The sequence below is a fragment of the Hakea prostrata genome, chromosome 1 (genome assembly GCF_041222555.1).
Source record: "Hakea prostrata isolate BN-2017 chromosome 1, UWA_Hpros_2, whole genome shotgun sequence".
In the NCBI taxonomy this organism is placed as follows: domain Eukaryota; kingdom Viridiplantae; phylum Streptophyta; class Magnoliopsida; order Proteales; family Proteaceae; genus Hakea; species Hakea prostrata.
The window spans coordinates 40929156-41040345 of NC_142600.1; the positions used below are offsets into that span (position 1 = coordinate 40929156).

Consider the following 111190-nt stretch of genomic DNA (forward strand, 5'->3'; position numbering starts at 1 on the left):
CAAACATTCTTTATTGTGAAAGTCAAAATCCCCAAAATCTTGTACACCGTACGGATCGGTCGTCGGTGTCTCGTATCTTGAATTTCTGTGACATATGGATCTGCAACAAACTCTAAAACAACAAATTTCTTGAAGGGTGAGCTCAAAAGAATTCAACAAGTAGTTCACAAACATATAACTATGATCACAATTTAAGTCAAAACATCAAATAGTGCATCATGACATGAAGTGGAATGCAACTATACTCTAATCGATGCTAGTCTCTATATAGTAGACACGCATTAAGATAGAACACCAACCTCCTCTACATAGGTCTTGTCACTTTGATCTCTCATGGGATGGTTATCGGTCTTGAGATCCTAGGTAAGGGGTCAAGGCATCCCTCTTGGACTATCACTATGATTGGGGTGGGGTTTAAGTCACTACTCTCTCACCATACCATTGGTATGAGTACTGGTGCTTGTCAAGGTTATACCTAGCCTAATGCAAGTCAACCACTCAATCACATCAACCTAAGTTCAGATACCTCCCCTCATGCATCTCACACTCTCAATTCAATATCCTTCCCTACTATAATCAACATATCCTATGGCTCCAACCAACTCGAACTACGCCTCCTCTTAACCCTATTGGTCATTCACATATAATGGGTGGGAAGCTCTTATGTCATATCACAGGTTGGTACCGGTCTTAAGCACCCATGAGCCCAAGCCTATTTTATGTAACCTTACCAATGAATGGCCCCCACAATGTGGTTGTGTCCTCTCATGGGTTGGTTACTGGTCTTGAGCACCCCACCACTCCACATTGCTTCCACAGGTCACTTGGTATCAATATCCACGTCAATAGGGTGTGACATGGCAATTAGTAACAAAGTACCTAACCCAATTCCTATAGACTTCTAGTCATGGCAATTAGTAATCATGAAAAGTGTTGCAAGCATTAGAGGATAGCATCTCATACCACCTCCGCTGATGTCCCAAGTCAGAAATACCCAAATAGGTATTACCGAATCCACAATCACAACATACATACACTTTTCACAAAGTAGTAAAAGGTTCAATCGCATTCCTAATTCATAAATCAATTTAAGTCCATAATGTCACATATTGACATACATCAATGTCAATAACAGACGACTTATATTTTGTAATTTTAGAATCATAAACATCATTCCTAAATCCTAAAACAACAACATCTGTAATAATATACTAGTTTCATATCAACTAAGAAAGTAACCATGGTTATATGCAAGTGAAGGTCATCACGTTGCTGTTGATTTGCAATTTTGAAAAGTTCAAAGAGAAAGTTCACGCTTCCCAAAAAGTCCTATTAGCACGTTGGTTCAAAGTTAGAAATAACCCGAAAGGTCCTATATCGATAAGGGAAACAAAAGACCAACATGCAAAGGGTGGTTGGTCGGGGTGGTTGCCCAGGGCAAGGCTTGTCGCTTGGGCTGTCGACCAAGCCAATCAACCACTCTATGAGTACGAACATAATTGACTCGGATCATCAGATGGCTTCTCCATTGGGTTCTAAACTACTCCAAAAATACCTAGAAAGTTATGAAATAATACTAGAACATGATCTATCGTAGTTTAGACATCAAACAAAGCAAAAGGAATGAAAACCTAATGAATCCTATATTAGGTCTTCTTTGAATTGATCAGGAATATTCACGCATAAGCTAGAGTGAATGGGGATTCACTCTAAAGTAAAGAGGGTAGAAGAATTAGGTTGATACAGTAACTAGAAGCCTTCAACTAGGTCTAGACAGTAGGAGAAATCAATCATAAAAGAGAATTAGAAAAAAGAAGATGAATACTGACCTTCAAGGAAGTAAATCGTCGATCGAAAACTGTTTCGGATGACTTCCACACTGTCCTTCGCCTTCTAGAAGATTTCTCTGACAAACTCTGACAAATTTGGATCATAATGACACGTTTAAAAACGAAAACACCTTAAATAGGGCTTTAAAAATCAAAATTTCAAAATTGCCCTTTTTCACTCAGAACTAGGTTGGTCACTTGGGGCGACCAAGCCAATCAACCAGCCCTTGTAACTTTTTCTCTAGGAACAAAATCAAGGCCTTGAAAGCCTATGCTCTGCCCTAGTTCCTGTTCTTAACTACATAAGGGTCTTATTTGATTTTCGAGACCTTCCACATGTATCATCATAGAATACTTGATCCATCTACCAAATTCGACAACGTTTGAGTTAGATCTCCTTCCAAACTCTAACAGAACTCCCAACTTGGCATCATCTCCATCTTAACTACAGAAGGCAATTGTAGGCCATCATTTCACATAGAGTTCATGTAAAAGGCTCATACCTTTCTTAATGGCATTTCCCAACTCTATCTCCCTTGAGCTGGATATCCACCTACCCAGACTATCAAAATTCTGACTAGGTCTCCTTCATGTTCCCAACAAGGCAGGAGTATCACCATCTTCTTCACTTAGGTCCATGGGTTTTGGGACCAAAACATGGGCTTCAACTGGATGGCCCATAGCTTCTCCCCCTGGGATGCTCAGATTCTTGGACTTGCAATTTAGGTTTCAGGTTAGGATCATGGAGGTTATCATAAGTTACAAGGGAGGCTTCTGAATTTTAGAGTTGGTATCCATAGGTCACACAAAAAAGATGTGGATAATTGACCATTCCCTATGTACCTAAAGACTCTCTCCCTTAGATCCAATGTCACATATTAATTGCATTCCAAACCCTAAATATCACACCCCACTCAGCCGGTATTGGACCCACCCGCATAGGCTTGGAGGTGATCCCCAGTCACAAGATCAGGTCTACGGTACAATCAATATCCATTCCACATAATGACATACTCAATGAGGAAGAGTAAGTAATAAATCCAATTGCTGAGAAAGATACTGTCGCATAGCAGGAATCCCAAAGGGTCTCAAAACTGAAAGGAAAGTTAAAGTCAAATTGTTTATATCTCTCATGTGTTCTTAATTAAATGATAAATAATAATGTCAAATGTTTTGGTATCTCTTTAAGTAATGGTTGTCACACCCCACCTAGCTGAATCCGGTCATACCCGAATACCCGTGGAGGTGATGCACCTCAAAACCTAGGTTCAATGACAATTCCATACAACATATGATATAGTATAATCAAATGGACAAGAATAAATCAACTTCAAGTATTAAATTATAAAATCTAAAATAATGATTACAACCGCCCAAAACTTTCAATTCAAAAATTAAACATTAGAGTTCTAAGAAAGAAAAAAAAAAGTCTAAAGTCTGCAACATAAAATATTCTAAGTAAAGATCTAAAGGAAGGCGACTCCATAGGATCAATCCTGACACGAACAAGAAGCGTCATGTGCATCCACTTCTTCTCCGATCATGCCCTCTTGGTAACCACCCGACAAATGATCCTCAATGGAATTGGGGACCTCATAACCTGTAGAGAAGTCTAAAGAACAAACAAAAATAAAGGAATGAGCTCACAGAACTCAGTGAGGTTAACTAACATCCATGTCATACATTCATCTCAATTCCAACTTCATAAGTCATAAGATAACCATGTAATTAATAATATAAACAAACATATGCATGATGATGATATGATGTTCCTAACTCTATCATGTAGTCTCTAAGGTAGACACGCTTTAAGTGTAAACACCAATCTACTTTGGGGGGTCTCAGTCACTCTCCCTCAACAAAAGACGTATATTGGGTTCTCCGCGATTGTTGGGTAAAGTCCTGTCTAATCGTGGTTGGGATATAGGTCACCACTCTCTCACATCACCATTTGGTATGAGATCTGGCATGTGCAAGGATAATCCTAAGCCCAGTGCAAGGTCATATGATCTTGTACTACATATGGTCCGGATATCTCCCCTCATGCCTAGTGCCTTTTAGTTTGATACCTTCCCAGCTATGAATGAAATCCTCAACGAGAGGCATTTGTTGGATCCCATTCTTTAACCCAGTGGTCATCCACATATAATGGAAAAGATGCTCTCCATGTCCTCTCACGGGTTGGTTACCGGTCTTAAGCACCCAGGAACCTTTATTTATTATATGCAACTCTACCTCTCTATAATGTTAGTGGGCCTGTTGGACATCCAGGACCCAGCCACTACCAGCATCATAGGTTAATCGGCTTCAATACCCCTATCAGAAGGGTAGCAATACTTATTAGGATTCCTAGCTCAACACTTCTAGAAACCTATCAATCATGTAATTTGGGTCTAAATGCAACCACGTAAGGTCACTAGGGTAATGGGCGAACCCACAACCCTAGTTGATAGGTAAGGAGAATAATATCATTCTACTTCTTTCATCTCATACATTATCATATCATTTTCATATCAATCGTATAAGATTCAAAAGTAAAGAATAATATCCAAACAATAAACTTTACCTTCCGTTCGCGCAAAGTCACACATAAGCATATCATGATAGATAGAAATTCGCAGCAATTTATATCAACAATAGAATTTAGAATAGCAACAATTAATTATATAAAGCATGGTTACTTATTCCTCACCTTTCACTTTGATTCTTTTCTCCAAAGTCCAAAATTCACTCTCACAAGTTGGTGACTAAAAGATAAATAAACCTATTCATGAAAGAGGATTAATAAATATAAATTAGAAGTTAATTTGGGTTCAAAAGATATCCCAAAATCTTCCCACAAAAACCCAATCTGAAAACTAGGTTCAAACTTGCCGTTTAAAACCTAATTCAGTGAAAAATCATTATTTCGCCACTGATTCGAAGTCAACGAAACTTTGGGAAAGTCTAATTGGCAGCAAAAGGATCCTAAAGGTACCTTCAATTTGATCCAATTCGATCTAGATCAAAAAGCCCCAAATTGGCTCTCCTAAATAGCCCGTGGGCGTCTTAGAGAGCCAAAATGCGAAATCTTTTGTAAGGATTCGCACCAACAACTCTCATACTAAAGAGCAACCTCAAAACAAGAATTCAAGAGCATCCAATAAACCTAACATGCTTCCACTACTGCAATCCCATAGAAGGAGAGAAGATAAACTTCACAACTGTGTTTAAGAGAAGGGTTTAAGAATTCTCACCTTTCTTAATGTTCTCGCAACAATCTGAGTCACAAAGCACCTTCGGTTGGATGAAATCTACTCTTCTCCTTGGTTTCTCCTCTTCCCAAAGCCTCAGCCTCGTTTTAGCATTAAAAAAAGCGTTTAGAGGTGAGTTAAAACATAAAATAGGGTTTTAAAACCCGAAATCCCGATTATGTCCCGGAGCTGGAAAAGGGATGGGGGGTTTGGGGCGGTCGACCGGTCCAACCGACTGGTCCATGGTTGGACCCCCCAAATGGACTCCGATCTTAGTGATTTTTTGTTTTAATGAAAGGTCTTTCAATTATCTACGTGGATACTAAACTCGTCAATTGGACACTCCATCGCCAGTCTACGGACATGCCAAAATCGCCCTTTAATGCCATCGTGATTTATCTTCTCTCTTCTCTTAAAATCTAGGAGAGTTGTCAAATCATCACTAATGTCATCCACAACCATTGGGTCCACTTCCGAACCATCGGGCTCGACTCAAATGGCCCACAATTGTTGCCGACTAGAGTCTCGGGTTCGCGGTCTTGAAATCATGGGTTAACAGGTTAGAAATCCGGGAGATTTCACAATGGTCTTCCTAAGCAAAGGGCTTAGTGCTGTATGAACACTCCAGACATGCACACGCATCACCATGTATGTCATCATCCCTATAATCTTGTAGCTCATAAGCATCCATTGGCATCTCAAACTCCTATAATGCTAGGTCATCGTGTCCTATAACATAATCTAAAGAAAAGAATATCCACAAGGTATGAGTTTTGATGAACCCAGTGAGATCATCAAACTCACAAAGCCATGTAAATAAACCATGTTTGATATGCAATGTAGATGAGGAAATGCAGCTAAGAAACTAACCATGCCAGTCTCAACCTAGGTAGACATGCAATAAGATACGCACTAGCCTCCTTTGGGAAGTTTCACACAGATCCCAACCACACCAACCGAACTGGGCATCACAACTGAGGTATGGGATATAAGCCAACATTAACCATGGCTGGGGATTTGGGCCACACTCTCACACCATGACAATTGGTATAAGAATTGGCGCATGTCAAGGGTGCACTTTGCTCGATGCAAGAAAATTCATCTACTTAATCATGTTGTTCTAGATTTAGATGGCTTTCCTAAGGCACCAACCAAGTCGGTCTAGTATCATCACCTAAACTAGGGAATGTCGTATCCTATGGCACCAACCAACTTGGACTATGCGCCTATAACCCTATGGTCATTCACATATAATATAACAAACTACCTCATGTTCCCTCACTCACTACAACAGGCTATTGGGCGCCCCCATGAGCCCACCTACTATATGTAACCCAACCGTGAATGAACCTCACCTTCTAAAATAGGCTATTGACAAACACACTCAAGCGCCATGTCACCGGTCACTTGGCATCAATTCATATGCCAGTAGAGTGATGACATGATGGGGGATCCTAACCTTGCATCTAGAAAACCTAAATCATTCATTTATTAACCACATAACATGCAAGGCACCAAAGGCAACGGATGACTCCACAACCTCGATTGAAATAACAATATTAAATATACAATAACCAAACTATCCCACAACGTATATTCGAGGTTAAATAAGGAAACAAGACAAGGTTAAGAAATATATAACTTCCAACATTCTACCCACATATGCATATTCCAGAATTTCATATTAGCATAGGCAACTCAAAAGAAATAATATTAAGCATGTATCATAAACATGAGTAAGTGAGGTTGAGTTCCTCACCTAATCAACAATAGTAATCCTCCCAAAGAATGCAAAGGATAGTCTAGAATCACTTCAAAATAAACTAGACTATACATGGTCTAAGTTGAATTGACATCAGAGACAAAACAGGCTTCAAAACAAATTAACTAACAAGTTAGCAGGGTGGAGGTCGATTGTGGGGGTCTCCATTACGCAACCTCCCTGGGCGATCTCCCCTGCTACACAAATTGCAACTTGGTACAAACTATGTCGGCTTCGTTCCTATGTTTGTGAAGAGTTCCACATCATTTGATGTACTAAAACCTTTCCAAAAACATGCTTCAACATTTCTAGTAACCCTAAATCATAATTTAAACCATTGATCTAACTAATCATTAATCTAGGTCTTTTCTGAAATCCTTTTGAGAGAAAAAAAAAATTCAGCAAATAGAATGATTGGAAAATCATCCATGTTACTTGATTCAATCAAGAACAGGGTTTTATTGATCAAATATTTCTCTCAACATAGATCTCCTTCATCCATAGTAATAGGAAAATAGAAATCAGACGTCAGAAATGAGTTATTACCTTCAATTCCTCAAAACTGGATCTAAGTCGCAATTCATAACGAAAGCATGACCTCCTTCTTCGACATGAACTCTCTGACATGTTCTAGCGCTTATTAATGGATAAACAATAAAATAATTCATTTTAGGGTGAAGTCGCCTTTAAATAGGGTGTTTGCAAGTCAAAAGTTTGCTTTTTGCCAATTTCTATTTGTGAGCTCTAGGTGGAGGTTGTCCCAAAGGGGATTGCCCCCCGAACAACCTTGTCAATCGACCTTTACCTCCAACTTCTTACATAGGTGGGGTCTTTTGGTCTCGTTCGTTTGGGACGCTCAGATAACCTTATAGACTAAGTTAGGATCTCTTACCTAGGCTTGAGGACTTTCCAAATCCGTCTTCTGTGAGCTACTAATTGACCTTCCCAGTTCATTTAGGTTCGTGTCAGATCTCTACCCAAAATGCAACAAAGTCTTGGATCCTTCATCTGCACTATCCATGGATTCTGATCCTAATCCAGTGGTCTCTATCTAGATGGCCCACAGATGTCTCCTACTAGTATATTGGGTTCTAGGACTTGCAAGCGAGGTTTTGGGCTAGGATCCTCAAGGATTTCACATTAAACCCTTTTTTGGATCTGATTTTAAGGTTAAGAAAAGACGAATAGGGGAAAATTTTCCCCTTGAGACCTTAGCCTAAAGTAATTCAGACTCAAAGATAAGTCTCCAAGCATACTTCATAAGGAGGGCTTAATTTTGAATTCTAAACCCTAAGCCCCCTTCCTATCTTGGTAAACAAGTTTTGTCCCACTTGATAAGATGAAGACCGTGAGACTTACCAATGGTTCCACTTGAAAAATGGTTCACAAGAGAGTCAAGTTTAGAATAGACCTGTTTAGGAAGGGCAAAATAGCACATGTAGAAATATGGTAAGGAAGATATAGCATAGATTTAATTGAAATCGTTCAACCTTGTTAGTTCCCACAAAAATCAACCTAGTTATGACCTGGTTCAGTAACTGATTAGATTAATTTAAGTACTAGGATTAATGAACCAAATTAGTGTTGGCTCAGAATGAGGAGAATGTTGCAAAGCTATCCAAGACAAGGGGAGAAATCAACAGTTATAGGTGGTTATCAACAATTGCCTCTTCCCAGCTGTTACGATTCTAATCCAGAGGAAGTTGCAAGCAGTTGCTTGTGGTAGTTAGTATTTCTAATCTATAAATAGTCATCATTTTTGTACTCACAAGGAACATACACATGAACTAGTCAAACAACAAAGTTCTTTCTTCTATTTTTAGTTTGTTGCTTGTAGTGTAATTTGGTTCAAGTCCTCGATACACTGAGGTAATTAAAGAGAACCCATTTTTAACTTGATTAGATACATTGGATCATTCTTACAGTTTGTTTCTAAGGAAACATTTTTGGCATGCCCGATGGGACCTTAGCCATAATGGTAACTAGGAAAATGAAAAAAATAGAGGAAGAACAACATTCTTCTCCACCAAATGGGTTAGATTGGGTGAGCCTAGATGAAGTAATTCATGAGCTCCTCACTGTGAATGGCATATTTGTGGAAGAAATGTTCAAAACAATGTGTCAAAGGCTGGCGAATAAGACATGACAGCCAACAAGGATTGCAAATGTTTGAAGCAAGACTCCAACGTATAGAGGAGTCCCAACCAAAAAAACTAGCGAGACAATGGCAACATTAAATAGATCGGAGGCTTTAGGTGTCAAGAATCATTCCAGGCTGGAGTAGCCATATATGTGTTTGATAATCCAATGACATAGTGTACTACACAACCATATAAGGTAAACTATCCAACACATTTGCAACAAATGGTCATTGGCGCGAATGCAGTCCCAGTTCGAGCAAGTCAATTTCCTGACTTACAAAGTGCAGCCAGCTGTTATAACGATCACAATGTGCCCCCTAATGAACCTGTTTCAAAATTGATGGCAAAATTCACTAAAAATTTTTGACCGAGTTCCATTGGCACCCAAGGGATCCCTTTGTACAAATGGGAATCCCCTTCAAGGAGGCAATTTACCAACTCAATTTTCAGCCAGAACAGGGGTTGTATGCTGCTACAGTTGACTGAAGGGGGATAATTCCGTTGATCCAGGACAAGATTACCCTTGCTTATAGGCCAATGATGAGGCAAGTGTAGAACTCCCTGAGTATTTTGACTAGAATATTGTTGGTTGAGATTACAAAATCCTTAAGTTTTCCAAGTTCTTAGGAGAAGAAAATATGTCCATAGTAATTTGCCAATGCAATGTGGCCCGACTGTGGTCGACAACATTATGAAACTTGGGTTTTTCCCTAACTCCACAGTAGAGCATGTTGCGCACTTCCCAATGCAATGTGGCCCGACCATGGTTGACAACATTATGAAACTTGGGCTTTTCCCTAACTCCCTTGCGGGAACCACCTTTATTTGGTATTGTAATTTGCCTGCCAATTATTTGTTTAATTGGCAGGACATGGAGAATAAGTTCCATGTTTAGTGCTATGTGCTTGAACCCTGGTCCACATAAGTGAGTTGACACATCTTCAACAGGCCCCAGATGAGCATGTGGAAAGATTAATCTCACAGTTCAAAGCCTTGAGGTGAAGATGTACCCTAGCATTGCCATAGAGAAAATTCATGGCTATGGCCTTAGATGGTTAGAATCTAAAATTAAGGAAATGATTTGTTGGAAAACGGTTTACTGACCTAGGGCAGTTACTCTCCTAGGCTATGACAACTACTTATTGAAAGAGGAGGAACAAAGGAAAGCCTCTTCTTTTGGGACTCACTATCAAAGTCAGAGACCAAGTGAACTTCTTAGGTCTCAAAACCAAAATCTGCTGCCAATTGTGTTGACTGTGAAGTCAGTCTGGCCAATCTTGTAGGCCAAAAATGTAACACCCAGCCCAAATCTAGCCCGGAAACCCGATCTGTTTTGCGTGAAGTAGGTTTTGTTTAATGTTGACTTTGAAGTTTGACCGTGATTTCAGTTTTACTATCTTTGAAAATCTTAGGAAGATGTCTTTGTGGGCCATCTCAGTAGAAGATATGGTGTTTGACCCAAAACCCATGGATATTGATGATGGTGTTTCCTTATGGAAACCTTATTTGATTTGGTGTTGAACTATTTATTTGTGAAGAAGAACTTGGTTGATGGACCTAAAGCTTAGTTGGACCTAGTTTGAAGACATCCCTCCATACTAGGTAAGTAGTATGATGTATTGAAAGAAGCCCATCCAAAAATATTGAAGTTAGGCCCATTAAATCCCTATTTTTGAACAAGCTGTCCAAGCAGTGGCATTTTGGTAAATATCTGTTTTGAAGGTTTTCAAAAGCTTTATTTCCTTTAATTTCGTGGTAAACTATTCCCACCATGTTTCTAAACCTCTAGATAGTGTGGGATCGACCTTTGAACTTCCTCTTTGGCAACCAATCAACCACCAGGGTCAGTTTGGTCAGTTTGGTGAAACCCTAGTAACTCTTGAACTCTTTGTGCTATTTAAAAGGGGGAACTCCATGTGTTTCACTCTCAATCTGTTTCTAAGCCTTGGGAGAACGTGGGAAGATCCCTAGAACCTCTCCTTCGAAGCCAAGACAGATCCTCAAGTATCTGTTCAGGTTTCTTCAGTGGTTTCTCTTCTAAAAGGTTGGTATGCAATTCGCTTCTTCTTTAATTCATTCTTTCTTCTCTACTTCTGATATTCTGATTTTGAGAAGGGTATTACACTACTGTAATGACCTCTTCTTTAATTCTTTTAACCCTAGAGTGAATCCCCCAATTCACTCTATGATCTTGAAGCCATATGGCGATGATCCTTGAATTTGATTCCACCAAAGCTCTTAATGATACTTTCCCTAATTTCCTACCTATCTTTATTATTGTGGGGAAGGTCTCATATTATTACCATGACCTTCCTTTGTGTCCTCATGATTGAGGAGTTGATCCTTGTTTTTCCTTGGAACAATTGGCAACCCTTTTATTTTCTATTAATTCATTGGACTCTCCCCAAAACCTTTCTTGATTGTAAATTCCTTGCCCTAAGGGTGAATCTTTATTCTCCTTAGTCTTTTCGTGGGATACACGGATTCTTGTTAGTAAATCCCTAATTGTATGATTTGAATTTGTTTCCCTTCACTTTAATTGAGAACCTTATTTTCTCTCATTAGTAGACCCTTTCTAATTCCATTGTTTATTTTGAAATACTAATGAGATACTCCTTTATCTATCTTGGGTTGTTTTTGTGAGAATTAATTATGGGTAACTCTCATGAGAGGTAACCAACTCTTATGAGAGGTAACCATATATGAAACCCTATTGTTCTTTTATTTGTTGGAAACTTCCCAACACCTTTTCAGATTGTGCATTCTTTGTTTCTCTTTCCCATGGGTGAATCTTGATTCGTTGTTTCTCTTTCCTTTGGGTGATATTTGTGTTAACCTAAACTTGATCACTATATTTTCTTCATGATCCATGTTTAACCTAATTAGGATTTCTAATTATTCTTTCTTCGTTCTTGTTCTTTTTTGAGATCAGGAAGAAGATGATGCATTCTTGCAACCATCTATTCCATGATCTCATCCTATTCTTTGAGATCTATGATCATCATCATGATCTTAACCCTAACCAAATAAATTCCTTGAAACCCTAACCCTTGAATGATCTTTCTGGAAACCTTTTGTAACCTTCCATGTGAGGGAAACCTCATGGGTAATGTTTCTGTTAACATAAACTAGATTTCCTATGATTTCTTGTTATTTTCTTGATAACAATCATTTCCTCTCTTTCCGTGATCATAACCTTTTCATGAGCCATATGTTATGATGAAACTAACCTCTTTGTTACAAACCTATTATGATTGATTTTTCGGACTATGATCTCCCCCATGTCTTCATTTGGGTTAGGTTGTACTTGGTCTTCAACCCCATGAGCAAAGCACCCTTGTATAGCAATATACTTGGGGGCGGTTACTAGTGGCGGTTGATTAAACCAAGCGACCGCCTTAAGCGACCGCCCGGTTATGCTTGCGGGAAAATGCTCTCTTTTGCCCCCTGTTCGTTATAAATAGCATCCCTCGCCCTATTAACGCATTATTATGTTCGGGATTGCTATTTTGGGCGATTAGGCGGCAGTGGAATCGTGCAGGATTCAGGTCTGAAGTGTTGTTAATGATATGAAACCTTTTCTCTTCTATTCTTGGTGATTCTGATTAAGGTAATGAATCTCCATCTGCAATTCTCTTCTTTTTAACGTCTAATTGATATGAACCCATCTCCTTTTTGTTAGTGGTTACCCAATTGATTTGTTGTACTCCCTTTTCAATGTTCTTGATGAGATCCTTTCCAGAAACGAATCCCTGCATTTGTTAATGGATAGATCCAGTCAAGGGGAGAGTTTCTGGGTAATCCATTTATGATAATTGTTAGGTTTCTTTTCACCTAGTGTCTCTTGGAGTGTTAGATTCGAGACTTTGGCCATGATCACTCGAAATCCGGATTGAAAACGGATGATTAGAAGCCTGAGTTTCGGATTTGAAACTCTCTGTTTTTGGGGCGCTCACTAGTGGCGGTCGCTCAACCTAAGTGACCGGCTCAAGCGACCGGCCGGTTTCCCAGGACTGTGTAGGTTTGATTTTTGAATTGTTTTGACTCTTGACTCTTATACATTCTTGTAACCCTATGCCTAGGTGTTCTCTGTTTCAAATAAAAGTCTTATAATAGTTTTTGGATTGCAAGTTAGAGGACTTCTACTAAATTACAGGTAAGGACATGCATTCTTATTTATATGCAATTACATATACATGATGATTCTGTTGTTCTATTTACTATTCTTTGATCATGTAACTTGCTGTAATTGTATAAAGCATGTAAATCTTATTGTATACTCGTTGTTTGTGGTATTCCTTGATGTACTTCATCTTTTATGATATTGCATAATTGTTCATGATATGATAAAGAGTGATGTAGTGTGATTGTGATGGAAGGGTATTCCATTGGGATATCTTGGCTTGGGATATCAGAAGGCTGTGGAATGGGACACATGCCTGTTGATGTCTCCAGCACTATCATGATTACTTGATGACATACTTAGGGAGTCTAGAATTGCATGGCTAGGTACCCCACATGCTATTACCCTTTCGGCAGGGGAATTGAAGCCGGGTGACCCGTGACAATGGTGACGTGACTATGTTTCATCCTATAGCGGTAACCAGTCCGTGCGGAGACTCAGTGGTCCACTATTGGTCATGTAATGGTAGGGTTGCATATGTTAGGGTTGGGCTCATGGACGTCCAAGGAGCGGACCGGGTGTCGCGAGGAGTCATGAGAGCATCCACCCCAATAATATGTGGATGACCATAGGGTTAAGGAGTGGAGTCCAACAGAGGTAGCCAGTCCGTGAGGATTCTTACTCCTAGCTTGCGAAGGATACTGAACCGAGTTGGTTGGTGCCATAGGGGAAGTATCTGGACTTCATATAGTATGTTACCATTATGACCTTGCATTGGATTAGAAACCCCGACATGCGCCAGTACTCATTGCCAATGGTCGTGGTGAGAGAGTGTTGACTTAACCCCCAGCCACGGTTTTGAGAGCCAGGTGTGGACTTACCCCCTTTGCCCAGGATCCCTACAGAGGTAACCAGTCCTTGCCGGATCAGAGTGATGAGACTTACCCAGAGGAGGGCTGGTGTATATCTTAAAGCATGTCAGCCATTAGAGACTTGCATAGTTAGATCTTAGTAGCATTCATATTTCTGCATATCATCCATATCATTTCATATGTGCATTCGTGGATTGTATTGACATATATATGAGAATTGCTTGTTCCTTACTGAGTTCGTTGGAACTCATTCCTTTCATTGTATGTATTATATAAACTGTACAGATGGTTGCACAACGTCGAAAGTTGGAGATGATTCGTATGAAAGAGCCTTCTCATTTGAAGCTGATGTGGCATAGACAGTGATACATGAACTTGCAGAGCATGAAGCCTCCTGAAGATGAAGACTATTTAGTTATTTATTTTGCTTCCGCTGAACTCGATATTACTTTTGATTCTTGATCTTCCTTCTTTCGTTCGTTCTTGGATTTTTATTGGAGTATTTGGACTCCTGTAACCTTTTTATTGATTATTGTACTATTCTTGCTCTTGATTCATGTATTTGTATTTATTATTATTGATAGACTAAAACCATGGATCCTGTGACGGATCGCACCCACGGGTTGTCGGGCGGGTAACCAGGGCCTGGCGGGCGGGGTGTGACAAAAAACCCTTCGTTTGCACGTATTTGTTGCCGTCTGTGGACAAGAACATGCATGTTGGGCCATCCATACCATAGAACAAAAGTTTTCCTTTGACACCACTAAGACTGAATTAATTTTTGATCATTGTTAAAAGAAGGTCAAGTTAAACTAATTGAGGGGCATAAGATCCCCTCGACCTCAAAATTGAAAGTGTAATGATAGTAAAATTGAGTGGATCACTATTCCATTGTTCAATATGAGCATTTCTTTTCGGTTAAAGATCACCTAGACTCTTAAATAATGAGGAAAAATCACCAAAAAGCACTATGACATGTTGTGGGCATGAGGTAGCTTTCCATTCTAAACCAGCTCTTGCAAAGAAATTTGTGGAGAGTCAGCCAATTGATTACACCCTCATTATCACAATTGGAGTTGCAGCCTCCTCATCCTGATGCGGATTTTGTAGTGGCTAATGTGATTAACCCAAGTATTTTTCCCAACCAAAGGGCGTCACCCTAACTGGTTATACTCTTATTGATGAAACTACTTGGAGTTTCACTCATACAACCACCCCAGTTATCCATGATTTGCATTCTTAGTGTATACATGTAGATCTTATAAATCTCAGTTCCCTGCATCTTATTTTATTGACTCTATCATTAATCAAGTCTCTTTTCTTCAGTTGACTTCCAATGCCCAGGTTGGAGACTAGACATTCGAGGGAGATTGCTTCTAATGATGAAAACAAGGTCCCTTTGAGAAAGGCTGTCAGACTCCAATGTTGAATTGAGGGAACTCGGATCTGGTGAGGTCGTCGGCTTAGAGAAACAGAGAGAGAGAGAGAGTGATGGAGAGAGAGAAGAGACTTAGAGAAGAGATTAAACTTGTTCTCCTTTTCCCATTGCTTGGGTCCCATTATATTATGGTCGTCAGAGACCGTATTACAAAGTTAGAGTCCTCCTGGATTACAAACTCTAGAGTCCCTTCTAGATACTCTTCATCATTGTCACATCCCGGCCTAAATCCACCAGGGGGTACCCTATCTGGATTACCCGGGGAGTGAATTACGATCCCGCCGATCAAGTTTAGGAACGATCATAGCCACTTAGCACAATAATATAATTAAAAGCAAGAACAATTCTTTGTATTCAAATCATTTAATAATAAAGTCAAGAAAGGATCTCAAAAGGATCACAAAGGACATCAAAGTGCGGAAAAGATACCAATAAAATAAAGGGATAATTACTATTGGCCCCTTATACTTTGATTTTATTACTATTGTATCCCTTGTACTTCTCAAAATTATTAATCCAACCTTCAACTTTGTCTATAATTACTATTGCCCCCCTACCGTTAAGTTCAATTAGTTAACTGATAATGTGGCATCTTTATATTTTCTCAAAAATCCCAAAATACCCTTATACTTATCTCTCTACTTAATTACCCTCTTGTCAAGTTACAGTATTACCCTTAATTAAATGTAGACAAAAAATAACTATAATCTGTTTTATTCTAATAAAAAATAAAATTTAAAAAATTTAAAAAAAAAACCACCAAATAAAGAAAGAATGATTGAATAAAACTCAAATAGAAACCGAATAGAAAGAAAAATCGAATTCAACTCAAATTGGAAACTAAATATCACCTAATTTTTTTTTTTTAATAAATGAATTTTAGTGAGGGTGGGAAACCAAATTGGATTTGATTTTGTTCATTTATTTAATTCAAAATAAATAAAGTTTAGTGAAGGTGGAAAACCAAATCGGATCTGGATTTTGCCCATTTCATTAATTCAAAATAAATGAAGTTTCGGGTAAAATTGACATTTAATCTGGTTTTATAAATGGGATAGCATCCTCTTTTGATTTCTTAATTTTAATGAAGGGCAAATTAGACATTACATATTCAAACTTAACGGCAACTTAACACCGTTATAAGGAAGGGGGCAACAGTAATTTTGTAAAGAACAGGGTTTTATTAGTAATAAAATCAAACTACGGGGGGCAACCAAGAATTATCCCTAAAATAAATGATCAACATGCGGAAATGATGTGGAAATTCCCTCTACAACATTAGCGGAAGGTGGATTGAATAAAATTAAGGGTTACAACCGGTTCCCAAAATGACAAGGGAACGAACTAAACTACGGTCTCAACAAATCAAATAAAAAGGTTAAAAAGAAAATGGGACGATATCCCAACACTAGCACACAAGTGCAAAGGCCGAACTGCTCCAGATAAGACCCAATCTCGGACTACTGGTCTTTATCAACTTGTACACCGTGACCAATGGGGTACGGGTCATCAACTTGGTCTTCAGAGTGTTGACCATCATAGTCAACAGTGGTGGTACCTGCAGTAGAGTCTAACAAAAATGTTGCAAAAAGGAGTGGGTTCAAAAGAACTCAGCAAGGCAGGTTATTCCACAATAAGATACATGATACAAAACATAGCATGATGCAATATGATATGAAACACATGATGCAATTATGATTCTAACTCTATGCATGCTAGTCTCTATGGTAGACATGCTTTAAGTAATAGCACCATACTTCTTTGGGTTGTCAGTCACTCCACTTCAATCATACAAGATCTCTTGGGTTGCCAGGGAAGTTCGGTAAAGTCATCTCAAAAACCGTGGTAGGGGAATCGGTCACCACTCTCTCACATCGCCGTTTGGCATAAGTACTGGCACATGTCACAGAAAAGCCTAGCCCAATGCAAGTCATCTACTCAGTCGTATCAAGTCAGATCTGGATACGTCCATTCCTCGCCCCCGACGATCCTTTCCGGTATCCTTCACACTAGAGTCAGCGTAATCCCGGATTACGGACTCATCAACCCTATTGGTCATCCACAAATAGTAAACGGGAAGCTCTCACGTCCTCTCACGGGTTGGTTACCGGTCTTGAGCGCTTGTGAGTCCAAGTCTAGCCATTTGCAACCCTACCAATAAATGGCCCCTTTCAGGTATCCGTAGCATGGTTTATGTCCCCTACCGGATTGGTTACCGGCCTAGAGCGCCCATCAAACCATACACTACCACGGGTCGTTCGGTCTCAATGCCCTTCCGATTCGGGTCTGATACGACAAGGACATCCTAGCCATACATCTAGACAAGTCCTATGTATGTCATCCAATGATCCAGGAAAGCGTCGATGGGCATCTTCGGAGAACATCCCATACTATTCCCTCCGATGCCAAGGACAGAAATGTCAATAGGACATTCCCCAATCCCAAATCATACCTATTCAATCACATTCTCAATTCCATCATATCATACATAAATGACATTTCATCATATAGAAAGATACATACCATAACATGATCAGTTACATATGAATTTATTAAGAATACATAATCATGATAACAAAAGGATATGTAAACATGGCACTACTATACTTGAAGTACTTATAACAGTCATATACGGTAGGAAATACGATAAAGAATGTAAATCTACTAAGTCTCTAACATAAAAGCAAGAATCACATAATCTATGTAGTTATGGTAACAACCGTCCTTACCTTAAGTCGCGATGAAGATAATCAAACAATCTCAAAAGAATGATCCAAAGATGGTAATAAGACCCTAGACAAACATAAATGAAAGGTTAGAAAAGAAATCGGGAAAATCGAAGGTCGAACGGGTCAAAACGGAGCAAGGTTGCTGTCAGCAACAACTTTGGTCGATGGTCCTTGGTTAATGGTATCGACCAAAAGGATCGACCAAAATTCTCTTCGGGACAGAATAGTGGATTTTGGGGATTTTGGTCCGAAATGGGTCTTCCGGGGCTCGGATCGATCCGAAACTTGGAGGGATGATTCATAACAATGTAAGAACACTACCTAGCAAGTATTATCACAATCCAATGGTCCAAAAGAAAACCCCCAAATTGAGGTCCTATGTTCTAAAGACAAGAATCCTAGCATTCATGAGAAATTGATGTAATTGAAAGGGAAGCTAGAGAATTAGTTGGGGAATAGGTTAGAAACATGATTACAATCATTTGCAAGGCAGAGATTAGACTAATCATACTCCACATCTCAGTTTAGTACAAGAAATCAAGTTGTTAAGCAAGGAATCAAGGTAATGTATATGTAAGGATCAAGATGCAATTGAGGCATAGCAAGAATGAAGGAAAAGCAAGTATAAATGGGAAGAGACGTTCATGGCAAGGTGTTTGCAAGGTTGCAGCACCTTGGCCATGGTCTCATCAGTAAAAGAAGAAGGGAAGCGAGTAGAATAGAGAGCAAGAGAGAGAATCATACCTTGGAAGATGATAGTTGGAGAAAAGAGACAATGATTATTGTAGAAGATCATCACCCAAGCAAAAGAGGAGCCTAAGAGGAGCTTTCCCACGTTCTCAAGTGTTGAAATGAGTAAAATATCGTTCTAGGCTCGAGGTTTCACTTAAATAGATGAAAGAATATCCAAAAAGCATCTTTTTCTCGATTCTGGGTAACTTTGGTCAATGGTCTTGGTTGATGGCATCGACCAAAAGGATCGACCAAAACAGTAACCAGGTTTCAGCAGAAAATCCATGAATAGTTTAGCAACTTCGAATAGGGATTCGGAGGGCTATACGGGGTCAAATTGAGTGAGGTTTTCTCCTACAAGTCAATCAAGAAGTCTAGTTTCTAGAAATACCTTTGGATCAAGCATGGGAGTTCATTAGATCCACCAACTAAGCTCACCTTCTTCGATGCGCAAGCAGGATTTGCCAGACATAGTTCAGCAACTTCGGACAAGGATTTGGAGGGCTATATGGGGTCAAATTGAGTGATGTTTTCTCCTACAAGTCCATTAAGAAGTATAGTTTCAGGAAATATATTCGGATTGAGCATAGGAGTTCATTAGGTATTTCAACTAATTCACCCCTCTTCGGTGCTCAGATTCAAAACTAACACTGACAATGCTCTCAAGTGAGGGGCATCATCGTCAATGTCTAAGGGCTTGGGCTTCGACACCAAATCATCAACCAAAAGGGTGCACAAGTATCTTTTCCCCCCACTTTGGGTCTTCGGACCTATAAACATAACAGATTCTGGGCCGGGTCAAGGTTAGGATAAGGCCAGATATTACAGGTTACCCTAAGGAAAGGTCTGGCATGACTTCTTAAGGCTTTCAAAGATAATAACACTGAAATCAAGGTCCAAGTTTAAGGTCTAATATCAAACAAGTCTTTCTTTATCCCAAAACAAATAGGGTGTCTTGGCTAGGTTTGGGCTGGATATCACAATCACTACGTGATATAGTCGATTACAAACTCTAGAGTCCCACCCTCTTCAACTACATTTACCTATATCCATGACATTGCCTACCCCTTATAAGAACCTTGTCCTCAAGGTTCAGAGGCAACACCTTTGGGTCATGAATTCTTCGTTTATCACTAGAGTATCCCCAGAACCTGTAAGTCCCATTTGATTCAAAAGAGAAGTTATTCATAACTATTTGTCGAAGGTCTAGATCCACATTCTTTATTTGTGCCTTCTCGTTGAAGCAATGGTGACCATTATTGTACCAAGAGAATACAGCAGCAGCACTGCCAAGAGAAATCAATCTCAATCTAAATTCCTCCTGCTTGTTTGAGTGTATCTTGAATGTGTCAATCCCATGAGAAACAAACAAACGAACTGCTTCAGTTGTATCAAGGTGCGATAAGTAACCTTCAAATGTGAATTCTTGGTCACCATGGACATCCTCCAGTTTAGAAGATGTGTGACGGAGATAGACCAGGTATAAACCAAAATTGAGCTCTCCCAGGCGCCAGTCCGGAATCCTAGCTATATGTTTGTGAAATTTAAAAGTAACCGCAAGCGCACGGTATCGTGTAGCTAACGGGTCGATCTCAGGGAGATATGCCACTTAGAATTGAACTTCTTAATAGTAATGCGAGAGTGGAATGATTCAATTTTTTGTTAACTAATTAACTAAACTAAACGATCCTAATCTATACGTCTAATGCAATCGAATTGAAACAAAAAATAAATTAAACACAATCAATGCATAAATAAAAGACATGAAAATGTAGAGGCTAAAATGCAGATGCAACACCACCCGTCACCAGAAGCAGAGGCACGACTGTAGGCTTGCTCCGGTTATGTGGTCCGAGATTATGAATGAATAGGCAGAAAGTAAATAACAAAAAGTAAATAACAAAGCAATAAACAAAGCAATAAAAGGAAAAGGAAATAGCTAAAATGCAGATGCAACACCACCCGTCACCAGAAACAGAGGCACGACTGTAGGCTTGCTCCGGTTATGTGGTCCGAGATTATGAATGAATAGGCATAAAGTAAATAACAGAAAGTAAATAACAAAGCAATAAATAAAGCAATAAAAGGAAAAGGAAGCCTTAACCAAAGAGAGGCACGACTGTAGGCATCTCTGATCAAGGATCCAGGGGAAGGGAGAACAACAAATAATGCTGAAAGTAAATCCTAAATTAAGAATATGGAGGGGTAAATAGAAGCGGGAATGGAGGGAGGAGAGAAGATTAATAAAAAAATTACTTACTTGCGAATTGAACAAATGATTCGAATCTCAACCAACCCTAACAACCAGATCTAGATCTAGAATGATCTAAATCTGCAATTGCTAGACCCAGAGAAAAACGAATCTAAAAACTTGAAACTTGAACTTGAATTGCATTACATCAAAATTAAATCTAAACATTGAATCTAGAAATTTAAAATCTCACAACTGCAAGCAAAGAAAACTAGAGAAAGCCTAAATAAACTGAAGAGAGAAGAAAGAATGCTACTACTGAGCTCTAGAACATGTTCTCCTTTGATGGAATATGTCTCCTTTTATAGAGTTTACATGAGATATGAAGCACGGCAGAATTTGAATAAAACTCAGGGTTTCTATCTGACTCAGCCAATTAGGGTTTTGACGTACTAATCGTGCCGACTTAGAGAGATCAGATGCATAATTCCACCGTTGGATTTGAGGTTTAAGTAGTCGTGAAGCTCTCCTCCAAAAATCAGCACGATCGGGCATCGGATGACCGTTCGATGAAGGGTTTGATCAAAACTGGACAGAGGCATTCAAAAACGGAATTTTTCCTCTTTTTCTTTCTAAATATAATTCTTTTTCCTCTTTTTCTTTCTTTAATTAAATCCAAGATATGAGATAAGATATTGAGGTATGCAAGGACTCTTTTCCATTTGGACTCTCTCAATAATATCTCTGTAGATTTGATTTAAAATCTCAGCAGTAGATCAAATTTGCCTTCTTTATCTCTTCAATATTTCGGAGTTGGCCCATAGTCACACATCTCTAGCCCATCATGCTCCAGATCAGGCCAATTTTCGCATTTGAGAATTTGAATGGACTTCTTGACGTGTAAAATAGCATGATTCAAGCCCAAAACTCCAAATATTTGCTTAAATCTTGAAAAGTCCTAAAATCTGCAAAAACAACATAAAACCCAAGGTAACTCCACTCTAAGTGTATAAAATGCATGCTTTATGCCCTAAGATCTCACACATAAATGTGCTCATCACTGTACTACACTGGATGCATGCAATTATTGCAGATACAGATCGATGCACAGTTTCATTCATGAGCAACACCAGTTCACCCTCAAAACACATGAAATCAATGCTGAAACCTCCAACATATGCTTTGCAGAAAGCATGTTGTGAGTGCCATGTGTCAGCGAAATTGGAAGAAGTGGAATCAACAATTCCACTAGCATTGCCGGCTGAGATGGTGGAGCCGCATAGGACAGCAAATGATCGAAATCCCGAATTAATTCCAAATAACTCGGCCAATGTCATATTCATTTTTTTGGTGCCACCATCAATATTATTAGACTCACTGGCTAGTTCCTCCAACCTCTCCAGCAACCCAGTGAGAATTTGGGTTCCTACGGTATATAGAGCTAAAATTGCTTGACTGGTTGCACAAACAGCAGGGACATCCATTTCGAACATGATTGAATAGAGAGCCACATGCGTTCTGCTATAGATCGTAGAACAAAAATGACAGGGCTGGAAATGCATTGGAGACTCAATGTTACTCACTTCCAAAAATTTTGCCGACAGCCCATGTGGACAAGCATACGTGCTCCAAATGCAAGAGCTCCAAACATTCTCAATAATAACAAAATCAGGTACTTTAGCATGTTGCACATCAACATTTGTAGAAGATATTCGAGTTGGTGGGGCACAAAATGTCCATTCAAAGTTTTCGACGCCCGCAAAATGTAGTGTTATTGTGGTCTTGATCACTGCAGCTTTCTAGGCCACCGCACACAACCATTGGAATTGCAGGCGCACCGATTCATGTGTTGCGATGAAGGACGATGGCAGAACAAAGAATTTCCAGAAATACCCTTCTTTTTGTGTGGTAAGTGGGCCATCATATTCTTGGATCCATACCTTCATATGTTCCAGCCCACCCACTAGACTAAAGCTGGCATTACTACTGAGGGTCCAGCTGAGTGCATTGGAGACTGGGCTAGACTTTTCACCAGCTGGGTATGCATTTTTATAATCCCATCAGGTGGTTTGGGCCCGATAGCCCATTGAGGTTCCCTGCTGTGAAGCTGAAGCTTGAAGCAATGGACCTTGGTCTGCGGTCCACTTCTTTGGGCCAACCGTTGAATCCGGTCCAAACCAAAAGTAATCGGTCCAAACCCAACCCGATACCAACTTGTCCAATCAACCATTTTCCTCTTCTTCTCACCGCCTACAACACACTTTGTTTTGTAGGAAACCCTAACCACCGCTATAATTGAATTCGATGGTTCGCCAACGATCATCCATGAATTGTAGGCGGAGGTATTTGTGAATCCCGCTTGTCGCTGTTGCCGCTGCCTCTGGCTCTTGCAGTGAGGCCAACGTTTGCCCATGCTATTGGTGACTTCCAATTTCCGCCATGGAGGTTTCGCCGGAGGTGGTGCCGTCCACCGCCTTCTAAAGTTGCTACGCCTCACCTGAGTGATGCCTTCCCTTCGATTATGCAAATCCAGGTGGCTAATTGACATGCTGATCGGTGATCGTTGCTCCCAAATTTTCGATCCAAACATAATAATGTCGATTTTGTCACAATGATATGGTCACTATAGGTATCGACATTCCTTGGATTGATCCTTCCGGCGACTCCTTGGTTCTGTGATTTAGTAGAATCCTCACTTGGACGACCCTTACTATGATTGTGTTCAATCAAGAACAAACCAAACATTAACGTGCTCTCCCATGGCTTTGTCTGTGTTGGAGAAGAACTCGATTCTGCCGTTGGAACTGATTGAGGTGTCGCAGCAGTCCTTAGCAGCAATGGTTGATTCATCGTGTCAACACTACTTAGGTCGCCATTGACCACATCTGAGTCTACAGCAGCTTCATCCCATTGAGCTTTAGGCTGCTCAATCTCTTTTGCTTTGCTTGAATCGTCGCCGGCGTTGGGATGTACCAGTGATGGTCGCTGGGTTGTTGCTGACGAAACAGAAGACATATCTGAATTAGTAGGGATTTTGAATGCTTGCATTACTTGTTCACTTAGTGCCTTCGTCTGTGCTGCCAGTTGAGCCATCGTTTCTTTTAGTTGATCCATGTTTCCCTTCTGAACTTCCATTGAGGCTTGCAGGTTTGTGATAACCATTCCACGCTCGGAAGTGATGGTGTCGATCTGTTTCAGGTTCTCCTCCATTAAGCGCAAACGAGTTCTGTCGGCCATCCGGCAGGTCGGACCAATTGTCAAACTCCAATGTTGAACTGAGGGAACTCGGATCTAGTGAGGTCGTCGGCTTAGAGAAATAGAGAGAGAGAGATGGAGAGAGAGAAGAGACTTAGAGAAGAGATTAAACTTGTTCTCCTTTTCCCATTGCTTGGGTCCCATTATACTATGGTCGTCAGAGACCGTATTACAAAGTTAGAGTCCTCCTGGATTACAAACTCTAGAGTCCCTTCTGGATACTTTTCATCACTACGTGATATAGTCGGTTATAAACTCTAGAGTCCCACCCTCTTCAACTACATTTACCTATATCCATGACAAAGCCCTCAAATCTTTCAAGCCTAAAATGACTACCATATTTGTGCAACAAAGGCTAAAACCAATCCTCGTGATTCAGCAACCAAATTATTAGTTATACCATCACAATTAATAACAACAGTATTAATTATAGATAAAGGATTAGTTATACCATCACAATATTTTAAGAAGTTTACACAATATTACTTGCATTAAATAAACTATTGCTTTTGAAAAATAAGAAAGATATTGCATTTCGAGAATTTATTTTGTTTTTGTTTTTGGGTAAACAAAGAAAAAACCGTCAAAATATTCAAAACTGTCCCTGGTCATTAATTTCCGACCTTCTTCTTTGTTAATTTCTTTATTTTCTGTTCAACGGCTCTTCTTTAGCCAGCTAATCCTACTTCGGTATTTCTTTAGTCCTTGCTCCATCTGGAAGCTTTCACTTGTGCAGTTGTGCCCAATCTTTTCTTGTTGTTGACGAAGCTCAACTGTACCCGAAACATCATATCACTGGAAATCTCTCAAACAACAATTTTTTTTTTTATTTTAATTTCAATCGGCATCTGACATTCTATCCGGTATGCATTTCTTTTTCTTACTTTCAATAGTTCTTTTGTTTTTCTATTTGATCTGAATTGAAATCAAAGTTTTCCATTTTCTCGTGAAGTAAAAAGTTTCTCCTTTTTATTCTGTCGATTGGGTTTCTACTTGTATCGTTCAAATTTCGATCTTTTCACGTTAAGAATTCTAAATATACTATGTCTTCACGTCTTCTTGGGTAACGATGTCTAGAACGACTACATTTTGTTTTCGTTTTCTTTTTAGATCGAAGTGAATTCGTATTTGGTTAGTAATGATTTAATGTTTGCACTCCATTCCAGGGGATTTATATGTTTCTATATAGAAAAAAATTCGGCTTTTGGCTTAAATGTTATTCTATTCCGAGATCTTCCTTGATTGATTGGAGCAAGTATGAGGAAATATGCAAATCTTCACGCAGCAAGGGCGTTTAGTGATAGGGGGTGGATTGTTCCATTCTTCGCGAGCTTGCTCGTTTCTCTTACTCTGTTTTTAGCTGCAATTTTCGGGCTTTTCTCCTCGCGACATGCTGAAGATCCACTCTCTTTTGGCTTTATGTCATCTCTTATAGAGGATACCACTGAATATTTTGTTGAATCTGATTTAGAGAGTTCTTTGGACCCACCTGATGATTCGAGGTTGGAACCACCCAGGATAGCTTATCTGATTTCTGGGACAAAGGGTGATACACAGAGGATGAGGAGGACGTTGCAGGCTGTGTATCATCCCAGGAATCAATATATTTTACACTTGGACCTCGAGGCTCCTCCACGTGAAAGGATAGAACTGGCAACGTTGATCAAGAGTGATCCTACATTTAATAGGTTGGAAAATGTGCGAGTAATGGCTAAATCGAACTTGGTAACTTACAAGGGTCCTACAATGATTGCGTCTACCCTCCAAGCAGTAGCAATTCTATTGAAGGAAAGCGCAAATTGGGACTGGTTTATAAATCTCAGTGCCTCAGACTATCCTCTGGTCACACAAGATGGTTAGTAGTTGTATTAATTTTGTTTTATTGATATTTGGTAGTGGCAATAGATCAATTGTGTCATCTTTTGTAGCCTGTACTAAATGCCATAGAGCTCCATGTTTAGGCCATGTAGAATGCTTTGGGTTGTCAGCTTTCCTTTGAAACTGCTCAAGTTGGTTGTGTACTTGCATTGTTAGTAAAATATGCCATGACTCTTTAGCACTCATATGACAATACAACCAAACTTAACCAAAATAGGTTATAAAAAACTGAATTTTGTCAGGAACACTGAAGGTAATCTGGACTGTATGGCAATTAATTGCAATTTAGGTTTCATGAGACAAGGATACAAACTCTAATTTTTGTCAAATAGTTTAGGGAACTCTAGGAATGGGTTAAAGGTAGTTCTCTGCATTTGTGAAGGACCACTTGAGCAATGATATGGTCTCAATTTTCAATTTAGTTGATCCACAAGGGGAACAACATCTCAGGCATTAGTGGAAACAATCTAATTAGTTCTGTTCTGTCCTTGCTCTCTTCTTTCCTACTAGCCAGTTGGCAGTTCCTAAGGATGCAACCGATAGGTAGGTGCTCTTTTCCATAGCTTCATTTTTAGCTTTGCTAATAGGATAATGAAGATATTGCACTTTTCATATAATGGCACAGGTCAGAAGCAAATTTGAGTAATGTTTGAACACAATTTTGGAAGTCTAGATGACATTCTAGAAAAAGTTGTACACTGGGGAAGAAGTGTAGTTCTTTGAGTTAGTGTTATGGTGGATTTGATTTCATGTCATTTTGATGTCAGATGAAGAAATATTGTAATATTTTATGATTGCATTGAGGAGACGAAAAATGAGGAAAGTATGTGGGGCCCACACAAAAGGTGAAGTGGCAAAGATGAGGGTGTCGTGACAAAGCCATATTGCTGCATGGTACTTTATATGTGAGGCAGGAGGTCAGAAATTCAACAAAGCCAGCTGGGTGTGGCAGCTGGCAAAGCAGTGTGGCAATGAGCCTGTGGGTAGCAGCATCAGCACATCAAGACAGCGTATATACTTGTCCCACATGCGCATGGATTTTGTTGTGTGCCAATGGCTGATCGAAATTATTTTGTTGCTTTTTGAGGGTGTGTGGCATGTGCTCTCTCCCTGATGTAGTCGTCGATTAACTGATGATCAACTAGGAGCCAGTTCTTCCGAAATCTTGATTGGAATTAACTTATGGGATAAAATAGGTTAGGTCTAGGTAGGTTTGGTTGTGGTGTCATGGGTAGGGTCCTATGGTTTAGGTATTGATGGGTGATTTTGGTGCTAGGATGGATATGCTTACTGTATAATAGCTTAGCAATCTCATATGGGTTGGTTAGGTAACTTAGGTTAGGCTTCTGATGTAAACCAGGATCTAGCGTTAGGGGTAATATGGTAATTTCCCTAGATTTCTGGTTGCCCAGGAAATTCCTGCAAATAAAAATGAACATTCTAGGGTTCCAGAGGGTATTTTCTCACTCTCAAGTTCAGCCACAGTGTGAACAGGGTTCAGGGTATTTGCAGGTTCAGGTTTTAGGGTTCAGGGTATTTGCAGGTTAAGGTTTTAGGGTTTTAGAGGGTTTGGCTGGGGTTAGGAGTAGGAGGCTATTCCTTGATGTTTCTGCTGTTCAGAACTGACTTCTGTTGCTATCCTTTCAACTAGATTGAGGTCCTGTTGATTGAACTTCAACAAAATCAGATTTCTGAAGATTTAAATTTTCTGCAGAATACTAAGGTTGAAGGTGAAGTGCAGGTTTTTATAAAGTTGGGAAGTGGGGCTGAATTGCAAGAAATAGCAATAGGGCTTACACCTAGCCCTTCCTGCACTTCTAATGGAGGTGGAAGGGGCTTGATAGGGGCTGGGAATTAGGGTTTCCAAGTGGGAAGAGGGGGGGGGCAAGGGGGAGGGTCATGGTTGCTATGGAAGAGGCTAGGGCTTGTAGGGAAACAAAGGGGAAGGGGTAGGGCCTATTTGCAAAGGGGAGGGGAAGGGTAGGAGGCTACAGTGGTAGAGGGGGAGGGGTCTTTGGCTGTGGACAAGGAGGGGGAAGGCTGGGGTTGGGGGTGGTTGTTCTACTTACTTGGAATGGCTGGGATGGGTGCTTGAAGGTTGAAGAAGCTTGCTGGACTTGATGAGTTAATCTTTAGAATTCGAATGTTGGCTGCTTGAATGCTGGAAATCAAATTAAGAACTCTCAAAAGACAACTACAGGGTCCCCCTCAAAGGAACCTTGCCACTCACTCAGGCTATTAACAATCAACAACAACAACAATAAACCTTGTTCCAACTAAATGGGGTCGGCTACATGGATTCTTGCTTTCCAATCAGTTCTATTTGAGGCCATGCCAAGTACAATTTGGATTATATCACTTCTCCGTACAGGGGCTTTATAGGTCTCCGTTGAACATGGCCATGCCCCTCAAATGACTTTCCCAAAGCTTATCACTTATGGGAGCAACTCCCAAACCAACTCTAATATGACCATTCCTTATCTTATCCTTCTTAGTTTTGCCACTCATCCATCTTAGCATCCTCATTTCTGCTATGCTGAGTTTATCTATATGATTCTTTTTAATAGCCTAACACTTTGCACCGTACATCATAGTTGGTCGAACGACGGTCCTATAGAATTTTCCTTTAAGCTTTAATGGAATACGTCGATCACACAAGGCCCCGGACACACCTCTCCACTTTATCCACCCTATTTTAATTCTTTGGGAAACATCATCCTCTATATCACCTCTTTTAACAATCAAATTCTTTAATTCATTAAATCTGAATATTACATTGCAAAAAGAGGTTATTTATAGCCTAAGAGATAAGGATCTAACTCTAGACCAAAGCACTCAAAACGGAATCAAATTACTCCTAGACTACAACCCTAGGATTGAAATCTTGTAATGACACTTGGGACAACTTCAAAATAGGACTTTTAACCAAAACAAACTCCTAAAAGATAAGAATCCCTTTGGATAAGGAAATTCATCTTATCCAGAACTAACTCAACTTAACTCTACTTATAGTGGAATATAACTCTCTAACTACCAACTCAAATAAGAAACCTTATAGAGGGGATTCTAACCAGACCTATATTGAGCCCTAAAAAAGGATTGGAAAATGGCCAAAATACCCTTGGGGGGCATTCGGCCAGCTTGGATTGGCCATTTGGATCTAGATTTTTGGGACCCAATTATGAGGGGTTCCTTGTCTTCACATCAGCTTCAAATAGATCAGATTAAGTTTCAGGGCAAAAGGGTGACTTCTTGAACTGGGGTGAAATTGAAATGATTTGGGTGGGAGAATTCTAGGCGTCAGAATGGCCCCATACTTGAAGCGGATGTAGGTAATGATATGACTTAGGGATATGCTTGTCCATGTTTGGTTGGGTTTAGATAGTTAAGTTGGAAGATTCTGAGTTTCTTGTTTTAGGGGTCTAGGGAGTATGGAAAATTCAAAATATTTATATCTTGAAATTGGATGGTTAGAATGTGGTTAAATTATGGTCTAACACCACTACAATTGGGTGATGATGTACTTAAAAATTTGGGATAGATGTGATGTTTAGATTGGTGTAGATCGGACTTGAATTTCGGTGTCTTGGGAAGTAAAAAATTCAAGAAATTGAAGAAAAAAATAAAAATAAAGGTGATAGGAAAGGGGAGTATGGGATGTTGGCTGTTAGATACTTGGATGGGTACCTTGTGGAGCTTTTGATCAAATGGTAGTGGGGTCTTGAAGGTTGTCAATTCAACCATAGCAAGGATCTAGGCTTGATTTCACCTAAAACTTCAGGGAATAACCAACTGTTGGACCACCTCTAACCAAAGTTGACATGAACCAGTAGGTGCAGAAGCAAACATGCATAAAAGCACTTGTGGCTTTAGAGAAATTTTTAAATAATCTGAACTGTTTCTATTCTTCCCTGAAGGGGGTATAAATAGCCTTCTAATCAGCGTTGCAAGTTACAATGCAAGATAGAAATAGGAATTGAACTCCTAAAATAAATTGAACTAAAAATCCTACTAGACCTAGGACTTCCACTAGAATTATGACTTAAGATACTTAAAACTGAAATAAAACATAAGAATTTTGACTATTCTGCCCTTTTGACTTAAGTTGGGCAAAATTTATAAAAGTAGACCGACTAAAGCTATTATTTAAACTATTTTGTACTTTGCTTAGACATTCTGCTTTTAGACCCATGACCACATAAACCCTATGGGACAAAGTCACAACACCCCTATCTAACGATCCTAGGTTGATTTCGGTGGAAAATAGTTGAATGTGGCGCTGGATTTTCATCACTCACACTCCATCAAATTCTGATTGAAGCCTAGTTATTGGCCATGTCCAAGCTGGAGTAGTTGGTGGTTGGAAAACCATTTGCAGACTGTTATAAGTTTTTCCTTGCTTTTATGAAGGCTGGGTTTTCCCATTCAGTCATGGTAAATGTGCTTATTAGTCATGTCCAGCCAAAAGAATGACAAATGGCTGAAATAGAAAATAAATTTATGACCATGATAATTTGTCTATAAATGTTGTACAATAATAAACACAGCCCTAAACTGGTTCTGAAATGGGCTACTTGGTGAAAGTATTCTTTGTATGTCTTCAATTTCGAGGCTTGTTGGTTGACATTTAAAACTGATTGAGGTAGAGGCAACAGGCATGCTCATGTCCACTGGTTGTGGGCTAGAATATCTTGTCTCTCATTTTAGGATTATGTAATGTCTCATTGAAGTTAGTGAATCTGTCCTTTAGTCTTAATTCCGTTGTGAAGAGGTATCATCTCTCTGGTACAACTACAATTAACTTTCTGTTGTTTTGTGGTGGTTGGATTGGCATCCTTTTTTTCTTATTATTTATCAGTTCTCATTTGTTCTTTTGTGATTTTATGGACATTATGCCTACAGTGAGTCTTTTGCTTACTAGTGTCATCATTGTGAGTCGGCAAAGTCTTGAGTGTGCTTATTTCGTAATATTATTTCTATTTGTTCTTGATGTGCTCCTGACCTGGATCGCACATCATGAATGGGTGAATTGTTTACATCCAATATGTTCATATGCATTAAATCTGATCTTTTCCCCCCTGTAGATCTGCTTCATGTTTTACATAATTTGTCGAGGGATCTCAATTTCATAGAGCACACGGAGATTGTTGGTTGGAAATTGTAAGTACGCATGGTAAACAATATGCAGATTCCCTTAAAAATAATTGCTGCTTTTCAAGTTTAAATATTGATACTTACCCCTACGTTTCAATCTTATATGAACTTATGTAGGAACCAGAGAGCAAGACCAATATATGTTGATCCGGGTCTTTACTTGTCAAAGAAGTTTGATATTTTTAGGACTACTCACCGTCGACCATTTCCAACATCTTTTAAGTTATTTACAGGTATTGTATTTGCATAGTATCATATAATCCCATTTATTGATGGCCAATTCCATTTTCCACTTTTCACCAAATAAATAAAAATATAAAAATTCCATTTCTTACTCAATTGGATATAATTGTTCTCATTATAGTAGCATATTTCTTTGGCCATTTTTTTTCCTTTTTGTTTTATTTATTTTTTTAATTTAGGTAAACTACTTAGGCTTCCCTTGACTTTTTGTACAATCATGCAACACCCCTGAGTTTTGACAATTACTCTAACCTCCCCTACTTCTTAAACTTCATTTCACTTAACCCCGGTCCATTAGTATTTTAAAGGGTAAATATCATTTACCTCCCCTCTTAGCTGAAAAAATAGCACTTAGACCCCCTCTTAGTTGGATAATATCATTTACCTCCCCTCTTACCTAGCAAATATATCAAACGCCTCCTTTATGTTAACTTTCTCGGTTAAATTTAACTTTTACCATTAAATTTTTTCTAAAACCCCAAACTACCCTTGGCTGAAAATATTTTTTTAGTTTAAACCCTAAATTATCGTAATCACCCTAGCAATTAAAATACTAAATTACCCTCAATTAAAATAATTATTAAAACCAAAATACCGTAGTTCAAACCCAAATTATCTTTAATTATTAAAACCCCAACGTACCCTTTTTTTAGTTGTTTGATAAAATAATAAAAATAAAATGCAGGCTTTAACAGTCTGAAATCCTTGATATTTCACCTCATTGTGGCAATTTGATTAACCATCGGGCTCTAACTTCGAAATCACCTGCATCACGGCATCGAGCAAGTTTGCGCTCAACCCCAAATTTTCCCTATACTGATATTTGGGGTTGAGATAGTAGGCTGCACAATTCACAAACTCACAGTTAAAGACTTAAAGCTATGATTGAATGAATTAACAATACTTAAACAACCTATAGTAATTACTTATTGGCCCTATCTAGTGGATGTGTCAGATGAACGGTCCATCGATCATGCACAATATTCAAGTAAGCACTGGCACCTCTGGGGTTTGCTTTGTCTATGGCAATCTTCATACGCTCAAGGGCTACATAGTTGTGGGGCATAGTGGGCCCCCTCAGGGAGGAGTCAACCATACGCCTTAATGATAGGCTTCAAGGTTTGTAGCACAACAATCACATTCCTTTAGAAGTCATCAAATGATATCATCCTTTGTGCTTTGCGCCCATTATTCATATTGAATTATCATAAACACATTAAGTTAGTACATAGTAAATAACTAGATACTAGATAGTTATAATATAATAATTTGTAAAATGAAATAGTAGATGGAAAAAGCCTTTACATGGATCCAACCCAAGAAAACCACTCCTCCAATGTAGACATGGATCTGAGGCCCGTCTTCTTCTCTTTGATACTGTTGAGGGTGACAAATTTGTCATGAAACTTGTTGGATTGGGTCGCGCTAACTACCGTTATGTGATCGTCTCATCATGTTCAGAGCAGTGTTATGATCATAGATGAATTTGTTATCCATCTAGCCCTCTCCATCGTGCTTTGGACAATGCTGATCTTCCCAATGTCCTTCAATATGAGGTCGATACAGTGAGTTGTATAGGGTGTCCAATAGAGATTATACCTGGGTGTACTCATCAGCACCTCACCCCCTTTCTTGAAGTTGGACCTGTTGTCATTGACAATTTGCACCACATTCTTCTTCCTAACTAAGTATATACTTGTGTCTTTCGTCTAGCCAGTAGCATCCACTGATTTAGAAAAAAATTGTCCTCATATCATAATACACTATAAAGTGTGATGGACTTTCTCGTTGAACTGGTCCATGCATCACATATAATAGTGCATCCATATGTCTCCTATAAGGGTCTCATATTGGCTATGTATTGCTGCAGCTCCTCCTTGTCCTCAGTTAGTAAGGTGGTCATCACCTCTTTAAGGGTGCGACCATCATATCGAGGACCTGCCTCTTCAATGGTATCAATTATATGCTTGTTGTACGGACGCTGTGCTATGTTTGTTGGAACAGTACTATAGAGCAACCACTTAAAGCCACTGCCTTCTTCACCTTCTTACCCATCCTTTTCCATGCACTTGTAATCTTGTGTTGCTTGGCCCCCTTCTTTCTGAAAATGTTAGGATATAGGATACGATCCCTCCTGCATGGATAATTTTGTGGTGCTGGATGATCTGTTGTCAGAGTGGCCCTCTAACTCTGTCATCCAATGAACATACCATGTATACCACCCTATCCCCAAATCCAGATGCTTCAGCCCTAGATCCAAATGCTCCAGCTCTTGTAGCCCTAGAGGGACCAACTCTTGTAGCTCTAGCTCTCTCCTGCTCTCGGTATTGCATCTCCTTACTCTCAGCCATTGCTTGTCTAATGTCCCTCTTCTTTTGCTCTTTCCTAACATCAACGGGATCAACATCCTGATCAGAATCTGAGTCAACTCTATACGATGATGGTCCCCACTTTGCATCCTCTAATGCTCTGTCCACCCTCCTCTTGTCCTGTTTCTTTTTCCCCTTTGCTTTCTCTAACTCCCTTATTGCTTTCACTCTATCAGGATGGGCCTCAATGCACATGGCCACGTCCTTGGAACTGCCAGTGATGTGAGCCTTGAACTTGCTAATGCCACCTTAGTTCAACTCCTTTCCATAGAAATTACATTGTCCTACTTTTGTTCCCATCAATAGCAATACAGTACTGCCATGTTGGATCAGCCTTCCTTGCATATCTCTGTGCTGTGGCTATCCGTGGCCTTGTTGCCCACCTTGTGAACCGGCTCTCGTCCCATTGGCAGACAGATAACTATTGCATAAGTCATCAAACAATCATGTACCTAGCTAGCAATTTTTTCCTCTTTTTTTTTTTTTTATATATATATAAAATGATCTTTTAAAATTTTTTTGTCAAAAAAATGGCTGCCCATACAAAAACTAGCAATGAAACCACATGGACAACACTTGAAAACACTTATATAGCTATTCCATAATTTTCAAAAGCCTTTTCCCTAATTTTTCCTCTTTTTTTTTTCTCATAATTATTCATATTTTTATTAACATTTTAATAATTTTAAAAATAAAATTATTATTTATTGGGTGGAAAATATTTCAACTTCTTGAGTCCGCAGATTGGCTCATGGAGTTCTACATATGTTTGTTCCTATTACCATACAACACATTTATAATGTAAAAAAATAAGCATTTTCAGTGTGGGAAAATATAATTTTTGATGCCCATAGATAAAAAAAAATGAATTATTTTGTGAAAAAATTCTGACATTGTGAATTCGTAGATCGGCACACGGCAGATGTCAAAGACCAAAGCAAAATAGTGCAAGAATGCAAGAAATATGAGAGAGAAGCTCTAGAGAAGAGTTAGAAAATTGGGAGAAATTTGGATAAAAATGGCAAAAATTCATATACATCAGGCGATATTTCGCCAATAATATCACGAGACATGAGTCTCATTTTGGGGGGTCTTTTTGGCTCAATGTCCAGCGAAACGGCGAAATGTTTTAAGAATATTTTGCTGAATTTTGTTTCCATGCCTACACCATAGTTTTCCCAATTCCCTCCCTTATTTTCCTTCTCCTTTCAACTGCAACATCCCCTCCCCTCCCCTTGCCTTGGGAAGTATTGCCCCTTCCCTTCTCTCAAACCCTCAAAAGGCCTAAACTTACTCTTTTTCATCAACCTATAGAAACCCTAACCCTACTTTCATTCATAACTTTCAAACCCTTCATCTAGACCCCGATTCCTTTCAGAATCACCCTTCCAAACCCCTTTGGACCTTCGACCCTAACCCTAGCCCTAGTCATCTCCCCAAGTACCCTAATTTCTATCAAACCCCTAAATTTCAAGACCCTGAACTTGAAGGTTCAATTCTGAATTTAAAATTACGGCAAGTTTTAGGATTGAACTTCAACCAACCCTAGTTCCCAGACATACCTGAACCTAACCTTTCTCACATTCCAACTTAGAACCTTATTATCAGCCCTAATTATATAACTGTAGGGTACTAAACCCAAAGTTACTGCTGTTTCAACTGAATAAGTTCCTGAAGATAAACCTTAGATTTGGGGTTCACGTCAATTGCTAAAGCTTAGATCCTTGGTTTAAATCACCTTTTCCCTTCCTACAGATACAGATTCGCACCTTGATGATACTTTTAATTGTTTTTTGATTGCCTACTGCAAATAAAGTCATTCATAGAAATTTGAGTTTGTAATCAACTATTAAGTTCAAAATCTTATTGAGATCTTGAAAATCCAAGATCAAGGTTTAAAGCATCAATATTGAGTATCGTATCAGTCTGACCCCCCCTGCAAAAAAAAAAAAAAAGAGTATTGTATTAGTCAAGTGATTTTAAGAGATGTAGCATCTCATATCGAGTATTGTATCGTACTTGCCAATACCTTTCGGTTTAACCGAATGCGTGCCCTTAAAGAAAAAGAAAGAGACATATCAATATGTATTGTATCAACTCTACCTAATATGGATATGTTTCGGCTAGTATAGTATCGTATCTTGGGATACTCTAAACCATGCTCAAGGATCTCTAGTTAGTAGAGACAAAATAGCACATGAGATATGCAAATGCTATATCTCGACCTAGATCTTGACAAGATCTTCAGATTTGAGGATCTTGATATTTAGGTCACATGCCTTTATAAAGAAGATATAGCTCGAACAGGCTGTTCAAATTTTGACTATGAACTTGTTTGGTTTAGAGAATGGGGAGGTTCCTTTTTTTATTATTTTTTAATTATTCCACTTTTTGGCTTTAGTTTCACTTGTTCTTGTAAGATTACACGACAAGACTGTTGATTCTGTATATTCCTTAAGATTTATGTGCGTGCATTTAACCATTGGGAGCTAGTGACATGCAAGGCTGGGGTTTTTAAGGTTGCATTTAGTAACAGTCTCCAAGTACAGTTATGGCGTTCTTTTGTTCTCAGAATAGAAGACTGGGTGTTTATTGAAACAGTTCATTCTTTTATTATGTAAGAATGAAGCAGTGAGAAAGTGCTTTGAAGACTGACTTTTGCAAAATGTGTAAGACATGTTCTTTCAAGAGAACAAAAAGTTAATAAAGTGGTCTCGATAGTGAAGGTCTCTTGAGACCACCTTATCCCTGCCTGTGCTTGTAGGCCCCATCCAGCTTGCTCTCTTGTCCTGTGCCCTTGCTTGAAAACAAGATTTTCATATTAGAGGCCCAATTGGGAAACATTTCCAGAATGAGTTTATCAAACGCCCATTTCTGAATTAAAAAAATGGTCTTCTAGTAAGGAAACATGTAAAAATGGTTTTACACAAGAACAGTCTCCCAAAATGGAATTGTTACTAAACGCATGTTAATTTTCGATGATTTACATGTATTCTTGTTCACTGTACTTGGTAGCTGGTACTTACCTGGTACTTAGTTGGTACTTGGTTCTTAATTGTTGAAGTTTGGTAATATGTAATGTTGGCTTGGCTGTTCATGACGAGTTTCTACTTTAGACTTTGTAGTAGAAACTTCTAGGTGTATAATGTATGTTTTATTGGTAAAATCTATCTCATATCATTCAAAGTAGTCTACATATAATAAGATTACAATTTCACAATGAGGGTTTGGCCTTTATTGTGGTATTGCCACCCAAGGGTGCAAACTCAAATCACTAAATTGTTCATATATTTTTTCGCGTGTATATTTCTTTTCCCGGTTTGAGAGCTTGAATATGTTTATCAGTATTAGTACTAACTTCCCTTAAAGCTTCAGAACCAACCATTCCCATTTGAACATTGAAACATCAATGCGGAAAGCCATGGAAAAAAAAAAAAAAAAGAGGAAAAGGAAAAAAGAAGCACCATCTCTTTGTTTGAGCTTTGAGATTTGTGTGAGGTTCAAATTCTCGGTTTCGAGGCTGGTTGAAACCGAGATGTGGTTGAAACCTAGGAATTTTCCTAGATAGTTTTGGCAACAAATTTCGTGGCTACATATAGGGTTTTTTTGCTCTGATTTCTTGTATACTACCTATTTAAAGCATACAGACCACAATGACATGGATATTTTGCCAAAAAAAAAAAAAAAAATGGAAAGTTATCATTCAAGTTTTAGTAGTTAGTATACATGAGAGGTTCTGAGAAATACAGACTTTGTAAAATTGATTCTTGTATACTACCTATTTAAAGCATACATAACACAATGACATGGGTATTTTGCCCAAAAAAAAAAACAATGGAAAATTATCATTCAAGTTTTAGTAGTTAGTATACATGAGAGGTTCCGAGAAATATAGACTTCGTAAAATTGATTTCTTGTATACTACCTATTTAAAGCATACAAAACATAAATTGTATTGCATACTTAATGTTGGATACAAAATTGCAAATACAAAAAAAAGATTACAATAACCAAAAAGAAACTCCCAAGCCTTATGTCCGGTAGATCCATCACTTGAGTCACGTAGTACTCTGAATATTGTAAAAAACCTTGTCATGTCATGGCACATGTAAACTTGTCCACGTAGTCCGTCATTGCCCTTCTATAGGTGGCCTCGTCCGCATAAGCTAGATATGCTAGCCTAGGGAATGTGTCGTTAGGCCATGGACTGTAACCCAATGATGACGGCTGTACTTGCATAATTGGGTGTGATTGAAGGTAAAGAGTGACTGAAATTTGGTGAAAAAGGGCTTGAAAGAATAAAAATCACAAAAAAAATAGGGTTTAGCGGGTCGATTTCTGATGGTAGTACCGCTTTATTTCTGTTAGATCTCTAAAGCTTGAGTGAGATATGGTGTACTTTTATTACTGGAATGGGCCGGTCTGGGTGAAACCAAGTTTCAACATGTAGTCAAAATTTTGACCGAGACGGTCAAAACTTGGTGCTTTTTTTTCTTCTTTCTCCATATAGTTTCGTCTCGGTTTTGAGAAAAACTGAGATTTCGGTCATCTTGGTCGAAATTTGTACACTGGATTTTAGTCTTGATCTGGTTGAGATGGCAAGTCAAGACGAGTTTTTAAATGTTGGAAATGGACAATCTTCTTGGAGTAAAGATTTACTGGAAGTCTTTATACACTGGATTTGAGTCTTGATCTGGTTGAGATGGCAAGTCGAGTCGAGTTCTTAGATGTTGGAAATATCACTAGAACTTTGTAGGTTGGACAATCTTCTTGGAGTAAAGATTTACTGGAAGTCTATAACAGGCTTGAAGGAAGGATATCCTATGGGAGCACTATTTCTGAATTTGTACTGAAGTGCTATATAAAGGAATAGACATCTGTCCACTCTAGTTGAAGGGATGCTATAAGATGAAAGCCTCAAAGCCACTAATTTTCAATCCATTTGCCTACAATATCCAATAGAACCATAATAACACTGTTCCTGAATCTTTCAACTTCTTCAAGAACCCGGGGACAACATATTCCTCTGTTTTACTACCATTGGATTTTTTTTTTCATTTTTCTATTGTTTGGCACTGGTCAGGGTTATTGTTTATGTCATATCTTCTTATAAATAAAGAGGCTTGGTGTAATTATTCAAGCATTAGAATTTAGTTGTGCTGCTAATATGGCATCAGACCCAAAAAGTCTAACCTATTTGGAGAATGCCCTCCTTTCTTCTTCGTTGTTTTCTCTTTACTTTCCCTTTCTTGATTCACCTTCTCCTCTCCTTTTTGGTTCCCCTCTTTGTCTGCACAGGGGAGCAAGTAATGAGGCGACCAATTGATCTAGTTGCTGCCCCTCATGCTGCCTCAGTTGATCTAGCTTCTGCTGCTTCTCCTTGATATATATGTATGTGTATGTATATGTTTTTGATTCCTCACTTTCCCTTGAAGATTGACTGATTGATTGGGGGATTGAGTCTTCCTTATTGGAGATCAATATCAGACATACATTGGACAGCAACATCTGTACCTACTTCTCGTTTGTGGAAATTTGTATTTTCCTGAATTAGTCCACTTGGTAGGGTTTTCTAATACCTGATAGTGACACCTGTTGATTTTGCGCTTCTCTTGTGGTTTCCTTGGCTGGTTTATCAACAGAGCATCTTATTCTTCTTCCCTTTTTGGGTTTTGTTTTTGTTTTGATGTCTGTATCAAATGATTCTATTATATCATCATGTTGGACCCCCACCTGCTACATCCAGAATTGAGGGACAGACAAGGAATATGCGTTTTCCAGCATGCTGCTGAACTTAAAGGAACCAATTGTTTATCTGTTTATATATTTAATTTTATTATAATTTGTTTGGAATGAATGAGGAACCAATTGTTTAATGTGGTTCATGTCTAATTATTTAACTGTTTGCTGTCTTGCTGGTCTTGGTCTCACAAGACATCTTGCCACATGTCCCAAAACCAGCTGACAATTGGTTTTTCTCAAGATCAATAGTTTTCTATGATCTCTGGCAATGTTGGTCCTACTGTGATCTATGCAGCCAGATCTCTTTAGTGGTAATTTATCGGATGCTGTTTCTTAAGTATGGACTTCCCCAAAGAAAACTTATGGTAGAGTGGAGAATGATGCTAAGCTATATGGAACAAGGTAAAAGGTTTATAGTGTGTCTCTGGTCTGTGGAAAGACAGATGGAGACTGGGTTATCCATGTTTTTCATTAAAGGGAGAGCATAGGAATGGCTTACACAGGTCATGCTCTTCTGTTGGGCACATCAAATTGAGTACGAGCATCGATTGGGTGTGGCTTTCCAGCACCTGGAAGGAGATGCATGGGATTGGGTATAGTGGAAGGCCTGGCAGCTTACTTGGATGAACTTCAAATATGGAAGGAGATACATCCAAGCGTGGATTTGGATAACCATTGTATTGACACTGAAATCGATGCTAATGAGAGGGAATCACAGGATCAGGCTGTAAAATTGAGGGGAAAAAGAGGATGGGAGGGCTGAATTGGCTGTAAGAGTCACCTCTCGCCGAACTTGGAGGAGAAAGCAAAGAAGGAGCTCGATTGTTTGGACAGCCTTGGCTAATTCAAGCCTTAAAGGCCAGAGGCCTGATGCAAAAGAAGAAGAGGAGGTCAATGGGATGAGAAAGATGGAGAGACATTGTCGGTCCAGAGAGAATGATGGCTGGGTGGCACTATTGCGGGAAAAACCCTGTTGGAAGAGGGCGATAGCAATGGACAAAGAGTTGTTGGCAATGTGGAGGCAGCTACGGTTTCTGGTATCAATTTGCTCACGATTGAGAAGAAATGGGTGTTGTGCAATCGGCGGTGAAGATTGGGGTTACAAATAGTGTTCGGATTGCAGAGGTGAATCTCACAAGTGAAGAGAAGGAAAAGGCATGGTTGGACTGGTTAGCGGTTGCCCCATTGACCCTGGTCTGGTCGAGGCACGTGGTCCAACAAATAGTGAGAGTGAACCAGGCTGTTGGTTTAAGTGGGTGGCCTTAAAGTGTCCAACTAAAGCTCACCCGTAAGGATGCTGCATCGGGCCAGTTTCATGGAGTCCCATAACTGGGCTTCAAAGAGAGATGTTAGGCCCCAGCCCAGTGCGGAGGTCAGGAACGATGAAATGCTGGACCCAGAAACCAATTGGCCCATCTTTTAAACCTAATGAACTGGGGCAATTTTGAAAGCCCTCTATTTTTTCTTCTTCTTCCTTCAACACCATGAGCAGTGTTGACTGAAAGAAAAAAAAAAAAAAAAAAAAAAAAAAGAAAAATAAAAGAAAAATAAAACACCATGAGCAGCACTGCTAACTAGAGCCTGCAGGATTTTGAGGGGGTGGCAATGGCAGTGGCTTTGAGGTTGCCAGTGGCAGCGTTGATTTTCACGATCATTTGGGAACCTCATTCGAGTTATTGGTTCTATGTTGTTTGCGGTTGGGGCAAAGCAGGAGGAAAAACATCGAAGGTCTTGATATAAGGGTTATTCAGTTGCTCTTTGATATTAGCATGGAATTAAAACCTCAAGCATGACCTTGTCCGCACCAGGAAGAGGTGAGTCTTATGTGTGGTAACTGTAGGGCAAGATCTGAAATTGTTGGGCTGTCTGGTGGTGTTAGAAAACTTGTTGTTGGTATTTCAGCAGCTTGTCAAGTCCTAAAGGGCTGCATTTGCTTCACAATAATGCTGTTCTTGTACATCAGTGGGTCTTCAAATTCAAGCTTTGCTCCACAATACGGCATGACCAGATCTTCCGTTTCACTCCCAAACTTAGGCTGCATTTGTTTGCTGGAATAAAGGTGGGGTGGGAAAATTCTTGAAAAAAAACAAAATTTTCCTACTTTTTCTTTAAATCCTAAAAGCATGGTAAAAAATTCGAGGGAAACTCAAGTTTCGACCAGGTGAAAATGGGAAACTTAGGTGGAAACTTGAGAAATTTCGAGGAAACCGAGGACTTTTCCGTACAAGTTTCGACATCAAGTTTCGACAAGTTTTAGAGAGTATTTTGGGGTGAGATCCTGCATTTAAGCTAATTAAAGTATAAAGAATGCATTTGTTGTATTTTGCTAAAAAAATCAATGTAGATATGTCATTCAATGTACATAACATCAATGTAGAGTTGTCCAAAAAGTACATTATAAACTTAACTACTTAAGCACATAACATTCAATATATAATTTCTAACTTCAAAATAATTGACAATAAAAGGAAAATACAACTTAGTGTTAAGAGGAGTGCCAAGAGTGGATTCATCATGTGAGCTAAGTAGTACCATGCCTATAACATCCTCTCCTCCAACCAACGAACATAGACATCCCATGACATTTTATACCTATGGTTGTCAAGTTAATCGACAATTGTAACTTTATGAGTCTGGTCATCAATATGCTTAAGATAACCAACCTGAGTGAATACGCACTTTGGATAGGGAAGTCCTGATGGAGGGGGTATTTGTCGTGGGTATTTTGGGAAACATGAAATAAACAAAAAAAATTAAAAATTTGGAAAAGTTACAAAATTTACAGGAAAAAGTCCCAAGTTTCCACAAAATTTCTCAGGTTTCCATGAAATTTCCCAAGTTTCCACGAAATTTCTGGAGTTTTTACGAAATTTCCCAAGTTTCCCACGAAATTTGGGAAATTTTTTTTCCTCATGAACCAGCTGGTCCAACTGGGTTGAACCAAGTTTCGACAGGTTTCGAGGTTTCGACGAAATTTCGACAGTTTCGATTGAAATTGAGGACTTTTTTCGGTCCTCATGAGTTTCGTTTCGCATTTTCCAAAATGGGAAATGTCGGTGGAAATTTCGCAAGTTTCGATGGAATTTTGTTCTATGCCTAAAAGTGTATATTGTTTGGTTGCTTGGGGTGGGAAAGTTAGAGATAAGTTTCCTTAATTTAAGGAAACTTGTCTGGTGAGGTGGCAACCCAACTTTCCCACCCCAAGCCTTTTTAAAACCCCACAAAATGTGTGGAATTTTGTGGAAAAGTAAAATGTGGGACCCACAATTAACACTTTTCCACACTTTCCTTTCCTTTCCTTTCCTTCTCCCTCACCCTACTACACATGGGACCCACATATTTTTTTCCCCACCCCACCTTTGCAAACAAAAGCAACCTAAAGGGGTGGGGAAAAAAACATGTGGGCCCCATGTGTAGTGGGGTGAGGGAGAAGGAAAGGAAAGGAAAGTGTGGAAAAGTGTTAATTGTGGGTCCCACATATTACTTTTCCACACTTTTCTACAAAGTCCCACTCATTTTGTGGGGTTTTGAAAAGGCTTAGGGTGGGAAAATTGGGTTGCCACCTCACCAGACAAGTTTCCTCATCTCTAACTTTTCCACCCCAAACAATCTACACTTTTAGGATTTAAAGGAAAAGTAGAAAAAGTTTGCTTTTGCAAGAATTTTCCCACCCCACCTTTATTCCAGCAAACAAACGCAACCTAAGGAACAATTCCGTGGTGATGCCTATGTGGTTATGATTATTTTTGATTTGGTTATTTTTGGTAAAAGATCTGCAGAGTTTGGGAAAATAATTGAGCAAGTAAGGAGCAGAGAACAAGGACTGCTTCTTATGGGTGTGGCGCATGTCATCCCAAGCTTCTACTGCGTCTACTAATCAGCCGTTGTCACTTCTTCCACTCTGTCGAGTTCCAAGTTTGCCCACTCAGTATTTCATCTGGTAGTCATTGTTCCCCGGTTAATATGATAATCTACTATGGTGTCAGTAACCATGCGATATGGTTTTGGATTCTTTTTTCAAATGCTTGCCCATTTCTAGCAAGTATAAAACTTTGAATCGCTGATGGTTCCACCTCATCTATTCTGGAAATGGATCCATTAGTTGCTATCCTTCCTTTATCTTTTATGTTGCATATTCTGAATTTCATTACTGATCTTCTTCCTGTTGGTAATCTAACTATAATTTTGAAGTGTAATGTAACTTTTTTCGCACTCCCTGTTTTTGTTTTTTTTTTTTTTGGGATTTGGTAACAAGGAAAACAATTGGGTGTTGTAGAAAACAATTGGGTGTGGTAAAGTGCATGGTGGATTATACCTTCTCAATGATGGTCGTCAGCGGCTGACAGCTTCACTTTCTCAATTGTATCAAGATACCTCCCCCCACCTCTCCCCCTTCTTTTCCTCTAAGCTGCTGCTCCAGTGGCATTATAGATTAGCTTGTCCTCCAGAAACTTTATCTCATCTTGATGCAGGTCTAGCACCAAATTTGTCTCTTTTTCCCTTAGGAAATAGGCCTATAGTTGGGTTGTATAGGTATTGGGCCATCAGCCAACTTATTGAACCTAAAACATGGGTACATGAGTTGTGCTCAAACATAGGTTATTTAATTAGTTTGATTTGTTTTAGAGCTAAGGTGACCACTTAAAATTCTCATGAATTGATTTAGAATTATGAGTCCGTTTAAGACTTCAAGTTAATAATAGATAGGATATTTTATATTTTAATTAGCTATCAAGATTTATTTTCCTTTTTAAATTGGAATCAGTTGATTCCAAGTGGGAACAGGAGTCTTGTTTGTAAGGCTTATTATACCCCCATTGTGGGAGGAATGGGTAGACCAGATAGTAAGTTTTATTGCTTGTGCAAGGTTTGTTGCTGCCTCTTTCCCTGCATGAAAACCTGCTGGATTTAAGTCCAGTTTTCCCTGGTGGTTCAAAGTCTAGGAGGCATCTCATAGTGCTCGGTGCATGGACCAAGGATCAGGGTTTTGGTTTCGAGGCTGGTCTCAACTTGGCCAAAAACCAAAATCTCGAGGTTTCAACTGAAACTTTTTGGGCAAAGTTTCGGGGGCTTATATCGCCTCCATTTATCTGATTTATTACCTCCTACCTTTTTAAAGTATAATAAACACAATGGAACTAGTAGTTCGCCAAAAAAACCATTAGAAAGTTATCATTCTAGTATATTAACAAATGATTGGTTTCAAGGAGTACAAACTGTATTGCATACAAGCATAGAATAATCAGCATGCATGAATTGTTTGATAGAATGGTTACATATACAACAAGTCAACAAAATATAGTGACTAACTAGATCAAGTGATGGTGTCTCACATATATTAAGTGCAAGCCCATACATCATGTATACATGTGTATTTTTTCAAAATACATGATTTAGAAAATAATTTTTGCAATAAGAAAATTTTAAAAATGATAGCAATAATAAAAAGTAAGTTTAGCAACACGCATCATAGATTATAGATCTAAACTAACATATATTGATTTCAAAGCAATACAAGATCATTTAAGGCATGAGCAAAAAAAAAGGGGGAAGTTTGGAATTGTTGGGTATGGCTCATGCTTGACAATCTGTTGCGGGCAGACACAGCAGTGCTCCTGGGCCCATAGAGGCCTTATATCACTTTGGGCCTTAGAGTTTCCTTTGTAGTAAGTTTAGCAACACACATCATAAATTATAGATCTAAACTAACATATATTGATTTCAGAGCAATACAAGATCATTTAAGGCATGAGCAAAAAAAAGGGGGAAGTTTGGAATTGTTGGGTATGGCTCATGCTTGACAATCTGTTGCCGGCAGACACAGCAGTGCTCCTGGGCCCGTAGAGGCCTTATATCACTTTGGGCCTCAAAGTTTCCTTTGTAGTTTGGGCTTGGGCTCATGAATAGCTGCTGTGGCATATGAGGTGTTTGAAGGCAAAGGAAGAGCAAAAGAGGTGCTTGAAGGCAAAGGAGTTGTGGATAGAGGATGAAAATGGATAGAAATCACCAAATACAAGAGAAATAATCAAATATAGGTCGAAACCTAAGCTGCGAAACCATGGCTGAAAGATCGAAACCTGTAATATTTCTCAGGTCAGACTGACATGGAGGATTTTATACAGAATAATCGACCAAAACTTCAGTTGAAATTTCGTAAGTTTCTACCAAAACATTGTATTTCTTCGAAATACTGCAGGTTTCGTTTCAGCCATGGTATGGACACAGCTGCATTTTTTGACTCTGAAGCACTCTTCTGCTGGTAGTCTGCCATTACAAGTTGCAGCTTGGGAAGTCTATTACTTGGCAAGGGAATCCACCCTCCCGACATCTCTTTCTCCTCTACTTTCTATTTTCATTTGTGGAGACTCCCATTTATAGGGATCCACCTACAGCCTGTATAAACCATTGGAGTCCTCCCAACTCCATCCTGCAGCCCTGACATCGTTTCCTTATCTTATCTGGAGTATACATCAATATAACTTCCAAGATCCGATGTTTTACCCCCTTCCTCAAATTCTCAGATTCCCCCAAGGAACTCAAAAGTTGGAAGTTAAGTCGACATCAATTTAAGTATCCTAATTGTCAACAACTTCAGAGCATCATCACTATACATCATTCCAAAGTTCAGACCAATTTTCAGGACAATGAGACCCCAAGATCAACGTTTCTTGGTTACCCCATCAAACTCCCTAAAACCACTGTAGCATTCAAGAAACCAACTCTTACCAACCAACTAGTTGGCCACAGATTCAACAGAAGATTGCCTGGTTTCTTACTACATATGCCTCATGATTCTTGGGTTGACCTGACCATCAAAACCCAGAGGGAGGTACTCCATTTTGAGAAATCCACCCCATCCCAAGAAGACCACCCAATCTCAAGAACCCCGGTCACTCTTTATTCGAAGAACCCTATTCATTGTTGCTACTTGAGATTCAAACAAAAACTCCCAATCAATGACAAGCCCAAAAGCTTCGACCAAAAGTAGGACCCCACCTTACCTGAAATTTCAAGAATTCCTAGCGTTTCCCACAATTTGATTTGGTCTGAATACATATCTTTGCATTGAGCCTCAGTCAATTGAGGCTACATCACATTTATTTCCAACCTAATCAATGTTTCCTATAGGCATCAACTTTGAAGGATGAGATTACAAAAGAAAGAAGAAAAATAAGAGATTTGGGGTTGGGGTTGCCGAGGGATGGGGGGAGGTGGGTGAAGAAGAAGAAAGGGAAAGGGTGCATATGTTGGCCCTATACAAGTAAGCATATTTTAACCACAAAGGTTTGTTACTAACACTGTTAGCTTCAGGACATAGGAGAGATTCACATAATTGTTGGTGGAAGTCAGAGATTCACAAATATTTATCTATATTTGGTGGGGGGGGGGGGTTTCTACTTCCATTTAGGATTCTATCCTAGGTACTGGTGACTAGTGGACTACCGCTGATTGACCTTACCAGCTGATGTGTTTGTCCCATAGGATGTTCTATTGGAGCAGATATATACCAAATGGTCAAGTTGGTCATGTAATGTTTATATATATATATATATATATATATATATATATATATATATATATATATTAAATAATGCTGGAGACCTTGTCAAAGTTCTGTATCTTCATTTATAACAGACAAACCATTATAACCTGGTCTACTTTCTATTCTCATCTGCATTTATGTTGTGTACGGAAAATTCCCACCATCCAGTTGAATGTCATCATTGCATTATTGTTTTTAAAGTAGACTACCAGGAATTTTTATCATCAAACTAATTTTTACTTGAAGTTTTCATTTTCCCTCGCAAAGTTGATTTAATTCATTGCAGTGAAAATTTGATCTACTTTTGAAGGTTCGTTGTAACAACGTGAACTCCAAGATTCAGAAACGAATCTTTTATGTAAGTTCCATAGCAAGGCATTCCTAAGGAAACCACATTGGATTTTCTAGATTCTAGAAAAGCCCAGTTGTTCATGAGAGGGAAAATTTCAGATACATAGCAAGCTAAATTGCAAATATAGATAATTTATCTTACAAGCACATATTATTCTTTATTATCTCTGTAGATGTTATCAGTTTGTGTTATTGAACCCAACATTTTTCGTTCCAGGTTCAGCTTGGGTAATGCTTTCACGATCATTTCTTGAATTTTGCATATTGGGATGGGAGAACTTCCCCAGGACTCTGTTAATGTATTTTACAAATTTCATCTCCTCCCCAGAAAGCTACTTCCACACTGTAATTTGCAACACAAAACAATTTCAGAGCACTGCAGTGAATCATGACCTTCACTACATTGCTTGGGATAATCCTCCAAAGCAGCATCCTCGCTACTTGACTATGAAGGATTTCAATAAGACGATGAAAAGTGGAGCTGTATTTGCTAGGAAATTTAAAAAGGATGACCCAGTCTTGGACAAGATTGATAGGGAGCTTCTAGGTCGGCCTTCAGACCAGTTTGTTCCTGGTGCGTGGTGCATTGGGAGCTCTGATGGTGGGGATGACCCTTGCTCCTTGAGAGGTGATGATTCAGTTGTTAGGCCTGGTCCAGGTGCTGAGAGGTTGCAAGGACTTCTGCAGAAGCTTTTATCGGAAGATCTTTACAACCGTAGTTGTTCGTCTCCCAGTATAGAACCGGCAACACTTCCTGTACATTGACACAAACAAGAAATATATGAATGCTGTAAATTTTGAAAATCTGATTCCAAAGTCCTGTAACCATTGCTTGCATTATGGCATGGTGTTGAGATATCCATTCATTGTAGTTTAGGGTTGTAACCAAAAAGAGAAAAAAACCAGAAAAGAAGAAAAGAAAACTTATCTGCAGGTCAAACAAATGACAACAGTCCTATGAAGATCACAGACGGTTATAAATGATATCATATGATGGTATCTGTTTGGCTGAGAGTGACTTCTGGAAAACATCATGGGAACCGTGTAATGGCTCACAAAGGGAGTGGTGCTGAAGTGCAAGAATCAGAATGCTTGTACCACTCTGCTGGCCGGGAAGTCTCTGAGAGTTATCCAATGAATGACACGAGGTTGTTTGTGAATCTCCGGTACTGTTGAAGTTGTAAAATTTTCACTTTACTCGAACTCATTGGTAAACAGAGTACTTTGGTGTCAATGATTTGACGTCCAACCCATTTGATGTTCTCAATCAAATGTAGGAACTGATCTAGCTTTTCTGACAGTTCAGGTACGACGGGGTGATAAGCAGAATCTATCACTGTATATCAGTAGAGGTGTGGGTGCAAGTAGGGAAAGGCTCATTCAAGTTTTCATTCATTTGCTGCTGTGTTCTAGTATCATATCCTCTCCTTTGGGATCGAAACCTAAGGAGGTCAGAGTCAAAGTTCATTGTCTGTGAACTGTTTGGATCTCCTAGTGATGGGCTCATTGACTCACATAGGTGCTGAACTAGTTTCTCTAGGAAGACTGATGTCTCAAAGTAAGGAAGTCTCAGAGAACTCTCAGTTGGGTTGTGGAGAAGGTGAAATGTATTATTGGAAGGAAGGTAAAGGAGATCCTATCACTCCTGTGCACAATCAGTTGACCACACCAGACAAACCCAAAGATTTGATAAGTCAAATCTCATTTTACCCCAATGAGCAAATCTGATGTCACTTCCCATGCAGTTCTATTGAACTCATGACCTCTTATAATATGATCTTTTGGCAACTCAGAAATCTCAACCAAAACTAGGTATGGAGATCCTAATTCCAATTTCGTTTTATTCTTTCATCTCACAAGGTTCTTCATAAGAAGCTAAGGGCTTTCACATTTGAAGATAGAAATCAACATTACAGGCAACACCATGGACAGGAACCAACATATTCCGCCAAACGTAACAGCAAACACAAGAGATGAAATATTTAATCCACTAATAGATTTAGAGGAGATTCAAATCTATTAGAAGGATCAAAGATTTGGTTTCCCTCAATACTTGCAACTTTAGAATCATGATTTTCATGGGTAAATTACTGTTGCTCCAAAATCTGTCATTTCCAATTCAACCAAGAAGCATATCGAACCTGAAACTTGTGGATGAAAGGAAACTCGTGAGAGCAAACCATCTCTGTGGACGAAAAGCCACCTCTGATGGTAAAGTTAGACTCTGGATAACATAGTGCCTCACAGAGAGGAGTGAATGCCCGAAAAGGTGAAGTTCTCTAAAGTAGGTACTGGAGTTGATGCTGGTTTTACTTGGCTTACCTAACAAGGTCTTGTTTGAACATTTTTATAGTTTGAAGAAGATACCATACAGTGGATGACGATGGCTTGATCTGATTCCCAAGGGGAGAACCAAGCTTGTGCGTTAAACAACTGACTTTAGATGATAGAACACAATGTGTAAAGCACAGAGAAACCAACGGTAAATGTAAATAAAAGGCTCGGCAAAGTAGGCCTTGGTGGTTTGGTGGTGCAAGTGAGTGACTAAAAATTGGGGTCCCATGACCAACAACTATTTGAGTTGGTGTATTTCTGAAAATGGTAGAAGCAGGCCATGGTGGAAAGAGTGAACATGGTAAGCACATAGTTGGGCGCTGAAAGTGGGTTCATGGGTTTGAGATCGATATTGATTTAAAACTAATTCACATGATGATGGAAATGGAATAAAACATTTTGTTGTTGATATGATTTCTATTTTAGCATGTTGGTGTAATTTTATGATTTTTATCTACGCTGCAATGTATTAAAGGATAGAGATTTATAAAAATAAAATAAATAAATAAAAATCAATAGTCCTAACCAATGTCATTGCCCCCACATCCTTGTAAATTAAAAAAACTTAAATACATCCGTGACCCTTGTAGCTCGCATTGATTTTTTTTTTTTTTTTTTCCTTTCATTTTCGGTAGAACAAAAAGCATTGATTTCATCTTTACATTTTTACGTGTCAGTTTATTCTTATTAAACAAAGAAAGAAGGGTAATACTCAACAGCAAAATTTCTCAAAAAAAACGTGTTCTAAGTGAAGAACTCATGTTTTATCAAATGTAGAAATTGTAGAACATTTACATGATATTTAAAGAAAATGAAAATCTAAACTTTTACAAATATCCGCTTTCTGTTTTTGTTTGTAAAAGTTTAGATTTTCAATTTCTTTATTTTATGGCCCGCAATGGCAAGTCTCTCTCTTGATTCATTGACATCCACTTCTTGGTAGTGGTACGGTGACAACCACCGCTTAGGGTAGATTTATCATGATTCATCAATATCCACTTTATGCTTTTATTGGTAACAGTTTAATTTTTTATTTTTATTTTTATTTTTATTGTATTTTACGGCCCACAATGGCAAAATCTCCCTCTCTCTTGATTCATCAGTATTCATTTTTTTTAGTGGAGAGGCCACAAATACCTCTAAGTGTGTTTTTCCTTGTAAAAGTTTAAAATATCCCCTTTTTCGTTGTTATTGCCAGTAATAACAAAAAATCTCTCTCTTGATTCATTAACATCCACTTCTTGTTGGTGGGGAGGTGACATACATCTTTTAGGCTCTTTTTGGTATCAATTATCATTGTCAATTATGAGAAATTTTCATTATTTTAAATTGTTTGGCATCTATTCTGAATTTTATTTTTATTTAAAATAATAGAAAAACCTCCAAAATCCATAATGAACATTTTGTCCATTATGGATTATGATGAGAATTTCATTATCTTCATTTGTGTAAGTTTACTTAAAGTTCTATAAGTAAGATGAGGGTAAAATAGTCAATACACATTCTTTTATAACAACCATACTTTTTCCTTCTTTTCTCACTTGTTTACTATCATTTTTAACAATTTTTTATCTTGACACCAAACTTATTTTCCATTTCATAATTTATTTTCTATAAAATTCACCAAACCATTTTTCATTCTTGACCAAAAATGAATTCTTGTACTTATTTATTTTAAATAGGCATAATAGAGAATGAAAATTGATACCAAAAAGAGCCTTAGTGTAGATTCATCATGATTCATCAATATCCACTTTTAAAATTTTCTTTTTTTTTCTTCATTACTGCCCAAAATGGCAAAATTTCTCTCTCTTCATTAATATCCACTTTTTGTTAGTAGAGAGGTCAGAGACACCTCTAAGTGTTTCCTTTCTCCGTAAAAGTTCAAAATATCTTATTTTTCTGTCATTGCCCACAATGGCAAAAAGTCTCTCTCTTAATTCATTAACATTCATTTCTTGTTACTGGAGAGGTGACAAGCATCTCTTAGGGTAGATTCATCATAATTCATCAATGTCCATTTTCTGTTTTTCTTGCCTATTGGTATGGGTGATCTGGAGCAAACCGCTGGACCAGGATGGGTTCGCCTAGAACGGACCATGGGCTTCAGGATCCATGTGAGCGAGACTTTCCAACTAGGCAAAGGCGCTTCTCAGACGACGGCAGGCAAGGCAGGTGTAGCAGAGCTCAATGACAAGCACTACCGCCCATCAGCTTTCTAGCTAGCCCAGTGACAAATAGAAAACTTGGAGTATCCCTTCTCAGGCGTCGTCCTTTAGCATTAAATTCAGCAATAAATGCCCAAGGCCCCATTTAATGATCAGGACAGCATGGAAGCTTCTGATTTGCCTTGAAGCTGTCTCGAGTACCGTGAGGACTCTTTTTGTCCCCTCAGCCAAGGAACAGCGTCACATCAGCGTGATACTTGAGTTGACCCTCTAATTCACAAGGGGAATCAATATCTGTCTAGAAAGCTACTCCAACTAGAGAGCAACGTCATCCTTGCTCAGAAGCCATCTCCACCATCGGATCCTTCCTCAAGGAATCCACTCGCCATTACAAACGAAGAGAGGTCGCAAGTTCGTTATAAATAAACAATGAGTCGCCCAAGTAGAAACACATGCTCTCCAGCCATTGTTCTCCCTCTTAACTCCACCAAAAACATTCCCTTCATTAATCTCCTACATCATCTTTGAGCATTTATTCTTCAGAGAGGGATTCTCAGTGTCTTCTTCAAGGACTGGCTTAATCATTGGAGGTGGCTTCCCGTCCTCAGAGGCGGCCCACTCTCACTTTTGTTTTGATCTCAAGAGAACCAGGAGAACCGGATTCAAGGTGAACCCGAACCAGACGAGGAAGTTGATCCTCCCACAACATTTGGCGCCATCTGTGGGAAGCTGCTAACAAAAAGCTTGGTAGCTTTCCTTGTAGCTGAGTAAGTGCTGAGATGGTTGGAGAAGAGTCACCAGACCGAGTGTCCAAATCTCAAGATCCTCATCGTCCAAAGAAAAAGGGACTTAATCGGAAGGCTGGAACTCGGAACTCGAAAGATATGCAACCCTTTGTGGGACGTGAACAGTAGGAGATCGCCCCTGATCCTCCTACTGATCTTCCCCCACTTGAGTTCGCCCCTGTTCTGACTTCCAACCGCGAAGCACCTCCTAACATATAGCAGATGATGTTCGAGATGCTCAGTTTCTTACACTCCATGGCAACCCAGGGAGGACACTTTAGACCTTCTCCGGTCCCTACCACAAGGTCCTCCTAAAATGGTAACCCTACCCTTGTCGGTGTTGCTGACAAAGCTCTGAGAGATGACGGCAACACAAGCCGTCCTCGACCAGCTAAGCACAAAGACAAGGGGAAGAAGGGAGCAACCAGGAAAGGAGGTAACGGGTCTGTCTTAGACAGGCTCGGGGCTCTCAACGACACTTTCTCTTGTCTAGGAGTTATCACCAGACGTCCTTAGGCTCCAGGCACCAGAAGGCCCCCAAAGGAGCATGTGGCGGAGTCAAAGGGTCCTCGTAAAAGCACTGCGACCTCCGAAGCATCTGGGTCCATTCGTGACGAAAGTCTCTATCAGCAGGTCCAGAACCTGAACAAACTTCTTTTCTGGTTGGACAAAAAGGTCCCTGACGAGGTTCAATTAACTCAGGATCCTTTCGTTCCGGAAAGAATGGAGGCTCCCCTCCCTATAGGGTTCCGTACACTAACTTTTACTTCATACAATGGGACTACAGACCCTATGGCGCATATAAGTCATTATACATCTATCATGACTATGTGTTGAGGTGGGGACTCCATAAAATGTAGATGTTTTCCTGCGTCGCTGACGGGTCTTGCCACCACCTGGTTTTCCAGGTTACCTAGATATTCCATACACAACTTCTCGGAGTTGGGATACTGTAAAATCCAGCCCTATCCTAACCATGACCCTAACCCGGATCCACTGTTGTTTTTAGGTCCGAAGACCCGAAGTGGTGGTAGAAGCAAGGTCCGATGCGTCGACTGAAGTTGCCGTGTCGGTGGCTGGCGACACCACCGACACGGCGACAATTGTCGAAATATCGAGCGACTTTTCGAATGAATGTCGACAGACGACCATGGGGTGATTTTGAGAGTGGTTTGAACTCTGACGACCACAAATCTTGAAATGGGTTTTCAGTCTTTCGATATGGTGCTTCGTTCGAGCCGATTGATCCAACTCATTTCTTCTTCAGTTCTTCCACCGGAATTTGCAGGTGCTGCGTGCTGGTGGAGGAGCAGGAGCTAGAGGAGGTGGAGGTTTGGTGGTGCCGTGGTGGTGGGGAAGGTGGATTGGGTGGTGGAGTTGGTGCAGGAGGTGGTGTTGGTGGCACAGGTGCTGCCGCTGGTTCTGGATTTCCCAGATGCATGATACGGCAAGGTGCAAAGGGGGTATCAGGCTATCAGCAAAAGGGTTACGGTCATAGACCTCAAGAATGTAAGAATCTTGCCTGAGTAATTCATAAAAGAGATGTAGATCTCCCACCTAAGCTGCATGGATCAACCTTAGATGCGGAATTCTCCTGAGCTTTTCATACGTGAGCTCAACATCTCCCAACTGACCTGCATTTATCAAGCTTTCACTCATGGGAACAAGCAACAAGATAAAGTGCAGTAACACTTTTGAGGAAATTTAGAGTGAAGAGAATTCCTGTTAGCAAAACCAATCACGGAATTCTCCTGAGCGTTTCATATGCCCTTAAGTTGATTGGAGTGAATCAACAAAACGGCGCCGGAAGGCCCAGAACCGATAGCTGCATCTTTGAGACTTCGCCCATGCTTCGAAAATGTCGACCGTCGGCGATATATCGCCAACTGTCGGCGATATATCGCCAATTGTCGGCGATATATCGCCGATAAAATGTTAAAGTCGGGTCGCTGGGGGGATGTCATGTCGCCCCCAGCGACACCTCGATATTTCGCCCTATGTCGGCGATTTATCGCCGACACAAGGTACCATGGGTAGAAGAGACTTGTGGACCCTTTTGATTGATAATTATGAGTCAGAGACCGAGCCCATGGACATTGACGATGATACCCCTTACTTGAGTATATTGTCGGTGTTTAGTGAAAATCTGCGTCGGAGAAGAATGATTTAGTTGAAGTACCTAATGGACTCCCGTGCACAATCCGAAGGTATTGCCCGAAACTAGACTTCTTGATTGAATTGTAGAAGAAAACCCCATTCAATTTGACCCTGTATAGCCCTCCAAATCCCTGTCCGAAGTTGCTGAACTAAATCTGATATTCTGTTGAATTCTGTTTTGGTCGATCATCTTTGGTCGATGCCATCGACCAAGGACCATCGACCAAAGTTTCCCAGACTCGAAGTTAATGATTCTTTGGAATATTCCCTATTCTATTTATACTAGCCTCGTGTTTTGAGCCCTATTCCAATCATTATCACTCCTGAGAACGTGGGGAGAGCTTCCCAAAGCACCTCCTAGGTATTTGTGAAGAAGATCCCACCAAAAATCATTGTTAATCATTGTTCCTTGTCTCCATCAACAACTACAAGGTATGATTCATCACTCCCACTTTCTATTCTATTCTTTTTTATCATTTTCTATCCCTCTCTTGCTGTTGAGACCTTGGAGATGGTGCTGCAACCTTGCAACCATCACTCCAAGTGTCCACTCTTGCTTCACCTATGATCCTCTCACTTGTCTATTGATGTTATGTTCTCATTTCAAGCCTTTCATATGCATTCTTTGATTTTCTTCTTAACTTCATGCCTTCTTGTACAAAACTGAGGTATATAGTGTGCTATGTACATGTTTATCACTAGCATATGATCCTAATCAAATTCTTATAAGTTTCCTTAGCTAATGCATGCCTTTCCAATGCAAATGCAATTAATTTCAATCCATGCTATGATGCTTGTCTATTGAACTTAGTAGTCTAATTTGGGGCTTTCTATTTAGACCATTAGATTATGTTAATTCCTTGATTTGTAGTGTCCTCATATTGTTCTTAAGCATCCCTCCAAGTTCCGGATCGATCCGAACCCCGGAAGACCAATTTTCAGACCAAAATCCCCAAAACCCATTATGCAACCCCGAAGACATTTTGGTCGATCCTCTTTGGTCGATGCCATCGACCAAGACCATCGACCAAACTTGTTGCTGACAGCAACCTCAGCCAGTTTTGACCCGTTCAACATCCGATCTTCCCGATTACTTCTCTAACCTCTTATTTATGTTTGTTTAGGGTCTTAACACTACTTTTGGATCATTCTGTGGTAATTCTTGATTCATCATCAACTCAACCTAAGGTAAGGATGGTTATCTCCATAAACACATAGGCCATGAGCTTATGTTTGGTGCTTATACTTAGTGAACATAGTCTCTTAATTGCTTTTGATTTTTATAAGACTGCTATACATGTTTTAGAACAGTAGTATTGTGATTTCATATACTCTTGTAATAATGATTTATTATTCTTGTTACTAGTATTCATGATGGATCATTTCAATATTATGATTTAACTTTTATCATGATGATGTATCAAATGTATGAGATATGATGGACTTGAGTATGTGATTGCCCAGGTATAACTTGGGATTGGGGAGTGTCCTATTGATGTTTTTGTCCTTGGGCATCGGAGGGAATAGTATGGGATGTTCTCTAAAGGTGCCTATCGACACTTTCCCGGGTTATTGGATGACATACATAGGATTGTCTAGTTGTGTGGCTAGGATTATCCTTGTCGTGTCAGACCCGAATCGAAAGGGCATTGAGACCGAATGACCCGTGGTAGTGTATGGTTTGATGGGCGCTCAAGACCGGTAACCAACCCGGGGGAGGACATAAACCATGCTACGGATACCCGAAAGGGGCCATTTATTGGTAGGGTTGCAAATAGCTAGACTTGGGCTCACGGGCGCTCAAGACCGGTAACCAACCCGTGAGAGGACGTGAGAGCTTCCCATTTACTATTTGTTGATGACCAATAGGGTTGATGAGTCCGTAATCCGGGATTACGCTAACTCTAGTGTGAAGGATACCGAAAAGGATCGCCTGGGGCGAGGAATGGACATATCTGGATCTGAGTTGATATGACTGAGTAGATGACTTGCATTGGGCTAGACTTTACCTTGACATGCGCCAATACTTATACCAAATGGTGATGTGAGAGAGTGGTGACCGAATTCCCTACCATGGTTTGAGAGGACTTTACCCAACTACTACGGCAATCCCAAAATACGGAATTGGTTGAGGGAGAGTGACTGACGACCCAAAGAAGTATGGTGCTATAGCTTAAAGCATGTCTACCATAGAGACTAGCATTCATAGAGTTAGAATCATACTCGCATATTAAGTTTCATATCACATTGCATTATGTTATGATTCGTACTTATATGAATTTGAATTATGGAATACTGCCTTGCTGAGTTCTTTTGAACTCATTCCTTTTGTGCAAATGTTGTTAGATTTTCCCGCAGGTATCGAAGACTCTGATGGCACACTCTACGAGACGGACTTTGATCCCTCATACTACCCTCCGGGTGGTAGCTACGGTGAAGATCAGAGTTATGGTGCCGAAGAGGATTACTCTACGTACCAGGGTTAGCCCCACTATGGTGAGGGAGCGGCTGTGCTGGGCTTTCTTCGTCTACACTTATGAGGAGACAATTATTAGGATAGAAGAAACCCTTGCTTAGTGCCCCATTTCCCTGGGTTATTGTTAAACATTTGGGATATGTAATTAATTTTCTTTGAGTTACTCTTTAAACATGGGATTGTAACTTCACTTGATTTTACTACTTTTCCGCTACCTTGAGAGAGTGACTTTCACTCATTTTCTCATTCTTATGATTACACTTATACATTTAGTATCATTTATTTCCGCACTCTGATTATTTGATCTTATCTTATTCATGATATCTATTATTTATTGTTTTTACCTTCATTATTATTGTTCATGATTGTGTTATCGCGTATGTGGGAGGCATGGTCCCTCGATGCTTGATCCTTGGACTGTGGATCACATTCCCGGGTATGCCAGATAGGGTACCGGCTAGGTGGATGTGACAGATACAGCTTTGTAGCAAGGTTCAAAAGTGGTATCAAGAAGGATAAAACTGAAGACAACTTGTTGGCCCTCAAACAAGGACCACATGAGTCCATCAGAGATTTCATTTCCCGTTTCAATGGCATCTCAATGATGATCAAAGACCTTGACGATAAGGTGGTATTCACTGCTTTTAAAAGAGCAGTCACCAGCGAGAAGTTGATCACTTCCATTGTTGAGAAGAAGCCGAAAACCTTCGCGAGCTTCTCAACCTGGGATATGAAATGGCAATGGTGGAGGAGGTTCTAGAGGCTAACCGAAGTCACTACAAGGATCAGGAGGGCCCACCTACCCAGAAAGCCCTAGAATCCAGCACCAAATCCCGCTTTGTGAAAAGGGAGCCCAGGCCCAGGCAGGAATGGCGTGGTAAGAAAGTGGTGGATGAAGATGAGAAGCTTTTACTCCCCTCAACAAATCACGATCCGAGGTCCTGATGCAGATCTGTGACTCAGGGGACTCAAGACTGTTGAAAACTCCAAGAAAGATGCAAGTGTGCCCAAAAAATAGGGCAGACATGGGAAAATACTGCTAGTACCATAAAGATAGAGGACATCATACCAATGATTGTCGTATGCTGAAAATCGAGATCGAAAAGCTAATCGCCAGAGGACACCTAGACTAGCATGTGAAGGGTTCCCATCACTGAGAAGCCGTAGCAGAACACCACCTTCTGACGGAGTGGGGTCTCGAGGGAAGGTTCCTATGGCACCAAGGGATGAGGATCTTCCTCGAATAAATACCATATTCGGAAGGCCCAACCCTGGGTCGGTCAGCCAGATGAGTTAAAGGACTCGCATAGTAAGCGCTGTCAATCCTACGGCCATAACACATTTCGTCCAAAGTGAGCTGATCATCTTCGCCGAAAAGGAGCTCGATGTATGTACCCCGCACGAGGACGCTATTGTCATCAAGGTCAGGTTGGCAAATCATATCATTTACAGGGTCTCGGTGGACACAAGATCATCAGTAGACATCTTGTCTCTGGATGCATTCCGCATGCTCAAAATAGACCAAGAGGCCCTCCAATCAACAACAACCCTACTTTATGGCTTTGCAGGAAGTTCCACAACTGTTGAAGGGAATATACAACTGGATCTGACTGTGGGGATTTTTCCCCAGCAAGTCACTGTGCCCACCATGTTCATGGTCGTGCGGAACCTCTCAGCTGACAATATCATCCTGGGGCATCCTACGTTGACAACGCTAGGAGCATTGATCTCCCCTAGGCATATGATGATGAAATTCCCCACGGTTGAGGGAGTAGGGACTTGTAAGACCGATCAGAGGCAGTCCAGGATCTACTACTCGAATTTCATTCGAAAACAGCCAGCGACCCCTGCCGCAGGAGCCACCTTCATTGTAGAGGTGCGCGACGATCGGGATGAGGACCAGCTACAGCGGGGAGGACCAGCTACAGCGGGGAGAACCAGAGAGAATTACAAAAGGTCCCTTCTGAGCTTAACACATCCCGAGCGAGAGATGAATGTGGGTTCTGAGCAGCCAGAAACTTTCAAAGAAGAGTTGATCTCCTTCCTGTCCCAAAATGCTGATGTCTTCGCTTGGTCGGCCAAAGATATGCCTAGGATCGACAGGGGCATTGTAGAGCATCACTTATGGATCAAGAAGGGGGCTACTCCTATCATCCAAAGAAGAAGAAACTTCTCCATTGAGAAACATACCACTATTCAAGTGGAAACGGAGAAGCTCGCCAAATCCGCCAATAAAATGCCCGAAATGGTTGGCCAATGTGGTGATGGTGAAGAAAGCTAGCGGGAAGTGGAGGATGTGCACAGACTATACAGATCTCAACAGAGCTTGCCCGAAGGATTGCTATCCCTTGCCTAGAATTGATCTATTAATTAACGCAACGGCGGGACATGGAGCATTGAGCTTCATGGATGCCTATTCCGGTTACAACCAAATCCTGATGGCTTCAGAAGATGAGGTCCACACTGCGTTCATGACCAATAGAGAAAGCTATTATTATAAGGTGATGCCCTTTGATCTAAAGAATGCTAGGGCAACTTATCAGTGAGTCGTCAACAAGATCTTCAATGAACAAATTGGAAGAAACATGGAGGTCTATGTAGATGACATGCTTGTTAAGAGTGTCGATCCCAAGGATCATATCCGTGACTTGTCAGAAGTTTTTGGCGTCCTCCGAAAGCGCAAAATGCTTATAAATCCTGAGAAGTGCGCTTTTGGAGTGTCGTCCAGGAAGTTCCTAGGATTTATGGTATCGCAGCGGGGCATTGAGGCAAACCCTGAGAAGATCAAGGCAATTTTGGACATGCAGCCGCCGCGAACCATGAAGGAAGTCCAGTGTCTGACAGGAAGGGTAGCAGCCTTGAGCCGCTTTCTTGCTAAATCTGGGGAAAGCTGCCAACCCTTCTTTGCGGCCCTGAAGACCCTTAACACTATGCCAGAAATGATATGGACGGACGAATGTTAGAACGCCTTTGATGAGCTGAAAAGCAAACTGAGTTCGTCTTCGATTTTGGTGTGCCCCACCCCTAAAAAAAATCTGTTCATGTATCTTGCCTCGTCTCCAAAGCTATAAGCTCAGTGTTGGTTCAAGAAGATGAAGGCATCCAAAAGCCTGTTTATTATGTTTCTCATGTTCTCTTAGATGCAAAAACCCGATATCCTGAAATCAAGAAGATGGCCCTGGCCGTGATGATCTCTAGCAAGAAACTAAGGCCTTACTTCCAGGCCCATCCAATGACAATCCTTACCAACGCTCCTTTGAGAAAGATTCTACATCGACCGGATCTAGCAGGAAGGATGATCGTGTGGGCCATGGGGCTAAGTGAGCATCATGTAAAATTCCAACCAAGAACAACAATAAAAGGCCAGGCAGGCGCTAGCAGACTTCATTATGGAATCTGCGGCCGGATGGGATGCCAAGGAAGCCCGAGAGAGGCCATTGGAGGTTTGGACCTTGTTTGTGGATGGCACAAGCAATGCCACAGGAAGTGGGGCGGGCCTGATACTGGAAAGTCCAGGTGGCTTCGTCATCAACTATGCATTGCGTTTTGCCTTTCAGCAACCAACAACGTGGCCGAATATAAAGCATTGCTGGCAAGACTTCGCTTAGCAATCTGTTTATGCGTTCAGAACCTAAGGATACATAGCAACTCCCAGTTGATAGTAAGCCAGGTAAAGGGTGACTATGAAGCCAGGGAGGAAAAGATGGCACGTTATCTGAACATGGCAAATGGTTTGAAGGCTCACTTCAACAAATGCGAGTTTATCCAGATCCCCAGGGAAGAAAACTTGAGGGCCGACATACTGGCTAAACTGGCTTCGGCATTTCAGGCATACAAGCTTCGGTTTACCAGGAAGTTCTCCATGAGCCTAGCATCGATGCTTGAGAAATGATGGAGATCGAAGAAACAGAGCCATCCTGGATGGACGAATTGGCGGCATACTTGAAACATGATCGGCTTCTTAAAGATCCAATTCATGCCAACATTGTAAAAAGACGAGCCGCGAAGTTCACCCTGGTGGAAGGAACTCTGTATAAACGATCGATAGAAGGACTGTTTCTAAAGTGTGTATGCCTAGCAGGTGCCCAGTATGCATTGGCAGAGGTGCACAAGGGAATCTGTTGAGTTCACATAGGGGCTAGAGCTTAGCTTTCAAAATCTTAAGGCAAGGACTTTACTGGTCGACCATGATTAAGGATGTGCAAGACTAAGTTCGTCACTGCGAACCCTGTCAATTGCACTCCTCAGTCCAGAGAGTCCCCGCAGTCCCTCTGGTGTCGATACTCAATCCAGTACCCTTTGCGAGATGGGGGATGGATCTTCTGGGGCCATTCCCCCTAGCATCTGGGGGAAGAAAGTTTATGATTGTAGCAATTGATTATTTCACCAAGTGGGTGGAAGCGGAAGCTGTGGCTACCATTACGAAAAGCCAGATGGAGAAATTTGTCCTCAACAAGATCATATATAGATTTGGCTTACCCAAGATACTGCTGACGGATAGTGGGACTCAGTTCGATAACCTGGCGTTTGCTTATCGAGCTGGCAAAGGAGGTGGACCACCATGGTTCCCAACTACCTGCCATATACAGGAGTTTCACCTACGCTGAGTACTACACCAAGTTTTGGAGCCGGAATCTCGATCAAGAGCATTGCCTCAAGCTCTTCAAGAATCCAATAGAATGAAAATTTACAAAAAGGTCTGAAAATTTCAAATTTTATCAACTATATTTTCTCCATCTTGGGATTTTCAACTACTTACTTTCTTCTCTTTTTCTTTTTTCTTTTTTACCAGTACCAATTCTTTTTCGTCCACCGCCCATGATGCTTTAACCGTAAAATCAGGTTTTGAATGGGTGAACCATTCGAGTCAATTCAAAAGAACTTGGACAGCAAGGGTTTGGATAAATCAATCTCGACACAGACCCGTGCATACTTATCGCGGACAGCTTGGGCTGTTGCTGAATCAATTTTAATGACCTTTCCTACCCGTTACCCCAGTATGATAAAAAATCGAGTATCAAAATACTCTATGGATACGCCAGGGAAACACACCCATACCGCCAATTTCTGCACCACTTCTTCCTCAGGATTGACATCCGGTTGCCATCTCCTCACTGATAGGTAGTGATCAGCAATACCCAAGGACCATCAACTAGGGCTCCCTGAAAAATTTCTTTGAAAGCGAATTTTGCGATATAATAATCATTACCAATATCAATAAGGTCCAAGGCTCCTGTAGGTTTCCATAGGGCTAATAATCTGCTGGACAAAAACTTAAAACCCACCGTTTTTCCTACCTGTTTAACAATCAAGGTCTGCTGCCATGGTTTCTGCAATCTTTCTTTTTCTTTTTTGGACAAAGTAATACTAGGGCAGAAAGCATCAGCATCCTTCTCGCCATCATCCTCATTCTCATCGTCTATGTCCCATTCAGAACTGGGTTGGTTCAGAAATCCATCAGCGTTGAGACCGTTGATCTCCTCAATCTCCATACCCTCTTCTTGGCTAGGGCTAGGAGAATTTCTAGTCACCATCTCTACATAAGATCATTGTACCTCCACCTAGGGGTGTCAACGGTGCGGTTTGGAGCGGTTTCAGGCCGGGCCTAACGGTTTCGGGCTGAAAAACCCCCAGCCCAAACCAGCCCATTTAAAAGATAACGGTTTCGGTGCGGTTTCGGTTTGGTGCGGTTTGGGTTCGGGTTGACTAGCGATTTGGCCTAATGGTTTGAATTCGATTTGGCTCACAGTTTGGATTAAATTAAAAATCAATATTGAAATTTATTTTTATTTTTTCCTCAGCTCCAAATCCTAGTTTCTCACACACAAAACTACAAAAGATAGAGGATGAAGACTCCAAGTAGATCCAACAATAAGTGATTGCATTAGCTTGATCCAAATCACCCTCCACTCTCAAAAAATAAAGAATTTAGATTTTTCTATCATGTGTAGACGGTGAAACAACGTTAACGATTAAGATTAAGACTTAAGAGTTAAGAGTTATCAATTAAGACTTTTAAATTTTAAAATAATAAAACTAAATGAAATTTGAAAATTAAAAAGTTAGAGTTAAGAGTTATCAATTAAGGCTTTTAACTTTAAAATAATAAAACTAAATGAAATTTGAAAATTAAAACGTTAAAACTTAAACTGTTAAACGTGTTAACACTCAACTCTCAACTACTCAAACTCGAGTCTCAACGTCTTAAACACCGAAATTCATGGATTATTAATTACATTTAAACAATACCCAAAAAAATTAATTAAATTTAATATTTTAATTTTATTTATGTAAAAGACTAACGGGCTAACGGGCCGATACGGGCTTGGCCGGGCCAGCCCAAAACCGTTCAGGCTGAGGACCCTCAGCCCAATTACGGCCCATTAAGGATTAGTTCGGGCCGGTTCGGGCTATAACAGGCCGGTTCGGTTCGGTTTTAACGGTTCGGGTTGAAAATTGACACCCCTACCTCCACCGGTGGAAGATTTACATCTGCTCCATGACCCCGCTTAACTTTCTTATTGCCTTGTTGCATCTGGTCAATTTCCTCCTTCGAAGCTCCATTCAAATTCGCTTCAACAATCGCACCTCCTGCAGCCATGATTTTTTGAAAATTTTTTCTTCTTTGCGTCTCTCCTAGTCGTAGAGAAAAAGTGGCCGATCAGTCTCGTTGCCGCCTTTCTTCTCATATTATCTTCTAGTTCGCAAGAAGTTTTTCTTTTTTCTTTTTTCTCACTAAATTGAATGAAGAATAGGTAATTTTTTAGAGCTTCACTTCAGTGTTGTGGCATTAAATGTGCAGCACCGTGAAGCCAACAGTCGAGATTTCGATCTCGACCGTCGGCTTCACATGCTGCACATTAAATGCGCAACATCAAAATCTCGACCGTTGGCTTCACATGCTGCACATTAAATGTGCAACATTGAAGTCACACTAAATTTTTTAAGTGACATTATGTATTCCAATTGCTTTTAAGTACTTTATCAATTTTAACCTCAATTTTAACTAGATTCACTAAGGGCAAATATGTCTATTTTAATTTAAAAGTAGGGGACAATTGTAAAAGAAAACATTTTAAGAGGTGGAGATGTAATACTTTGCATACAGGGGAGGTGTGTACGTAATTTGATCTAAAAATAAAGGAGATTTTTTTAGCAAACTCTCAAAATTTATTCAACACATCACCCAAATCCCCAATTACTAACACTTAGTTTTAGGTAGTATTTATTTATTCATTTCTAATATTATCTAACATCCCAAGGAACGAAGTTAGAAGAGGGAAAAACAGAAAAATATTTACGAGAGAATAGAAATCATGTAAAAGATGCAATAATGGAAGAAGAGTGATTGCAAATAGTAGAGGACAATTAAGATGAGTTGAGCATAGAATTTTGAGCAAATTGCAATAGCACCCCAAAATGGAGGCTTTAAAGCACTGACACTCCACTTTATGTTTAAAAAGCATAGAGACTCCAAAATTGGATTTTTGTTGGATATATTTATTAAATTTATCTCTGAAAACAGTTAAATTATTGGTTATCACCGGTTATATCCCTTATCCCTATAATAAACAGTGTTTAAAAGGTTTTTAGTGAAAATTTTGAAAAATTTATCCAATGAAAATATAATTTTGGGGTCTCTATGCTTTTTAAACATAAAGTGGGGTGTCTGTACTTTAAGGCCTCCATTTTGGGGTGCTAGTACAATTTGCTCTAGAATTTTTTATTCAAGGGTGTTCTTGTCTTTTTGAAAAATTTAACTTACTTACAGTAACACTTGATTGTGATTTCTTACTAGTAGAAGTATCATTAATATATTATTTTAGACTTGTATTCTTCTTATTTTAAATTCCAAAACAAGAATAACTAAAATATTTTTTTTTATAAGAAAAGTAACTTCTTAAAATTGATAAAGCCAAATTAGATAGTAAATAAATGAAATCTAATAAAAATGAGAATTTCTTAAAATTGATAACATCAAATTGGAAAGTGAATACCAAAAACTAAAAAGCAATATCAAAATCAATGGGGGTTGGTCCAAGTGGTAAGCAGCTTGGCCCGCTTAAGCAAGGTTCCGGTATTGAATCCTTGTGGATGCAAAAAATCCCCGCTGGGAGACTCACCCACCATAGTTAGGTGTACGACGTGGGTCGACGGTTTATAAACCGGGATTGGCAAAAAAAAAAAAAAAATCAAATTAAAATGTAAATATAAAAAAGCTAAAAAAAATGAGCTGTCTAATTAGGGTTGATTTTTTTTTTCTTCTTAACAACTAAGGTAATAATAATATTATTTTCTTTTGTAAAAAGGTAATATAATTTACTATAAAGAATATAAAAGTAGAAAGAAAACATTTTGAGATTTTTAAATAAATAAAATTATCATATAATCACTTAACTAAGAGAGTTTAACCTGAAGTTAAATTAATAATTTTAAAAAATATAGAAGATAAAATAATAATTAATCTATAATACAAAGAGCAACATTAATTATCCAATTGGATAAATTAGAGAGTGATAGTGTGATCACTCCCATTCTCCCCTATAGCGTTATAATCATAAATGATGTGGATTTACAAATAAAAAATAATAAAATATTAATAAATAAATAAAAATCCCCTACCTTAACCGCCCCTGAAAATTCCCCAAAATAAAGATATGTTTTTCAATTCTAATTCAGCGGCTTATCCATGCTTTGTAGCCAAATACTACATTCCTTCAACTTCGCTCTCTCTTCCCACCATGAATACTTCATAGCTCACCAGAGAAACTGTGATCCTACTGAGCGTCCCAGTAGTATACTTAATCATGACTAGCCTACAGAATATTCCTTTGAACATCTCTGGCTTCAGCAGCTCTTGTGACGACTTGGGCAGAAGGAGGATATGTTTTCGATTCGAATTCCTACCACGCTTCAATCTCTCAAGAAGAAGGATTGAGAGATTTCTCGGTAATGAATTCAAGCTTAGGGCTGTTTCTGGGAAATTGTTTTGTTTTATAGGCAGTAAAGGAAGGGAAAGTATTTTCGTGAGAGAAGAGAAGCAGAAAAAGAGGGTTGTCTTGGCCAAAGGTAACCAGGGTTTTGGATTTAACGGTGGTGGTGGTGGTGGAGGAGATAGCGGTAGCACTGCTAGGCTTATGGGCAACGTTGCTTTGGCTGTTGGTTTGACTTATCTTTCAATGACTGGGCAACTTGGTTGGGTTTTGGATGCAATTGTTTCTATCTGGGTAAGCCTTCCCCTGTTTTTTTTTTTTTTTTTTTGGCATTTGAACTTAGCTTAATCCTGTTGATTTCTATTAAGTTTCTTGTAGTTTTATGACTCCTATTCTGCTACATGAATACAACTGTGTAATGAAGTACTTAAGTGAGTTTTACACTGATAACATCGAAAAAACTTTGTGAATTTTGCTTCAGTCTAAGATAATTTGGGTACTATAGTTGATGGCTACTGAACTGAATTTCCCTTCTTTGATTACATTTGTATTAAGAGAAATTAGCTGGGGTTGGTTTCTTATTTTCCGTGTTATAGATGAATTGATCTAAATTCCTTTCTTTATAATTGAGAAGGACAATGAGATACAAGTTGTAGCTTGAAGATAGAACTAAAAAGAAAAAGAAAAGTTTCCTAGAATTAAATGATAAATATGAGATACAATGCTAATGGAATCAGAAGTGAAACTTGGACAGTTTAAACTATAAAAATACATGACAATTTACATGTAGGATCTTGGTAAATGAAATGGAGATTTCAGCAAGAAACAGCCATAATGACTAATAATGGGATTGCCATTTACACTGAAGGTCTGTTGTAACATAGCTTTACAATAACACATTAATGGGTTGGGTTTTGGGACTATGGTGTTGAAACCAACTTCTTTATTTATATGATATGTGTAGTTGAAGATAGCGTCAATTTGGATCTTTGAGATGCAGGAATTGTCGTCCTTGTCTTGACTAAGATGTTTTTCATTAATAGCTACTTGCAGTGCTTCTGCCAATTGCAGGGTTGGGTGCTTTTCTCTGGTGGGCAGGGCGAGATATTGTTCAAGACAGTGTAAGGACCTTTCCATGTCTGATTGTTTTTGCTATTTAAATATCGATATGTCTCAACTTCTATGGGGCACATAAATAGGTGGACGTGCATCAAAGAACTAGTGTCTTAATACTTAAATTCATTTTTATGGATACGATATGTTTAGTTGCATCTTTTTACCATATAGCAGATTAAGATTAAGATGGACTTCATCTGATTCCAATTCTTGATATTTTCCCCTTTCATTCAGTTATTGCTTTATTCCTTAGAAAACATCAGAAACTGTTAGCATTTAACTTGTCTGCATGGTTTTAATAATTTATTTGTCCGTAGCTCAGATCATTGTGTATTGAAACATCAATGATCATTATGAATGGTAGAATCAGGGACTTGGAACCTCAATTGGAGGTTTATTGATGATGTTACAAAAGGCTGAATTTAATCTTATGGTCTAATCCCTTATACATTTTATCTTAGCCTGTTTAAGCCTCCGAGGTCGTGTTGCATGTAGTCATTTTGATTCATTTCTTAATGCTGGCAAGAAACTGATATGGTGTCACATAATAAACCTGTAGCATCGTTGAGGTGTATTGCTTTGGAATAAATTTTTTTGGGTTTTTAATGTTGATCTATTTATTGTTTAATAGCTGTATATTGGTTCTTTGTGTGTCTGTGTTTGCAGTGCCCCAATTGCGGAAATGAGTTTCAGATTTTTAGGTAAGTTCCCGCCAAAATCTTTCTGATACTAAAGATGACATCCTTCTGTGGAAATTAATTCTGTAATTTATCTTGTGCAGATCTTCTATGGAAGATGGTCCACAGCTCTGCCCTTTCTGTAGCCAACCTTTCTCAGGTAACTACTTGTTTCTTTTTTTTTTGTGCAACTAATTCTGAGGTTTATGTTTTCTTTTGGAACAAGTTCCATGAATCTGCCTATCTCTTGTAATTAGTTCAGCCATTGGCATCTTAGTAGAAGCCTTCTCTCTGAAGTGCTGCTTCTGATCTGTCACCCCTTTCTAGACCACCCGAATTTCAAATCCCTTGCTCTGCCACCAGTTTTTAAGGAACCCCTTTAATTTCATTTCAATTTAAATATTTTATATAGTTGTGAAGTTGCTTTATACCCTTCTACCTTAGGTTGCTCAATGAAGATCACTACCATTGTAGATGAAAAGGAAAAGAGTGAAAAGCAATAAATGAAAAATGTCAAAAGGTAGGAAAAGGCAGGAAGATTCAATTTGCTAGGCTTGATTGTTACATCTTTTCATCTGCAGGAGGGTGGTGATTCTGTTTTCAGGCCTTTATTTCACCCGACTCTTTCTAATACATAACCATCTCTTGTGTACACAACATTGATAAGTTCATAGAGAGCATTGTAATTATCAAAAGATAAGCTCTGATCGACATCCCAGCATATCTGTGGTTTCAACTTATTTTCCTTTGCATCAATGGGTCCTTTCAGTTTCAGAGCTTCTATAGGATGCAAATTTTGTTTACTTTTTTTTTTTCTTCTTCTTTCTTATGGAAGCAAATTTATTATATTATCAACAATAATTATTCCCACTTATCTGGTTTCTAAGCTAACCTATATGAATTCTAGTGGAAGGCAAAGAGTTTGTGAGGGAACCTACAAAGTTCTCTTCTAACCAATCTACGACATTTGGACAAGCATTCAGTAGCTTCGCATCCCGTTCAAAGACAGGTAATTTCAATTGAATATGCTAGTTATAAGAAAAGGGGGGGGGGGAACTACATTTGTTGACTTCCATCCCTGCACTTCTTCTAAATCTAAGAGTAGCAGGTGGGCAATCCTGGAATTTCAGTTTTACTGCCTCTGACATTTTGTTCATGATTTGTGCCCACAGAAAATGGTTCTGTAACAGTTGTCGATGTTGAAGCTGAAGTGAAGGATGTGGATTGATGGTTTATCTCCAATGCCCATTAGAACCTGGTAGGCTGTAGGGAATTCTTGCATCTTAATAGTCTTTGCTTCACCCATGGGATGGGGTATTGTGTATTTCTTTCCCTTATTGAAATCTAGAGACCTCAACTTTTCCATCTTGGTAAAAACATGCCGTGCATTCATTTGGCTAACTTGGTGGTAAAATGTTGTTGTCAAGGTTATTAACTGTTCTTGTAATCTTAGTTCAGTCTCTCCTCTGTATATATGGAAAACCAACCACCAAAATATAGATAATGTTTTCTTTCTCTGTTTATTTTCTCATTTCATGTAATTAATGAGGTCATGATGCTGTCATACGTTGCCTTCCATTTTGCTTACTGTTTTCTATCATTTTCATATCATTCTGCAAAACCAGTTTATTTGCAGTAATATATCCTTTGGGATCTTTAAATTTTCAGTTTCACTACCACTTGGTTTATGCTGAAGGAAGATTAAGTTCTGTTTGAATGCATCATTGGTGCACTTGAGGTTGCCATAAAAATAGACATGCTCTCCATATCAACTGATAATCTTTCTTTTTACCAACTCTGCATCCTCTTCACCAGATGTTAGAAAATGAGAAGGAGAGAATTTCAGACACCGCTTTTACATTGGCTTAGTTCAGAGACATCCCACGAACTTTGAATAGTATCTACCCCACCACTTAACTGTTAATATGTTTTTGATTATTGTACCCGTAACTTTTTCCACCCTTTCTGATCTGATCAGTAATCACCATGCCCACACTTGTCTACAACTCCACTTGGCCTTGCAACCATTCATCATCCCCTGCCCCTGCCAACTCTGCAACTCCACTCAGCCCTACAACAACCTTTTCTCTACTGCTCCTGCCAACCCCACACTAGGCAGTTACTCTTTGCTATTTTTCTTAAGAAATTTGGCCTGAAAATTGATACAAATGTCCGTGAAAGGAGCTATTCAAAACATTTCCACTACTTTACATGTTGGAGAAACTTTGAGAACATAGGATGACCAATGGCAAAGCTACTATAACATCATTTATTTATTTACAGATGTGGAGCCTAGGAGAAGGTTGCAAGATCCTAACATTCTAAACATGCAAAAACCAACTACATACCAGATCAGATATAGGGAAGAGACTGAATTGTGGACCTGAAAATTGAATGAATCCTTACTTCCAAGACTCGGTCAAAATTTTTTCACTCCCAGGCTTAGGATGTTCATAATTAGGATTATTAACCCTCCTCCGTTTCAGTAATTATATGAACAGCTCTGCAACTCAAGACTCACAGTTCTGCTATGAATTTGCTGATAAAACGTCCAGTAGGAAACTAATGAACTTATCAGCTTCTTAGGATCCTGCATAATTACATTGATTCAGGGAATGCACACCCTGATAATCTCTGTCTCTACCCAAGTTTGTGAGGCTGCTTGAGCTAAAGAAACATCATGCTTTCACTGTTCTATGGTTAGAGTACCGTCTGTGGCTTAAGCTAAAGAACATCATGTTTTCACTGTTTTACGGTTAAGAGTACCATCCGTGGGTCACCGGAGCTCCTTTTTGGTTTGGTGAATAGTCCTCGTCAAGGCTAGACACACTGGAAGCTTGTGTGCAGGTCGCTCTGTGCAGTCATTTTCTTCCTCTTCACTTAGAGCTGAGGGTTACTGGACTTGTGCGGTAAAGCCATTTGAGTGATGGCCTAAATCACTTGATAAGTTGTAGAGAAGGAAAGGAGGAGGGAGAAGTGGCAGGCAATGCTGTGGTCATTTGAGGAGAAGATGAGAAGATGAAGAAAAAAAGGGTTATTCGGGTTTTTAGACATAAGGTTATTACAGTCAGTTCACCTTTTTTGTAAGGGCAGTTTTGCAAATTAGAATGAGTTAACCCAGTGACACTGACACTCAACTGAAAACACCTAATAGATGGACCAAGGTGTAATTTAAGCACAATTCAGGTGGTGTATGAAATATTATTGAAAGTCCATGGGATGTCCTTGATTAGGCTAACATAAATGGGGTGTCTGAAACTTTTCCTTAAAATTATAGGTTCTTAATGATTCCTGTGTTTGTAGTTGTGTAATCTTTTACTATATAATTGAAATACTGATTTTTTTTTTTGGGTGTGTTCCAACTGTCCATACACTTTTAAAGTGCACATTGTCTGGCTGGTTAGAATAACATAGTGGCTTCTAAAACAGTTTTAATTTCCATTAGTTCTTTAAGGTTTTCCCTTGTATTTAAAATGTTGCTGGTTTTTGACATTTTTCTTATCTATTTACATATAATCTTTGCATTTTGAGGCATAAAAGGAGAGAAGAATTTGAGTCCAATGTGAACTCTTGTTGTTAGCCTCACTCTTGTTTTGGACGAGTCCCCTTTGAGTTTAAGGTCCTCTAGTTGAGCAAGTCCCACATTTGGTTTGAGTGAGTCCCCAACCAACCCTGTGAGTTAAGTGTCTTTCATGATCGACCCTCGCTATCTTCTACTTCCTAATTTCTGTCAATTCTTCCCTATTTTTGAGCTAATTCATGTTATTGACTCAATTTTGTTAATGTGTTAGCTCCAAGATTCACTTTCATATATGTTCCTTTCATCATCATCATTAAGCCCTGTCCCAACTAAATGGGGTCAGCTAACTGTCATCATATATGCAACCATGAACAATTATATATCATTTTTCTTCTCCCCAAGTAATTCAGTTAGCTATTGAATCTCATCTGCTCGTTTGGCAATGTGAAAGCTCAGTAGCTAGGCTTTGTTTTTGCACAGCTTTGTACATCGGTGATTTACACATAGGGTTTCTTACTTTTTTGTTTATAGCTTGGAGTTTTTTGTTCTTCCGGGAATTCACTGAGAGAATATTGTAATGAAGTATCATCTTGGCCATATTCTTATACAAGTTTGAGTTAAAGCAGCTATATGTCAATATGTGGTTTAGCTTGAAAAAAGAAAAAATTCCATACAATTTTGTAGATTCTGATTTGACTGTGTGTTTACAAGTCTGACTATGCAACGTGTTAAATTTCAAACACAAACTGTACCATTTACCCTTCCATAGAATCAGATGTTTCCTTCTCCTGTGTGTTCATGCATCTCTTTGATTGCCAAACAACCTTTTGGTGGTCTTTTTTCAATGCTTTATTTAATGATTTGGATGAGTGTTTGTGTAGATTGAAAGGGGCAAAGAATAGACACAAGGTTTTATATAGAGAATTGTTTTTGAAAGGGAAACCAGAGTCCTAATATACAGAGGATCTTTTGTAAATGGAGGTATTTCGCCAACTACCGCCTGAGTTCAGCCCTAATATGGGAGCTTAGATCACAGCCACACATATTGGTGGAGCCTATGTGGGACTCACAGGAAATTTCACAATATGTGCGGTAAAAACCTGTCAGGAGAACACAGGAGACTCCCAATCCGGAGTTTTTATTATTTAATTTTATTTTCCACGTCGAAAACTAAATTTATTCAAAGTGAATTGGAGAGAACTCTCGTAGCCATGGTTCCACAATTTACAATGAAATATCTACCACACCTCGGAATTTCCAGATGCCAGAATCTCGGCAAAACAGTCGTGATTTGGTTGACGAATCTGAAATTGAGAGAGGATAAGGAAGGAGCAAGATTCTAGTTATTTGCAAGATTTCTTCTGATGTCCTAGCTCAGCAAGTGTGGAAAGCCATTTAGAAGGCGGTAAGCTTGGTGAACTTCGAAGCAATTGCCAATTAGACTCCATCATGAATAAACTCAACCTCCACTCGATTTGCACTTTGTCTTTGATTTAGCGGATTATCTTCCAAAGTGCATCATAGTTTTTCCCTTTACACTGAAGATTGTCCATGGTGAATTTCTTATGTGTATTTGTTTGGTTTTCATTTTTCGTTTTTTTTTCCCCGTAGTGTCTCCCCCTTACAGGGACAGGGGAAGTTACTTTGCAATTCTTCCCAGAAAATAATTTCATCTCTTAGTTATTTCAAATCCCAATAATCATTTATAAAATTTCGTCCTTTTTTTTCCTCTCTTTTGGGTTGGAAGAGTTTCATTTAAGAAATGATCTGTTACAAACAGGGGAATCCACCATACATATTTGCAGAAGCCAAGATTAGAAGAAGACCAAACAAAGGGTAGCTCAACCGCGAGAACAATCTGCTATGGCATTGGAGCTGCTGAGAGGCTCAACACCCTTTGTTGGAGAGAATCCAAACTGGGACATATAAGAAAAGAATTTGTGCCATTACTCCTTGGGGGTAAGAGAATACCAGCATTGATGCTTTAGAAGCACAGAAACAAAACACACACGGTGGAAAAAGTTTGGATCGTTGACATCCACTTATCTTTCCCCCATCATAAAACAATGGAACAAAACTCTGTCGAAGAGAACCAAGTGAAATTGATGAGTGACCTTTCTGTATATTTCACTTTCGTCATCCACATTCAAAAGAGTGAGGTACGACCTGAGGAGATGGAAAATGGAACAGTGCCCATGATCATATTATCAAGCAAATATCAATACTAACAGGTGGTACAAGACAAGATATACTGAAGTTTTTACTCGAATATATGGGTTACGTGTGAAGTTATCCATTAATGAAAGATGTTTTCAACCCAAATTTTAGCGTGACTTTTTTCTTACGCACAAAAATACAAACTAACAAAAGAAAATTAAAGTCAGCACATCATCTAAACCCAAATGAACATAGATGAACAAAAGCAATGGCCTCTTATGACCTATTACCATGTTATCACCATTTCTAGTCATGTACAATAACTGCCCAGAACTAGATAGTCTCATAATACAGGAAAATACCCTCCCTAGCTATCACTTTATTTCCATGTGCAACCAGGTATCACAATTCACAAAATCTGCCAGAAAAGCTCCCGAGCTGTTTTAGTGGGACGAGTCTGTCACTCCCTGCAAGAGAGACAGGAATAGTTAGGTATGGGAAAGCAAATCTCGCATTCAACCGTGTGCTCACCCAACATCCATAGTTTCTGTAGTAGGGAACCCGGACAACTAAATTTGACATTATACTAATCTAGGGGTCCAACTCTTAAATGCAGTGTGGCACCACGAGGGATTCTGTGGCCTCTTAGGATACAACCCCACACATTTTGTTGGTGATATTTCACCATAAACATGAAGCAACATAGACATGAAACCAAATTGCTAAAAATTGAATGAGAGATTGCTGTCTGGTTGTGCAGCCCCTACCCCAGCACAAGGCCAACAAGAATGCCCACTAGGCATTAACCAAATGGATCTATCAAGAGCACAAGGCTCCAACCACATGTAGCCCCTTACTTTTGCAGGGGCAATAGGGGAGGAGTGGTAATTTTGTCTAATCCTGTCTCTGCACGCAGGCCACACAACCAAGTAGACATTCTTTTTCCCATACAAAAAATAATTAAAGAAGAAAGTTATGTCACTAGATAAGAAGCAGATTCTCGGGCCCAGATTTTGAGCTTTGAGATGGATATCAAGTCCTAGACAAAGGCCACTACACATTTTCACATTCATCCAAAATTGCAACGTAGTCCTTTTGGTAATGATATGCTTTATTCATCCAGACAAGATAATTTAAGATAATTTATCTGATCTCCGAGCACAAATGGCTGCAAACCAGATAGGAATTACTCTTATTAAAGAGCTAATTGAGCTGTATGGTTTGGAAACAGTTCAGGCTTACATGACCCATGTACAGACTAATGCAGAAGAAGCTGTGAGAGAAATGCTCAAATCAATCTACACCAGAATTGCAAGTCCTTCATATAATTTTGAAGGAGCAGATTCTGTCACCATTGAAGAGGAAGATTATATGGATGATGGTTCTGTTATACACTTAAACCTTACTATCAATACTGAGAAGGGTGAGGCTTTGTTTTATTTCACGGGGACTAGCCCAGAAGTGTATGGGAATTGGAACGCAATTTGATTTATGCATATATGATAAATACCCATATTTAACATAGAAAATGAAGAATTATATAGAAGCTTCCAAAATTGTACTTCACATAATGATCATTACAACATGGATGTTCCCACATACCACCATTACTAATACAGATTTTGGTCCAACCTTCATGTGGAAGTGATTTTGAGAAACTACAACTAAATTTCAAAGAATTAACAATTACCTCATCCTTCTTGTCTTTCTTGCCTCCAGTAAAGAACTTATAGCCTCCATAGAAGATCAAGCCCCAGCCAGATAAAGAGACAATCACAAACTGCATAGAGAAGCAAGGTTTAGAGTATTAGCATCAGGTTTCGTGTTGGACAGGTGGTCTTAAGAGGTATATCATATTGGGGATACATATCAAACGGCGAAAACGCATGAAAATGATCAAGATACACATGAAAATTCACTTTTGGAGCGATCAACAGTATAAATAAATTAATGACATATCCAATGCATAAACCCTAAAATGGAGAAAAATGTATACCAAGAAAATACATTTAACGATTTGAGTATGCATCATAGCAAATAATTAAATTTGATGCATCAACAAATATAATTTTTACCTATATGCTGATTTATAACCCCCCCCCCCCACAAAAAAAAAAAAGATTAAAAACGGTGATTTACAGAACAGAAAATTACTTGGACATCCCCATACTTTGTCTGACAATTAAGTGAGCATTCCTTGTGCTCCCAACAGTTAGTATTGCATCCTTGGAAAGTTTCGCTATTAATTAATATAAAAAATATAAATAAAATAAAAACCATCTGTGACCAAAATGCCCTAAGTTATAAGTGACCAAAATGCCCTAAGTTATAAATGACCAAAACCTGGTCATTTGCCACTTCTTCTTTTTTTCCCCAGAGGTAGTAACAATAATTCATTGCAAATCCAGGGGGATATATGTAATTTTCTGTTCTATTAATCACTTCCATGTACAGAAAATCAAAGGGGAAAGTCTTCTCATTCGATATATAGCTGGATCCACACCTGTATGAGTTCCCACCACTATTGCAGACTCAACTAAGTTTCAGCCTCCACAGAAAACTCCTAAAAAATAGGGGTTAGTTGAGGGAATTTAGGGATCCAGATCAATGGCCTTCTAGGGTCCACATGTGGCTGAAATTTCAAGGAATGGAGGGAAGATATAGAGGCCTTATTCCCCTAAACAGACCCTAAAACTTATTAGGTTTAGGCCACGAAATATACAATTGGAGGTTTCCTAGTTGGAAAAGGTTTAATGGAGGATTTGGTTTCAAATATGAAAATAAAACAAAAAATTGAATTTCTTTTTCTTTCTTTCCTTTTTTTTTTTTTTTTTTTTTTTTTTGGGGGGGGGGGGGGGGGTTGGGGGAAGAATAGGTCCCAGACCTTGGTATTGCTGCCTGCCTGAGACTCCCTTTGGAGCGCCAACAATAAATGGCTGCCCCGCAGCTTCAGAGGTCCCAGACCTGGTGGTCGTGGAGTCCAAATCCCAATATTATGACTATCCCACAGAGGAAAAAAAGTTGCATCTTCAACAGCTTATAATTGAAAAAGTTTTACTCAAATTCTAATCTCCCTTTATTCTTCCACATGGGGCTTTTAATAATAGGCTAGTAGCTGTACAATAAAGAGTCCTTTTTGGACTGAAAACAGAAACAAAGAGAATCCTAAACTAACGCCAAGACAATATCCTATATAATCCTAACTACCAATCCACCTTTTCTTCAAGGAATTCTAAAACTAATAAATAACCACCAGCTCATCTTTCTCAAAGGACTTCTAAATCAACTAAAACTCCAACTCCAATTAGATAAATTAAATGGGGAAAAAAAACCCCTCCACAACCCTTACTTAAATTGGGCCAAATAAACCAATTATGGAGTTTTTGTACTCAACCCATGAACCCATTTTGAGATCCATTAAGTTGGTCGATTGCAAGGGAAACCCAATGAAGAAAGGCCAATAAATACCTATCAACCACAGTTTGTTTTCTCCGAAAAAAAGCATTCTTTGGTGTTGGAGCAGCATCAAACTCCCTTGTCAGTGAGAAGCCCAGGTGGTTTTATTGAACCTCTCCATACTTCAAAATTTGAAGATTCTGATGCAGCAGAAATCCTAGAAACTAGGGGCCCTACAAGGCTGGTTACTAGACCTTTAGGCTAGACAACTATTCATGATAAGTAATAAATAAAAGAAAAGAAATCGCAGCAGTCCTAATCTGATTAACCATGCAAATTAAACAATCAAGCAAAGTAAACTTCATTCCTAAATCATGAACATAACTAAGAAAGAACCAAATAGGGAAACATGGCATTGTAACCCAAATTCAAATGCAAGATTATCAATCAAAAATCCAAAAAGAATAATTGTTGTCCTAGTCAAGATTTGAATTCTAACAAGAAATTTGGCATATACCAATGCAAAGAATTCTTAGAAAATTATTTTAACGAACCCACTGCAAACAACAACAACAACAACCCCCCAAAAAATAAAAATAAAATAAAATAAATAAAAAAGAAAGAAGAAGAAGAATAGGATATTAAATAACTAATGGAAGACACAAGGAAATAAATTCACCTGCTGGTTCCAATGGGACTGCAAAACATTGGTTAAAAAAAGACAAAGGAACATGCACAAACAAAATAAAAATAAAAATTTATGGGTAACAAAGGAACAATAGGAACTGGAAAACAGAAAAGAACTATAGGTAACAAGGGAACAAAATAAAAAGGAAGATAGAAATGAGCTAGGGGTTGGGAATTAGGAACAAAGAACACAAAGAAAGGAAAGAAAAAATACAGCAAGGCTACTGTACAGGAAAGATAGCAGAAAGAAGAAAAGAAAAAGAAAGATAGCAGAAAGAAAGCAGCAGCAGATGACTGCCAGACAGGAAAAAGAAAAAAAAAAGAAATAGAATAAAGAACGACAGAAGAAAGAAAGAAAGGAGAAAGAAGGCAGCAAAAGATCAGTGAACAGAAGAAGGGAGAGGGATTACCAATTCACGCAAGAAAGAGGAGAGAATAGTAAGAAACTTACCGAGAGAGGTGTTCACGCCACAAGAAAGAGGGTCCTTTTGCAAAAGAAAGATTTTTTTTTTCACTCATCATCAATCGATTCACCAACACAAGGCTTTGAATAAAAGAAAATTAATCCATCCCAACCCTACAGCTGAATTTCCAAGAAAAACTTAAATACCTCTTAACCAAATCTAATTTTAGGGGCAAAGTTGGAAACCCCAAAATACAATTAACCCATGGATTAGAAATACCCACTGATCAACCCAAAATTGAACTAAAAATAATCCTTGCCCAACCCACAATGCCTCAAAACATACCAAATTAAATCAAATCAATAGGAAACCATAACCAACCCACTACGACTCAAGGGGGAAAAAATATCAAATTGCCTAAGGGCAATGCTCCTTGTTGGACCATAGGACTCCGCAATCCGATAGCTTTTGAACCCATCCACATAGATGCTGTTGTGGGATGATCTCTATGCCGACATCGCAGGTAAACTCAAAATTGTCGACTGATATTAATGTAGTATTGTATTGAATGTTTAAAACAGTACCAAATAGGATCTTCCCTCAGGGAATAAATTTCAGATTCGAAAGGGTATCTATAGCATGAATACAAAAGGGTGATACCTCTGGGGTAACCTTAGAACAACATCATGATAATAGGGACAGAATTGAAAGCACACAATGGAGGCAGATCTGTAGACCAGAACTAAAATAAGATGAGCCAAGGTGCCTTGGAAAATTGATGTGAAATGGATGGGCAAATCTGGTTAGTAACTAAACAAAAAATAGATCACCAACTCAACCTATTACTAGATGAAGAAATTGAGGAACAACATGAGGGAATAAGAGAACAATAAGAACAATAAAATAACACCTGGCCTTCACACTGCAAGGTGGATCCATTGGATCGAACACCATCCTACCTTTATCAAACACAAGAATTCTCCATAGAGAATGAATGCTAACAAAGCAACTTGATTTCAAATGATAAGTGTGTCCTCCTCCTCTCGCATAAGTCTCTTTTTATAGCATTCTAAAGAGACATAAACATTAAGTATAACGTCCAACCACTAGCTAACACCTACCTATTAATGACTCAACCACTACCTAATTCTTGACAAAAGAAAACTCATTTGACAATGATTTCTTATTTTCAAAGCTCAACCCCTTTTGTTGACTTTTCAAGAACTAGACTTGAGTTCAAGTTTAGGACATGAAGATCAAAATTTGTGGGCTGACTTTAACCCATAAAAGCCATAGTCCGATTTGGGTGATAGCCTTAGGCCTTTGATGGGCCTAACCCATTGGGCTTTTTCTTTCTTGTACATGTCTTCAATTCTTCATCAATTCTCCCCGGCTTGAAAACATTCATCTCTGACGAATAGATGAATGACATGCAATGCTCATACAGATCAGGGTCGAGTTTCTTGACATCGTCAGCATGAATCCATGTACTATCATGTCATGGATGATTCTTCCATTTAATGAGAAAAGCATGCTATCCCGTGCCACGACGAGTGGTTTTATAAGAAATTCCAAAACATTCTAAATGACATCTTCTATTGGTGGCTTGAGTTGGGGCAACCTCAACTTTTGTTCGGTGTCTCCACCATCAGAGTGCTGTCCTATATAAAGATGCTTGTCAGCCATGTTAAAGACATTGTTTATGTTCATTTCTTAAGGTAACTTGAGCACGAAAGCATTCAATCCAGTTCGTTTCAACACCTTGTATGGATCCATTTTCTTTGGGTGGAGTTTGCTCTTAACTCTATGTTGGACCTTTCTGGATTGACGCAAACCATCACCATGTCTCCCGATTGAAACTCCACTCATCATTGATGACAATCAGCTGTAACATTGTGAACATCATTGTTAAAAGCAATTCTTCGACAAACATTAGCATGTATATCTGTGATATAGTGTAGAAACTCAGCAGCCTCAATACTTATGTGTGCTTGTGGCGGTAGTGGGATGAAGTTGATAGGTTGTCAGGGTTGAACTCCAAGTAGAATCTCAAATGAAGTACAACCTGTCGTACGATTAACCGATCTGTTGTAAGCAAACTCAGTTATATTAAGCATGGATGGCCATGTCTTCTCATAATCACGAACCAAGCACTCAATTAGTTTCCCAAGCTTTGATTCACCACATCTGTGTGCCTATTAGTCTATGGATGGATGGCAATTGAAAACTGTAACTTTTTGTTAGTTTTCAAACACAATGTCTTCCAAACATAGCTCATGAACTTGACGTCACGATCTGAGACAATGCTACTTGGCAGTCCATGTAGTCGCACAACCTCCTTGAAGAATATCTTTGCAATGTGAGATGCATCATAGGTCTTGGGAGATGGTATAAAGTGAGCCATCTTTGAGAACCGATCAACTACAACCATGATGGAGGAATTTGGAATTTCAACTGCAATTCTCATATGATGTGATGTCGTAGGGAGGAATTTGGAATGCATAACCAAGTTCCCATGAATAGATACCCACAGTGAAGTGATTATTTATGATGCTGCCCACCTTGTTGTAACCCTTATATAGCATGCTGAAAATGTCATCAAATGCATACTCATCACATATAGGATCAATGTAATTGCATGTGCTGAGAATGTGTTAAGAGTAAGTACTTTTCGGGCTTAATGCATCAACCACTGTATTCTCCTTTCTAGCCTTGGACTTTATTGCAAACATAAACTCCTTTAGTAGGCAATCCACTTGGCATGCCTGTTGATAAATTGACTTTAGTGAATAAAGATGCTTGAGGGCCCCATGATCAGTGTATAGAATGACTTTTTTGCTGATGAGATAGTGTCTCCAATGGCGTAACACTTGGAGGACAACATAAGGCTCCAAAGCATATGTCAAATTGCTTGGCATCATTGAGTTTCTCGCTATAGAAAGCAAGGGCGCCCACCTTGCATCAATACACCTCCTATACCAACATGTGAAGCATCAGTTGCTACCTTAAATATCGGTCAAAATCTAGTAAGCGAAGCATTGGAGCCTCTGTCATCTTTTGCTTGATAAGATGAATGGCTTTGGTTGCCGCTATTGTCCATTTGAACTCGCCCTTGCCTTGCTTTAAACATTCGGTAAGGTTCCGAATGACTCTCCTGTAAAACGATGCAAGTCCATGGAAACTAGGAACTTTGGTGATTGTCCTTGGGGTGGGCTAATCGGCGATGCTCCTTATCTTCTCTGGATCAGCTTCGACCCCTTGTGATGAGACAATAAAACCAAGGAACACAACCTTCAGCAGCATATAGGAGCATTTCTTGAAATTGATATATAACTCCTCATTGCGAAGCACTCTTAAAACTTGTTGTAGGTGGATGATGTGTTCGTGTGGATGCTTGATATAAATCAATATATCATCAAAGTACATGACCAAAAATCAACGAATAAAAGCACGAAGTACCTATGTTATAACCCTCATAAATGTGCTAGGTGCATTCATCAAACCAAAAGGGATGACTATCCATTCAAGTAGTCCATCCTTGATCTTGATGGCAGTCTTCCATTTGTCTCCAAGCCTAATTTGAATCTGATGATAGCCGCTTCTGAGGTCCAATTTAGAAAAGATTTTAGCCCCGAACAGCATGTCTAACATGTCAAGCTGCAATATAGGAAACATATGCTTGACTGTAATCATGTTGATCGCTCTGCTGTCCACACACATACGCCATAAGCCATCCTTCTTCGGAGTGAGTAATGCTGGTACAGTACATGGACTTAAGCTCTCCTAAACAAATCCTTTGTGTAGTAACTCATCCACTTGTCGCTTGAGTTCATTTTGCTCTGTAGGGCTTTAAGGCGATAAGCTGGTAGGTTTACTAACACTGAGCCAAGTACCAAATCAATGGCATGCCGAATATCCCGCATAGGGGGTAGCTCATCAAACAACTCATGAGTAACCACATCAAAAAAATCAGAAAGTAACTCTTTGATGGATGGAGGGAATGTCACCTCAGGTTGAGGGGTAACTTCCCTTGTAACAAGAGCCAATACCAGCCCTGTATCATGGCTAGTGTGTATCAACTCCTTATGAGGAACAGCCAATAACTTCTTTTGTGGAATGGATAACACCTTTTATGCTTTAGTGGTGCCCTTCTGGTTGGTTCTTAAGGACCTCTGCTAACGCACTTCAGCTGGTACATTGACTAGATCGAGGACAATGTAAACCCGTTTAAACATGAAGACACAGTGATTTTTCTTTCCCCCGACTATAACATCATTATCATACATCCATGGTCGACCAATAGAACATCAATAAGATGCATAGGGATTACATCACACCATACCTCTTTCTCATTTTTGTGGAGCTTCAGTGGTATAGAACAACGTTGATTTACCTTGAGAGTATTCCCATTCAGTAAGGATAACCGATATGGTTTGAGGGTGTTTTTCCACCGTCAAGTTTGCCTTATTCACAAAGGTGACTGAAGTAATGTTGACACAACTTCCACTGTCAACTATCACCAAGGCTGTGTTATCTTTATATTTCATGCAACTGTAGAAGATACAATTGTGCCGCCAATACTCTCCTTTGGTTTCAGCCACTAAGATGTGGCTTACCATATGAATGCCATAAGTGTCACCACCATTGGTATCACCCTTATCATATGCAGCTCCGTTGTAGTCATCATCATCGAGTGGGTAAGGAAATAGATCAGGATCTTCTTCCTCCAAAGCTTTTTTCAACTTCAGCAACAACATTAATCTTTTGATGGTGTGGACAATGCTTAGCATAATGTCCAACCTCTTGACGATGGAAACATTGTGCTTGGCTGCCACTAGTCATAGGAGCCTTACCCTTATCTTGTCAAGCAGGAACTGTGGGTCGAGGAGGGGTTGCTATAGTAGATTTTGGTGCTAGAGAATTTTGCCTAGCCTCCCTAGCCTGGTATCTGAAGCTCCTATAACTGGATGCAAGTAATTCTTCAGCACGTAGGGCCTTCTCAAAACAATCCCTAACATTTTCAATGTCCACAGCGCTAATGGCCTGAATGATTTTTAAGCCATAAGCCCAATCTAAAACGTGACAAGATTTGGATCTCCTCCTCTCTATTCATGTATGAGAAGAGAGGGAGTCAAATTTTTCTATATATTCTGCAACTGACAAGTTCCCTTTATGAAGAGAACTTAACTTGTCTTGTCGCCGCAATCAAAAGGTAGATGACACAAGTACTTTTCTTTAAGCTCTTCCTCCATCGCCTCCTAGTAGGAGCTTTACCACATCTTCTAAATTATATTCACGAGTTCTCCACCATTTGTGTGTAGCTCCAACTAGCTTGATACGTGCTAGCTTCATCTTTCGTGCAGTAATAGTTCATACCAATCAAAATAGTTATCCAACACTAACAACCAATCATAGAACACTTAAGGGTCTTGCTTACCAAAGTACTCCTTGAGTTCAAGCTTAACCATTTGAGAGGCACCAACATGCCTAATGAATGTAGATTGTTCTCCAGTGAAAAAACTTTACAAGTGCTCTTCAAAAGTTGGTTGCACAACTGGAATCTTTTAGGGCCTCTGCCTATATTCCTCCGAGTAGGAAAAATTGGCAAGGGAGTGAGCTGATTGGGATTCTTCACCAAGTAGAGGATGTGGGCATAAGTAAAGGCAACAACTCTAGCCTTAATTGCTGAAAGCCTCTCTTCCACTTGATTCTGGTTCACAGTGATCTGGTTGCTTAGTTGCTGAAACATCCCCATCATTGTTGCCATATGATCAATTAGACTCGCCAGTCTAGAATTATCACTCCTTGTCATCGCTCTGATACCAAATAATGTAGTATTATCTTTGCTTGATCAAAACAGTAGCCAAATAGGACCTTTCCATAAGGAATAAATTTCAGAAAGGAAATCCATAGCATGAATACAAAGGGGAGATATCTTAGGGGTAACCTTAGAACAACATCATGATTGTAGTCAAGTATAGATTTACTATAGCATGGTTTGATGACATGCTAGACATGTTGTCCGAGGCTAAGATCTTTTCTAAATTGGACCTCAAAAGCAGCTATCATCAGATTCGCATTCAGCCTGGAGACGAGTAGAAGACTGCCTTCAAGACCAAGGATGGAATATTTGAATGGAATGCCTTTTGGTCTAACAAATACACCTAGCACATTATGAAGGTTATGACACAGGTACTTCATCCTTTTATTGGTTGATTTTTGGTCATATATTTTGATGATATATTGATCTATAGCAAGCATCCACACGATCACATCAATCACCTACAGCAAGTCTTAAGAGGGCTTCGCAATGAGGAACTATATCAATCTCAAGAAATGCTCCTTTATGCTGCCGAAGGTTGTGTTCCTTGGTTTTATTCTCTCATCACAAGGGGTCGAAGCTGATCCAGAAAAGATAAGGAGCATCATCGATTAGCCCACCCCAACGACAATCACTAAAGTTTCTAGTTTCCATGGACTTGCATCGCTTCACAGGAGAGTCATTCAGAACCTTAGTGTAGTCATGGCACCTATTACCGAATGTTTAAAGCAAGACAAGTGGACAATAGCGGCAACCAAAGCCTTTCATCTTATCAAGCAAAAGATGACAAAGGCTCCAATACTTCACCTACCAGATTTTGACCGTATATTTAAGGTAGCAACTGAAGCTTCAAATGTTGGTCTAGGAGGTGTATTGATGCAAGGTGGGCAACCTATCGCTTTCTATAGCAAGAAACTCAATGATGCCAAGCAATTTGATATACGCTTTGGAGCTTTATGTTGTCGTCCAAGTGTTAGGCCATTAAAGACACTATCTCATTGGCAAAAAATTCATTCTATACACTAATCATGGGGCCCTCAAGCATCTTTATTCATAGAAGTGAATTAATCAACAGGCATGCCAAGTGGATTGCCTATCTATAGGAGCTTGTGTTTGCAATAAAGTACAAGGTTGGGAAGGAGAATACAGTGGTCGATGCATTGAACCAAAAAGTATTTACTCTTAACACATTCTTAGCATGCAGTTACATTGATCATATACGTGATGAGTATGCATTTGACGACATTTTCAGCATGCCATATAAAGGTTTACAGTAAGGTGGGCAGCATCATAAATACTCACTTCACTATGGGAATCTATCCATGGGAACTCAGTTATGCATTCCAAATTCTTCCCTACGACATCACATCATACGAGAATTGCATGGCGGAGGTTTTTTTAGGTCATTTCGGCAGGGATAAGACTATCATACCAGTTTTTTATCAGTATTATTGGCCGTATATTTTAAAAGATGTTGATCATGTAATCAAGAGATGCTGAGTTTGTCAGCTAGCCAAGGGAACCAAGCAAAGTACTGGTCTGTACTCACCATTACTAATTCCTCATGCACCTTGGATTGATATTAGAATGGATTTCATACTTGGCCTACCCTCAGCAAAAGAGCGATACGACTCCATCATGGTTGTAGTTGACAAATTCTCAAAGACGGCTCACTTTATACCATGTCACAAGACCTTTAATGCATCTCACATTGCAAAGATATTCTTTAAGAGGTTGTATGACTACATGGGCTACCAAGTCTCAAATCGTGATGTCAAGTCATGAGCTACTTTTGGAAGACATTGTGGCTGAAAACTAACACAAAGTTACAGTTTTCCACCGCATTCTATCCACAAACTGATGGGCAAACGGAGGTGGTGAATCAAAGCTTGGGAAACTTATTGAGGTGCTTGGTTCGTGATTGTGAGAAGACATGGCCGTCCATACTTGATATAGCTGAGTTTGCTTACAACAGCTCAGTGAATCGTACGACAAGTCATACTCCATTTGAGATTCTACTTGGAGTTCGACCCCGAATGCCTATGGACCTCATCCCACTACCACCACAAGCACGCCTAAGTATTGAGGCTGATGAGTTTCTGCGCCATATCATAGAGGTACATGTTAATGTTCGCCAAAGAATAGCTCTCACCAATGATGTCTACAAGGCTACAGCAGATCGTCATCAACGATATGTGGAGTTTCAATCGAAAGACACGGTTATGGCTCATGTCAATTCAGAAAGGTTCCAACAGGGAGTCAACAACAAACTCCATCCAAAGAGGATGGGTCCATAGAAGGTGCTTAAACAAATTGGACCAAATGCTTGTGCTCGAGTTACCAGAAGAAAGAATATAAGCAATGTTTGCAACGTGGCTGACTTGCATCTTTATATAGGACATTGCACTGATGATGGAGACACCAAACAAATGTTAAGGCTGCCCCAACTCAAGCCACCAATCACTGACATCGTTAAAGAGGTTTTCGATGACTCTTACAAAACCATTTGTCATGGCACTGGATACCATGCTTTCCTCGTCAAATGGAAGAATCACCCATGCCATGATAGTACTTGGATTCATACTGAAGATTTCAAGAAATTTGATCCCGATCACTATGAGCGTTACATGCCATTCATCCATTCATCGAAGATGTATATTTCAAGCTAGGGAGAGTTGATGCAACATTGAAGATATATACAAGAAAGAAAAAGCCTAATGGGTCAGGTCCATAAGAAAGCTATCACCCAAATCAGCCCATGGCTTTCATGGGCTAGGACTACTTTGGGGGGGGGGGGTTAAAGTCAGCCCACATACTTTGATCTCCATGGGCTAGACCTAAGCCTAACTCTAGTTTATGAAAAATCAATAAAAAGAGTTGAACTTTGAAATAAGAAGAACTCATTGTCAAAGGAGTTTTCCTTTGTCAAGAGTTAGGTAGTGATAAGCCCCTGATATCAAGAGTCTATATTCGACAAGGAAAGCACTCCCAAGGAAACGATTGACAGTTTGAAGAGTGAAGAGAGTCCTGTCGTTTTCAGCAGAGTCCTAGTGCATTCAGGCGACTGGAAAATTTGAAGCATGAAGAGTCCTTCTGCGTTAAGGTTATTAGAATTAGATTTAGAGTCAAGAGTCATAATACATCTAGGTTAGAGTTACATTACAGTTAGGTTTCTTTTGAAGAATCCTACTCGAAGTAGGCTGATTTTGTTAATTAATTCGATAGGAATGTAATTGCTATAAATAGGGGGGAGGATGAGTAGAAAGGATATATAGAGAAGTTTATGTGAGAGCCATTGCTCTTGGGTAGCCGTAGGATTCACCTACTGCTAGTAGTGTGTTTTGTTTCTTGTTCAACTTTTATTCAAAGTCCGTTATTGCTATTATCTTCTTGAGTTATTCCACCTTGTTAAGTAGCCTCATTCAGGTACCTAACAAATTGGCATCAGAGCCATCGATTCTAGGGGAATGGTCAAGAGTCGAATGGAGCAGAGGGTAGAGGAATTGGAAAGTATCGTGAAAGAGATTCAAGGTCAAGTGGGACTCCTAGCACAAAACATAGAGAAAGGAGAAAAGGCCAATAATGAGTTCAGAGATGAATTAAGGTTCATGTTATCGCAAGGAAAATCAGCAGAGATGCATACCTTAATGCCGGAGGTGACTACAACCGATGGAGTTCCAGATTACAGCAAGCGTACGATCGAACCAGAGAAACCGAGAGACTTCCTTCCTAGACATCTTGAGATGCCAATTTTCACAGGGGAAGATCCGATGGGATGGATCACACGAGCTGAAAGGTACTTTGATCTGTACAAACTCAGCGATGAAGAGAAACTCAGAACTGCAACCCTTTGTTTTGAAGGTGCAGCACTAGGATGGATACGCTTCCGAGAACCGCAGCAGCCATTGTCATCATGGAGAAACTTGAAAGAATCGATGATCTATCGATTTAACTCAAGACACTGACTGAAGACTCCCCAAGAAGCATTGATTAATCACAAGCAAAGTGGAACGTTTGCAGCATATAGAGAAGGGTTTGAGAAATTAGCAGCAGCAGCCGGAGCGGTAGATGGAGAATGGTTGAAGGGGGTGTTTTTTGCTGGTTTAAATGAAGAAGTAAGGGCTGAAGTTCGATTATTTGGGCTCACCAATTTGGGCCAAATAATGGACCTGGCCCAAGCCGTGGAGGACAAAAATGGAGTGGGGAAAAATAAGAAACCTTTTTTGGCCCAGCCCACTCAATCAGCCCAAAATCTAACCTCACGTTTTATTAACTTCAGCCCACCCAACACCAATATTAAAGGAACCAATACGGTTCAGGGAACCGGAATGAACCAAAGCATTAACGGTTCGGTTCAGCCAAACCAAAGAAGTGAACCCGCGTCTTCTTCTTCACAATCTCGACCTGCAACTACAGCTGCGACGGGGAGCTCTCAGACGCTCACGTTGGTTATCCCGGGAAGAAATCAAAGATAAAATGGACAAAGGGGTATGTTTCAGGTGTGACGGCCCATACTCCAAAGGACATCGATGCCCTCTGAAGCAACTAAGGTTGTTGTTACTCCACGACGATAGTCCAGAAGTTGCAGCAGCGGAAGGAGTGATCAATGATGACGATATGGAGCCGGTGCTTGAGACGGAACTCTCGCATACCTCTTTGGTGGGGATCGATTCACCACACACACTGAAACTAACAGGACAAATAAATGGCTATGAAGTCATCATTCTGATCGATTGTGGAGCAACGCACAATTTTGTCGCTCAAGAGTTGGTGGAGCCGTTGGGATTGGAAATCCAGAAAACAAAATTTCAGGTTGCTTTGGGCGATGGGACGATTAGCAAAGGTACGGGGATTTGTCGACTGATTCCGATTCAGCTGGGCGGCGAGGTCTTTGTGCAAAATTTTTACCCTTTCAATTTGGGTAGCATTGATATAATCTTGGGCGTAGAATGGCTGCAGACACTAGGGGAAGTACGCAGTAATTGGCGCTTGAGAACCATGAGCTTTGAGTGGCAGGGACGACCCGTGAAACTAAATGGGGATCCAACCTTGCTGCGATTAGAAACAACATTGAAGAGTGTGCTACAGTCGGTTCAAGCAGGCGGTGATGGATACTGGCTACAACCTCAGCATCCCGTCGGAGACGATATAGAGGTACAAGAGAGTACAGCAGTGTCACATTTATTAACTGACTTTGCTCAATTATTTGCTGAACCAACTGAACTGCCGCCAAGAAGGAAGCAAGACCACCAGATACGATTAGCCGAGAGGAGTAACCCACCTAATATTCGACCCTATCGTTACCCACATTCTCAAAAGAACGAGGTCGAAAGATTGGTACAGGAAATGTTAACAGCAGGATTGGTACGACCTAGTGTGAGTCCTTACTCCAGTCCAGTACTGTTGGTTCGAAAGAAGGATGGCGGATGGCGTTTCTGCGTGGACTATCGTGCCTTGAATAAATTCACAGTTCCTGACAAGTTTCCCATTCCTGCAATTGACGAATTGTTGGATGAGCTAGGCGGAGCCACAGTGTTTACCAAGCTTGATCTGAAAGCAGAATACCACCAGATTAGAATGACGGAAGGTGATGAAGAAAAGACGGCTTTTCGTACACATAATGGGCATTACGAGTTCCTGGTGATGCCGTTTGGGCTCTCGAATGCTCCAGCCACATTTCAATCACTAATGCATGAGGTATTTCGAGAACACTTGCGAAAATTTATTTTGGTGTTCTTTGACGATATTTTGGTGTATAGCAAGACCATGGAGGAACATGTGGCCCATTTGCGAACCACCTTTATACTTCTCACACAGCACCACCTCGTAGTCAACCGAAAAAAATGCATGTTTGGGGTTGCTACACTGGAGTATTTAGGACATATCATATCTAAAGACGGAGTCACGGCGGACCCACGGAAGATTAAGTGCATGGTGGAGTGGCCCCAACCTGCCAATCTTAAAGCCTTGCGAGGGTTTTTAGGATTAACCGGGTATTACCGCAGATTCGTCCGAAATTATGGTAAAATTGCCGCTCCACTCACAAACTTATTGAAGAAAGATGCATTTCAGTGGGGGTAACGAGGCAACGACGGCGTTTAATGCCCTCAAGACAGCCATGACAACCGTTCCAGTATTGGTGACGCTAGATTTCACGAAAGAGTTTTTGGTAGAGATTGATGCTTCAGGTTTTGGGCTGGGTGCGGTTTTGATGCAAGAGGGCCATCCCATTGCCTACTGGAGCCAAGTGTTGTCCCCTCGCGCACAAACCAAGTCTGTCTATGAGAAAGAACTAATGGCAATAGTACTTGCCATTCAAAAATGGCGTCATTACTTGATGGGGAGACATTTCAAAGTACGAACGGATCAGAAAAGTCTGAAATATTTGCTGGAACAGCGCATTGTGGCTACTGATCAACAAAAGTGGGTCTTGAAACTTTTGGGATTTGATTTTGAGATATTGTATCGTCCGGGTAGCGAAAACAAAGCCGCCGATGCTCTCTCGCGAAGGTCTCAGGATGATAAGCAGCTTTATTTGATGACAACAGCAACTTGGCAGGAAAGTGAGGGACTAAATACAGCGGTACACGCCTCGGACCGTTACCAGAAGATCGTTCAAGCCTTATCGAAGGGATCCCGAGGACTACCCCGGCACTACCGGCTTCAAAAGGGCACCTTACTCTATAACAATCGGTTAGTCATCCCCGATGGGTCACCATTAATTCCCAAATTACTTTCAGAGTATCATTCTACCCCATTCGGTGGGCATTCAGGGTTTTTGAGGACTTATAGGCGATTAGCAGCTGTGGTATACTGGGTAGGAATGAAGGCTGCTGTCCTCGAATTTGTGGCTAGTTGTGATGCTTGTCAGCGTAGTAAATATCAAGCCATGAAACCCGCTGGACTCCTTCAACCACTACCAATTCCAGATCGCATTTGGGAAGACATTAGCATGGATTTTATTGGTGGGTTACCCAAGACTAAGAGTGGAGATACCGTGCTTGTTGTAGTTGACCGGCTATCCAAGTACGCGCATTTCATCGCTCTTTCACACCCTTATTCCGCCAAGGATGTGGCTATCTCGTTCAACAAGGAGGTTATCCGCTTGCATGGGTTCCCTCGAACCATCGTCTCCGATCGAGATCGTGTCTTCCTTAGTAATTTTTGGATGGAGCTTTTCAAATTAGCGGGTACCAACCTCAAGTTCAGCAGTGCCTACCATCCTCAAACGGATGGTCAAACAGAGGTGGTAAATCGCAACCTTGAAATTTACCTACGATGCTTTTGCGCTCGCCAACCGAAGGACTGGATTAATTGGTTACCGTGGGCCGAATATTGGTTCAATACGACGTTTCATTCAGCCACAAAAATGACTCCCTTTCAAGTTGTGTATGGACGAGACCCCCCCTCTCTTCTGTGTTGGGAGGATGGTCGATCTAAAGTGGATGAGGTTGATGTGTTCCTCCGAAAGCGCAATCAGGTGTTGGAGGATCTCAAAACAAATCTGCGCGTGGCCCAAGATAGGATGTGCAATTCCGCGGATTCAAAGCGTAGGGAAGTGCATTATCAAGTGGGGGATGAAGTTTTTCTTAAGCTACAACCTTATCGCTTCCAAAAACTCGCCAAACAGCCCAATGAGAAACTCAGCCATCGCTACTATGGGCCGTACTAGATCATTGAGCCAGTGGGACCAGTCGCCTATCATCTACGTTTACCTGATGATTCACGGATTCACCCGGTGTTTCACGTTTCACAGTTGAAGCAGGCACTGGGGCAGCACATTAAGCCGCAGCCGCTTCCAACTTGTTTGCAGGGAAATGGCGAGTTGCAGCTCACACCCGAAGCCTTGCTTAACATTCGTTTCTCTACTCAAGGGTTGCTGGAGGTTTTGATTCAATGGAAAGGACTGCCGCCTTGTGAAAATACTTGGGAATCTTATGCTGAAATACAGTCCCACTTTCCAGATTTTCACCTTGAGGACAAGGTGAAACTTTTGGAGGGGAGTGTTGATAAGCCCCTGATATCAAGAGTCTATATTCGACAAGGAAAGCACTCCCAAGGAAACGATTGATACTTTGAAGAGTGAAGAGAGTCCTGTCGTTTTCAGCAGAGTCCTAGTGCATTCAGGCGACTCGCAAATTTGAAGCATGAAGAGTCCTTCTGCGTTAAGGTTATTAGAATTAGATTTAGAGAGTCAAGAGTCATAAAACATCTAGGTTAGAGTTACATTACAGTTAGGTTTCTTTTGAAGAGTCCTACTCGAAGTAGGCTGATTTTGTTAATTAATTCGATAGGAATGTAATTGCTATAAATAGGGGGGAGGATGAGTAGAAAGGATATAGAGAGAGAAGTTTATGTGAGAGCCATTGCTCTTGGGTAGCCGTAGGATTCACCTACTGCTAGTAGTGTGTTTTGTTTCTCGTTCAACTTTTATTCAAAGTCCGTTATTGCTATTATCTTCTTGAGTTATTCCACCTTGTTAAGTAGCCTCATTCAGGTACCTAACAGGTAGTGATTGAGTTATTAATAGGTAAGTGTTAGCTAGTGGTTGGATGTTACATTTAATGTTTATCTCTCTAGAATGCTATATAAAGAGACTTATGTAAAAGAAGGAGACATATGTAGTGCTTGAGTCATTAATAAGTAGGTGTTAGTTAATGGCTAGAAGGTACATTTAAGGTTTAAGTCTCTTTAAAATGCTATATAAAGAGACTTATGTAAGAGGAGGAGACACTCTCACCTGAAATCAAATTGTTTTGTAGGTATTCGTCTCTTTGTAGAAACCTTTATATTTGATCAAGGTAGCTTGGTGTCTGATCCAATCGATCCACCTTGCGGTGTGAAACCCAGGTATTACTTTGTTGTTCTCTCATTTATGCTATATCATTCCCTCATTTCTCCATTTAGCAATAAGCCCATTTAGTTCTTAATCTTCTATTTCATAGAAGGGAGATAGGAAAGAAAGGAACTTATTCTAAATATCTGTATCTCCTAGAGGTTCACTAATTATTTAACTGTTGGCAGGTCTCTTTGTATGTGTTGTCCAGAAAAAAGAGGACTCAATGATTATTCGTTCGCCGAAACCAGAAGTTAAAATTTTGGTGAATAGGGATCCCGTAAAAACTTGTTTCGAGGAATGGGCCGAGTAGATGAACTTGCCCAAAGAAAAAGCAGGAAAGGCGAGTGGACTTTGTTTTAAAAACCCGAAGCCAGACATTCTCTTTTCTAAGCCGTCCCTTCCCACAAGACAAAGACAGAATGTCTAAGCCTATAACGAAAAGCCTGTTATTACCCTTATCTTGAAGTACAAATATGTCCCTATTGTTCTGATGTTATCCTAGAGTTATCGTTGTGATAGCTCTCTAGATTTCAGCTTTGCTTCACATCTGAAATCTATCTCATTCTTAAGTTTGTGAAATCTGAATTTCCTTTATGTGAAAAGATCCTATTTAGCTACTGTTTTGATCAATCAAATACAGTACTACAGTAATGGGCTGACTTTAACCGTTCAAAGTAGTCCAAACCCATGAAAGCGATGGGCTGATTTAGGTGATAGCTTTAGGCATTTGATGGGCCTAACCCATTGACTTTTTCTTTCTTGTATATGTCTTCAATTCTACATTAGATATCCTCATCAAATTCTCTTCGCTGTAGATGGGAAGCCTAACAGGTTCCATCCAAGCGTTCCTGCCCTTTAAAACTGTTGCCACTCAAGATCAAGAACAATATAGTAAGCTCTTTTGAAGGATCTAACCCAAAACCTAACCCTAGCTTTCCCTATATTTCTAGATTTCCCACACCCAAACCACTAAAAGCTTCCCAGGCAAATCTCTTCATTAAAGTTGGCCCAAGTTCCCCTGGAGTCAGCCCCTACCATGCTGTATCCTTTTATCCAAAAAGCCCCTTCATCACTCCATCAAGACCCCAAAATCCCCACTTTTGCTAAATCCAGATTTCCCTAAATCCCAACCAATCTAACCTAAATTCCAAACATACAATCACCTGATGCAACCCAACTCTAGGGTTAGGATTCTTTGAAATAACTTCCCTAAAGTCTAGTGTTAGCCCAGAATTTTCCAACAAAGGCTCACAAAAATTCAAAAGGATGGGATAGATAATTTGTAAATATGGTGGGTAGTTATGGTTTGTAGGGATGGACAAGGAGATAAAAGTTGGAACCAAAATGGGTTGGTGGGGAAAAGTTGGGGCTTCACCAAATTCCAATGGAGTGATTTTGGGAGACTAAAATTTATCCTAGGATTAATGGGATTATAAGGGAAGGTGTAGAGAAGATTGTGGGGATGATTCATGAATGAAACAAAAGTTAAAGATGATTTCAGGTTCTAGGAATTGGTTTTGGGTAGGATCTTGAAGATCTTGGGCAACCCTTTCTCAATTCTTTATTTTATTTTTTTTTGTTTTCTTCTTTTCTTTCCTTCTCTTCTTTCTTTTCTTTCTTTCTTTTTTCTGTTTTCTAGTTTCTGCAAGTCAGAAAGAGGAAGAGAGAGGGAGCTCAGAGGGAAAGGGGGGAGAAGGGGTGCTACAGGGTTTTAGGAGAGTAAGGGAGGGATCTGGGAGTGTTACGGGGGGTAGGGGAGGGGATCTAAAGGGCTGGCAGGGGTGGGGAAGGAATCTAAGGAGCAGCTAAGGGAGAGGAGGGGGCTCCTAAGGGTTGTGCAAGAAAGGGGAGTTAAGGGGGAGGACTGTGACGGCTGTAGTTGGAAGGGAGAAGGGCTGGCATGTATATACTTGGAATGCTGCTGGAGATGTAAGAGGGCTGCTGGATCTTGAAAAAGGTTGCTGCAATTGAAGGCAAGAAGCTAAGAATCCATCGTGGCCCTCCCAAGAGAACCACAACATGTTTCCCACAAGATTTCTTCAATCTTTATTCAATGCAGACTGATTTTACAATGAAGAGAACGGCCTATTTATAGCCCTACATCACAAAAGAAAGAATTTGACTCTAACTAGGAACCTGACTTAGACTCAACTAAGAATTAAAAACTAACTCAACTAGGATTTCCTTTATAAGTTAGGAGACCCCATACTCAAAATTAAATAATGGCCACATAAATTAAAGAACTTAACTCAAAATAAATGACCTAATTATCCATAAAGAGTCCTACTAAAAAGAAAGACTCCCTATGACACTAGAACTCAACAACCAACTCAAATTAGGACTTCAAGATAGACTTGAACTCAGAAAAATAACACAGAACTTCTGAAAATAAAATAAGCAACTAATTAGGGCTGGAAAATGACCAAATTGCCCCTTCAGGGGTTCGGCCAGCCCTAGGTGCCCCATCTTGCCTGGGCCTCGGGGCCCAAACCAGGGTTTCGGCTATGGGGAGGACCCTTGTTCACATCACCATCAGATTGAAATCAACCAAGGATTCCCCCACCCTCTACAGTATACTCTGTTGAATCCTTATTATAGCCCTCTCCTACCCTTAGAACCTTAACTTCTATCATAGCCTAGATTCCACCGAAAACCCTAAAACCTTCAACTCTAATTTCCAAACATTCTAACCATTAGAATTCAAACATATTATGTGGACATCATTCCCTAGACGGTACTAAGACTCAGTCCCCTTTAAAGCCCCAATTACCCTTGGAAACCTAAAATTCCTGCAAGCCCTAGAATTACCCCAAAACCCAAATTTCAGAACTCACACTTCCAAGTTCCAGCCATCAAAACAGCCTCTCAGTGAAATTTGCTGGGGTAAGCAGTGTAGGAAAAATTGCCCTCTCAGCCTCTACTTGTGCAGAAGCCTTTGGGACCAGGACCAGGTTTGCCTTTACACTTCCAGCCATAAATTCCTGTCCCATTTTGGATCAAACTCAGCCATCCAACCCCTTGACATTCAAACCAAGCCTCAAGTCCCAATTCATATTAGAAACCCCAATTTCCCACTTACCCACAAATCTGAAAACCTGACCCTGATTCTGTCCCGTAGCATTGGCTCTTAGTCCCGATCTATCATGGAGTATGTGAACTACATGGCCCATGCACTTGATTCAACAGTTAGACTTGACACTAAGGATCCTATGCGGCTCTATGTAATAAAAAGCTGCTATAAGCATTGCTTGTGATCCCATGCAACACAACTGAACTGAACAAATTGAGGGTTTTTTTGGACAATCAATAATTAATAAATTTATAAAAACAAGAAGCAAAGAATACAAGCAACAAAGAGGAGGAGAAAACCACTGCAACCAAACCCAACAGCAAAGCTAGAACAAGTTGAGGTTGATAGGCACTTCAGCAAAGAAAAGTTGGATCCAGATTACATTTGTACTCCCTTCGTAAAAGACTAAAGGCAAGTGAATAAGTAGCAGGTATCTTATCTCAATCCCATCCAATTCAATACCCTCTTGTGCAAGCCAGGAATGCACAACACGTTTTCCCCCAACTTGAAGGCTGTTCGATAATTTCTATTGTAAATGTACTTTTGTCACTGACTGTTACAAGTCAAGGTAAGTTGTAGTTTTCTTTTAATTATGTTTCCCTTTTACACCCCCGCCCCCCAAAAAAAAAAGCAGTAGACAGTACAAATCCTTGTTCCTTTACTCCGGTTCATTCTAACTTCTAATTGTCTCTCACAATTGATTCTCTCAACCCTTCTCTCCTTTTTCCCTTGGCCGCAAATCTTTGTTCCTTTACTCTGGTTCATTTCTAAGTTCCAATTGTAATAAATATGACAGTACAACTTTCAAAAGTATTTACTAATCGAAAAATACATTCCCAAGCTAACCCAATAGAACAAAAGCCAAGTTTAGATCAGGTTCTCCTTAGCTTGGGTTTACAAATGGAATCTTACTCCAACTAGTCTAGTGGAACTGCACCAAGGTATGACATGGAACAAGAAATATAGCCGTCAGAGTTGGTATTACCAATTCAATGACAGAATTTACCCCATGTAATTTCATCAATAACTGAATAAGCCAGGGTCTGACAAGTGAGGCTAACATTCAAAATTTCTTTCATGGGTTTAAATTACTAAATGATATAATAACATCCCACGTTTGTTGAACTTCAAAACCTATTTCCCTTAACAATATCATGGTTCAACTTAATCCTATTCCTTTGAATCTTTTTTCCCTTAACATTATGATGATTTAGCTTAATCCTATTCCTAAGAGATGCTCCAAGGAGCACTTGCTATAACAAGTTCCAGTAATAAGAAATTATAATAATGCATACAAACCATGCCTCAATTATGACACATCTGAAAGGAGCCCATGACAACAAATGGGATCAGGGCAAAAAGCTCATTTACCTAAATCATACATCTAGAATTGAAGAGTTCAAATTTGGAACTAGAGGAAATAGGATAGAACTACAAGCATATAACTGCCATAGGATAGTATGCACCAACCTCAGCCTACTCAAGTGGAAAGAGAAAAGAATTCCTCTGTCATCTTGAAGAAACTAAGCAATGTCATTGTTTAACAGAATAACCAAAATACATAAATAAATAAACAAAATAGGTCTCAGCTGCAACAACCAAAAAAAATTTACTCACATGCTCCTCCTTCCATTTTGATGGGCTCAAAGGGTCTTCCCAAAAGTTCACCTTTGGGGGTCCATGATGATCTGCATTTTAGAGAACCAGTGTGGCTTACTTAGTTAAGGGAATAATCAGATCCATAAAACAATAAACATTAACAGGGAGTAGGTTCCAGTATCCATGTACACAATCATCAAAACAGATGAAGAAACTTTAACCAGTTGCATGGTCCATTAATAGGGAATGCAATTGAAATAGAAGAATAATGGTAGAAAAGTCAATATTTTATTATTGAAAAACTATTAGACCATTATCTTCTGGAAATATAATGAAACAATCGTGAAAAATCACAAAACAGCCACTCTACAAGATTCAACTCTAGAATCATAGTTATATTGTCATTACAATAAAAAAATTTCACGAAGAACAGAATAGCAATAAATCAAACCGCCATGGAAGCATGCTAGGAAAACATCTTTTAGCCAATTAATCCGTTTGAAACTTGAAGTCTAATTGAAAATACTAATCACTATTTCACTTATCATTTAAAGCACATGATTCAGTGTGACTCATGTACATATTAACGAGTAAGGCGTGTATCTGGTCGCGTTTCAAGTTTTCGACGGATTATAACATTTTCGACTGGCATATCATCTATAAACCAAAAAGAAACGAAAATTCGAGCTGCAGAGTTCGATGAACACAAGGAACTAGTTTGTCATCTCATAAACAATGTAAAATAGGGGGAAATTCCTGTCCTTGCAGGTAGAATTAACAACTAATTAAAAGACACAGAAAAAGGCTTGTCATTCCCAATACCCGATTGAAATCGAGGTCCATAACAAGAAAAAACGAGTAATTCGAGATCTCCCGAGACAATTCAGAGAGACAAGGTGACAGAAAAAGAGAATGAGATATGTACCTCCACCACCGGCGAGACCGCGCCGCTGAATTAACTTGGAAGGCTGAGCTGCTGCTGATGTCACCGATGTCGGAGAGGAAAGGCGAGCAAGTGATGCGGCCTGACGAGCAGCTGCTGCCCAGGGTGACATGGTCAAAGACTTTCTGGGAATAGAAGGAAACGTGAACCAGAGAAAAATGGAGAAACAAAACTAGAGAGTTCCTCGACACCACACCACCGCACCACCACACCGCTTATAGGCTTCTAAATTGAGCTTCGCCCGGCCAGCTTACGTGCGTTTTTTCGAAATGAAGAAACGTGGCAGGAAGACCGCAGGCTGCAAGTTCGGGCTTGATGGACCAAACCCGCCCTGAGAATGAATTGCATTGGGACTCGATATTTTGCTTTAAGCCTGGTCCGGTTTGAGTGGTTGACTTGGTTGGGCCCAATCTTACCACATTGGTCAGGTGGAGACTCGAATTCTTGATCTCAACTTGTGGGGGTTTGATTTTTACGGAGTCAATCCCTTAGGCTGCGTTTGTTTGCAAAGATAGGGTGGGAAAAAAATGGTGAAAAAAAAAAATATATATATATATATATATATAGATTCCATATGTAATGGGATGACAGAGAAAAAAAAGAAAAAAATAAACTTTGTATAAAAGTGTTAAATATAAGTCTCACTTTGTTGTTTTCTATGCTTTTCTACAAAATTTCACCTATTTTGTTGGGTTTTGAAAAGATATGAGATAGAAAAATTAGCATGCCACATCACTAAACAAGTGTCAGCTTTTCCACCTTATGAACCAAATAAACCACACTTTTGGGATTTCACGGAAAATATTGTTTTTTCAAACTTTTTCCCACGCTACTTTATTCTAGCAAACAAATGGTGCGTTAAGGTTAAATACAAATAATCTCATCACCAAGAACTATAGTTGCTTCCACAATGACCCTTCCTTCATATTGACAAGGAAATTCTTTCCTCACTGGGTTAAGGTTTGAAATGCTCATCTTGAAGTTTTCAAATCGTGTAATTTTTGTCCATTGCTTCTCATCTTCCTAATTTGAGAGTCTCATTCGATAAAAAGAAAAACTTGACCAAGCTTCCTTTGGGTGGGATGAAGTTAGAAGAAATAGACAACTCTAGAGATGGGAGGTCTTCTTCTCTCATAGCTTTCTCTAATAAGTCTTCGAGAAAATAGGAGATTGGGTGTTTTATGGAAGATTTTGATCACCTCCTCTTGCTTGTAAAAAAGAAAGAGAGTCAAGAGAGAGCCAAACCTAGGCCGCTAGAAAACTCCAATGATTAAATGAGAACTCCGTGTGAAATCTTCCAAAATTTTAACCCGAAAATCCATATTGTAGGTCTAAAATTCAGAGTGCAGGAAGAAGGCAATTGTGGGTCATCCAAGAAGAAACCATTGGATTGGTTTCCAAACCAATAAAATTAGATGGAGATAATGTTGAGTTGGGAGTTCTGTTAGAATTTAGAATAAGAAATATAACTCGGACGTTGACGGACTTGGTAGATGGATCAAGTATACTCTAATGACACTTGTAGAAGATCTCGAAAAATAAGGTAGGACTCTTCTATAGTATATAATAGGAATTATGGCAGAGCTAGGGCATTCAGGACCTTAACTTGGTGCTAGAACAAAAGTTCTAGGGGCTAGTTGCTTGCCCTGGTCGCCCCAGCCTGGTTTTGGGGAAAAAGGGTAAATTTGAAAAAAGTGATTTTTGAAGCCCTGTTTAATGTGTTTTTGTCCTAAAACGTGTTATTATGTTATAAAGTCGTCAGAGAACGTCAAAACTCATTAGATAACACATCCAAGGTGAAAGAGAGCATCCATCAAGGTTTTTGAACACTGATTTGCTTTCTTAAAGGTTAGTATTCATCTTCTGCGTTCTATTTCTCTTTCTATGATTGAATCCTCCCATTGCCAAGACCTAGTTGAAGTCTTCTAGTTGTTGTATCAACCTAATTTTTCTATCTTCTTTACTCAAGAGTGAATCCCCATTCACTTTGGCTTATCTGTGAATCTTTCAGATACATTTTGAAGAAAACCTAATAAATGATTCTTTAGATTTTCGTTCTTTTTGCTTTGTTTGATCTCTAAACTATGATAGATCATGTTCTAGTATGATTTCAGAATTTTCTAAGTATTTTTGGAGTAGTTTAGAACCCAATCAGGAAGTTTTCTATCGATCTAAACTAAATATGTCCATACATAGAGGCTGGTTGAATGGCCTGGTCACCCCGGGCGACTAGCCCATGCTCTGGTTATTGTTTGCCTTGGGGCAACCAGCTTGACCAACCACACCCTGTTGTGTTGGTCATTTGTTTCTCTTTTCAATGTCATACCTCTAAGGTTATTTCTAACTTTGAATCAACATGTTGTTATGACTTATTGGGAAGTGTGAACATGTTCTTTGACCTATTTTACAAGGTTACAAATCAATAGCAAGGTGAGGACGTTCAGTATACACTGTCAAACCTCCAGAGTCATCTGGTATAATCAACATTTGAGCATTAATCAACCTCTTCTTAAGTTCTTGAAAACTCGTCACAGGTTTCACTCCACTCAAACTTGATTCCCTTCCTGGTAAGCTTCGTCATAGGGGCCGACTGTCACATCTACCTAGCCAGTACCCTACCTGGCATACCTAAGTGTTTGATCCACAGCCTCAAAGATCAGTTCGAGGAAATCAATCTCCCACATTTGCAATAATACAATCAAGAACAAGACAAAATCAATGTTTAACTAATATAGAAAAATAATCAAGATAAGATTCAAACAGAATTTACAATATAATTAGAGTGCGGAAAATGATTCCGATAGAATAAATCAACGTAGAGTGTAGCGGAAAATCACTCTACAGTAATAGCAGAAAAGTAGATCAAAACTAAAAAGAAGATTATAACCAATTTCCAAAATAAAAGGGAAAGAAAAGAAGTAAACTAAATCTATACTAATGTCTCTTCAAATCTATTAAGAACACTTCTAAAAGTAAAGGTCTCTATATCCAAGTATCATTGTACTAGTACATGAGTACAACAAATTCTAATACGCTCCTTCGTTGCCTTGGTAGTCTTCACAGTCGTAGTCACAATAGCCAGCACCTTGGGTGTAGTATGAGTCATCCGGGGCAATCTCATATGCTTGTCCCTCATAGTCTTCAACACCTGTAGATAGATCTAACAAAGTTGTTGCAAAAAGGAGTTATTTCAAAAGAACTCAGCAAGGCAGTTTATTCCACAATAACACAATATAGCATGATAGCAAAACATAAAGAATGCAACATGATATGAAATAGACATGCAAATATAATTCTAACTCTATGTATGTTGGTCTCTATTGGCAGACATGCTTTAAGTCATAGCACCATACTCCTCTGAGTAGGTCTCAAATCACTCTCCCTCAACCATCTCGGTATCTTGGGTTCTCCGGTGGTAATTGGGTCATACATCCCTCTCGAACATTCCATGGCTAGGGTTTAGGTCACCACTCTCTCACATCACCATTGGTCTGAGTATTGGTGCATGTCAGGGTTAATCTTACCCCAATGCAAGTCATCTACTTAGTTATATCAACTTAGGGTTAAATACTTCCATTCCTCGCCTCTTGCGATCCTTTTCGGTACCTTTCCCACTAGAGTCATCGTATCCTATGGCTACAACCAACTCGGACTACGGACTCATTAACCCTATTGGTCATCGAAAAATAGTAAATGGGAAGCTCTCATGTCCCCTCACGGGTTGGTTACCGATCTTGAGCGCCCATGAGCCCAAGTCTACTACTACAACCCTACCAATGAACAGCCCCCTCAATGTGATTTATGTCCTCTCATGGGTTGGCTACCGGTCTTGAGTGCCCACAAATCCCCATTGCTGCCACGGGTTACTCAGTCTCAATTTCCTTCTGAATTGGGTCTGATATAATAGGGTAATCCTAGCCAAACACTTCTAGACAAGCCCTATGAATGTCAACCAATAATCAAGGAAAGAGTCAAGGGGCACCATAGGAAATGTCCCATAACACTTCCACTGATGTCCAAAGACAGAAATGTCAGAAGGACATTCCCCATTTGTCACATCCACCTAGCTGGTACCCTATCTAGAAAACCCGAGTGTGTGATCCACAGCCCCGAAGATCAAGTTTAGGAACGATCATATCCATTAAGCACGATAACATAATCAAAAGCAAGAATAAATCATAATATTCAAGTAATTTATTAATAAAAGTCAAGAAAGGATCTCAGAAGGATCACAAAAGCATATTAGTGTGTGGAACAATAAGATACCAATCAAAGACAACTATAGCGTATAGCGGAAATATACCCCACAACATATGCGGAAGGTAGATCGAAATCTAAAGCAAAGCTTTAAGCTAATACATGTAAAAGGAAGAGTCTAAAAGAAAAGAGAAATCTAATAAACATCTTCCATCAGCTCTTCTTCTTCTTCAATCTTCATCTTCTTCACCTTTGGGTTATGCTCTTGACGCTTCAGATCAGCATCTAGCGCACGATCCCATCGGCGAACAAGATGATGGCGGTTGCCGTTAATAAGAGCCATCAACGCAGTCCAAACCTAAGTGTTGGCTGCCCCGTTGGTCATAACCGTCTCCAGAGACTTCCAGAGCTGCATCATATATGGAAGAGTTCTCCGTACTATGGCACGGGTTCTTTTCCGAACCTGCAATGTCATCTAAAAACAAGTCCCCCGAAGGGTAAGCTCAAAAGAACTTAGCAAGTATATCCAATCACAATAAGCATCTTCACACACAAGCAAAAGCAAATATAATGCAATGATATGAAACGATATATGCCATTATACTTCTAACTCTATATATGTATGCTGGTCTCTATTGGCAGACATGCTTTAAGTCATAGCACCATACTCCTTTGGGTAGGTCTCACTCTGTTTACCGGTTGGTAATGGGTCCTGCATCCCTCGAGACATTCCATGGCTGGGGTTTAGGTCACCACTCTCTCACGCCACCATTTGGTCTGAGTATTGGTGCATGTCAGGGTTAAGCCTAGCCCAATGCAAGTCTTTTACTTAGTTATATCAACTTAGATCCAGATTCGTCCATTCCTCGCCCCAGGCAATCCTTTCCGGTATCCTTCTCACTAGAGTCAGCGTATCCTATGGCTAGAACCAACTCAGACTACGGACTCATTAACCCTATTGGTCATCCACAAATAGCAAACGGGAAGCTCTCATGTCCTCTCACGGATATAACTCACCAGTCTCGAGCGCCCATGAGCCCAAGTTTAGTATTTGCAACCCTATCAATGAATGGCCCCCACAATGTGATTCATGCCCTCTCACAGATATAACTCACTGGTCTTGAGTGCCCACAAATCCCCATTGCTACCACGGGTCACTCAGTCTTAATACCCTTCCGAATCGGGTCTGATATAACAGGGTATTCCTAGCCAAACACTGCTAGACCAATCCTAGGTATGTCAACCAGTAGTCAGGGAAAGAGTCAAGGGGCACCATAGGAAAGCGTCCCATACCACCTCCACTGGTGTCCAAAGACAGAAACGCCAAAAGGGCATTCCCCATTCCACAACTACGACCTAGGCATCCACATCACATCATGATTCCATACACATCAAATTCACACTCATATCCACATCATAGTCTATATCACATTCTCATATCAATAATCAATTCTAATATGCAATTCACAATATGGACAAGCTACTGTAACTACAGACATATCATGATGTAAAGAAATTGAAACAGAAGTAGCTAGGTTATTCATTCATGTCATATTGCAACAAGACATGTAAATAGACATATTGTGAGTTGGGATACTCACCTCATTATTCAAAGTTATAATCTTCAAGTAAGAGATCAGAGAACAGATCCAAAATCACCTAAACAAGCTTGAGAAAACATGTATAGGTCATGAGAAGCAAATCCAAGAGATAGGGATCGAAATAGAGCAAAATTGGAGTTGTTGTCAGCCTTGGTCGATTGGGTGGTAGCTTGGTCCAGTCGACCAATGTGAACAGTATATGACAACAATACTAAATCGGTCATAACTTCTTTGTTTAAAGTCCAATTGCTCTGAAATTCAAAGGGGAGCTCCACATAAACATACTAAGACTATCTAGCATGGATTAGACACCATCCATGGTCAAAATCAATGACTTTCTAATTTGGAAACATGACTTTCTATTTTGATAAAAAAAACATGGTTTTCAATAAAAACAACCATGGATGCAAAGGAGGATTAAGGATTCACTCAAGAGGATCATTAGCAATAGATCAGAGATGAATACTAACATGAGAATGGATCTATCATGCTAGAGAATTAAGATTAAACATGCATTCATGAAGAAATCAATGATCTCTTTTATAAAATCAAATATGGAGATCATAGCATCAATGGAATGAACGGAGATTCATTCAAAAGGAATAGAATATAGATCATACTTAGAAATTGATAAGAAACAAGTCTACAATAGCTTAGGACAACAACTTACAAGGATAATGAATCATGTTAACAAAAACAATAAAAAACATGGAGAATTGCCATATGGCTTCAAGGAATGCATAGAGTGATTGGGGATTCACTCTAAGACACAAGGAGATGAGAGAATAGGTAGTTATAGTAGTGTTGTGACTAAAATATCCACTTCCAGTTTATACCGGTCTAATCAGTTTAACCGGATTCAGTTGATGAGATGAAGGAACCTATGGGTCCGCCCGAGATTATAAAGAAAAGGTGATCAACACCATCCAATCAGAAGCTATGATCCGACGGTCATGATTGAAAACATTATGAGCAAGAAAATCTATATAAAAGGGGAAGAAGGATTCGTAAAAGGTGAGTCTCTCTGAGATCAGTTAAAACACTGGACAATTCCTGATTTACTCCATTAGAAATAGCTAGGAAGCTCCTGTGAGCTAGAAGGAATTATCTTCTCATACCTGACTAAACCGTTGGAGACGCGATGCCGATCAAGACCATCGGCTCCGTTTCTAACCGATGTGTTTCATTTTTTCCAGTGAACGAGAGACTGACAGAGGAATCAAACCAACCAGATCAGTCTAGATCTGAGGAGTTCGGTGCGAAGGTGACGGTTCAAGGCTATCGGCAATTTTAGCACCAACATTTTGGAGCCGTCTATGGGAAAGGTAGTTTGAACAAGTTCAAAACGGAAGTCATGGCTCAATCACCTGAGCGGGAGGAGGTATTACCGACTGAAATGGCAGAAACAAGCCAGAGGGAACCAAGGAGAGTAAATCCAAAAAGGAGAACAAGAGAAATGGTTCCAGCACTACAAGTTCTGACTATGCAGACGCGGCAAAGACAAAGGATGACTGAAGATCTCTCATCTCATCCTGCTGAGATGTTTGAAAGATAGGAGAAACAACTCGTAGATACGCTGGCTGCATCTCATTTGGAGCTGGATCCAAATCAAATTACTGAACGATTCGAAAGTATGCAACATCAAATACTGGAAACTCAAAATCTGATGAGGACGTTCATCAAGCAAGTTGGAATTCAACCAGAAGGAAGAGTTCCGATCTCACCAGCTAGAAGATCTCGAACTCTTTCTCGAGCTGAAACGATCTCTGTTCCGAATCCTCGGATCCAAAGGTCAAGAGAAGGCCAAAGAAGATCAATTCTCAAGGAAGGATCAGGAGAAAGTGCAGATCCAAATTATATTCCTCTGGAATCTGAAGATCAAGGATCATCCAAGGATGATCGATTAAGCCACATTCAAAGTAAAAAGAGTAGAAGTTTTGGAGATCGGGGAGGTAAAAGGGAAACAAGGAGGTCAGAAGGTAGCAGATCTGAGGTTCACGGATTTGAAATCAGTAAAAGATTTCGTATCCTGGACGATCAAATTCAACGATTGACAAACAAAGATAATGGAGAAAAGGTGGAACAAGCGATGAATCAAAATCCATTTTCTAAGGATATCATGTCAGCACCATTGCCGCACAATTTTAAGCTTCCGGTATTCACGATGTATGATGGAAGCACAGATCCGATGGAACATCTGGCTCAATTCAATTCTGTTATGATGGTGGCAGGTAATTCTGATGTTTTAAAGTGTCGATCCTTTCCATCTTTGTTGAAAGGTCCTGCAACAACTTGATTTTTCAGTTTATTATCGAATTCTATTAGAAATTTCAGAGATTTGACAAAAATATTCTTGTCGAGATTCCAAAGTAGTATGAAGAGTAGTAAAACAATGGATAATTTGGCTGCAATTCGCCAAAAATTAGGAGAGTCAATTCGAAGTTATATGAAAAGATTCAATCAAGAATCAATTCAGATAAAGAACTTGAATGAAGCAGTAGCGTATGATGTTATGTTCAAAGGTCTAATAGACGATCATTTGTTAGAATTCCTGATCATGAACAAGCCAGCAAACATTGCAGAGTTGACAACTCGCTGTAATCAATATGCTAATATGAAAGATATCCTTCATGCGAGGAAGGAGACTGATGGCGACGAAGGCAAAAAGAGAGAAGATGGAGTCGTGAGATCTGATCAGAGGGATCGAAGGAATAACAGAAATTTTCCGAGAAATGGTCCTAATCGTCAATTCAGAAGGGACATTCCGAGGCCATTCTAGGAAAATTATACTCCTCTTAATACCAGAAGGTCATAAATTTTGATGCGAATTCAGCATCAGAGATTTATAAAATGGCCAACACCAATGATAGCAAAGGCAGATGAGAGGAATCCAAACAAATTTTGCAGATATCACAAGGATCATGGTCATGATATTGATGATTGCAGAATCTTGAAAAATGAAATTGAACGATTGATCAGTCAAAGGAGATTGGATCATTATGTTCAAAGAAGAAATGGAGGTAACCGGAGAAATGTAGCTGATCAGCCAAGAAGATGGGATAACCGGGCACCAGTAAGGGAGAACCAGGCGAAAGGAGATTTTCAATCTAATTCTCCAGATGAAAATGCTAAACAACAGGAAAACCAGCAGGTTCAACAGAAACAGTCTCCTGTCATGACTATCTTGGGGAGTTTAGATTTAAATTCAATTTCAAAGTCTAAGGCACATGCCAAGTATGTCAATGCTATTGAATCTCATGTTATTCCTAAAAGAATCAAGAAGATGAAGGAGATAGTCTTCATAGAAGAGGAAATGGATGGAATTCAAGAGCCACATGATGATGCCATTGTGGTAGTCATCGAGGTAGCAAACAGGGATATTCACAGGGTTTTAATTGATACGGGGTCTTCTGTAGACATTATGTCTTATGAAGCCTTTCAACGGTTGAAGATGGATACGGTCAAGATAAAGCCTTGCGGAACAAGATTATTTGGATTTTATGGAGAATCTACTTCGGTAGAGGGAACTGTGGAATTAACAATCACATTGGGATCACATCCACAAACAGTAATTACAGTTACTAAATTCTTGTTGATAAAGAATCTGTCGGCTTACAATATAATTCTGGGAAGGCCAACTCTGAATGCTATTGGAGCTGTGGTTTAAACGAGGCATCTAAAAGTAAAATTCCCAACTGAAGGAGGCATTGGAGAATGCAAATCTGATCAGAGAACCTTGAGACAAAGCTATACAACTTTTTTGAAAGATTCAAAATCACAAGGTAAAGCTCTTGCTCTTATTGTGGAGGTCATGGATAACAGGGATGAAGAAAAAAATTCAAAGAGGAGAACTAGTAGAAAAGCTGGAAAAAATTTGTTTTGATCTTAAAAATCCAGACAAAGGAACCATGATTGGGGCTGATCAGACCAATCAAGACAAGGATTAATTGAAAGAATTTCTTCGACTAAATGCAGATGTCTTTGCCTGGACAGCACAGGATATGCCAGGTTTAAGCAGGGAGGTAGTAGAACATTGTCTCTGGATAGATAAATCTATCAAACCAGTAAAGCAAACGCGAAGGAATTTCTCATCAGAAAAGCATGATGCGATCAAGGTCGAAGTGGAAAAGCTCAGAAAATCTAAATTTATTGAGCAAATTGAATGTCCCAAGTGGCTGGCGAATGTCGTAATGGTGAAGAAACATAATGGCAAATGGTGAATGTGCGTGGATTATACTGATTTGAACAAGGCATGTCCTAAGGATTGTTATCCTCTGCCGCGAATTGATCAGTTGATCGATGCCACATCAGGTCCGCAAATGTTAAGCTTTATGGATGCTTATTATGGTTATAATCAAATTCTTATGAAGGAGGACCAACCCCATACAGCAGTCATGACAAATCGGGAAAGCTATTGTTATAAGGTTATGCCTTTCGGATTAAAAAATGCTGGGGCAACATATCAGAGGGCAATAAATAAATTGTTTGCTGACCAGATTGGAAGAAATATGGAGGTTTATGTGGATGATCTTCTCGTAAAAAGTCAATTTAGATATGATCATCTCACTGATCTAAGGGAGTGCTTTGATGTACTCAGAAGGAATGGAATGAGACTCAATCCTGAAAAGTGTGCCTTTAGAGTTTCATCTGGTAAATTCCTTGGTTATATGGTTACTCAGAGGGGTATTGAGGCGAATCCAGAGAAAATCAGAGCCATTTTGAATATGACAGCGCCCAACAATATGAAGGAAATCCAAAGTTTGACAGGAAGAGTTGCGGCATTGAGCAGATTTATATCAAAATCAGGAGATAAATGCGCACCATTCTTCAATGCGTTAAAAAATCTAAATGCACTTAACAAATTCAGGTGGTTAGAAGACTGTCAAAGTTCATTTGAAGAATTGAAAAGAAGGCTGACCAGTCCACCAGTTCTATCTCAACCAAAGCCAGGAGAGGTCTTGTAGATATATTTATCTTCTTCGAAAGCGGCAGTGAGTGCAGTATTAATTCGAGAAGAAGGTACTATCCAAAATCCTATCTACTTTGTAAATAATACATTGTTAGATGCAGAGTTTAGATATCCGGAATTTGAAAAACATGCTCTAGCTTTGATAATAGCGGCCAGAAAGCTTAGGCCCTATTTTCAGGCTCATCCAATTATTGTTCTTACTAACTGGCCTCTAAAGAAATATTACATAAGCCTGATCTTGCGGGGAGAATGGTGTCATGGGCAGTAGAGTTGACAGAACATGACATAGATTATAAACACAGAACTGCGATAAAGGCATATGTGTTGGCTGATTTTATTGCTGAGAGTATTTCATCACCAAAGGAAGGAAAAAGATTCCAATGAAATATCTGCTGAGTGGACTCTACATGTGGATGGATCAAGCCATTCTCAGGGATCAAGAGCAGGCGTGATTTTACAAAGTCCGTTCGGATTCGTAATTCAGAATGCACTTCGATTTAATTTTCATGCTTCAAACAATGAAGCAGAGTATGAAGCTCTCATTGCTGGATTACGACTGGGCAGATCTCTGTGTGTGCAGAACATTGAAGTAGAAAGCGATTCTGAGCTGGTGGTCAGTCAAGTTACAGGAGCATATGATGCGAAAGATGATCGGATGATCAGTTATCTCAAGAAGTTGTTGGAATGTAAAGGATGGTTTTCACAATTCTTGATCATGAGATATCTAGAAATCAAAATACGATGGCAGATTCTTTGGCGAAATTAGCGTCTGCAAAATCTACTTCCTTACCGCAGGCTGTATATATTGAGGAACTGGATATCCCAACATATTTAGAGCCAGAGATAATGGAAATTGATGCAGAAATATCTTGGATGAATCCTATTATACAGTATCTAAAAGTGGGTACTCTCCCTGAGGACAGAGAAAAGGCCAGAATTGTGAAAAGAAGAGCTGCCAAGTTTACTCTAAAGAATGAACTGTTATATAAAAGAACAGTTTCGGGACCACTTTTGAAATGTTTGGGACCATCTGATGCACAATATGCTCTGGCAGAGGTCCATGAAGGAATCTGTGGAAGTCATCTAGGCGGGAAGGCTTTGGCTTATAAAGTTTTAAGGCAAGGATTCTATTGGCCACGCATGCAGATTGAAGCAATTGAGTATGTAAGGAGATGTCATCAATGTCAAATTCATGCACCAATTCAGAACCAATCGGCGGAACAACTGACATCAATCCTCAATTCCATTCCATTTGCAATGTGGGGGATGGATCTACTTGGTTCATTTCCTGTTACGACTGGAGGGAAGAAATTCGTGGTAGCTGCAATTGATTACTTCACAAGATGGGTGGAGGCAGAAGCCTTGGCCACGACCACCACAAATCAAATTGAGAAGTTCTTCAGAAACAAGGTTATCTTTAGATATGGTCTGCCAAAGATTTTACTGACGGATCATGGAACTCAATTTGACAATGAAAGATTCAAGGAATTCTGTGCAGATTATCACATCGAATGCAAGAACTCCTCTATGGCATATCCTCAATGCAATGGTCAAATCGAGGTAACCAACAGAACACTTCTACAAGGAATTAAGAGGAGATTGGATGAGGCAAACAACCTGTGGATCGATGAATCACCTCATTTACTGTGGGCGTATAGGACTACAATCAGAACACCAATAGGAGAAACACACTATAAGCTAGCATATGGGTCCGAGGCATTGGCTCCAGTGGAGATTATGGTAGGATCAGACAGAT

General features: G+C 39.6%; 5 protein-coding genes across 8 annotated transcripts; 4 read left to right on the plus strand and 1 right to left on the minus strand.

The window, feature by feature from the left end:
• The first annotated feature begins 23350 nt into the window (after positions 1 to 23350).
• LOC149028960 (beta-glucuronosyltransferase GlcAT14B-like) lies at positions 23351 to 49545 on the plus strand. Its single transcript, XM_089139672.1, has 5 exons — positions 23351 to 24075; positions 24198 to 26160; positions 31268 to 31343; positions 31455 to 31570; positions 47803 to 49545. The coding sequence occupies exons 2-5, from the start codon at positions 25563 to 25565 to the stop codon at positions 48348 to 48350; spliced, it is 1338 nt and encodes a 445-aa protein (XP_088995798.1). The 5' UTR covers positions 23351 to 24075; positions 24198 to 25562; the 3' UTR covers positions 48351 to 49545.
• Positions 49546 to 58240: 8695 nt separating this feature from the next.
• Positions 58241 to 60051, plus strand: LOC149028961 (uncharacterized). Its single transcript, XM_089137158.1, has 3 exons — positions 58241 to 58443; positions 58958 to 59772; positions 59954 to 60051. The coding sequence occupies exons 1-3, from the start codon at positions 58241 to 58243 to the stop codon at positions 60049 to 60051; spliced, it is 1116 nt and encodes a 371-aa protein (XP_088993284.1).
• Positions 60052 to 60090: 39 nt separating this feature from the next.
• On the plus strand, positions 60091 to 61397 carry LOC149028962 (uncharacterized). The gene is made up of 2 exons (XM_089137256.1): positions 60091 to 60463; positions 60646 to 61397. The coding sequence occupies exons 1-2, from the start codon at positions 60091 to 60093 to the stop codon at positions 61395 to 61397; spliced, it is 1125 nt and encodes a 374-aa protein (XP_088993382.1).
• Positions 61398 to 66171: 4774 nt separating this feature from the next.
• LOC149028963 (uncharacterized) lies at positions 66172 to 73288 on the plus strand. Of its 4 annotated transcripts, XM_089139684.1 has the most exons (6): positions 66172 to 66732; positions 67482 to 67559; positions 68221 to 68255; positions 68336 to 68391; positions 69139 to 69240; positions 69404 to 73288. In XM_089139684.1, the coding sequence occupies exons 1-6, from the start codon at positions 66313 to 66315 to the stop codon at positions 69457 to 69459; spliced, it is 747 nt and encodes a 248-aa protein (XP_088995810.1). In that variant the 5' UTR covers positions 66172 to 66312; the 3' UTR covers positions 69460 to 73288. The 4 variants fall into 4 exon arrangements, with proteins under 4 accessions (XP_088995810.1, XP_088995833.1, XP_088995816.1 ...); XM_089139707.1 differs by lacking the exon at positions 69404 to 73288 and having other exon boundaries at positions 67492 to 67559; positions 69139 to 69239; XM_089139690.1 differs by lacking the exons at positions 69139 to 69240; positions 69404 to 73288 and adding an exon at positions 68813 to 69095 and having other exon boundaries at positions 67492 to 67559.
• Positions 73289 to 73369: 81 nt separating this feature from the next.
• Positions 73370 to 98962, minus strand: LOC149028964 (uncharacterized). The gene is made up of 4 exons (XM_089139720.1): positions 98650 to 98962; positions 97743 to 97813; positions 75599 to 75688; positions 73370 to 74375 (listed from the first exon to the last, which is right to left on the minus strand). The coding sequence occupies exons 1-4, from the start codon at positions 98777 to 98779 to the stop codon at positions 74352 to 74354; spliced, it is 315 nt and encodes a 104-aa protein (XP_088995846.1). The 5' UTR covers positions 98780 to 98962; the 3' UTR covers positions 73370 to 74351.
• Positions 98963 to 111190: the final 12228 nt, after the last annotated feature.

What these genes read in the sequence shown, in the direction of transcription:
- LOC149028964 (XM_089139720.1), bottom strand. Translation starts at nt 98,779, where the DNA reads ATGTCACCCTGGGCAGCAGCTGCTCGTCAGGCCGCATCACTTGCTCGC. An exon ending in CGGTCTCGCCGGTGGTGGAG is followed by an intron (nt 97,814 to 98,649) that starts GTACATATCTCA and finishes TCTAAAATGCAG; the next exon opens with ATCATCATGGACCCCCAAAG. An exon ending in AGAAAGACAAGAAGGATGAG is followed by an intron (nt 74,376 to 75,598) that starts GTAATTGTTAAT and finishes TCTCTCTTGCAG; the next exon opens with GGAGTGACAGACTCGTCCCA.
- LOC149028961 (XM_089137158.1), top strand. Translation starts at nt 58,241, where the DNA reads ATGGCAATGGTGGAGGAGGTTCTAGAGGCTAACCGAAGTCACTACAAG. An exon ending in TCAACAAATCACGATCCGAG is followed by an intron (nt 58,444 to 58,957) that starts GTCCTGATGCAG and finishes TATCATTTACAG; the next exon opens with GGTCTCGGTGGACACAAGAT. An exon ending in GGTTGGCCAATGTGGTGATG is followed by an intron (nt 59,773 to 59,953) that starts GTGAAGAAAGCT and finishes TGATGGCTTCAG; the next exon opens with AAGATGAGGTCCACACTGCG.
- LOC149028960 (XM_089139672.1), top strand. Translation starts at nt 25,563, where the DNA reads ATGAGGAAATATGCAAATCTTCACGCAGCAAGGGCGTTTAGTGATAGG. An exon ending in TCCTCTGGTCACACAAGATG is followed by an intron (nt 26,161 to 31,267) that starts GTTAGTAGTTGT and finishes TCCCCCCTGTAG; the next exon opens with ATCTGCTTCATGTTTTACAT. An exon ending in GAGATTGTTGGTTGGAAATT is followed by an intron (nt 31,344 to 31,454) that starts GTAAGTACGCAT and finishes GAACTTATGTAG; the next exon opens with GAACCAGAGAGCAAGACCAA.
- LOC149028963 (XM_089139684.1), top strand. Translation starts at nt 66,313, where the DNA reads ATGACTAGCCTACAGAATATTCCTTTGAACATCTCTGGCTTCAGCAGC. An exon ending in ATGCAATTGTTTCTATCTGG is followed by an intron (nt 66,733 to 67,481) that starts GTAAGCCTTCCC and finishes TTTCATTAATAG; the next exon opens with CTACTTGCAGTGCTTCTGCC. An exon ending in GAGATATTGTTCAAGACAGT is followed by an intron (nt 67,560 to 68,220) that starts GTAAGGACCTTT and finishes CTGTGTTTGCAG; the next exon opens with TGCCCCAATTGCGGAAATGA.
- LOC149028962 (XM_089137256.1), top strand. Translation starts at nt 60,091, where the DNA reads ATGGAGGTCTATGTAGATGACATGCTTGTTAAGAGTGTCGATCCCAAG. An exon ending in AATGATATGGACGGACGAAT is followed by an intron (nt 60,464 to 60,645) that starts GTTAGAACGCCT and finishes ATGTTCTCTTAG; the next exon opens with ATGCAAAAACCCGATATCCT.